This window comes from Lolium perenne, chromosome 4 (assembly GCF_019359855.2).
Source record: "Lolium perenne isolate Kyuss_39 chromosome 4, Kyuss_2.0, whole genome shotgun sequence".
Taxonomy (NCBI): domain Eukaryota; kingdom Viridiplantae; phylum Streptophyta; class Magnoliopsida; order Poales; family Poaceae; genus Lolium; species Lolium perenne.
In genome coordinates, this window is record NC_067247.2 from 363,239,323 (window position 1) to 363,383,501 (window position 144,179).

A 144,179-nucleotide genomic window follows, 5' to 3' on the forward strand; every position below is an offset into this window, starting at 1 on the left:
CTTGAGCCCCTGTGGCTTGCTCAGTTCTGGTCTGCCTATGCCTATCTTGTGATGTCCAAGAATTTGGACAAGCACAAGTGTGCAGTGACAGTGTGCACTGTCCAAACTGAATCTCTGTGTTATATTTTGCTAACTGTCCAAACTGAATTTCTAACACTTACATTCTGGCTAGTTCTTGGTCTTTGTTTTGCAGGTTTGAAATGGAACATGACCAGAAGATCATCCTCAAGTCATATAGTCTAGATTTTAGTTTAGAACAACTTGTAATTTTCCCTTTCTTTTATTTCTGATCATTATGTCTCAATTCTTGTATCAAGAATATTGTAAAGACTTTGTAATTTGTGTTGTATATCAATAAAGCTCAAGTTTTGGTTTATGAGCTTTTGTATGATGTAATGTTTATATTCTTGATTAAATATTGTATTTGATATTCATTTGGAAATTCAAAGTGATTTGAATTTATATCTTGTGTTTGAATTATAAATTCATTGTTTATATTGTGTGATGTTTATAGTTAAATGTTTAACACTTATCAAATGCAATCATTCCCCCAAAGTAACAAAATACAAAAGAGATCATGTCGAAATTTCCCTAACTCACATTGCCTAACCCTAAGTGCAAAATGAGAGAGAACCTCGATCCCTCTTAGGTTTAGTTGCAATAAAGCGAGAAAATTTCCCCCATTTTGCGATGAAATGCACATCCCATTTCTAAATCTACCCTTCGTTGTTCCTATGTTCTGGGTTATTACAGCCTCTCCCCCTTAACAGAAACTTCATCCCGAAGTTAAGATTGGTACCTGAACATCTCGGGGTAAGACTTCCTTAATTCTTCTTCCGTCTCCCAAGTTGCTTCTCGCTCAGGATGATGTTGCCATTGAACTTTGCAGTATTTGATTGCTCTGTTTCTTAACTTCTTCCACTGTACTTCTAAGATCTTTTCCAGTCTTTCCACATAAGTTAGGTCAGATTGCAATTCTATTTCTTCATATGTGATAGGATCATCCGGTGCCTTCAAACACTTTCTGAGTTGTGAAACATGAAACACATTATGAACTTGACTTAGTTGTGCTGGTAACTCCAACTCAAAAGCTGTTCCTCGATTCTGACTGAGTATCTTAAATGGTCCTATATATCGAGGACTTAACTTTCCTTTCACTCCAAACCTCTTAAGTCCTTTCATTGGGCTAACCTTTAAATAAACCATGTCTCCCACTTTCGGTTCCCAATCTCTTCTCTTTAAGTCGGCGTAACTCTTCTGACGACTCTGAGCTATTTTGAGTCTATCCCGGATCACCTCGATGACTTCTTGTCTTTCCTTGATGTAGTCCGGTGTAAACTCCTTGTTTTCTCCGGTTTCAAACCAACAAATTGGTGATCGACACTTCCTTCCGTACAATGCCTCGTACGGTGCCATCTGGATGCTACTCTGATAACTATTGTTATATGAGAATTCCGCTAAAGGTAAATGGTCCTCCCATGAGCCTCCAAAGTTCAGAGCACAAGCTCTAAGCATGTCCTCTAGTATCTGATTGGTTCTTTCGGTTTGTCCTTCGGTTTGTGGATGATAAGCGGTACTGAAATCCAACTTGGATCCCAAAGCTTCTTGGAGTTGTTTCCAAAATGCTGATGTGAAAATTGAACCTCTATCTGAGACTATTTCTTTGGTACTCCATGCTTACTCACAATCTCCTTCACATATATATCCACAAGCTTCTCTGCAGTATCCTTTGTATTTACGGCTATGAAATGAGCACTCTTGGTAAGCATGTCCACTATTACCCATATCATATCCTTCTTCTTACTAGTCATTGGTAGACCAGTAACAAAATCCATTCCGATTTCATCCCATTTCCACTCCGGTATCTCTAGTGGTTTGAGTAATCCCGCAGGACTCTGATGTTCTGCCTTCACTCGTTGACATGTATGACATTCCGAGACATATTGTGCTATTTCTCTTTTCATGTTGTTCCACCAGAACATCTCCTTCAAATCCATATACATCTTAGTACTTCCCGGATGTATGGAATAAGGGGTTTCATGGGCTTCCTTTAATATGATTGACTTCACTTCTGGATCATCCGGTACACATATCCTTTTCTGGAAGTATAATGAATCAAAATCCCCTAGATGGAATTCCGATGGTCTTCCTTCTCCAATCCTCTTGATTTCCTCTTGGATGAACAAATCATCCGCTTGTTTTCGGATAATCTCATATTTCAAGTCTGAGTACATCTCATCCATAATCTTCATGGTTGCTATACTTCCCTTAACATCACCTTGAATAAACAAAATCTGAGCATCCTCTAGCTCTTTCCGAAGTTCCTTTGGAATCTCCCATTCCGTAGGTTGATTCTCCGTACTCTTCCTACTTAAGGCATCTGCTACTACATTAGCCTTGCCTGGTGTATAGTTGATTGTAAGGTCATAATCCTTAATCAACTCTAACCATCTCTTTTGCCTCATGTTTAATTCCTTCTGAGTGAAGAAATATTTCAAACTTTTGTGATCGGTGTATAACTCACACTTGGATCCATATAGAAATTGTCTCCAACTCTTCAAAGCATACACAACTGCCGCTAACTCTAGATCATGTACTGGGTAGTTGTGTTCATGTGGTTTCGACTGCCTTGATCCATAAGCTATTACCTTCCGATCTTGCATAAGAACACATCCAAGTCCATTCTTGGAAGCATCACAATACACCGTGTAATCCTTTCCAGGTTCAGGAACTGCTAACACCGGTGATGTGGTTAACTTATCTTTGAGTGTTTGGAAGCTGGCTTCACACTCATCAGTCCACTCAAATGGAGTATTTTTCTTGAGTAACTTGGTCATTGGTCCTGCAATCTTCGAAAATCCCTCTATGAATCTCCGATAATAGCCTGCCATGCCAAGAAATCCTCGTATCTCCTTAGCATTTTTAGGTGATTTCCATTCCAATACGGACTGAACCTTGCTTGGATTCACCGCTATGCCTTCTTTGGTTATGACATGTCCAAGAAATTCAACACTATCTAACCAAAATTTGCACTTACTAAACTTTGCATATAGCTGATGTTCTCTCAAAGTTTGCAGAACTATCTTCAAATGCTTGGCATGTTCTTCTTTCTCCTTGGAATAGATTAGAATATGATCTATGAACACTATCACAAACTTGTCCAAGTACTTCATGAATATCTTGTTCATCAAATTCATGAAAATTGCTGGTGCATTTGTTAGTTCAAATGGTACAACCAAATATTCATGGTGTCCATACCTTGATACGAACGCTGTTTTTGGTACATCCTCCTTCTTGATATTGATTTGATGGTATCCTGACCTTAAATCTATCTTCGAAAAGACTCCAGCTCCTTGAACTTGATCAAAAAGGTCTTGAATTCTAGGTAAAGGATACTTGTTCTTGATAGTGACATTGTTCAAATTTCTGTAATCTCCACACATTCTCTTTCCTCCATCTCTTTTATCCACGAAAATAACTGGTGTACCCCATGGTGACACACTTTCTTGAATGAATCCCTTCTGTTCTAACTCATCAATCTGAGCTTTCAGTTCCACTAATTCCTTTGGCCCCATCTTATATGGTGGTTGAGCTATTGGTGTTGTGCCTGGAATCAGATCGATTGTGAATTCTATCTCTCTATCGGGTGGCATCCCCGGTAGTTCCTTAGGAAATACATCCTGAAACTCATTCACTACAAGAATATCTTCAATTCTCACCTCCTTCAGACTATTGAGTTCCAATCCGATCTCCAGCTCACTGTACTTATCTCCTTGGAACACTATTCGACCTCCGATGGAGTTGCGAAGTGATACTGTTTTGTCTCCACAGTTAATCACCGCTCCATTCTCTGTCAACCAATCCATCCCTAGGATGACAGATATGTCCTTCATGGGTATGATGAATAGGTCCGCAAAATACACACAGTCACATATGGTTAGGACTTGTGCTTCTTTCACGTGGGTTACTAAGATCGCTCCCCCCGCGGATAGAACAGTTATAGGAGTTTCTAACTTAGAACATCTAAGCCCGAATTTTTCCACAAACTCCAATGCAAGAAATGATGTGGTTGCTCCAGTATCAAATAATACTTTGCCAGGATGAGTAAGAATGCTTAGCGTACCTAAGACTGTTTGATCCGACTCTTCCGCTTGTTCCAAAGATGTGCAATTCAGCTTTCCATAAGGCTTTCCCCTCTTGTTGTTGTTGTTGTAATTGCGGTTGTTGTTGTTGTTGTTGTTGTTGTTGTTGTTGTTGCGGTTGTTGTTTCCACCTCGTCCTCCAGAGCTCTGTCCGCTCCAAGACGCCTTGTTTGGACAATCCGGCTTGATGTGTCCTTCCTTCCCACAACCATAACAAATGATCCTGGGTTTCTGACAATCTTTCTGCAGATGACCCTTTAGGCCACAATTGTTGCAGATGATTTGGCTGATTGGATTCTGACTCTGACCTCCCCGGTTGTATTGGCTACCAGTAGTAGGTCGGTATCGGGGTTTGAAACTCCGATCAGGTGTTGGTTTACTAATTGGGTACTTCCTTGGCTCTATACGAGCCCTCTTCCTCCTGTCCTCTTGGACTTGCCGGTAATCATCCTCGAAAGTGATTGCCGAGTCAATCAGTTCTTGGAATTCGGCAGTCCGTGCCAACCTCAGTTGCATCTTCATGTATGGATTCATGCCTTTCATGAACCGCTTCTTCCTCTTCTCCTCCGTATCTACATCCTCAGGTGCATACCTGGATAGCCTGTTGAAATCCCGAACATACTGCATGATGGGTGCAGTATTTTGTCGTAGTTCGTCAAACTCCCTTTTCTTCAGCTCCACCACGCTGTCCGGAACATGAGCATCCCGGAACTTCTTATTGAACTCCTCCCAGGTGAACACCTTATCTGGAGGGTGTACAGCTACAAGGTTCTCCCACCATGACGCTGCTGGTCCTGACAACAGATAAGTTGTGTATCTAATCTTCTCCTCATCGTTGCAACCAACGGTCTTCAGCTTCCGTTTCGTATCCATAAGCCAATCTTCAGCGTCCATTGGTTCTGGAGCTGATGTAAACGGTAGTGGTCTTGCATTTTGGAAGTCTGATAGAGTTACTCCCTTGCCTTCATTACCCCTATCATTGATGACATGGGTAAAGAAATCTTGCATGTTCTTGCTCTGGCTTTCCTGGTAACGCCTCCTATCTTCCTCCATTGCCCTCATATACTGTCGAAAGTCTGGGTGCATCATTGGGTGTGGTGGTGGTGGTGCATTCTCTGCTCTAGCTGCTGCATCTGCCTCCTCTTTTTCTCTTGCCTCCCGCTCTCTGCGAGCCTCTTCGGTTTCTACTAACGCCATTTCCCCCTAGTCCTGTAACAAAGAGCGATTACTCATAATTACACCATGCAAATGCTTTCTGAGCTCAACTCAATGCCCAGAACTAGTCACTAAATGAAATCAAGAAGCAAATCCAAAACAAACATTTATTATGCATATACTTTGTATAATACATAACACACACACAAACTTATATTACATGTGGTATATATAAACCACTTATTTGGCTCAAAGCCCAAGCCAACGGGAATTTAAAATACGCTCTATTACAATACCACCTAGATTACTTTATTCTTCCTTGGAGCTCTACTCCTCGTCATCATAACTCGCCTCCGCGTACATCCCTGGGGTCCATCCGGTACAGCGGTTTGTCTTCCGAACACCGTCCGGAATGAAGGTCCTTCCCGTAGGTATGTAGTCTGAATCGGACGAAGTGCCGAGACAGAGATCTGTCATGCCAAAGTAGCTGGATAAAGACTCATATGTATCCCCAGTGGGATACAGCTCACCTTCTTCTGCCATCCATGGAGGATTCCGATTCACTTGACCCCTCATCTTCTTCTTCTTCTTTTTCTTGGTTCCAGAACTCTCACCTACGACGTACTGGGATGCTTTGGGTAATCCCATCTCCAAATCTAAAGAAATGGAGTTGGTGTCTTTCTCTTCCTGCCCAAAGCTTTGGTTAACATTCTGGTTAACCGCGCCTCCTTCATCCTCTGATTCACAAGTGATGGGTTCTCCTTCATCTCCAAATGGTTCCCCGAAACGCCAACCAGTCGAATTCTCGATTGGTGACTCCGAGCAGTTTAGGTTCCTGGAATCATCTCCCCCATATCCAGGCTCATATGATGCTGACACATGTGGATAGTGTGGAACAAAGTTGGGTGTGAGTGGATCTTTATGGGACAACTGGTCACTCAAATCTACATAGCTGTCTAGGCTAAAGAAAGGTGTAGTATGTTGTGGTTGTGCCCTCAAATCACGCATCCGAGTTTGGACTTTATCAGGGTCCGTGAACTCAGCTAGCATGTGGTCAATCTCACCCCTCATCTTCATGTGTAAAAGGTACATCGTGGTCAATAAAGACTTACAGCTATCCATGTGCTGTGCTGCAGCTTCAGGACTTCTGTGTGCTAACACCAAATGATTCAAAGTGGGATCCTCATCTTCCTCGGCATGAGGTATATGAGAAAACTCTGAACATAGCAGTTCTACTGACTTATGCTGCCTTATCTCAAGGATTGCCTTGAATAGGCCCATGTGGTAGGCTGTGGTGATAGTTTTGGCTTCTCCGTAGGGCATTACACGACTCATCAGCAGTTTTGTCGGTAGTTGGACCGATACTCTGCACTTGGCTAGGATTTCCCCATCATAGTAGGTATACTTGATAACAGGTATCCGTGGATCACAATGAAGTTCCTTCAGCATCCCACACAGGAGAGCTGTGATTGGTCCATCATAATCACCGAGCCATCCCTCAACCTTCCTCAAAGTCCTCTTAGGAAAAGTGTTCGCCATTATGGCTGTATACAAAAGCAGAATATTAGTAGTGATAATGCATCATAATAGCTATAATAAAGAATTATCGCACTAAAATATATGGTTTTGCTATTCTCATGTGAATAATCACCATATTTCTAGAGAATCCTTTACTATTTCTACTAGACTCCTACAGGTTTCTTCCCTATACTAGGTTTTTCCAACCTAAGGTCGCAACATTTGCTCTGATACCAGCTGCGGTGACCCAGCATACCACTGCATGTTGTAGTATACAAGTCGTTGATATGATCTTTGTGAAGGGACTTCTTCACAAATTGCCATATCCCTCAGAGTGGTACAACAGAAACATTGCAGGTCATAACACTCCATACTTTATTACAAACATTGTCTTAACAAGTTGGTATTCTCACAGGTCCTATGAGAACACCCTAAGATACTACTTAAGTACGATTACAACTCATAACCAAATATAAAGAGAGCTCAACAACTTGTTTAGGTAAGTTCTACGTTGCTCGGCTCTATGATGCTAGGGTATGTCACTACTCCTCCACCTCCGTGTCATCTGGTCCGTAGACTATCCCATAGTCTACTCCTTCCACTCCGCCGGTAAGATCAGGTTCTTCGTAGACCAGCTTGTAACTTCCTTCTGGTGCTCCATCGTTGATGGCCTCCACTTCCGGATCACAGTCTAGCAAGGGTGTCGAAAGAAAGTGAGTACAGGGGTACTCAGCAAGTTCTAAAAGAGTAAAAAGGTGTTTGATGCACTAGCTACGACCATTGATCAGGAAATCGCAGGTCAATGCATGTTTTGAAATCATTTCTTCAAAAGGTTGCTTTTATTATGAAAACTATGCCCGTCAGTCTTCACAGGTTGAACAGAACTTCGTGGAGTTCCTTTCCTGCCGCGTTCGCAGTTCCCTTCCCGGAACAGGGAGTGACAGCCACAATTTGATACACTCTGCAGAGGTGCGTTACTTTTCCCACAAGAGATCTCACCCTTTTTGCCATCCGCAGGGACTTGCCCCCGTTCACACTTCCTTTGGTGTGAGGCCAGGTATAAAGATCCAAGCCCACACCGCCTTCTCCGCAACTGCAAACCCACCCTTTTGTCCAACCGTACACCCCCAGTAGACTTCCCCCGATAATACGACTTTACTCACGGTGTACTCCGGACAATCCTTCATAGATCGTAGAGCCATCATCACTAATGGATGGGGATTTAAAAGGCTATCCCAACCTACGGCAGTGCCTCCAACACCCCGCCGGCTCTACCAATCTGTTGGCGTGCAGAAGGGAAAGATACAAATGGCTTCCCAGAGCCATTATAGATCTCATGGTCAACGCGGTTTGTACGGCGCTAGAATCACTGGACGGCATTGGTAATTTAATCCTAGGGTGATATAACCCATGCAATGGAACCTCCACCATATCAACACATACCATGGTTACATTGCCAACCACATAGTCATATTCATAGTTGGAAAGTAACATTTTATTTGCGATGCAGGAATGATAAGTATATAGCTTTGCATTAAAGTAGTAGAAAATAATCAAGTTGACATGAGCAAGGGTGAACTTGCCTGTGGACTGCGAGATAGTGCAGTTCAATGCAGTTGATGGAACCTGGACCTCGGGTTCGTAAGAAGCATCATTGTCCCAGAAGGACAATGTTATAAAATCCAAATAATGCAATCATGGATGTATTATTTTATGTTGAATCCCTTTACCCCGCTGAGTTATATCAATTTAGGGTTGAGTTTAAGATTTATGTCTTTGACGGTAACTTGCAATTGATTTAAAAGTATAAACCATTTTAATTCACATAAAGTAACATACTTCAAAGTAAAACTACTTTACTTGGTGATTCCCTTAATTATTCCAAAAATAATTTGAAATCATAGAGTTATCTCTATAGTTTTTGGAAATAAAGGAATATAGTATTTTTCTTGGGAAAAATACCCTTTTTCAATAGAAATGACTTGGAATAGTAGAATTTCATTTTGAAATGTTTGAAAATAAGTATTTGAAATTATTTGAGATTTTTCCTTGAATTTTAAATATAAGGAAATAATAGTTTAAAATTCCAAGTTATTATTTAAATTCTTAAAATTCATAATTTTGAATTTGTCTCATAAATTCTATTTCGTATTTTATTCTTGTTAAGATTTATTTTTCATTTATTAATCCAAATTTTAATGGATTTTTAGAGTTTTATTTTATTTATTAAAAATTGGTGAAATTCTGGCCTTTTCTAAATTGTTAAAAGACAAAATGCCCCCTGGCCCCTATTGGGCCAGCCCATTTAACTAAAGCCCAGGGACAGCCCATTAAGGCTTGTCCCTTATGGGTCGGTGGCGCCGAACGGCCCACCTCACTCACTCACTCGGCCCTCTCTCACTCGTTCGTCTCTAACCCTAATCCTCCTGCGACGCCTGTGGCGATGGCGTCGCCGCCATGGCCGCCGCCGCGCTCCGGCCAGCTCCGAGCTCCCCCGCCGTAGCCACCTACCAAATCGGAACCGCCGCGTGCAGATCTACCGATCTGTCCGCGTGGTTTTCCCCTTCTCTTCCTCTCCTGGTGAATCGCCTCCCTCTGGATCTCGTGGAGAATCGCCTCTGGCGATTGACGAACTCCGGCGAGCTCTCGTCCTCGCCGACGATGGGTGCGCCCCTGAGGTTGACCTGGCGCGGGTGCTGCTCGCAGTACTCGTGCCGTCGCCTCAGGTGCTCTGCTACGGTGGTGTTCGTGTTCGCCGGCGTAACATCGGCGCCTACCCTGGATTTGCAGCTGCTATGGCCGCGCGAGCACTGCCTCGTCATGCCCTAGCCTCTGCTTCCAGGCGCGTGTAAGTACTTCACCTCCTCCTTCTCATCTCCATGTCTGTGCGCCTCCCTTGCTACTGTTCTTCTTCCTCCTCATGCTCTGTTGCTCTCTGGTGATCCTGTGATCACACAGAGCTATGCCATAGTTGTTTAATCTTCCAGTGCTACTATCTACTGCAAGCTCATGGCCAAATCACCAGTTTCTGGTACTGGCCAATGTTGCTTTGTTTGCTATTCATGCTTTGCTTGCTTATCTTGCTGCTCCTAGCATGCTCTGTACTTGCCATGCTCTGCTGTGCTTGCTTAAGAGCTTGCTATCCCATGCTGTATTTGCTTATGGCTTGCTTGTGCTTACTGGCATGTCATACTTGCTTGTCTAGGTGTTCTGTGGTGCATCAGTGACACTTGTGTGTGCCAGTGGTGTTTGTGAAATGCCTCTGTGCTTCCTATGCAAGCTAATGATCCATTGGATCATCCTTTGCTTGTTGGCTAGCTTCCCTGTGTAGCTTGACTTGATTCAATTGATCCATTTGATCAATTAAATGTCAGTAATGGCTTACTGATTAATTCTGTGGCTAAGTGATTCACTTACCTTGTTGATGCTGATGCTCAAGCATCACTATGCTGCTGCTTATTTGTGCTGTTGCTCATTCAAGCATACTGGACTTGCTCCAGTGGCTATGATCTAGTGATTGGTGCTGTGTTGCTTAACAGTATACTACTGTCAGTACTAAGCATGGATCTGTGATAAATTCATGCTTGAATTAATTAAGTTATAATGAACTGCTTATGCAGTAATGATTTAAATGACTTGCTTGCAAATGATTTGGCTATTCATGATTGTTTAGCAAGCAAATGAATCAGAATCCATTCCTGGATAATGATGTGCTAGATTTGGCTTTCTTTTAAATGGTGCTAAGTGTGATGTGACCTCAGTAGCCTTGCTACTGATTGGTTGCTCACCTATTTAATTGGATCTTGTGGCTACTCAACCTTTGCTTGCATATTTGGGAATCATACTAGATATGAATGCCAATATGCTTGCCTGATGAAAATCTAGGGTTTACTGATGGTTCATAGCTTAGGATTTACTCTGTAGTCTTTATTAGCTGCTAATCCTTGCAATTCATCTACTGGTGCTATCTGTGCATATGATCTGGCTATTGTGTGCATCTGTGCATGTTTGCTAGCTTCTGTGTACAAGATCTGTACCTAGATGCTTTCCATTTTTAGTGGCTTTTAGACTGGCAGTAATCCTTGGTGAAAACCAAGTGATGATCTACCCACTTGAGCATCTGCTCAATCCCATGATTATCTCATGCATATTGTATGGATCAGATCCATTGGATCTGTCCAGGAACTTGGTATACCTTGTTCCAGCTCCTAGATTGAATTATTTGGTTGTTGCAGACTTGGGGTTTTGTGCACAGCCCTTCACCTCCAGTTTCTGGTTGAGCTTCTCAAGTCACCATGATTCCTGGTGGCTAAGTGGTTGTGTGATGGTTTCTGTTCTTGAGTATGAACTGGATGAACTGGTGCTGGTTCTAGCTTCACCCTTACCTGGTGATTTGTATTTCTGGTCGACTGTCATGGTTCTAGGGTTTGTGTGCTATTTATATGGTCTCTTCTTCTACCCTGGCCATGACACACAAGCCTGGGTTACTTTGTGACTCACCCCTTGCATTGCCTTGCTGTTGCTTGGTTAGCAACAGCCCTCATATGCTGAAACTTGAGCCCCTGTGGCTTGCTCAGTTCTGGTCTGCCTATGCCTATCTTGTGCTGTCCAAGAATTTGGACAAGCACAAGTGTGCAGTGACAGTGTGCACTGTCCAAACTGAATCTCTGTGTTATATTTTGCTAACTGTCCAAACTGAATTTCTAACACTTACATTCTGGCTAGTTCTTGGTCTTTGTTTTGCAGGTTTGAAATGGAACATGACGATCATCCTCAAGTCATATAGTCTAGATTTTAGTTTAGAACAACTTGTAATTTTCCCTTTCTTTTATTTCTGATCATTATGTCTCAATTCTTGTATCAAGAATATTGTAAAGACTTTGTAATTTGTGTTGTATATCAATAAAGCTCAAGTTTTGGTTTATGAGCTTTTGTATGCTGTAATGTTTATATTCTTGATTAAATATTGTATTTGATATTCATTTGGAAATTCAAAGTGATTTGAATTTATATCTTGTGTTTGAATTATAAATTCATTGTTTATATTGTGTGACGTTTATAGTTAAATGTTTAACACTTATCAAATGCAATCATTCCCCCAAAGTAACAAAATACAAAAGAGATCATGTCGAAATTTCCCTAACTCACATTGCCTAACCCTAAGTGCAAAATGAGAGAGAACCTCGATCCCTCTTAGGTTTAGTGGCAATAAAGCGCGAAAATTTCCCCCGTTTTGCGATGAAATGCACATCCCATTTCTAAATCTACCCTTCTTTGTTCCTATGTTCTGGGTTATTACACGCGCGGACACTCGGACAGCGTCCCACATCCGCGTGTCCGTTTGGATCGCATGCTGCCCAATGCAGCGGCCACCCATTTGCCCAGTTGGACTGGCCACACATACTTATAAATAATATCTTAAAATGGAATAGCATAAAATAATATCAAATAGAATGTAGCATAATGAAGAAACGAAATGTGCCATAGTTTGAAAAAATAAAAAAATTACAAATTAAGATTGTCAACTCAATTTGTGCGCTCTAGGATCAGGTTGTCCTCGGCTTGCCGTTTGAGCTCAACTTCCTTCGCCTTCAACTCCACCTCTTTGGCCCTTGTCATTGCTATGAGCTCAATTTCTCTCTCTTTGAGCTTAATTTCTCTAGCTTTGGTCTTGGCCTTCACCTCTTCAATCTCAAGGTTTTTCTTTTGGACATCGAAGTAGTTCTTCCTGTCCTCTTCTTTCTCCCGATGCCTTCTCTCATCCCTCTTGTCCGTGGACATCTCTCTGTCAGCATGCATCGCCTTCAAAGTGCCAAACAATAGCATGGACGAAGCATCACGTTTCATGTCGGCTTTGGTTGACTTGTGGCCGCGTGGACGACTTGCACGAGAAGTGGAGCTACCGCAAGGCTGCCCACTATCAAGGTCGATGACCGTGGCATCTTTGGCGGTATTGTTGCCAGTCAAGGTGGCCATGTACCCGTCGTACCCCTCCTAGACTTGGGGGTGCCATGGAGTTCCTTCCAACAATGAGGGAAGGCAAAGGTATTTTGTTCATTGTTACTTTTGTAGAAATCCAAAGCTTGCCACACCTAGAGCAAAGCGAGATAACAATGATAAGCATATGTGCAAAGACCGAATGAACAAGTTGAGGTTAGGAATCATACAAAGTCCTTCATGCCCATGCCGCTAACAGGCATCCGCTTCACGTGATCATACGCCGCCTGGAACTTGTTGCATTCAGTTTGAATTGCTCCCCACCTCTTTTGGAGGGATAGCTCGCTGCGGTCGCTCTCAAATGGCTCCAGTCCGTATTTTCGATGTTCATGGAAGTATTCATAGATCCGGCGCCAGAATGCGGTCCCCTTCTGCTCGAGACATGTCAATGCATCTTGCCCAATGGTCAACCATCCATCGATGAGCACCTTGTCCTCCTGCACCGTGTAGTTTCTGGTTCTTTTGCTAACCCGGCGAACTCGAGCTGCGGCTTGTGTCAGCTCGTCAGCGAACAACGGCTCCTCCTCGATGTTCATGTTGCCGGGGTATGGCACGGTGGTGTCCTCCTATGTGTCAATGGGAGGTGGTTGGGGAGCCTGCTCGGTTGAAGGATATGGCACGGTGGTCGGCATTGTCTGCGGGTAAGACGGAGGGACCTGCACGGTGGATGGTGCCATCGATGGCGGCGCGCGCTCGGCTGACAAATCGTCGAGCAGGTTGCGTGCACCGGTCATCGCTGCTGCTCCTAGGTGCTTTGGGCCTTTGGAGTTCGCCGGCGCACGGTTGAGGTCCATGGACGAAGGCGACGGCCCCGTCATGGACTCGCCCACCTCCGGTGACCCATCCCGTGACGGGTACGCGTAGCGCCCCGAATGCGCCCCCAATTCCTGCGCGCGCGGGCGTGCACCCAAACGGGGCAGTCGGCGAGGCTGTTGACCTTGGAGGAAGGGGCCGGGTCACGGACGAGGCCGAGCTCCCCCCGAGGCAGTGCCGACGCCCGGGATGATCATGTGCTGAGCGAGCGCTGTGTGGCCGTAAAAGAGCATGGCCTGCTCTTGCATCACATTCGCCTTCACCTGCGTTTGGAGCTGCTCCGCCGCCAGAACCCGCTCCTTGGCGGCAGCGGCCTCCTTCTTCCGTTGCTCGAGCGCCCTGCGCCGGTCGCCCCGCCTCTTGGTCTCCATCGCCCTCTGCTCCACGGTGAGCTCGGGCTTTGCCTTCTTCGTGGGCGGCCCGGGCTCCACGACCACCGGAGCGTCCAGGACAGGAGCCGCCTCCACGGGAGGAGCGACAACGGATGCGAGTTGGGCCTCGTCTCCGATGGTGGCGGTGGCGGCGGCAAGAGCTTCGTCGGCCATCTCTAGGTTTTGGGAGTGGAGTGAAGTGAGTGTGTTTTGGGAGACAGACAGGCGGGCCATGGGCGGATAAGGGGAGGACGCGAGCGGCCAGCGATCGGCGTCCGCGGCCACGCAAACTCGTCCCAGTGGGTCATCCCGGACGCCGCGGCCATCCGTTTTTAAGATGGGTCCGCGCGCTGGGCCACGTTTTTATCCGATTGAACCCATCCGGACGCGCGGACGCGGGATGGATCGCCGCGTTGGAGATGACATAAGAGACTAGGCAGCTGAGCCGTGCATTCGAGAATTCCCAAGTCCGCGGTCCTAATGAGAGAATTGAAAATCTCTAATAGGTACCGCTAAACAGCGAAACCAGCATAATAACAATATGCACATACCTTATAACTAGATCTTTGGGCCATTTTACCGCTTCCCGCATAGCTAGGAAAAATAAATATATGCGCTTGAATTTCCAGCTCGACTTTTGGACATGGTGTTTTTGCTCCTGAATGCATATACTCCCTTTATTTGAAATACATATTAAAATGTGTTAAAATATTTCAAATAAAAATGATGCACTACATATCCATATCCTATGTGCTCACAAAGTCGTTTGGACAAACAACGATTTTTGCGTGGCCTTGCAAAAAGACAAAATTGGATGCTAAAATAAGGCTTTTAAGAGGCCTTTTTTTTGTATTTTTACAGAGGCTACGAAGAACGTTAGTTTTTTACGAAACCTTAAGCAAGCACATAGAATATCAATATATATGAGCCAATTTTTTGTCCCGAGTTTTTTTAGCAATTCGAAATACATTTTCTAGGTAAAGGGAGCATATGCACCTGAGATCAAAGGTGCATTTCCGCTCGGATACCTTGCGCTGTCTTTGCCGTTGCCACCTTCCTGCCCTAGATCCATGCCGCTTCAGCCATCTCGCACTACCGACAAGCACCCCCGTCGTCTGCATCTCCCTTCCCCCTCTCATTGAGATCGCTCCGCTTCTCCCCTTTTCACCGCAAATGCTCCCGCCTGCCATGGATTCCGAGCGGAGCTCGATGGGAGGCGGTGATAGGCTCGGAATTGTCATGGCCGGCTTTTCCTTGGGCACACCCCTACCACCCGACCAGGCACCTCCATATCTGCCAACATTTCACCGCATCTGCGCTCGATTTGGAGATCCCGGGTATGATTTTCTTTCTTATTTTATTTTTGCGGTTAGATTCCTCGTGATTTTTTTACAAATAGTGTAAATAAAAAAATAATTTCTCACGAATTTTCAATGAGTTCTTCTTGGATCAGGTCATGGACTTCGGCATGGAGTGGTGAGGTGCGGGTGGATTTTTTTTCTTCGACGATTTCTCGAATGATTTCGATTGGTGATGTGGGCATTACCCTTCGGATACTCGACATTGCCCTACACCGTCAATAGGAATGAGTACACCATAGGGTACTATCTAGTCGACATGATCTATCAATCATTGTCAACATTTGTGAAGATCATCACCACTCACACAAACAAAATCCAAGTTTGTTTTGCAAAATGTTAAAAAGAGCTTGGAAAGACACATAGAGAGCTTTTGGTGTATTGCAAGCTAGGTTTGCAATTGCTCAAAGTCCTTCTCATTTTGGCACATACATCCCTCCATAAAATCATCGATGTTGAGAGGGATGTGGATATTTCCTTCAAGCTTGACAACGTGGGCAGCCATGTGAAACCTAGCAGAAACCATGATCGAATCCAAGCATTTCCTCACACATACCGGCAAATTAAAAATAGGGAGACACATGTGAGTGGCAGATTTATGGCCGCTAGTCTCATTTTTTATTCATTTGTGTAATTTATGATTTGAACTATTCTTTGCATTATGGATCATTCATGGCCGCTAGTATCTTTTTGTATTCATTTGTGTAATCTGTGATTTGAACTATCCTTTGCATCATGGATCATTCATTTTTTTAATTATTTCATTTGAACACCCACACCCATGCGTAGGTGTACAAAATCCACGCTCATATTGTTGTAGTTTGTGTTGTTGAAAAAGTAATATATTTGATCTATTATGTTGCATATTTATGTTAATTTTTTCCAAAGTAACAAATATGAGAGAATAGCAAAAGCTTATTTTGCGGTTTCCCTTGGCTCGGCAGAACAGTCTGTAAACCAAAATATTCGGTTTTAGCGTAACAGAGACTAGTAGGAGAGAAGGGTGTCTTAACCAATAATACAACGGTATATTTTTAGGGAACCTATACACTACTTACTTCAGTTGATATGTTGCACCATCCCTTCCTCATTCCTCATCCCACTAACCTTTACATTAAACCCTAAGTGAGCTCATCTTTTGGCGTCTGTCCAGTGCACCGAATTGTATTTGTTGATGGTGCACGTCGTCATTTCGTCCTTTTGCCATCAGTGGCCGTCTAGTTTGTTTCATCCTCCTATCTTAATCGGTTTGCATATAGTTCTAGCTTGTCTACAATCTAGTCTATCGAAAGAGTACACAGAGAACATTGGGTCTAGTTTTATACAGTTTATACTGAACTTTTATACTTTAATATAGAACTTAAGTTTAACATGATATAGTCTTAACAAGTATAATGTTTTGTTACTTAAATATCTAGCATGCTAAATATTAGTTGTGCATTTTTTGGTATATGTTGTAATGCAACATTGAGAAATCTTTTGCACACTGCTAAATTTAAATTGTATTTGGTTACAAAATTTTCTTCTTGAATAAATTTTGAAACCCCTACAACCCACATATTGTATATGTATTAATGGTAAAGATCTCTAAAGAGTATATTTAAAAGAATCCTAATAGAATTTTCCACTGTATGATTAGGCAATTGTATTTGTAAAACTTGTAGGTCGTAAATTGTGGATGCTTATTTACACTTTTTAGTCAAATGTGTCAAGCAGGTGGTTACAATGAATTTAGTAATAAGTTGACAACATGTGCATGTTCTACACCGGTAGCCTAGACGCGATACCATCTGTTCTGATGGTCACCCTCACCTCTTCGCGGCTCTAGCGATGTACTAGATATGTTAGAGAAACTCTAGAAGACTCCCTAAAACTATCCACCTTGTAAAAAAATAGCGAGTTCAGAGGCTCGTCCGCTAAATAATTCACTCTAACAGACTTTATAATTAGTCTATACTAGTTGAATGCCCGTGTGTTGCTGCAGATAACAAAAATAAGTCATTTTTATTACCATGATTGTTTTATTCTCAATTGTCTCTCGATAAACACAGCGTCCCCTCCGTATCTTATAACCAGGACATAGTATCTTTTAAAAGGTTGGTCTAGCAAATATCTCGTATATTGCTGGACATTAAATTATTTGAAGTAGAAATGTACTTTTCATTTCTTCTAGAAAGTAAAAATCCAGGTGACATGAACACATTCAGTATATGCGAAAGAATAAGAGAAACTTACGATGGAGATAGGGCAGAGCTAGGGAAAAAATCGCCTGGTGCATAGCAACCAGCTAGGTGCAGAAATGTGGATGTATGTATGCTCGTTGGGCAGGATTTGGATGAAAAATGTAGTCCATGGTGCACTTCTATTGGCCTAACCTGGTGCACATAGCAAAATTTGTATCACATTGCTAGTAAAAATTCCTTTTTCCGTCGTGCATGTGCACGAGGCAAAGACTATGTAGCTCCGCTTCAGAATGGAGATGGAGCCGAGTCTTGTGATCTTGCGCTGGGCCTCGGTGTCGGGATAGGATAGTGCACACCTACATGCCATCGTGCGAGCACGGTCCTCAACGTGGTGGTCGGATGCCAATGCGAGAGGGTGCATCGCGCCAGCAGAGCGCGTGAGATCCGACGCCGTGACGCGCGTGGGAAGGTGATTCAAAAACAGAGATAAACGACATCGTCGCGGCATAGGAAGCACGCAGCTAGACGGCGACACATGAAACCTTCTCTCCTTCCATCTGGTCGTAAGGGCAAAAAATCAGAGAAAGAAATAGATATGTTGGAGAGAGAAGGCGGAAGGAGAGGGGAGAGGCGAGATGCGGTTCAGCCTGTGCCACCGTCATGCAGTTCAAACAGGGACAGAAAACGTCAGAGAATTGGCGAGGGAAGTGGCTTACCTCGTTGGAGAGGCCAGCGTTGACCTTCATTCTTCGTCATGGTCACGCTAGGTCTGTCACCCGCGACCCACGATATATCGCCGCCGGCCACCCAGCACGACGCGCTGCAGCACCTTGTAGCGCTCCGGCACACGCCAGACTCTCCGGACCTGCATGGTGAACTGGGGATGCAATCATGCAAAGGAGGGGAAGGGTTAGTGATCCAGAGCGTCGCGTCGGAAGTTCTGTCAGGTACTCGGTGGTCGGTGCTGCGAAGTCCGGGATCTCGGCCAGCTTCAAATCCGGCATGGTAGCGGGGGGTCCGTGGGTAGCAGCTCAGAATTGACCAGTCCATCTCCTCCGACGATGCTCCTTGGCTACTGGCCTGGCAGACACCATCTTCGGCACCACAAGGATAGCGAGAGAGCGATCCTGGAAAAGTGGTGCGGCGTGATTTTTCTTCACGAGGCTGAGGCGTGGTTGACATTGCCTAAATTTGTGTTTGTAGCGATTAGCCATGTTAATGCTTAAGATTGATTTCCATGTAAGCTAAAAACACACATATTGATTGGAAAGACACGAGAGATTTCCGCCCTTTCTTTACATCGGACAACAAGAAAAGTCATACATATTTAATTTGGATTGATTTTTTTAGAAGAATTTGGATTGATTGATTAGTTTTGATTTGATACGTACCATGATTAGCAGCAACAAGGAAGGAACTGGGTGTTCCCAAGAAAATTGACCGGTTATAATAGTATAGATTTATGTAGTACTATAACATTTCCGGTTATACTCTTCTGATTGTTTTCTATCTACCAACAATTCCGGTGATTGGGTGTATGCTTTCCATGTTTTACCAATTATTTTCTCCTCATTAATTATGGCGCTTCCGGTGATTGATGTTTGGCTGGATTGTTTTCATGTATTACCAAATATTTTCTCCTAACTAATTATGACGATTCCACAAATAATGCTCCTTATACTAATTTTGGTAAGTGATCGTTCCTAAAAGATTTTGAGGAGGGTGGATCAGACGGATGGCTAGATGGCAAACGGGAGACGTTTAGTAAGATTGGACGGTCAAGATGTCTCCAATCTTTGACATCAAACATTTTTTACGACGTACGAACTCACATATAATAGTAAAGATTAGCAGCAACAAGGAAGGAACTGGGTGTTCCCAAGAAAATTGACCGGCTATAATAGTATAGATTTATGTAGTACTATAACATTTCCGGTTATACTCTTCTGATTGTTTTCTATCTACCAATAATTCCGGTGATTGGGTGTATGCTTTCCATGTTTTACCAATTATTTTCTCCTCATTAATTATGGCGCTTCCGGTGATTGATGTTTGGCTGGATTGTTTTCATGTATTACCAAATATTTTCTCCTAACTAATTATGACGATTCCACAAATAATGCTCCTTATACTAATTTTGGTAAGTGATCGTTCCTAAAAGATTTTGAGGAGGGTGGATCAGACGGATGGCTAGATGGCAAACGGGAGACGTTTAGTAAGATTGGACGGTCAAGATGTCTCCAATCTTTGATATCAAACATTTTTTACGACGTACGAACTCACATATAATAGTAAAGACTAGTTGAATGCCCGTGCGTTGCTACGGATTCTATCCCTCTCAATAATTTTTTCGTCGATCATGTAAATGTAATACATGTTTATTTCTATTCTAACAATTCAACATCACCCACCCAAATTAGGATACGTGTTGAAGCTTCACACAGAAAAATGCCAATAATCTTAATGCTATAAGATAAGCCATGCTATTTAGCACAAAAGAGATTGTATGTCCGTACAGTAAAAAAAGAGCATAGGTATAGATGGTGGATAACATTGGTCATGGAAACATTCCATTTGAGGCCAACTTAATCAACATGTCTAGATTCATAATCGCAATCATCATGTATCTCGTTTCGTAAGTCAAATATATATTTGAGAATGTATTTGCACGGATCAAAAAATACATGTGGAGCATTAATCATGTAACCTTCACCCTCAACATCAAGAGCATCGGCCAAACTTCGCCATGGCTCGCTTTGGGTCTCCTATCGTGCTGGCCGTGCTCACATCAGGTGTTACGCGTGGCGGCAAGCAGGTATGTGGACGTGGTCATCACATTGGCAATAAGACAGACACAAACCACCGCTAAACTTGACCAGGCGTGTATGCCTCCTCGCTAGCACATATTTGTCACTGTATGTTGGCATATCACTTCCCTCAAAAAAATGCTGGCTTCTGATTCCTTGAATGTCAACCATCAAATTATTCATGATAGGAAATCTTCGTGTCCATGCACTAACGGAACAAAGTTAGTTGTAGAAAAAAGTCAGAAACTAAAATTTGTTACCGTAGTTGTCGAACTGAGACAACAACTAAAAACTGTACATACACATTTTTGTCTTCAAATCTGTTTCAGAAAGTTTAGCCTACCTCTAAATAACAAGTCGAGTGAAAATGTGAACATGCATGCAACTCTAAATTTGTGTCAAACAAAAATCTAATGGCATATATACATTCTGACCATTACGTGTCTTTGTTGATAAAAAAAAGTAATACCCAATAAACCTACCAAGCACATAGATCCACTGAAACCATCTTGCTGAACCCACCATGAAAAATACAGGGAATCAATGAAGTCCATATAGGAGTTGATTAAAAACTGTAGCACTTCTACATTTAATTCGAGAATAGTAACTCTACTTACCTCACAGACCTGCGTTTTGTCCGCCACTGATGCTACTGATGTTCCTGGATACCAATCTACAAGCATTCAGCTACAAAACATTGTTTAAGGTGCCAAATAGAAGCAAACCATGAGCTTAATCTTCTTCACTGACAATGGCACCGACGCTGCTACTCGCGCCGCTAACTCTGCCTGCCATAGGCAGCTGATGATGTCAATGACGAGGTCGCCGGCAAGGAAATGTGAAGGCGGCGCCGACAATGCCGTCGACAATTAGACGAAAACTTGACTTGAGGAGGCCGAGCACTGTGAGCTGGTGGCATTCGACGACGACGCTGCTCACCGGGGGAGGCAGCCTAAAACCATGCTGCCAGCAGAAGCTAGCAGCCATGTATGGACGCGGGACGACAGTGGCCTGGTGGTCATATCCACCACTTTGTTGCTTCTTGTCCTCTTGCTCCACTGTCCATGGTGGCTGCTTGCTTGACCTCTCCTTGCTGGCTATGGTGGCTTGATCTGAGAAAGAGAGAACAGAGATGTGAGTGGACAAAATTTGCATGCGAGGTACATATACACAACCTACTTTGCTTGATCAAGGTAGTGAACGGCAGATCCTCATACAGAATTTACTACCAATGGCTTCAGAAATTGTGTTGTGGTAGCCTGTAACCTACATTTCCAAACATAAAAACAACAGACATGAGAACTTCTCTGAGTTCTCTCCAATGCACGATCCTGTGAATGCATAGTTTGTAACAACAACTCATGATACGGTAACAAAATCTATAATATACAACAAAGGAAATAACCAAAATATGGGCTAAATGGAGGATATATCTAGTTTGCAAAACGCAATCAGCCCGAAATTTATTTATACTTAGTTCAGTACCCACTTAAAATTCAAAGGGGAACAACCAAGCGTTGCATTCTCATGAGCTTGAGAATGGTGATGTTGGGTTATCATCCTTTGCTAAACTTAATAAGGAATGTTTTTGGCGGAAATGGTGAATGAAACCTGGGTGCGCGCGCACCCAGGTTCCATTCACCATTTCCGCCAAAAACATTTGGTTTTAAAAGAAGCAAACTTTTGTCTGTGTCAATAATGACAGAAGAAGGTACGGTCCTGAGCACCATGTTGCTGTGATATGTAGATCCACACAAGATAAGAGACTATGTTCTGCAATATGTATATCTACAAAGTTACACACATTTATTTGAACTAAAATACGGTTGCTAGTGAGATAAAACAGTTCACTTCTGATAATCGATATTGCAGATTAAAAAACCAAAACATGACGTACTCTAAAAATTACCTCCTAGCATCTCAGGGCCTTTCCAATTAACATTCCATGAACTCAAATGCTTTGTAAAATACTTGTTAAACAACACAGTAGATTCATCAGAAAAAATAAGTCAGTCCCCATCCGCATGAGCCCTTGATCAATCTAATTAACGAACTCACTATAAGCCCTAGTTAATTTGAGGTTAGACTCATAAACTACTTCTCTTTTTTTGAGATAAAACTACACAACTTTAGAGAGGAAGAAAACAGACAAGAGATAAAAGTGCAGAGAAGAGAACTGAAAGAAGGCCGTACTGAACATGGAAGTAATCCTTACTCCAGGAATGCACAACTTGCTGACATATGCATCTCCTCTAGCAGCAGCCCATCATGATGCTTCTCCGTTTCTCAGGTTGGTAAAATAAAATGAACAGTAATCACCAATACATAAAAAAAAATCTGCGTGAAATGTCATAAATCTAAATTTTATTTGAGCGATCAAATTTAACTTGTTACCTGTACAATTTACTTATGCTAAAAATAATCAATGTATTTGTGAATCTTGGATATGTAATGATCAACTCCATCAGGAATGGAAAAAATAAGATCTGATTGTGCTACTATTTTTTTACACAATGAGGCAACTTTTAGTTCTATTCGTGTTGTTCCAGTTTGTTCTCATAGTTCTGTTTGGAAACGCCTTATTCTATTTCAGTTTGTAGAATGTCACAAACAAATTAATTTGTGTTGTTGGAGGTGGTTTGAGAAGAGAGCAGGGAAGACTTGGCTGGTAGCAATCTGTCTAATAGCTAGTTTGGATAACATTATTAAATCATGAGTTCATGTTTGTATTCTGGATGATGCAATAATTTATGGTCATGTGCATCGTTGATGCAAGGAATGGGAGCAATACAATGCATATACCCAAAAAAAAAATTAACATTAATGACAAGGTGTTAGGTAATGTTCAGTAGGAAAGATGAGATGTTCTACATGTCATGGAAGTAGCAGACCGAAAAAATTCTAGGTGATCAGATAATAGATTAAATATCTGAATACCATTCAATTATGAGACAAACAAAATAAGTTCTGCAATTCTTTATTTATTATTATGAATACTTGAAGGATTGATCATAAGTTTAACATATACATTTAGACACAATATTAGAGAAAGGAAGATAGGTCAGCCAAATACCTGAATAGGGGCTTTAATACCCAATATTATAGAGCCTGTTGTTCTAATAATGAAACATGAAGCGTGCTGAAAATTCACTTTTGAGCATGCAGTGTCTACATAGATAAAATAAAGATCACTGCAATGGAGTGAAAACTCAGTTTTGAGGTCTACATAGATAAAGTAAGATAGGTCAGCCAAATACCTGAATAGGGGCTTTAATACCCAATATTATAGAGCCTGTTGTTCTAATAATGAAACATGAAGCGTGCTGAAAATTCACTTTTGAGCATGCAGTGTCTACATAGATAAAATAAAGATCACTGCAATGGAGTGAAAACTCACTTTTGAGGTCTACATAGATAAAGTAAAGATCAGTACAATGGAACGCGGGATGGAGGAAATCAACTCACTTTTGGTACTGTATATTATATTTTGTATGCACTACTTGTAGGGCTGCATATATATCAGGTAAATACCACACCAAGTTTAGATCCAGAAACTTCCTCATGCTGTCAGTTGCAAAGTCGTTGCAAGTTTTTGCAGATCAAACAAACTTCAACCTTATGGTATAATAAGACAGTGATCTTCATCAAGTTAGGAAACCCAGCTGGAGAAGGGCGATTCTAGTACCTAAGTGCTTGCTGTACATCTGAAGGAGGTTCGGATCCTCCAATATTTCCGATCTCGTGATGTGGTCGCCAGTGAATAGCGCCTTCAGCAACTTGTACAACAGGCACATTGAGCCCTACAAAAACTGGTACTGTAAACATCTCACAAAAACCAACAAGCATGCATGGTAAACCCGGACAGATTTGGGCGATGTGAGTAACTCACAATGAAGAAACTGGATCAGGTCGAAGTTGTCGGAGGGATCTTGGCGGCGGGGCTGGAGGGACCTCGTGCGCCTAGGCCCCGTCCTGCTCCTCCACCACCATGGACGATGGGGCTTGGGGGAGAACCAACGGCATCTGCGGCTACATGCATGGCTCTCGTATATCGTCGGCGCGGGAGGACGATGGCGACGGTGATCAGCAATGTTGACGGGGATCTCCTTGTGATGGTGATGGATTATCTTTGTAGCTGTCCTGATTACTTTCCATGTATGCTAACAATTCTGTTGAAACCGTCCCGATTTCTTTCCATGTACTACCAATTGTTTTCCCCTGATTGATTATGACGATTCCACGATTAATTTTCCAGATGTTGGTTTTTGGTAAGTGATCAGCGTTTAGGAGATTTTGAGGAGGGCAGATTACACGGATGGTTAGATATCAAGGGGAGACGTTTAGTAAAATCGGATGGTCAAGATGTCTCCAATCTTTGACATCAAACATGTTTGACGACGTACCAACTCGAATATAATAGTAAAGATAAACAAGTTTAGAGTGCCCCGTAAACCTCCCATGAAACTCTAAATCTAGGAAACATGGTGATGTCCACCAACATCATCCCCACGGGCACCTCCTCGATGTCACTTATCATCGGTGTTGCACTGTACTCTTTGTTGCACCGTACTCGACCGGCTTGAACTCCATAAGCTGCTTTAAGTAACCCCGCGACTTCTCCGTCCCGCACCTTAGCTTCATAGAGCTCCTTGGCTCCACCTACATTGACTTGAATCGCAGTGTAGTAGAAGTCATGCCCCATGGGCACGCCCTTGATGCTGCCCATCAGCGATGTTGCGGTAGGAGCCAATGAGCCATGTCAGCCTCCTTGGTCTAAGAGCATCTCCAGTCGTGTCCCCCAAAGCGTCCTCCAAACCGCGCCGGATCGAGCGTTTGGGGGACGAGTTTTGTTCGTGCCGCCTTTGGGGGACGTCGCTCCCCAGCCGCGTCCCCCAAACGCCGCCCCCAATCAGAAATTCAAATAGATGCATTCAAAAGAGATCGTTCCCGCCGATTCATCGCGATCAGAGTAGCGGCGATCGATCAAAGTACTGGGCGCGCGATCATATTACAGACCGGTGGTGCATGCAAATTAGAAGAAGGGGAAGGGGTTGGGCGACGGCGTCGTATCCTGAGTCGACGCAGGCCTGTCGAGTACGATGACCTCGTCGCGATCTGCCTGTTGTTGTGCATGGTGCGTCTGCTCCGTCGCCGACGCATTGGCCGACGCAGGTGTAGCAGTAGAAGACGCGTCAGCCTGCTCTTGCTGCGCTACCGCTGCCGCCGATGCCGCTGCCCGGGCCGCCGCGTCCGCCGCCGCCATTTTGGCTTCGATGTCGTCGAGAATCTGGCCTTTGAAGAAGTTGTGCGCCGCTCGCGTCCGGGGAGACATTCCCTCTGTCGACGTTCTCAGCAGGGACATGTCGTCCCTGCGTTTCTTGAGCTCCAGCTTCTCCTCTTGCCTCTTGAGCAGCTCCGCCACCTTTCGTCGTTCTTTTCGGCGCGGGAGAGAAAGGTCGAGGAGACATCGGCGAGGCATTTCGTGATCGACGCCTGCGTCTTCTCAGACGACGCACCGTCGGCCAGGGCGGCCTTGGCAGCCTTGTTGCCAGTAGGACGCCCTGTCGAAGTTGCCAGCGGCGCGTCCAGATCAATGGTGTCCTTTCCCTTGGACAGCGACAGACGCGTCAACCGCCATTTCTCATTCACTTTGAGCTTGCTATAGCAATGCATCAGCGCGAACGGCTTATGCCCATCTGAGTTCCTCGCGTAAACCTCCATGGCCCTATCAAACTAACCAAAGGAAGCAGAGTCATTTCATCGAACACAATGTAGGCGCTACGGATTATGGAAGAAAGAGTCGTACCAGTTGGGCGACGTCGGCGCCGCTGTCGCCTCTGGTCTCTAAGTCTTGATGGTACCCATGGAAGGAGTTCACCGACGCCTGGATGATGGCCCATCGCGTCGATATTGCCTTCTGGCTCCTCTTCATTGTCACTTTGTTCTAGTCGATGTTGATGAGCTTGCGCTCATCGAACTCGGCCTTGATCCTCACCCAATACTTCCCGCCTTTTTGGTTGGCGCCGATGATGGAGTCATGGCTCACCGTCGCCCACGACTCGCACAGACAAAGATCTTCCAAAGGCGTCCACTTCGGGCCCCGTGTGCCCGACGCCTTCTTCTTCTTTGTCCTCACGCCGTCCGCGTCTACCTCCACGAGATCATCGTCACCGGCACCCTCGTCGTCCTCTTCCTCGCTGCCCTCTTCATCCTCATCGTCGTCCTCCTCGTCGTCCTCCACCTCGTCCTCTTCCTCGTCGTCCTCCTCCTCAACCCCGCCGTCCTCCTCAGCACCGGCGCCGTCGTATTCGAGCGGACCCCTGCGGCCGGTGAAAGGGACGCCGTCCGGACCGGGTCCTGGCTCGCGCTGCTCGTACGCCGGGGAGTAGAGGTTGTTGGGGTTGAAGCCGCCGTGCGGCAGCGCATCCTGGTAGTGCGGCGACAAGTTAGGCGTCACGCACCCGGGAGTGCCGGAGGGGCCGTCGTTGTAGAAGGCGGATGACGACGGAGAGAAGACTCCCGGAACGTACACCGGCACGTTCGTACTATATGGGCTCGCGTTGGTGGCGGCGATACACCCGGCCAGTATGTGCTGGTGCTGGCGCGCCGCCAGAGCCTTCTTCTCCAGCTCCACCGCCCTCCGTCCTTTCCGCTCCGCCGTCGATAGCTTCCGGCGCAGGCAATCTTGCTGCCATTCATCGTTGGTCCATCCTTCAGGCTTCTTCTTCAAAGCTGGCGCCTTCCGCAGCCTCGCGAACGGCCCTGTCGCCCCTTTCGTCCCATTGCCCGGTGGCTTCTTGGCCGCTTTCTTCGCCATCTTTTTGGGGGCTGTCGGCGGCGCCATGTCGAGAGGGTAGCGCCGGCGGGTGGACGGCGGGATAGGAGAAATGAATCGGCGGCGGGATATGTTTTGGGAGGCCTGAAATGCGCGGCGGTATAGGCGCGATTTGGCGGGATTTGGCGGGAGTGTGAGACGAATTTTCCCTGTGCCGCTGATGGGTCGGCCCCGCCACTCCTCGCCTCGCTTTTCGTTGTGTCCGGCGTCCCCGGTGCGTCCCCTGTGGGACGGGGACGGGCTCGGGGCGCCGGACACCGAATGGGGGCGCGCCGAACAAAAAAGGGCTTTGGGGGACGCGGCTGGCACGCATTTTCTGTCCGGCGCGCCCCAAATCCCTTTGGGGGACGCTTTGGGGGACGCGAGGAGATGCTCTAAGCAATCGGTACGACAGTTAGAACAAAGCAGGAAACGAAAATGATTCCTCAGACTCAATGTACCTACATGTCCAGCGATCAGGGTCGGTGTTCTATGGCTGTGGAGTGAGCAGGAGATGGCCCAAAACGGGCGGAGCATACCAGGTCAGCGCTATTATCACGTGGGAGGAGGACGTGTGTGATCGGACGGGACACGGGAGCGAGGATTAGTACTGTACGAGGCAGTGTATCGTCCTGTGTGAATACACGTCTACGTGCAACGCAACACGAGTCACACGTCTCACAGTTATGCCTTGATTACATATTTTCCATAGTTCAGTGCCTAGATCCTACTGCCGAGCTACTCAAGTTTTAACCTCAAGCATGAGAAGCAAGGAATACAAAGTATATCTGCCGAATGTGACAATCAAACAAGGGAATCACTGTATCTCCTTTAAGAAAGCTGGGTTTGAATTTAATGCCTTCTTCGCCAGGCTACGGGCGTCCTCTCTTGAAGACTCCCTTGAGATGCGAAGGAGCTCCTTGATCCCTCCAGCTACGATGATATCACGGGAGTTTTCCTCTGCAAAGATGAGTGGCCATTTCATATATATCAAAGAGCGCACAATATCGACAGTCTCTATTAATAATCCAATGTCCTTTATGGTCTTTGATCAAATGCACCAGCATATACACGGAAACACGGGTAAAAGGCAAGATTTAGTGCTACTTACCGTTTTGAGCAAGATAGGAAAAGGCAAGCTCGATATGTCTTCGCGCCGGAGGAGAAAACATGGTAGAGTTGGCCACGATCCAAGTAAGGACGCCATCTTCAATGAGAAGGGAGGGCCCTTTCCTGTGGCCTATATTGAGTAGTATACCAAAATATATCTTCAGAAACACCAACTGTTTCCCCCCATTGAACTACACCAACTCAATATATTCAAGTTTGTGTATATCTCCAGAGAGATCACAATATATTTCAAGGTAGCAGACATGTGACATCTGATATATTTGTTAGTACATGATAGTACAATATACGATTACAGCAAATTTCTTTGCTTTGCTTGGCTATATACCTGCGTACTCTTGTACAGCTCTGCATCAGGTTAAAATGTCCATGTCGTTATTTCTTTATTATAGAACTTGGTTCAATCACCTAATCAACATGGACAATTTCCATTTTTAGTAATAAGCTTTCTTCAAATTTTATTTTCATGTCCTATATCAAGAAAGCAATTTAATATTAACACATCAATGGTTTCATATTGCTGTAATAGATAACTATATTTATCTCCACCGTGGTTGCAAAATAGCTATTCTACAACCGGCACTGCATCTCATATTAGGCAATGCGAACGCCCACCTACATGAAGAGGTGCACTGCCTACATATGGAGAGGTTCTGCACTGCCTCCGCAACAGGTTGCAGAATAGCACCGCCCTATATCTACTAAACAGTTTTCCACTTACAGTTAATATGCGCCATAATGAGCTCAACAAAAGCAGATAATGGAAGACTTTACAAAGCAAGTAGGAAATTACAAACCTTGGCTTGTTACTTGGGATTCACATTTTGCAAAGTTTGCTAATCCTCGTGCTATCTGAGCTATGACATCATCATTTCCTGTTTGAAACATCGCTAGCATGGCTTTTATTCCACCATCTCGTTTCAACATCATGTGCCATTTTTCTGGAAAAGAAAAGACACGTAGCATAAATCTCATAATTTTAACGGATAACTAATAGTCTAACACACAGTAATTGGTAGCCGTTCAAGGTCGTAAGAAATATCACGGAGTACATTACTAAGAAAAGACTAGAAGGGTCACTGACTTTCATCCTCCTATATGTCAGATGTTTCTTTAGCTCTCAAATAAATAAGCCAATTTTATTGTTTTATACTCACTGAACTGAAGCTAGACAGAGTCCTTGCGGTGAGGTGTCTAGAAAACAGCCGTTCAGGATGAATTTCACAACAGAACTCTAGTTTTTTGCTTTGGACTATGTGTGTTATGTTCCAAGAAGATTATCCTTATCTATATCGCCATTTGTTAGACTTGACCATACTATTACCTTCATGTTGAATCCAGGTTCAACATTCTATTTAACATAAACTGACTATTTGGACGACGTTAGTGTGAGTAAGGATCGTGATGGCATGGCTAAAGTCCACACGCGTTAGATTTCAGGTTCACCATTATTTTAACATAAAATGAATATTGTTCAAACATACAGGATAACGATTATAAGAACTGGTACCATTTCCACATAAGTTGGCAATTGCACCGGCTACCATTCGCATGGTTGGAAGGTCATCAGTTTTAGATGCAACATTTGCTAATAGTCGAGCTCCTCCTTTGCTCATTATAAGCCCCTGGTTTGATACTGCAATAACAAAGATGAATGCAATACTTGAGAGGTAATGAAATAAGTTACTATCCCTTTAGCCTATAGAAGACTCAATATATGAATTGAACTTTTTAAACGTTACATTGTAATGTAGAGATAGTTCAAATACATTATAGTGCACCTCAACTTTTAGAGAAAATTATTTCAGAGCTAGAAATTACAAGGTAGTTTTGCTGACGAGAAAACAAGACTAATAATCTTTCTTTAAGAGTGCAACGGTTGGGCCATTTGGAATTAATTTGTGCATACGTATGTGTGATTGTGTGTCCGTGGTGGGAAGGGTAGTCCAGGAACAATTAACAGACATGCATTAATTAACCATTTCCATAGTACCAATATCGGGAGCAGCAAGCCAGCATTCCAATGAATTATAGTCCATTTGGAGAAAAAAAACTGATGAACAACTGAATAGATTCAGTACCATTCATTGCCAAGTTGGCAATGGCACCCGCAGTGGCTCGATGAATCGTCGTGTTTTCTGATGTTTCTAGAAGTGATAGAAGAGCATCCAGCCCTCCTTCCTCGACGATTTTTTCCTGATTAATATCTACAATTCCAAACAAAAGGACAAGGGAGAACTTTTCATGATTCTAACAGGTACCTTCTTGAAGAGAAATAGAGTTGAGATAAGACAGATTATGATAGTGCTTACTACAAAACTGTGCATGTGCATATCATATCACAACTTCTATCAAGAGTTACAAAGAAAAGGGTAAATGCCAGACCTTCGACAGAAAGATTAGCGACCACTTTGACGGCATGGATCTGCACCTCTAGATCTTTAGACTTCAGCAGAGCCAGGACACTTGTAAGACCAACTGAATCCCAATTGGAGCAGAGGCAATATTAAGATGGAGTCCAAAGAAAGAAAAATAGTTTCCCATGCATTCTTCCATGAAGAGTCGTACCTTCTTCAAATATCTTTGAAATGAGACCTCTCAGGCTTGAAAGGGTCTCCTTGAATTTTCCTGATTTAGACATAAGTGCATCACTACCTAATCCAGATCCTGATCTAATCATACCAGATAATGCTTTAGACTGTCAAAGAGGAATAAACATGAGTGTTATTATAAAAAGAGAATCAGAACAACAGAGTTATAATAAAACAATGGTACCTCTTCAACACAATTATCAGTCAAAGGTCGCTTCAACCTTAGAACTTCAGCTTCAAGGCTCTCCCTATGCCTCGTTTCATGTTGCACCTTTTCTTTTGCAGATTTCAGTTCTACATGTATCAAGTCCTACAAGAATTATGGAAGAAACAGGTAGTTGATATTTTTTGTGATTTCAAAGCAAACATATACAACCATATTTTAGGAAGTGAAAAATGTTTTTTTTTCGAACACATGCCAAAGCACGCGTCATTATATATTAGAAGAAAACCGTCGAGAAGACGGGAGCAAACAGGTGGTAGGAGAGCTACAAGAGAAAAGGAAAAGAAAGGAAAACAAAACTATACAGGAAGTGAAAAATGTTACACATGACAGAAATAAAAATCCTGGGTTTCACATACCTTCTCTGATATGAGTTGACTGTTTTTTTCTTCTAGTGAGTGTACTTGGATAGTAAATTCTTTAGTGACTTTGGATAGCTCTCTTTTCAACTCACGGGCTGTATTTTCCTGGAGCTGAAAAAAAATCCATGAACCATTTTTTCCAAAATTTCTGCAAGACAAAAGCACATCCTCGAGCAGACATATTATACATTTGCACCGTATAAAATTATTGATATGATTTGCTACAAACATGTTGTAGCAAAGCAACCAAAAAATGTACCAGAGAGAAGACGACCAATCTAATGCCAGATAGAATAGTAGATGAAATCTAAATTCCATGAACAGAATAACTCAATAGTGGGCCTGGTCAAATTGATATTGACAGTGTTTAAATTCTTTCAAGGCATAAGTCTGACTTATTTGCCAAGGGATTATCTAACATATTTACCACCCATATCAATAGTTATTTTTCCTGCGAATAATATCAACAGTTATTTGGGATACCGCAAGAACGCAAAGCCAGTTTTTCCGTACTGTTTAGGCAACTTTTGTTGTTTCTTGTGGTTGTTATTCCATGCATGTACACCGAGAGGTATCCGGACTAAATTATGTGGATATAATAAGCCATTTTAAAGCTGAAAACATTTGTTTTAAATTGATGTAGCAAGACTGAACTTAGTTGAATCTGAACTAGGTAGAAGATATCCATGAAAATTTCATTACAGACACTGAACAGAAGTCTTGTTGAGGAAGCTAAACAAACTTTCCAAAGTGAATCCAAACAGTTCGTACAAATTTAATTATTAATTAACAAGAAGATTTATTAGTTTAAAGATGAAGAATACCACATTGTAACAAGCATGATTGCAGGAGGCAGCAAAGAAGAGTACAAAGCATGACTAGCTTACAAGTGATATGATTTCTAATTCTGAAAGTATACCTGAGCAGAATTCTGAGCATCACTCAGTTGTTGTTGTAGTATATTAAAATGACTCTTCATACTAGCAGAACGAGATCTTTCCTCTTCAAGCTGCTTTACCAATTCTACCATTTTCTTCTCATGGCCTTTAGATGTTTCGGCGAGAATTTTCGTGCTTGAGAAGATCTCAAGTTGTTGTTGCTACTATCAACAAATTTTGTTTCAAACAAAAAAATTATCATCCAAAGAGAAATTTGCATTGAAATAGTAGAAAACTAGAAATACAAGTTCAAAGTATGGATCAAGGTGGCAAAGAAAAGATACCTTCTTTTCGTTCAGTGATGTTTCTAAATGAATGATTCTCTCGGATAAAACTTTATTTTGGTGTTCCTTTTCCTCTAGCTCATGCATCAATCTTTTGATTGCGTATTCAAATTGATGTTTTTCCTTCTGCAGATTCTGGGTAAATAAACCACCTGTTAATCCTGGAACACACTTTTTGAACTCAAAGTAGTTGTTTTCTAATGCTCAGAACCACCCATTTTCTGGAAAATACGAATAAATGCAGAGGTTGTTTTTCTTGCATTACAACAATGCATACCCTATTGTAAATTAATATCTTCCCCATAGGAAGTAGTGGGTCATAGTTCAGGAAGCAAAAGGATAATAAGCCGGCTATACAACAACCAAAAGAAAGCCATACTGGATTTCGGGTAGATTGTTATTGCAGCATTAAAGAGTCAACAGAGAAATTAGCATATATAATGCAAAGTTGATATGAACATCATATACCTCAATTTGCATGGCAGAGGTCATTCTTAAATCATTCAAGAATGTTTCTGACTCTTTCAATCTTTCTTCCAACTGTGTTTTCTCATTGTGTTTGAGCTTTTGCTGTCTCTCAATCTCTGATGTGAGATGATCAACCTCACTTTCTACCTTCTTGTATAGGCTTTCATAATCAACTTCCTCCTTTAACCTTATTGTGTTTACTACTTTCATAGCCTGAAAATCACAAGTGAAGTACTCGGTACAGTTTTACAAGTGCAAGTGAGAAGAAACAATATGAAGCAACCGAACAAACAAGTCTATTTGAGCAAATGCCCACTTTCAGTCTTAAATGGCCAAATGAGTTTCTTTGAATAGGAAAGAACAAAGAACATGAAGTGGAGTTGATCTCATGAACTAAGGCTCCAATATTATACACTTCCTCGCCATGTGCAAATTTAACACCACCTAGTTTTATTACCGAAATTTGTACTGTATGATTTAAGCAGTTGGGATGATGTGGCCAGCTTAAAGTACAACTGATTAGATTCAGATATTAGTAACCACCATATATCAAGTGGGGAAAGTAATGTCAACCTAACTATACAATATTAACTTCCATAGAAGAGCAAGGCACATTTCTAGGGACTAGAAAGGAGAAAATGAGCAAAACTGAACTTACTCTTTGACCGAACAAAATTGTGCTTGAAGTTTCTGAGTAATGCCTTATGGATGGACCTACTGTCACAACAAGGGAAGTCCTAGCAGTTCCTGCAAACAATTGCCAATTTGAGTAAACAAATGCGGATTTGAGCAGATAAACTCTACGCCCATAGCATGGAAAAATGACAGAACAATGATTTGACCCTTAAATAATATTTAAACTTGGCAATTGCTAATTCTTTTTTTAGGGAGTTTCACAATTGTTAATTCTTAGTTTCTTAACGTTTCAAAAAAAAAAAATTCTTAGTTTCTCATGCCTTGGAAAACCTTTTTTTTAATTGCTTGCTTTCTATTATAATAAGTATGGCATTGTCTGCTGTAAGTTGAGACACTGCTTTTAAAGACATTGGACTATGTGGAGATAAGGCAGGGGCCAGAGATTGTGCAATTGTAGGTGCTGCTTATGTTAAGTTGGCATCGTTGGCTAAGGACATGTGTGATGCGTAACAATTGGGTTGTAGTGGGTGTACCTTAGGGGTTGGCCTAGATCATATGAGTGTACTATAACTTCCCTTCTACAAAGGCTTTGAGACGCAAAGCTTTTTTGTATTCTCGAAAAGGAGAAAATGGCCCAAAATCAAGTATCAAACTATAGAAGTGTTGTATTTATCTTCTACGCTTTTGTTCGGCTAGTAGCCACATAACGTATGCCGTAGCCTTGTAGGTGGGCTTGATGAAATGTCAGGCCGTTGAGGTGTTGTGGGCTAGGGATCCCAGACATTGCTCACACACCGCTCAGGCTGTGGACACGCTGAATTTGGAGGATGTGTACTAACCCGTTGCGACCTTGGCACGGCCTCGACATGCAATTCTCACAGGTCAACAATTTGTACTGCCTCCTTTGCGTTTTCTTGAGAAAAAATAAGTGTTTGATGATGCCTCCACAAAGATGGTGGTTGGAGATGGTGAGACCGCCCTATTTTGGGTCGATTGATGGCTCGATGGGAAAGCCATCAGGGAGACAGCACCGGATCTCTTCGCGCTAATCGCGAAGCGCACCTGGAAGCACCGTATGGTGAGAGAGACGCTGGTGGAGCGCCCGTGGATTGCCGATATCCAGGACGTGCCCAGTTCGCTAGCCCTTTAACAATACGTTCAGTTCTGGGTAAGGGTGCAGGATGTGCAGCTCTCGGTGACGCCCTTGTTTCGTATCCAGATCGTGGATGCTTAATTGGCGCTCTTGCCACCCCACCCACCCACAAGTCAAGTTCTTCATTTGGCTTGCTTGCCTAGACCTCTGCTGGATGTCGCTCGTCATGCTAACAGTGTGGTGGATTTGGATTTGGAAGCATCAGAACGCGGTCATCTTTGACAACACGTCACCTTGCACGAACGGTGTCCTCGACACAATTTGATCCGAGGCTCAGTCTTGGGCCACCGCTGGCCCAATCGTCTTACAAGCTTTGATCCCCATCGTGACGTAGATCTAGATCTAGTGGCTCGAGTTGTATGGTGGGGTGTTGGCTTGTCCTTAGCTTGTACATATCTGTGAAAACTCTCTTTTCTATCACTGCATCGAAACACAAGTTTTTTGTGTTTTCCCAAAAAAAAGCCATTAGAATAGAAACCTATAATTTCTACAAGGTCGCAAATTTAGACAACCCAATGAAAGAGCTTTAGCAAACATTGGTTAGCTATCAAGAAACATATCATGAAAAAATAAGCACATGAAGAGAATGGCACCTCCAAATGAATCACGAAGCATCCTTGTAAGCTTCGAATCTCTTGTTGGTATATGAGGACTATTTTCTGCTAGTGCATTAATGCACTTCCCTAGAGATGATAGTGAAAGATTAATGAACTTGGCTTCTTCAATCATGTGGCCTTCACTTCCTGAGAAACGAATCATATCCATCATCAATACAATATATGAAGTATGAAGATGTTTGCATCAATATCTAATAATCAGAATTCCAATATTAGAAAAATAAATATGGAGAGGGGTTTCACCTGACTTGTCAATTCGTTCTGATCCAGCAAGATCCACAATTAAGAGTTTGCTTTTCAGAACAAGTGGTAAATCATCAGCAAGAATATGTTCTGCAACATTAGGGATAGTGCTAGTGCTTTCTTCTTTTATTCTTACACTTCTTTGTAGATAAATCTGAAAATAAATTAAATTTTCATAAAAAAACTTAACAAGAGCAGCTTACACTAAGATGATAGAAACCCACCAACATACAATTAGAATAGCGTGACTGCGAGATGACTCTGTGTTCATCTTAGTATTAGCAGCATGACGATTTGTCTCACCAATTTGTAGAAGTTGAAAAACATGTTCAAGATCTTTGATTTCAACTATTGCAGCACCTGGCAATGAAACTTCACCACTTTTAGGATCCTCGACTATTGGAATATTGGTCTTCTCTGGGGCCAGTAAATCTTGAACAGATTCTAAGTATAGCTATATCAAGAAGGTACAGCCGTTAGTATGGCAAGGTATTATAATACAATAAAGGTGATATTAGATCAAGACTTATAAAGTTATAAGTATTTGCTATCAGTCCTTAAATATATAGATATAAGCATAAGCATGAGTAAGTGATGACTTGTTTGGATGAACCATGGTCTATTTCACCTATTTTATGTTGCGAGGTCAATAGGAAGATTTGTCGTCAACAACAGTTCACAATTCCAAACATTCTTGTTGCGTGTCATACAATTCATTCTAGCATGACAATTTTCCATTTGTCTTGCATTATGGACATGTGGAGGCACAATCCAAACAAGTGAAAACAGTAAAAACCATTTTACAGATAACCTACCTAATCAATTCGCAATCCAAACATGTGGAGGCACAATCCAAACAAGTGAAAATAGTAAAAACCAATGTAATGTCTTTGAAGTCATAAGATCAATTCGCAAAATTCGTGCCTCTCCCTAATCAATCCAAATTTACTTTCTAAACATGCCAGTCAATAGTCGCAGTTTATGTCAATGACTCAATGTATGTTCCATAATGTAAGCTTACGATGGTCTGGTTGTTCATGCACAAATCAAACCAACATGGATATTCGTGAGTCCTTAATAGAAAGCTACTCATTCAAAAAAGAAGTGTCCACTGGTAGGAAATGGTGAAATGTGTATAAGGAAAATAGAGTTAGTAGTCGTGAACTGAACCTGGAGGTATGATACAGCCACGCTATCTGTCTCCAAAGATATGCTGGAAAGGATGTGCTCCAGCGCTCTGACCATTATACCACGTTGAGAAGGGTCTTCTTTTCCAAGCTGACCGACTGTGTATGTCTTGCCAGTACCTGTTTGACCGTAAGCCATCACTGTCCCATTATACCCTTCTAACACACTCTGCAAAGGTTCCCAGGTCAAGAAATCAAAATAGGTATATGACCTCATGTCTAACAAAGTCCGAGAAAATGGACTGATGGAAGTAGATTTTGAAGCAACAAATGGAAAATGAAAACATTATGTAGCAATCCAAGAATAAGCCATGGTGAAACTGAATTGTTGTAATTGAAGCATAAAATACTTCTGCAACTTTTTAGCATCAGAGATGAGCCACACAAAAATTGGAGCATGTGCAGTAAGCTACTTTGAGCCACAAATGGGTTGCTAACTGTCACAGCGTATCCAAGAGATTTCAGTTTTTTTTTTGTTTCCAATGATGGACTAAAAAATACTAGTTAGCAGTATTCAAAGTTCTACCAAGTTACTTAAACATCGCTCACAAATATTTTTTCTGTTGCATCTTTCAAACAAAAGATATAGAAACGCATGACTTGCCTCGACCACAGGCTTGGCGACGACCTGGTATACGCGCTTCTGTGAAGCATTCTCAGTGAAGATCTCATCGAACTGGTAGGATTCAGAGGCCCAGTTGTTCTTCTTCAGCTTCAGCTTCTTACACTGCAGAGAAGGAGACCATCACATAACGAAAGAACTTTAATCCATGATGGCGGTGATGCCAATAACAAAGCGCGGGCTCAGCAAGTAAAACAGGATGGACGGGCTAACCTCAGGCTGCAACTCCACACAGGTGTCGAAGTCGGCCCCCTGAGCCAGTTCATCGGCGTTCTTCGGCCGGATCCTTACCGCGACCCTTACTCTGCACACATCTGAGAAGGGCACCCTTTATCAATTCTGAAAGCATAGCTAGCCCCGAAAACGATCGAGAAATTGTAATAAATGGTAGTAATAAGAACAGTAATGTGCCTGCCAGTTATCATGATGCAACTGAAGAACAGTTAGGATTATCAGCCTAACGGTAATACACTCAAGTACATTCAGGCGATTAATTAGTACTACTACTAGTATTGTGGAGCTGACAATGCTGCGGCGCGCGCCTAACCTATGGCATTCCGGTTACCAGAAAATATCCCCGTTCTAGCAGCCAGCATGCCGCAATAAATCTCCCCAAAAACCCCCAAAACACGAAGCGCGCCCAGGGCCTTCATCTGATACATTCGCGGGAGAGGAAGGAGCCGACGTACCTGCGGCGCCGTCGTGGTCGGCGGCGGCGGGGCGCGCTCGGGCGGGGGAGGGCGGCCGCCGCGGCGCGACCGACTTGGAGCGCGCGCTGCCGCGTGGCGCCGCGCCGTTCCTGTCGACGGGCCGCACCGACGCCCGGCCGGCGGCGGCACCGGTCGCCATGGATCCTCGCGGCGGCGGGAGAGGCGGGGACGGTGAGAGCGGGAGAGGAATGGGAGATTGAGGGCGGAGGCGCTCGCCGGGGTTTGTATTTTGGTGGTGTTTGAGTCGAGTCGAGGCGCGCACGATGAAACGGAGAGTGGCGTACAGGAGAAGGTGCCTCTCCTCTCCACTCTCCACTCCTGAAGCTCTCGCCTCGATTCGAATTGTTTATCCATATAATATGCTCACTGGTCGTGCCTCTACAGTGTATCAAGATCTCTATATTCCATTTCTTTAGCAATATTGTTGATCAATGGTGTTGAAGTTTTGTTCCAATAATTACTTGATCGGTAGTAGTTCAGTCGCACCCAAACAATAATATTCCAGAGGGAAATGCACCTAAGATCAAATATTTTGAGCCAACTTCCGCGGAAAATTCAGACTTTCTTTTTGATACTGCCATCACATTGGAAAAACATAAACTTTAAAGCTCAATAGCTAAATACAGAGTCACGTACTATAAAATTGCCCGTAATATTCCACTAGAATATCAGCATATTTTAGACTCGTAAAGGTGAAAATCCAACAATAATCATGCGTTCCACATTCACTCAAAACGAGCATACCAACTTGGATGAACAAGCAAAATTGGCAGCCAATAAAACCGGCATAAAAATACCAACCCAAAAAAAAGACCAGAGATTCGTGAAGTTCTCATTTTCCGATACATCGCATGATACATCTGCCTGCCAGCCAAAACAAGGCCAATGGAAATCAGAAGAAAAAAAAGAATCAAAACTATGCAACACAACATTACAGGTTTTCGATGAGCCTGCCCCGTGCATGTACAGATTTCTGAACGTGTTTTCTCTAGTTGATGCAGAGACCATCATCTTGGGCAGAAATCGAGTTATATGGCTCAGACTCTAGGATACTGGCGTGAGAGCTCCCATGTCCAGCATCCAATACAAATGAGCAACAACGCATTTGCTCACTTTTGCTCCACGCTGAGGTTGAGCCAGAAACTGTAAGGCATGGAATAATGCTCTGCTGATTCCTATGACCTTCCGGCTGGAATGCCAGAAGATGCGTGTATCTCCAAGGAGTGCTCCGGTATGTATGTAAGACCTGTAGTACAACAATTCAGAATTCAGTATGTAAGACCTGTAGTAGAACATGGCATGAATCAGCAACGGAAGCCAGGACAGATTCAAGAGTTTTCGTAGTATGATCGCACCACACGAGCACTTGTTAAAATTTATTTGTGAAAGCAAAGATTCACTGAATCTGAAGAATCTGATGCATTCAGACTATGGCAGGTAGTAAGCAGAACAGCAATAACACATTTTGGGTAGGCACTATTCTGGGTTTCTGGCTGTTAAGTTACTGATTTTCTATGCTTTTGGTTTCTATGAAGAAATTACCTTTCTCCTTTATGGTTATTTGCAGTGTATCCAATGTAATGATCCCATCTGTTAACGGAAGTAGCTCGAGTTTGACAGTGGTGCTTGAACGTGCAGGGACACACCTGTTTACCACAAAAAGTTTAATTCTTCAAAGTACTGAAATACTGCACCGTGACTCTCAAAGGGAAAAGGGTGTGGATCAATACCCTAGAGGAACTGCACTCTGCAACCACAGATGAGTACAACCTGCTGACGTACTCAACCTATTTCCTCCGCTGTCACTTTCGATTGGAGAGCCGGCGACGACTGAATTTAGTCTCTGAAAACCATTTCCTTGTTTTCCCAAGCCAGATTTTCTCGCAGACTCATTAAGATTATCATACGAACCATTTGGTGTGGTTGGAGCTGAGTTCAAGGATACAACTGAAGAAGAACCAGATGCTTCTGGAGCAAGAACAGTTAGTGTGAGGTTTTCTGATGTCATGTTGGTAGCTTCAAGGGTTAAGACCTGGAAAACAACAAGGAACACTATCAAAGTGAGACATGAAGCACAGCAAAACCTAAAGAAGGACCAAAATAACCTGCACGGGAAGTTGAGGAACTCGAGCACTCGGGATAGGATTTCGTAATGACAGTTCAGAAGATACAGATATCATAAGATCACTAGCTGCACAGGGTTGCCAGCTCGTGGCCTGCTTGAAAAAAAGCTTTGATTCTACAGAGGATAAAATGGGCTGGAAGTCAGAATTATCAGCCAGTACTTGATCTCAAACAAATATTTTTATTTTCAACAGTTTACCTGCATAATTGCAGCGATATGATATAAGTACAGCATACTGATCAGTAAGAGCAACACTGGGGTCGCTAACCCTCGGCACAGAAGCGTTTGTGGCAGCTCCATTGGTTTTTGGGAGTGACAAAATGGGAGTTGCATCACTGTTGCTCCTTCGATTCCTGGATGACATGATTGCTGGCTTCAAAATAAATGAGTGTTCCTCGCCCCTCCTGGAAAGGAACAGAGTAATACTTAAGCCATATGGAAGCTTCAATCTTCAGAAGAAGCTTCAAATCAAGGCATAGTGTACGCGTAATGCACAACATCTTACTGTGTGCCTTGCTAGCATAAACAGCTAAACTTGATCTGGTCAAAGTAAAAGGGTTTGGTCCAATCAACGAAATCAGTACTCTATCCTACGAAATCAACTTCTTCAAACCAAAAATGGGATTTTTGAGGAAGATGAAACAAACCTGTTCAAACTAAAACAAAAACCAAAACTGAAAATTTCCAGGTCATAGCACATCTACGCACACTGTGAGAATTTCTTTATTTTGCTAAGTTAGAGACAAGATCAAGCAGGTTGATTTGGCAAATTCCAGAGGGGAACTAATTTATTGAAGAAATCATGTGGTTCGAGTAAGCATCCATGAGAAAATATGTGTATACCTGAGTGCCAGATTTGGTAAACTGTGACCATGCCCGACTTCAATACTGGCAATGGGTAGTGACAGAGGAGAACCTTCTTTGGATGCCTCCTCAAAGACAACAGTAATTGCATCTATGAATACAACTATATCTTGCACATGCTGTGGAGCAATGTTCTGAAAATTGAAGGTATAAGCATTAGGTTTTGGAGCTTCTTTAAGTATGAGAAATAAATTAAGGATTTGGGATGTTCAAAGAAACCTTTATTAAGACACACAGAAGATTTTCTGCAGTACATTTGGCAGAAAAAGAATGAACTTCAATTGGTTGAATGATTTCAACTTTTCTTGACCAACGTTTCCCTGGTAGATATACACCTTCTAGACCACAACGTACAGAATACCGTTCAGGCTCCAAAGGAACTCCTCTAAACGAAAGCTGCCCATCATTTATAACATCAGGTGTTTTTGCAGGCTTTTCAGGCATAAATTCTTCACTTTCAGAAATAGGTGGTGGTCTTATGTTGGGAGACTGAGCTGAGGAGGGTGAAGGCATTGAATAGCTTCTGAAATTACTCAACGAAAAAATTTGAGACCCAGAGGCAGAATAAGATTGTTTGTGTGATATACTAGGATTGAGAGTAGGAGGTGATAAAGAACGAGGAGGAGGCAGTGTGCGGTCCAAAGGGAGCAACCAGCTAAGCAGCTCCTGACAGGGATCCTCATTACCAATAGTGAGTCTGTTGACAAGATTCTCACGCATATAATTGCTTGATGTACATTTTTCAAATTGAAGAACTTCAAGCACTGGGTCTTCCATATTGCTAACACCAACATTCACTTGCAAAACAACCTGCATCCTTCCAACAGAGAACAGGAGTCATTAATCGGTACGCATATAAGTAACCCAGAATTAGACGACAAAATTACGTGAATGCTAATTAGCCAAGCGGTAGCACGGTTCAATTCTTAGAGAAGCTGCTTTCTTTAATATCGAAAAACATGCATATTTATTGAACTAACAAACATGGTTAGCATATTCAGACAAGTGCAGTAGTTGTGCAAAGGATATGTAGTGAATCCGCGAAAACTGATGCATTGAGTTACTCCTTCCAGTTCATGAAAAAAAATGATTTTTAGGATATTGACAGCATCCATAATTTAACTTTGACAATTAGCTTCTATCATAACGACCAATAGGATAATAGTATTCTAAAAAAACGTTGACCAACGGGGGAATGATCCCTCCCTTGGCTATACGTTGTTAGGTAGGATGAGACTCTCCCCGCGGATGGACGCTAGGATGATAACCCGGTTTATTCGCCCCTCCCTGCGAAATTACCGCGAGATGGGGATTCGAACCCGGGTGGGCTGGCTGCGCACTCGCTTGCCTTGCCACTGAGCTGGAACTCAGTTCTCAGGATAATAGTATTCTGCAAATACCTCTCGAGACAAATCTATGCAAATGATTTTTAAGTTTCTAATCTAAATATTTGAAAAATATATGAGTGATCAGAGTTATCAAAGTTCAACTTAAAGACATGTCTACTTTTTCTGAACTGGAGGGAGTAAAAGATTTCATATCAGTCTCCAAGTATCAAGTAGATACCTGGTAAAACTAGAATTATAGTACGGAGTAGTAAACTTGGGACTATTTATGCATAGCTGATAAGCTTCCCAAGTCAATCATTGCAATATAAAGTAGCTAGTGCATAATGTCACACAACAAGTAAACAGGCGGATCAATGGAAACATACCACGATGTCTCCATTATGCAGAGCATAGCACCTTGCGGTATCACGGGCGACTCCGCCAGACGTGCTACCATCAAAAACCCCTTTATCAGAGATGGTATTGTAAGCATTACTCCTTGAAGCCGTGTTATTTCCCTGGCTATCCGGATATGGCTGGTCGTCTACCGCCTTAGTTGCGTGCACCCTTTTCTTGGACCAGAGAGGTTCATCTGACTCCGCAATTCGGACGAAAAAATTAGATCTTTTGAATTTCTGCAGCATTTTTTCTGTCTGCTGTTTGTGATCTTCCATCCGAAGGAGAGATTCAGTCTCCAAAACATCTTGTGCTGCAGGAGATACATTGTCACCGAGTTCAACACTCTCCATGTTATTATCCTCAACACCACGAGGAGAGCTGTCTTCCTCGGCTGTCCGGTTCGCGTCACCATTTTCACTGACAGGGCTAGGTTTCTTTGCGGGGTGTTGCGGCGAGTTCCCGTTCTTAGACATCACGGCAGCGATTCTAAACGGGGATATGAACTGCATGTCTTGCTTGGAGGCTGACAGGCACGCCAGTATGTGGACCTGCTCACCTGATGACCAAACAAATTCAGAATTCCAGAAAAAAAGCTACCGTCTCAAGTAGTACCTTGAGAATGATGTAAGACCCATTTACCAGGAAAAAGGAAGGGGCGGTCCAAAGGCCGCAGCTGCAGCATGTCTGAAACTTCACTCCAATTTTCAGGAAGCTCCCCTGCGACAGTAGATTGTGAGTTGTTAAGCTATCAGAGTATCAGACGCGACATTTGCAAGGAGAAATGTGAATCTCGAATGCAACGGGAAGAAAAGCCGGGTTAGGAGGCAAAGGGCACGGACCGTCTGGAATCGTGATCCACCCTTCGTCCTCCGAGACGTCGCTATGCTTCCCCGCCGCCGGAGCTGAGCTCTTGGAATCTGAAGAAGCGTCCTCCGCGATCTCTCCAGCTCCATTGTTGCTAGCAGCTCCGTCTCCTTCAGCGGCCGCGGAGACGCGGTAGGGGTCGTCGGCGATAAGGCCCTCGAGGGTCTTGGCCTGCTTGTGCGAGGCGCCGTCCTTGCGGCGATCTTGCTCGGGGACCCGCGGCAGGTCCGGCTGCGCGGCTCGGTAGAGGAAATTCATCGCTGCTCGTCGTCAGCAGGCTCCCCTGCCGTGCGAGCGCGAGCAGGAGGACGAAATGGCCCTGACGGCCGGCCTTCCTGGTCAATTCCGCTGAGCAGCACTGAACGCCGGTGCCGCTACCCCGGGCGGCGACGGGGCGGTCGTCCGGCGGCGCGGGTTGGGGATTGGAGAGAGATCCTGGGAGGTGAGGGGAAGGGAAGAGCTCGCAAATGGGCACGACGGGACAAGTGGTGGTGGAGTCGTGGGTGGTGGTGGTGGTGGTGGCTCGTGGTGGGTGCTGATCCCTCCGTCCCTCGGCGTGCAGATCTGAGCCGGAGACGACGATGATGATCCATGGTAATGGGGCGGCTTAAACTAAATCTTCTTCCTCCTCGTTGCCAACTAACACAGGGCCCAGCATCGGCCCAGACGGGCCCAGACACGCCTTGTTTCATCTCTTTGTTTTTTGTCTACAACTATGTCCCACCGATTCAATTTGTCTCTTGAAAAGCTAAAAAAAAGTCTCTTGAAGAAAATATTTACACCTAATAAAAGATGCAATGTTGATGAAGAAAAAAAAAGATGCAATGTTGATGAAGAAAACTAGATCAGCCGAGAAGAGAATATAAATAAGGAATGAAGAAAAGGAGAAGGCGTACTAAGTAGGCCTTACTCTGTTGAAAACACGATGCTGACCGAGCTCTCAAGAATTATCAGGCATCTATATGCTGTAGTGGTACGAGCTACAAGTTACGAAAACTGCTGAAAGTGGTCTGTGACTCGATTAAGAGCATATACATTTCACAGATAAATCGGTAAATGTACATAAGATTAGCCAATATAACCAACTCTGCTACAATCTCGAAAGAAAAAAACCAACTCTGCTATCTGAGCATACCGCTACCACTGGGATCCCGAAAATTCTTCAGCCAAGCAGCTCATGTGTTCTTCGAAGCAAAATCACTTGACCATCAGGGTAAAGCCCCTATTTAAGTTAGGCTAGCAGAGTATCGGACCTTTGGGCTCGGAGTAGCTCTCGCCTTGACACCTAACAAGGAAGGTGTTCATCCTTTGACGGCGACGTGATTGTCCACACGGTGTCAAAAACAGTGCTCATGAACTCAGGTGACCACCACTCTAGTTGTTGTTGCCTTCTAGTCCCTATTTAACTTCTACACTAGCAGTATCGCGGGCCTTTGGACTAGCACGTTGGTCGCCTTCTAGTGCCTTGATGTCAGCTTCTTTAAGTTCAACCATCTTCCCGATCCTGTAAGGGTAACATCCAACAAAGGGTTAATATCTAGTGTTCCGTTACCTCATCATGAAAATGGAAAATTTGTCAGACTCGAATAAGTGTTGATTGTCAGGTTAGTTTTACTTGTTGGGCACAGAATTAAAACTCAAGCCCCTAAGAGGTGGTATATCAGTTACTGCACTGAACTGATTTTTTGCACTATCATTTTGCACCAAGCAGCCATGTTCTTCAGATATTTTAAAAAGGTGGTAACGAGGACTTGTAAGAACCATTATGGAAATCTGCCAAAAAGATTGTACAATGCTATCTGCCAAACATGTACTGCTGTGCTAAGCAACATTACCCCAGATCTGATGGGAGGCGGAACCTGCCTATCCGAACACGTTTCAATGCGTAGACCTATCAAGAACAATGATAAAATATCAGTTACATTCAAAACAATAACACGATATTATTTGATGAATAACAAGACGCATACAAGTCCACCCGAACAGCTCCACGTAAAATCACACAAATAGTTCTACACCCCTAAATAAGCACAACTGTAGGGGTTTTCTCTAATTAACCGAGCTTTGTATGGTTATCTGACCTGCCTCCCCTTATAAACAGGCCAACTCTCTTCCCCTTTATGAAATTGCAGGAAAACCTGCCCTCTTGATGAGGTTTGTCAGTTGCGTGACAAATCTCATATTTCTAGTTAGTTTCACTGCTCAGCTCTTAAGGCAGCTTTTACTTGAAGTGGTGAGGCAGAGTCAGGGCCAATCTACGATTCTCCATGGAAGGAAAGGAAGCCTATTGAATTTGAGACGAACTAAGCAAACACGAATTAAGAAAGGTCTCCTAGTCCCTGAAGTCCTGCTGTGGATATGCACTTGTTCCATTGACTAGCTATTCTAGATCAAGGCCTCACCGTCCAAACGCAGTCTAACAGATGTTTACCCTCTTGAACATCACATGTAACTTAGCAACAAGAAATACTATGATATGGAAAAATAAAATACAAAGAAAAATTGGCAAGGATATACTGATCACATAAAACTACCTTTAATCCTGCATTTTGCACAAGTTCACGGACTTCGTGGTTTCTTCCTTCATGAACCTGCCAGAAACAGAACTTGACAATATCAATGCCAGTGGAGTAGATAACTAAATGTGATGCCTTTGACTTATATAGAACTGCTTTAGTCAAGCATATGTGCTACCCACAAACTACGTAATAGAACGAATTAGATATTCACAATCAACATGGCAAATATTATACTCCTTCCGTCTAAAAATAGGTGTCTACCATTCAAAAAAAAAAGGTGTCTCACTTTTGTCTAGATACATCCGCATTTTAGTTAGAGATACATCCGTATCTAGATAAAGTTGAGACACCTATTTTTAAACGGAGGGAGTACATAGTTGTATCACATGCAGAAATTAAGAAAACTAACATCAAATACAATAGAATGGGGCATGCTAGAAAGGACAATTACCACTATCTTAAGTCGGGTCCTTTTTGTGTCAGGTTGTGCATCCAATGGCTCTACAGAATCAGGTACGACCTTGATACCGTCAATTCTTGTTCCTTCGCTGATAGCTATGAGGTGTTTCTTGTGCACTGCTCCGTCTATAGTTACTACATATCTGCAATATTGAAGAAATGCCAAATCATTGAAGTATAATCAATGTTGGTTTTGCCTATTACTCATTGTCCATTTACCATGTCTGACCACAACTATCTGCCTAAAGAATATTTCAGTTTAAAACGAGTACCATTTCAACAGTACTTCTCCACATTACTACTGCACACTGAATGGGGGCATGAGGGTAGTACCAAAAAGACAACCTAAAATGTCTGCTTCAAATTTTTGAATAGTATCTACTGTATTTCAATAACAGTTTACTTCCGCGTTGCAGTACTACAAATGATGCAAAGGAGGTCGAACTTACTCTTTCGTTATATTTGAAGAAGGGTGTGCAACTTTCTGGGCAAACTCACCTGAAAGGAGAGCGACTAACGTTAGGTCTTGGATCATTAAACTGTTCATCCCTAAGTACTTTCCACCAAGTGTTATAAAATTACCATCATTTGTAACTACTATCAAACCAGTTGTGGCAACATCAAGACGACCCACAGTAAACAAGCGTGGTTTTGGTGTTCCTGGCTGAAGTTTGTTCTGCACATGTGATAGATAGATGTATGCATACGTATAACAAACAGACGAAGGTTCAGCACACCATGAATATGGTGAAGTTTCATTACTACCAGTGTAATGTATTTTACATTTTCAAAAAAGCCCTATTATAGAACATACCCAGCCTTTCAAATAGTCATCCAATAAGGAGATAACAGACTTTTCTTCGCCAGATGAGCAAATGTACCTGTAGGACATCGGAAATAACATTTAAGGATATCACACAGCTGGACTGATGGCTCCTTATCTACGATTCAACAATATTGTTCTAGAAACACACAAGGCAACTTTTTAATGATCTGCAGATTGCAACAATATGGAAGAAATTATATGAACCCTTTTGGCTTGTTGACAGCAAAATACAGCTTTGGAGGCAGCTTCTTCGCAATGCGATTCCCGTTAACGTAGATAGAATCCTTTGCGATGTCAACCTTGGTCTACATAAGAGAAACTGCCTATGAATAAAATGCAGCCGAAATATAAAAAAAACATTTTCTGTACATACATTTCAAGAAGACTGACCAAATTCCATACAGTTGCGAAATAACATATCCTAGCTAAGTTAAACAAGCTATTTCTTTGCCGCAACTGTTTTGAGATTGACACCAAATAAATGTGGCTAAGGGGCTGCAAGATTATTTACATGTGTACCCAACCTAAAGAACTAGCTCCTGGGTCTGCTCGTTTTTGTTTAATTTGGATTTAGGTTGTATTTTTCATACCTGGGGAGAAGTGCAGACAGAACCATTGACGGTGACCTTCCCTTGGAAGATGAGCTCCTCGCTGGTCCTTCTTGAGGCCACTAGGGAGAGCCACCGAGTCAGCATAAGACATGTACAATGCTTCTCTAATCCCCGACCTGATATCTATCTATGAAACTTATCAAAGGTTCCTGATGGATGAGTACCTCCTGCAGCGGCAAGGACCTTGGCGAGGCGCTGCGGCTCGTGCTCCCTGATATTCTCGTTGTAGAATCTCCTGGCCGCCTTGGAGAACTTGGGCGGCGCGGTCGGGGCGGCCTTCCTCTCCTTCACCTTGAGGCCGGCGTCACCGGCGGCACCCTTCTGGCTCTTCTTGGCCCTCTTGGCCTCCGCCTCGGCGGCGGCGACGGCCTGGAGGACGTCCGGCGGCGGAGAGGTGTGGAGGGCGGGCTTGCCGTCCGCCCCGCGGGCGATCCAGGGGACCAGCGGCTGCGCGGACTGGCCGGAGGGCGAGGCCTTGGACGGGGCGGGCTCCGCGAAGGTGATGTTGAAGTCTGAGGAAGAGGTTGAGGAGGCGCGGAGGAGGAGGAGCGGCGGGATGCGGCGGCCGCAACGGAGGACGCAGGCGGGGCGGGAGAGAAAGGGGTGGACGGAGATAGCCGCGGCGGCCGCCGCGGCGGAGGCGGCGGTGGCGAGGGCCATTGGGGTGTGTGGGAGCGAGCGGGCAGGGGTTATCGGATATCCCCGCGGAAAAAAATCTGATAATACGAAGGACACTTTGATAAATCGGATTTGAAAATATTGACAAAATAACACACACTTCATTGTGTTTTGACACAAATGACAGTATGACACCCTTTGTGTCAGTGACAGGTGGCCTTGACGACACATGTCAGTGACACAAGGGTGTGCCATTTTGTCATACCCAATGAATGAAAGATGTGTCATTTTGTGAAACTTCACAGTAGATTTTAAAGGAGGTAATTGCATCGCAAGTGCATAAACTTGCTTTGTAGGAACAATGTCATACGATAAATGCGAAAATGTAACCAACCAATTTGTAAAGGGTTTGAAGGGAAGGGACTAGAAAGGAAGAGTGTGTAATAAACAAGGTTCTAAACATAAAATACGCCTTCATGTGTTATTAACTTGTGTGGCATGCCACGGTGGCTAAGCTAGGTTTGGGCTTGGCATTTTCTGTTTGCTCTTTTCAAAGTCTAGCCTTAAACCAGGCTGACGGAAGCCGCAACCAAAAGGCTTATTTCCCCCTCTCCCTCTCTCAGCTAGCTACAGTACCTGATCCCTTCTTCCTTCTCGCCGGGCCGCTCCTCCTTCCTCTCCGTCGGGCTAGCCGGCTGAAGTTGGAGAGGAGATGGCGCCGAAGTGTATAGCAGTAGTAGTAGTAGGTTTAGGTCTTGGTCCCTAGTGGCGTTTGGCGCGCATGCCGGGAGTGAGGTGGCGGATCCCATCGGCTGGATTTGGCGCTGCGTTGTCTTCCTCCTAGACCTCATGGAGCTCCGGCGGTCGGAGACATGGGTGTGGCGGCGGAGGGAGATGCAGATCTCCATAAATAAAGCCGTCTCTCGCGGATCTGGTAGCTACCGATGCATCGGAGACCTCCTTCTCTCTGCTCATCATGGCGGTGAGGAGAATGAGGTTTGGTCACCTGAGCGTCGTCGGCTACCGCGTCTGCAGCAGGGAAGCGTGGCTTCTTCTCGGAGGCTTCACACGGCACCACTGTCGCCGTATCTTCTGGCTGGAAGGCAGCCCCTCCATCGGAGGTTTACCACTGCGCCACTGATGCGTGTGGTTGGCACGTCCGTTGGGAACCCCAAGAGGAAGGTGTGATGCGCACAGCGGCAAGTTTCCCTCAGTAAGAAACCAAGGTTTAATCGGACCAGTAGGAGTCAAGAAGCACGTTGAAGGTTGATGGCGGCGGGATGTAGTGCGGCGCAACACCAGGGATTCCGGCGCCAACGTGGAACCTGCACAACACAACCAAAGTACTTTGCCCCAACGAAACAGTGAGGTTGTCAATCTCACCGGCTTGCTGTAACAAAGGATTAACCGTATTGTGTGGAAGATGATTGTTTGCGAAAAACAAGAGAACAAGTATTGGCAAGAGATTGTATTTCAGTAAAGAGAATTGGACCGGGGTCCACAGTTCACTAGAGGTGTCTCTCCCATAAGACGAACAGCATGTTGGGTGAACAAATTACAGTTGGGCAATTGACAAATAAAGAGAGCATGACCATGCACATACATATCATGATGAGTATAGTGAGATTTAATTGGGCATTACGACAAAGTACATAGACCGCCATCCAACTGCATCTATGCCTAAAAAGTCCACCTTCAGGTTATCATCCGAACCCCCTCCAGTATTAAGTTGCAAAGCAACAGACAATTGCATTAAGTATGGTGCGTAATGTAATCAACAACTACATCCTTAGACATAGCATCAATGTTTTATCCCTAGTGGCAACAAAGACAACACAACCTTAGAACTTTCCGTCATCGTCCCGGTGTCAATGCGAGCATGAACCCACTATCGAGCATAAGTACTCCCTCTTGGAGTTACAAGCATCTACTTGGCCAGAGCATCTACTAGTAACGGAAAGCATGCAAGATCATAAACAACACGTAGATATAACTTTGATAATCAACATAACAAGTATTCTCTATTCATCGGATCCCAACAAACGCAACATATAGAATTACAGATAGATGATCTTGATCATGTTAGGCAGCTCACAAGATCCAACAATGATAGCACAATGGGGAGAAGACAACCATCTAGCTACTGCTATGGACCCATAGTCCAGGGGTAGACTACTCACTCATCACTCCGGAGGCGACCATGGCGGTGTAGAGTCCTCCGGGAGATGAATCCCCTCTCCGGCAGGGTGCCGGAGGCGATCTCCTGGATCCCCCGAGATGGGATCGGCGGTGGCGGCGTCTCAGTAAGGTTTTCCGTATCGTGGCTCTCGGTACTGGGGGTTTCGTCACGGAGGCTTTAAGTAGGCGGAAGGGCAGGTCAGGAGGGGGCACGAGGGCCCCACACCCTAGGTTGGCGCGGCCAGGGCCTGGGCCGCGCCGCCCTATGGTGTCACCACCTCGTGGCCCCACTTCGTCTCCTCTTCGGTCTTCTGGAAGCTTCGTGGCAAAATAGGACCCTGGGCGTTGATTTCGTCCAATTCCGAGAATATTTCGTTACTAGGATTTCTGAAACCAAAAACAGCAGAAAAAGAATCGGCACTTCGGCATCTTGTTAATAGGTTAGTTCCAGAAAATGCACGAATATGACATAAAGTGTGCATAAAACATGTAGATAACATCAATAATGTGGCATAGAACATAAGAAATTATCGATACGTCGGAGACGTATCAGCATCCCCAAGCTTAGTTCTGCTCGTCCCGAGCAGGTAAAACGATAACACAGATAATTTCTGGAGTGACATGCCATCATAACCTTGATCATACTATTTGTAAAGCATATGTAGTGAATGCAGCAATCAAAACAAATGTATATGACATGAGTAAACAAGTGAATCATAAAGCAAAGACTTTTCCTGAATAGCACTTCAAGACAAGCATCAATAAGTCTTGCATAAGAGTTAACTCATAAAGCAATAATTCAAAGTAAAGGTGTTGAAGCAACACAAAGGAAGATTAAGTTTCAGCGGTTGCTTTCAACTTGTAACATGTATATCTCATGGATATTGTCAACATAGAGTAATATAATAAGTGCAATAAGCAAATATGTAGGAATCAATGCACAGTTCACACAAGTGTTTGCTTCTTGAGGTGGAGAGAAATAGGTGAACTGACTCAACATTGAAAGTAAAAGAATGGTCCTCCATAGAGGAAAAGCATCGATTGCTATATTTGTGCTAGAGCTTTGATTTTGAAAACATGAAACAATTTTGTCAACGGTAGTAATAAAGCATATGTATCATGTAAATTATATCTTACAAGTTGCAAGCCTCATGCATAGTATACTAATAGTGCCCGCACCTTGTCCTAATTAGCTTGGACTACCGGATCATCGCAATGCACATGTTTTAACCAAGTGTCACAAAGGGGTACCTCTATGCCGCCTGTACAAAGGTCTAAGGAGAAAGCTCGCATTGGATTTCTCGCTATTGATTATTCTCAACTTAGACATCCATACCGGGACAACATAGACAACAGATAATGGACTCCTCTTTTATGCATAAGCATGTGGCAACAATTAGTAATTTTCTCATATGAGATTGAGGATATATGTCCAAAACTGAAACTTCCACCATGGATCATGGCTTTAGTTAGCGGCCCAATGTTCTTCTCTAACAATATGCATGCTTAACCATAAGGTGGTAGATCTCTCTTACTTCAGACAAGACGAACATGCATAGCAACTCACATGAAATTCAACAAAGAATAGTTGATGGCGTCCCCAGAAACATGGTTATCGCACAACAAGCAACTTAATAAGAGATAAAGTGCATAATTACATATTCAATACCACAATAGTTTTTAAGCTATTTGTCCCATGAGCTATATATTGCAAAGGTGAAGAATGGAATTTTAAAGGTAGCACTCAAGCAATTTACTTTGGAATGGCGGAGAAATACCATGTAGTAGGTAGGTATGGTGGACACAAATGGCATAGTGGTTGGCTCAAGTATTTTGGATGCATGAGAAGTATTCCCTCTCGATACAAGGTTTAGGCTAGCAAGGTTTATTTGAAACAAACACAAGGATGAACCGGTGCAGAAAAACTCACATAAAAGACATATTGAAAACATTATAAGAATCTACATCGTCTTCCTTGTTGTTCAAACTCAATACTAGAAATTATCTAGACCTTAGAGAAACCAAATATGCAAACCAAATTTTAGCATGCTCTATGTATTTCTTCATTAATGGGTGCAAAGCATATGATGCAAGAGCTTAATCATGAGCAAAACAATTGCCAAGTATCACATTACCCAAGACATTTATAGCAATTACTACATGTATCATTTTTCAATTCCAACCATATAACAATTTAACGAAGGAGAAACTTCGCCATGAATACTATGAGTAGAAACCAAGGACATACTTGTCCATATGCTACAGCGGAGCGTGTCTCTCTCCCATAAAGTGAATGCTAGGATCCATTTTATTCAAACAAAACAAAAACAAAAACAAACCGACGCTCCAAGAAAAAGCACATAAGATGTGATGGAATAAAAATATAGTTTCAGGGGAGGAACCTGATAATGTTGTCGATGAAGAAGGGGATGCCTTGGGCATCCCCAAGCTTAGACGCTTGAGTCTTCTTAATATATGCAGGGGTGAACCACCGGGGCATCCCCAAGCTTAGAGCTTTCACTCTCCTTGATCATGTTGCATCATACTCCTCTCTTGATCCTTGAAAACTTCCTCCACACCAAACTCGAAACAACTCATTAGAGGGTTAGTGCACAATATAAATTGACATATTCAGAGGTGACACAATCATTCTTAACACTTCTGGACATTGCATAATGCTACTGGACATTAGTGGATCAAAGAAATTCATCCAACATAGCAAAAGAGGCAATGCGAAATAAAAGGCAGAATCTGTCAAAACAGAACAGTTCGTATTGACGAATTTTAAAATGGCACCAGACTTGCTCAAATGAAAATGCTCAAATTGAATGAAAGTTGCGTACATATCTGAGGATCACTCACGTAAATTGGCATAATTTTCTGAGTTACCTACAGAGGGATTTTGCCCAGATTCGTGACAGCAAAGAAATCTGGAACTGTGCAGTAATCCAAATCTAGTACTTACTTTTCTATCAACGGCTTAACTTGGCACAACAAAACACAAAACTAAGATAAGGAGAGGTTGCTACAGTAGTAAACAACTTCCAAGACACAAAATAAAAACAAAGTGCTGTAGGTAAAAACATGGGTTGTCTCCCATAAGCGCTTTTCTTTAACGCCTTTCAGCTAGGCGCAGAAAGTGTGTATCAAGTATTATCAAGAGACGAAGTATCAACATCATAATTTGTTCTCATAATAGAATCAAAAGGGTACTTCATTCTCTTTCTAGGGAAGTGTTCCATACCTTTCTTGAGAGGAAATTGATATTTTATATTACCTTCCTTCATATCAATGATAGCACCAACAGTTCGAAGAAAAGGTCTTCCCAATATAATGGGACAAGATGCATTGCATTCAATATCCAAGACAACAAAGTCAACGGGAACAAGGTTATTGTTAACGGTAATACGAACATTATTAACTTTACCCAAAGGTTTCTTTGTAGAATGATCAGCAAGATTAACATCCAAATAACAATTTTTCAGCGGTGGCAAGTCAAGCATATCATAAATTTTCTTAGGCATAACAGAAATACTTGCACCAAGATCACATAAAGCATTACAATCAAAATCTTTAACCTTCATCTTAATGATGGGCTCCCAACCATCCTCTAGCTTTTTAGGAATAGAGGCTTCACGCTCTAATTTCTCTTCTCTAGCTTTTATGAGAGCATTTGTAATATGATGTGTAAAAGCCAAATTTATAGCACTAGCATTAGGACTTTTAGCAAGTTTTTGCAAGAACTTTATAACTTCAGAGATGTGGCAATCATCAAAATTCAAATCATTATAATCTAAAGCAATGGGATCATCATCCCCAATGTTGGAAAAAATTTCAGCAGCTTTATCACGAGCGATTTAATGATTTTAGCGATTTAGCAGTTTCTCGCGCTTTGCATTAGAAGTGGAAACATTGCTAACACCAATTCTTTTATTAGTATTAGTAGGAGGTGCAGCAACATGTGTAGCATTAACATTACTAGTGGTGGTAATAGTCCAAACTTTAGCTATATTCTTCTCTTTAGCTAGTTTTTCATTTTCTTCTCTATCCCACCTAGCATGCAGTTCAGCCATTAATCTTATATTCTCATTAATTCTAACTTGAATGGCATTTGCTGTAGTAACAATCTTATTATGATGATTCTCATTAGGCAAAACTTTTGATTTCAAAAGATCAACATCAGCGGCAAGACTATCGACTTTAGAAGCAAGTATATCAATTTTCCCAAGCTTTTCTTCAACAGATTTGTTAAAAGCAGTTTGCGTACTAATAAATTCTTTAAGCATGGCTTCAAGTCCAGGGGGTGAACTCCTATTATTGTTGTAAGAATTCCCATAAGAATTACCATAGCCGTTGCCATTATTATAAGGATATGGCCTATAGTTGTTACTAGAATTGTTCCGGTAAGCATTGTTGTTGAAATTATTGTTTTTAATGAAGTTCACATCAACATGTTCTTCTTGTGCAACCAATGAAGCTAATGGAACATTATTAGGATCAATACTAGTCCTATCATTCACAAGCATAGACATAATAGCATCAATCTTATCACTCAAGGAAGAGGTTTCTTCGACAGAGTTTACCTTCTTACCTTGGGGAGCTCTTTCCGTGTGCCATTCAGAGTAGTTGATCATCATATTATCAAGAAGCTTTGTTGCTTCACCAAGAGTGATGGACATAAAGGTACCTCCAGCAGCTGAATCCAATAGGTTCCGCGAAGAAAAATTTAGTCCTGCATAGAAGGTTTGGATGATCATCCAAGTAGTCAGTCCATGAGTTGGGCAATTTTTAACCAGGGATTTCATTCTTTCCCAAGCTTGAGCAACATGTTCAGTATCTAATTGTTTAAAATTCATTATGCTACTCCTCAAAGATATAATTTTAGCAGGGGGATAATATCTACCAATAAAAGCATCCTTGCATTTAGTCCATGAATCAATACTATTCTTAGGCAGAGATAGCAACCAATCTTTAGCTCTTCCTCTTAATGAGAAAGGGAACAATTTTAGTTTAATAATATCACCATCTACATCTTTATATTTTTGCATTTCACATAGTTCAACAAAATTATTAAGATGGGCAGCAGCATCATCAGAACTAACACCAAAAAATTGCTCTCGCATAACAAGATTCAGTAAAGCAGGTTTAATTTCAAAGAATTCTGCTGTAGTAGCAGGTGGAGCAATAGGTGTGCATAAGAAATCATTATTATTTGTGGTTGTGAAGTCACACAACTTAGTATTTTCAGCGTTGGCCATTTTAGCAACAGTAAATAAAGCAAACTAGATAAAGTAAATGCAAGTAAACTAATTTTTTTGTGTTTTTGATATAGCAAACAAGATAGCAAATAAAGTAAAACTAGCAACTAATTTTTTTGTATTTTGATATAATGCAGCAAACAAAGTAGTAAATAAAACTAAGCAAGACAAAAACAAAGCAAAGAGATTGAGAAGTGGAGACTCCCCTTGCAGCGTGTCTTGATCTCCCCGGCAACGGCGCCAGAAATTTGCTTGATGCGTGTGGTTGGCACGTCCGTTGGGAACCCCAAGAGGAAGGTGTGATGCGCACAGCGGCAAGTTTCCCTCAGTAAGAAACCAAGGTTTAATCGGACCAGTAGGAGTCAAGAAGCACGTTGAAGGTTGATGGCGGCGGGATGTAGTGCGGCGCAACACCGGGGATTCGGCGCCAACGTGGAACTGCACAACACAACCAAAGTACTTTGCCCCAACGAAGCAGTTGAGGTTGTCAATCTCACCGGCTTGCTGTAACAAAGGATTAACCGTGTTGTGTGGAAGATGATTGTTTGCAGAAAACAGTAGAACAAGTATTGCAGTAGATTGTATTTCAGTAAAGAGAATTGGACCGGGGTCCACAGTTCACTAGAGGTGTCTCTCCCATAAGACGAACAGCATGTTGGGTGAACAAATTACAGTTGGGCAATTGACAAATAAAGAGAGCATGACCATGCACATACATATCATGATGAGTATAGTGAGATTTAATTGGGCATTACGACAAAGTACATAGACCGCCATCCAACCGCATCTATGCCTAAAAGTCCACCTTCGGGTTATCATCCGAACCCCCTCCGGTATTAAGTTGCAAAGCAACAGACAATTGCATTAAGTATGGTGCGTAATGTAATCAACAACTACATCCTTAGACATAGCATCAATGTTTTATCCCTAGTGGCAACAGCACAACACAACCTTAGAACTTTCATCACTTTGTCCCGGTGTCAATGCGAGGCATGAACCCACTATCGAGCATAAGTACTCCCTCTTGGAGTTACAAGCATCTACTTGGCCAGAGCATCTACTAGTAACGGAAAGCATGCAAGATCATAAACAACACGTAGATATAACTTTGATAATCAACATAACAAGTATTCTCTATTCATCGGATCCCAACAAACGCAACATATAGAATTACAGATAGATGATCTTGATCATGTTAGGCAGCTCACAAGATCCAACAATGATAGCACAATGGGGAGAAGACAACCATCTAGCTACTGCTATGGACCCATAGTCCAGGGGTAGACTACTCACTCATCACTCCGGAGGCGACCATGGCGGTGTAGAGTCCTCCGGGAGATGAATCCCCTCTCCGGCGGGTGCCGAGGCGATCTCTGGATCCCCCGAGATGGGATCGGCGGTGGCGGCGTCTCAGTAAGGTTTTCCGTATCGTGGCTCTCGGTACTGGGGGTTTCGTCACGGAGGCTTTAAGTAGGCGGAAGGGCAGGTCAGGAGGGGGCACGAGGGCCCCACACCCTAGGTCGGCGCGGCCAGGGCCTGGGCCGCGCCGCCTGATACGTCTCCGACGTATCGATAATTTCTTATGTTCCATGCCACATTATTGATGTTATCTACATGTTTTATGCACACTTTATGTCATATTCGTGCATTTTCTGGAACTAACCTATTAACAAGATGCCGAAGAACCGGGTTGCTGTTTTCTGCTGTTTTTGGTTTCAGAAATCCTAGTAACGAAATATTCTCGGAATCGGACGAAATCAACGCCCAGGTTCCTATTTTTCCCGGAACCATCCGAACACCCGAGAGCCGCCGGAGGGGAGCCACAGGGGCCCCACACCACACCGGGCGCGGCCGGAGGGGGCCGCGCCGCCCTATGGTGTGGGCCCCCCAGAAGCCCTCCTGCGCCGCCTCTTCGCCTATATAAAGCCTCCGTCGCGAAAACCCTGATGCGTTCGACGAAAACCACAGAAACCTTCCAGAGCCACCGCCATCGCGAGGCCAAGATCTGGGGGACAGGAGTCTCTGTTCCGGCACGCCGCCGGAGCGGGGAAGTGCCCCCGGAAGGCTTCTCCATCGACACCGCTGCCATCTCCACCGCCATCTTCATCACCGCTGCTGCTCCCATGAGGAGGGAGTAGTTCTCCATCGAGGCTCGGGGCTGTACCGGTAGCTATGTGGTTCATCTCTCCCATGTACCTCAATACAATAATCTCATGAGCTGCTTTACATGATTGAGATTCATGTGAGTTTTGTATCACTACTATCTATGTGCTACTCTAGCAAAGTTATTAAAGTAGTCCTATTCCTCCTGCACGTGTGTAAAGGTGACAGTGTGTGCACCGTGTTAGTACTTGGTTTATGCTATGATCATGATCTCTTGTAGATTGCGAAGTTAACTATTGCTATGATAATATTGATGTGATCTATGCCTCCTACATATGCATGAAGGTGACAGTGTGCATGCTATGTTAGTACTTGGTTTAGTCTTTTGATCTATCTTACACTATAAGGTTACTTAAATATGAACAAATTGTGGAGCTTGTTAACTCCGGCATTGAGGGTTCGTGTAATCCTACGCAATGCGTTCATCATCCAACAAAAGTGTAGAGTATGCATTTATCTATTCTGTTATGTGATCAATGTTGAGAGTGTCCACTAGTGAAAGTCTAATCCCTAGGCCTTGTTCCTAAATACTGCTGCGTTACTACTGCTTGTTTACTGTTTCACTGTGTTACTACTGCTGCAATACTACCACCATCAACTACACGCCAGCAAGCTATTTTCTGGCACCGTTGCTACTGCTCATACTTATTCATACCACCTGTATTTTACTATCTCTTCGCCGAACTAGTGCACCTATTTGGTGTGTTGGGGACACAAGAGACTTCTTGCTTTGTGGTTGCAGGGTTGCATGAGAGGGATATCTTTGACCTCTTCCTCCCTGAGTTCGATAAACCTTGGGTGATCCACTTAAGGGAAAACTTGCTGCTGTTCTACAAACCTCTCGCTCTTGGAGGCCCAACACTGTCTCTGAGGAAAGGAGGGGGAACGTAGACATCAAGCACTTTTAAGGCGCCGTTGTCGGGGAGGAAAGGTAAAAGGTACTCACACTCCGTATCTCGGCTACTAAGCTATTTTCCGGCGTTGTAAGTACTCGAAGCTATTTCCTTTAGATCCTGCAATTGCAACTTTTTGTTTCTTGTTTACACTAGTAAGGCATAATGGACAACATCTGTGAGCTTTTTATTCTATTTCCTGAGTCAAGACATGAATGGTTTAATGCGCAAATTAAAAAACCTATGGAATCTTATTTGCATGCTAGTAGCAATGATATTAATATGAACGCTTTGAACACCATTGTTGCTAATGATATGGAAAATTCTAAGCTTGGGGAAGCTGGTTTTGATGAGCATGATCTTTTTAGTCCCCCAAGCATTGAGGAGAAAATTTTCTTTGATGATACTTTGCCTCCTATTTATGATGATTATAATGATATTGGTCTTTTAGTGCCGCCTACTATGGAGAGTAATTTTTATGATGATAATACTATGCCTCCTACACTTGATGAGAATAATAATGATAGCTACTTTGTTGAATTTGCTCCTACTACAATTAATAAGAATAACTATGCTTATGTTGGGAGTAGTAATAATTTTATGCATGAGACTCATGATAAGAATGCTTTATGTGATAGTTATATTGTTGAGTTTGCTCATGACACTACTGAAAGTTATTATGAGAGAGGAAAATATGGTTGTAGAAATTTTCATGTTACTAAAACACCTCTCTATGTGCTGAAATTTTTGAAGCTATACTTGTTTTATCTTCCTATGCTTGTTACTTTGCTCTTCATGAACTTGTTTATTTACAAGATTCCTTTGCATAGGAAGCATGTTAGACTTAAATGTGTTTTGAATTTGCCTCTTGATGCTCTCTTTTGCTTCAAATACTATTTCTCGCGAGTGCATCATTAAAACTGCTGAGCCCATCTTAACGGCTATAAAGAAAGAACTTCCTGGGAGATAACCCATGTGTTATTTTGCTACAGTACTTTATTTTATATTTGTGTCTTGGAAGTTGTTTACTACTGTAGCAACCTCTCCTTATCTTAGTTTTGTGTCTTGTTGTGCCAAGTAAAGTCTTTGATAGTAAAGTCAATACTAGATTTGGATTACTGCGCAGAAACTGTTTTCTTGCTGTCACGAATCTGGGCAAAATTCTTTGTAGGTAACTCAGAAAATTATGCCAATTTACGTGAGTGATCCTCAGATATGTACGCAACTTTCATTCAATTTGAGCATTTTCATTTGAGCAAGTCTGGTGCCATTTTAAAATTCGTCAATACGAACTGTTCTGTTTTGACAGATTCTGCCTTTTATTTCACATTGCCTCTTTTGCTATGTTGGATGAATTTCTTTGATCCACTAATGTCCAGTAGCATTATGCAATGTCCAGAAGTGTTAAGAATGATTGTGTCACCTCTGAATATGTCAATTTATATTGTGCACTAACCCTCTAATGAGTTGTTTCGAGTTTGGTGTGGAGGAAGTTTTCAAGGGTCAAGAGAGGAGGATGATATACTATGATCAAGAAGAGTGAAAAAGTCTAAGCTTGGGGATGCCCCGGTGGTTCATCCCTGCATATTTCAAGAAGACTCAAGCATCTAAGCTTGGGGATGCCCAAGGCATCCCCTTCTTCATCGACAACATTATCAGGTTCCTCCCCTGAAACTATATTTTTATTCCGTCACATCTTATGTACTTTACTTGGAGCGTCTGTTTGTTTTTGTTTTTGTTTGTGTTTGAATAAATTGGATTACATCATGCTTGTGTGGGAGAGAGACACGCTCCGCTGGTTCGTATGAACACATGTGTTCTTAGCTCATAGTATTCATGGCGAAGTTTCTTCTTCGTTAAATTGTTATATGGTTGGAATTGGAAAATGATACATGTAGTAATTGCTATAAATGTCTTGGGTAATGTGATACTTGGCAATTGTTGTGCTCATGATTAAGCTCTTGCATCATATGCTTTGCACCCATTAATGAAGAAATACATAGAGCATGCTAAAATTTGGTTTGCATATTTGGTTTCTCTAAGGTCTAGATAATTTCTAGTATTGAGTTTGAACAACAAGGAAGACGGTGTAGAGTCTTATAATGTTTTCAATATGTCTTTTATGTGAGTTTTGCTGCACCGGTTCATCCTTGTGTTTGTTTCAAATAAACCTTGCTAGCCTAAACCTTGTATCGAGAGGGAATACTTCTCATGCATCCAAAATACTTGAGCCAACCACTATGCCATTTGTGTCCACCATACCTACCTACGACATGGTGTTTTCCGCCATTCCAAAGTAAATTGCTTGAGTGCTACCTTTAAAATTCCATTCTTCACCTTTGCAATATATAGCTCATGGGACAAATAGCTTAAAAACTATTGTGGTATTGAATATGTAATTATGCACTTTATCTCTTATTAAGTTGCTTGTTGTGCGATAACCATGTTCCTGGGGACGCCATCAACTATTTCTTTGTTGAATATCATGTGAGTTGCTATGCATGTTCGTCTTGTCTGAAGTAAGGGTGATTTATCATGATCAAATGGTTTGAGTATGCATATTGTTAGAGAAGAACATTGGGCCGCTAACTAAAGCCATGATCCATGGTGGAAGTTTCAGTGTGGACAACAAACCTCACTCTCTTATGAGAATATTATCTGTTGTTAAATGCTTATGCATTAAAGAGGAGTCCATTATCTGTTGTCTATGTTGTCCCGGTATGGATGTCTAAGTTGAGAATAATCAAAAGCGAGAAATCCAATGCGAGCTTTCTCCTTAGACCTTTGTACAGGCGGCATAGAGGTACCCCATTGTGACACTTGGTTGAAACATGTGCTATGCTATGATAATCCATGTAAATCCAAGCTAATTAGGACAAGGTGCGGGCACTATTAGTATACTATGCATGAGGCTTGCAACTTGTAGGATATAATTTACATAACTCATATGCTTTATTACTACCGTTGACAAAATTGTTTCTTGTTTTCAAAATAAAAGCTCTAGCACAAATATAGCAATCGATGCTTTCCTCTTTGGAGGACCATTCTTTTACTTTTATTGTTGAGTCAGTTCACCTATTTCTCTCCACCTCAAGAAGCAAACACTTGTGTGAACTGTGCATTGATTCCTACATATTTGCATATTGCACTTGTTATATTACTCTATGTTGACAATATCCATGAGATATACATGTTAAAAGTTGAAAGCCACCGCTGAAACTTAATCTTCTTTTGTGTTGCTTCAATGCCTTTACTTTGAATTATTGCTTTATGAGTTAACTCTTATGCAAGACTTATTGATGCTTGTCTTGAAGTACTATTCATGAAAAGTCTTTGCTTTATGATTCAGTTGTTTACTCATGTCATATACATTGTTTTGATCGCTGCATTCACTACATATGCTTTACAAATAGTATGATCAAGATTATGATGGCATGTCACTCCAGAAATTATCTGTGTTATCGTTTTACCTGCTCGGGACGAGCAGAACTAAGCTTGGGGATGCTGATACGTCTCCGACGTATCGATAATTTCTTATGTTCCATGCCACATTATTGATGTTATCTACATGTTTTATGCACACTTTATGTCATATTCGTGCATTTTCTGGAACTAACCTATTAACAAGATGCCGAAGTGCCAGTTCCTGTTTTCTGCTGTTTTTGGTTTCAGAAATCCTAGTAACGAAATATTCTCGGAATCGGACGAAATCAACGCCCAGGTTCCTATTTTTCCCGGAACCATCCAGAACACCCGAGAGCCGCCAGAGGGGAGCCCTGGGGGCCCCACACCACACCCTGGCGCGGCCAGAGGGGGGGCCGCGCCGCCCTATGGTGTGGGCCCCCCAGAAGCTCTCCTGCGCCGCCTCTTCGCCTATATAAAGCCTCCGTCGCGAAAACCCTGATGCGTTCGACGAAAACCACAGAAACCTTCCAGAGCCACCGCCATCGCGAGGCCAAGATCTGGGGGACAGGAGTCTCTGTTCCGGCACGCCGCCGGAGCGGGGAAGTGCCCCCGGAAGGCTTCTCCATCGACACCGCTGCCATCTCCACCGCCATCTTCATCACCGCTGCTGCTCCCATGAGGAGGGAGTAGTTCTCCATCGAGGCTCGGGGCTGTACCGGTAGCTATGTGGTTCATCTCTCCCATGTACCTCAATACAATAATCTCATGAGCTGCTTTACATGATTGAGATTCATGTGAGTTTTGTATCACTACTATCTATGTGCTACTCTAGCAAAGTTATTAAAGTAGTCCTATTCCTCCTGCACGTGTGTAAAGGTGACAGTGTGTGCACCGTGTTAGTACTTGGTTTATGCTATGATCATGATCTCTTGTAGATTGCGAAGTTAACTATTGCTATGATAATATTGATGTGATCTATGCCTCCTACATATGCATGAAGGTGACAGTGTGCATGCTATGTTAGTACTTGGTTTAGTCTTTTGATCTATCTTACACTATAAGGTTACTTAAATATGAACAAATTGTGGAGCTTGTTAACTCCGGCATTGAGGGTTCGTGTAATCCTACGCAATGCGTTCATCATCCAACAAAAGTGTAGAGTATGCATTTATCTATTCTGTTATGTGATCAATGTTGAGAGTGTCCACTAGTGAAAGTCTAATCCCTAGGCCTTGTTCCTAAATACTGCTGCGTTACTATTTGCTTGTTTCTTTGTTTCACTTTGTGTTACTCGCTGCAATACTACCACCATCAACTACACGCCAGCAAGCTATTTTCTGGCATCGTTGCTACTGCTCATACTTATTCATACCACCTGTATTTCACTATCTCTTCGCCGAACTAGTGCACCTATTTGGTGTGTTGGGGACACAAGAGACTTCTTGCTTTGTGGTTGCAGGGTTGCATGAGAGGGATATCTTTGACCTCTTCCTCCCTGAGTTCGATAAACCTTGGGTGATCCACTTAAGGGAAAACTTGCTGCTGTTCTACAAACCTCTGCTCTTGGAGGCCCAACACTGTCTACAGGAAAGGAGGGGGAACGTAGACATCACCGCCCTATGGTGTCACCACCTCGTGGCCCCACTTCGTCTCCTCTTCGGTCTTCTGGAAGCTTCGTGGCAAAATAGGACCCTGGGCGTTGATTTCGTCCAATTCCGAGAATATTTCGTTACTAGGATTTCTGAAACCAAAAACAGCAGAAAACAGCAACTGGCACTTCGACATCTTGTTAATAGGTTAGTTCCAGAAAATGCACGAATATGACATAAAGTGTGCATAAAACATGTAGATAACATCAATAATGTGGCATAGAACATAAGAAATTATCGATACGTCGGAGACGTATCAGCCACTGTCGCCGTTCTCCATGGCCGAAAGGCGGCCCCTCCATCCTCGTGTGGCGGCGACTGCCCGTCCTCAAGGCTCCAGCAACCTCCGTCAAGCGCTCATGCCGATTCGGAGGATCTACTGCTTCGTCGGAGTTAACTCCCACCTCTGCGCCCCAAGTGGTCTCGTCCCCGGTGGCGTAGAGGTTGACTCCGGCGAGCTCTGTCGCGGTGAAGAAGGAGTTGGACCTGATCGCGTTTTTGCGTTTTATTTTAGGGTCCTCAGTGTTATTTTCAAGGGCCAGGTTGTAATTTCCTTGTTTTCCCTTGGGCCTGTTTGTAAAATGTACTCCACCGCATATGAAATGAAGCCCTAGGTCCTTCGGGACCTTCTCCTGTTCAAAAAAAAACCAGGCTGACGCAAGGATGCCTACTTGCCTAGGTCTACTAGCCAGTTTCGGAGCAGAGATACTCCGAAACGCTATCGCAAGGATGCCTACTTGCCTAGGTCTACTAGCCATCTCTACTCCGGAATGCTATCGACGTTTGTGTGAGAAAGAAAGTGTCAGTGCGAAGGGGAGAGATGTCGAAAATAAAAAGCAAGGAGAACAAAATTGATTCATTGACATGTTGGTCCTATGTGTAACTGTAAGGACAAAAGAACACAAGGGTGAGATGCATTTGACTTTTCTAAAATCTAATACTCCATCCATTCCATATTTATTATCGTAATTTTATTAAATTTAAATAAAGACCGTGATAATAATTATGGAACAGGGAAGTACATCTTATATAAAAATTCAAAGAGAGTATAAGACGGCCGGCGTGGAGTCTGGTTGATTCCGAAAATAGAAGGGTTTATATACAAAACTGTGAGAAAGCCATCGTGGCACGAATCTCGTAACAGTGGACAATTAAGATAGTGTCAGTGATGTCGATATATAAACATGGGAGATCTGCGTTGATACTTTATCATCATTTTTCACATTTTTTTCAAGATCTAATGTACTCTCTGCGGTTTATACTTTATACTAGTTGCCAAAAAGAAGATGTATTTATCTACAAAGTAAAACATGTTTATAAATATATCTATTTGTAAGCAATTATTTTGAACTGGTAAGGAGTACATCAAATTGGAAAAACCCTTTCGCCCCTCCCCCCCCCCCCCCCCCCGCCGCGAGACGGGGCTCTTCCTCCTCCCGGCGGCCGCTCCCCCTCCCCCACCCTCTCTCGTTGCCGTCGCCGGCAAGGGGTCGCCGGGCAAAGCCCGCGTGACGCCGCCAGCGGTGGCTCTTCATTCCCCGTGTCACGGAGGCTGGGTCGGGGCCCTTCCCCTCCCTGGCGACAGTGCTCTTCGGGCGACCATTGTCCGACGCGGCCGTCTGTCTCAGGCAACGGTGCCATCTCACGGCGGCGAGCCTCGGCTAGGGCGGGCACTAGCGGCTGTTGGTCTGCGCCACGGCCTCATATGGGCTTGGGAGGGCTTAGATGGGCTCCAGCGGCCCGGGTTTCTGTTGCGGCTAGGGCTCAAGGAGGCGGAGACGAGGAGGAGGAGGGGTTCAGGGGCGGCGGCTCTGCGGCCTGCCCATTGCAGCATGGCGGCCAGAGCTTCACGGGCCTATCTGGGCCTGGGTGCTCCCGCTGCCTTGTCCGGTCTATGACAACCTCTCGGCGGTGGAGGTGGGTTCCTCCAGCGTGGCTGCGAGGCTGTTGCTCCTCGCCTCGACGATCCCCACTTATTCACGAAGCGACTGATGATGGCGACTTCAAGATCGTGGTGGCGCATGCTAGTGGGTGGCGAAGCTGGGTGGTGGCGCTCCCTGGTGCCATGGTTTTTTTGTGGTCGGGGGTGGGACAAATAGCTGTCAGCTTGGCTGACCCTGATGCGGTGCCGCCTTCGTGTGGCACCATTCCTTCCTGGAGGGCGTCGTGGGAATCCCCTGACCATTGTACTCTACGTGCCGGGGGGAACCCTACGGTCTGGTCCGGGCAGCAGCGCCATGTCGACTGTGTTTCCCTTCTTGAGGGCTTGTTTGGTGCTAGAGTTTTAGTGCGGATTAGCGGGGATAATCCGCTCCAAACTTCAAATCCCCACTTATCCCCGATGCATGTTTGGTGCTAGAGTATGAGCAATTTAATCCCCACTTATCCCCATTTGTCCCTAAATTTTAGTGTAATTTTTTTTTTGAAACGGAGGCAAAAGCTTTGCCTCATTCATTAATTAAGGAGAGAGTGCCCGGTTTTTAGGAGAAGGCCGGGCAAAAACCTACAACAACCAGGCCAAGCCCGCACAAGCAACACACCCACATAGACCACAATGCGACCCCAACAAACACTCAACACGACACTCCAACACCGCGTCGAAGAAGACATGCCACGGCAATGGGAGGCACCCGTCAACCAACCTCGGATCCCTGGAAGGCAACGACCAACGTGGCGAGAAACTCAGAAACCTCTCTGGCAACGATAGCTCCGGACACCATTGGCAACAACCCCGACTTAGCAACCATATCATCAATATTAGCCACCTGTCTGCCGGACTCAGCCGAGGAAGAGACTGCAGCATCAACATCACCACACTTCTCACAGACAAGTGCCTGACACGGTGGAGAAGCCACATCCGAGAACTCGTGTGAGCCGGGCCTCACTTCCTCGATGGGAGAAGGTGTAAGCACACCACCAGACAAGACTGCAGCGTCAACATCTGTCGGAGCCGTGACTGTCGAGCTTGCACCAGCACAAGGAGAGAAACTACCACGAGGAGAGAAACAACCGTAGAGATGCTCATCCTCAACTACAGACGACTTCTGCTCAGCGGAATCAGGCGGAACCAAAGCATGCGCATCCGTTGGCTCCATAGCAACACCATCGTGTGCCAACAACCGCTTAACCGTTGCCACCTCCTCACGAAGGGGACGGACCACCTCCTCGATGCGGACGTCAACCAGCTGAAGGAGCTCCAAGCGCATCAACGCAACTTGTGACTGAAATAGGGAGCCCAAACTGGCGTCGACCTTGAACTCTCCGCAACACCTAGGATAGGGACTTGGCGGCACCGCTGCACACAACGGCGATTGAGACACGACCTCAGCCCAACTCCGGGACGACGAGGGACGACGAAGCTGAGCGGATGGAGAGTGGATCCGCTGGAGAGGAGCATGAGCGTTCGAAGAGCGAGCACGAGTGTCCGGAGAGCGAGAACGAGCGGCAGGAAAGCGCGCACGACAGAAACGCTCTCGATGACCAGGACGACGGCAGCGGATGCATCTGAAAGGCTCACGACATGAGCTGACTTGGTGGCCACGCTCGAGGCACCGGAAGCATCTCCCTCGAGCCCAACGCTTGAAGGCGAGGCTGCGCTCAAGACCTTCCTTGCGAAGAAACGAAAATGGCTCATGACCAGGGTTGTTACCCCGACCCACCTGCACCCAACCTTCCTCAACACCAAGAGCCGCAGCTGCAGGAGAGAGGCCGTCACAGAGCTCTTCCAGCACCTTCCCACCATGGCGCACATCAGCGACATTGCAAATCGAGCCAGGGACAACACCGTTGGTGGAGACCGACGGCGTCCGCGGGGCCAACTCTTCATCATCGTCCATCTTCTCAGGCGCCATCTCCTCAAAACGCATATCGCTGGAACCCGCCACCTTCTCCGGCGCCCTTTCCCCATCGCACACACCGACAGAGCATTGGGCATCACCGGAGACATCGTCGTTCATGACGGGCAACGACGGTGAGGGAGCTTGGGGAAACACCTCAAGCGGTGGCAGCTTGGGGAAATTACAATAGTGTAATTTTTTTCAATCCCCAATACTCTACCCCTACCTAGTGCATTGGGATGGGATTTTGTGGGGATTGGGTGATAGCAGATATTCACCCAATACTCTAGAGTATTATCCCCACTAATCCCCACTAAAACACTAGTACCAAACAAGACCTGAAGGTGTTGATTGGTACGGGGCACTTCGGAGTGCTTGGAGCGTGGTGGGACAAAGACGGAGGATGCAGTGGTTTTGGGTCTTTATCGTTTCGTCGCTTCACCATTGCTGTCATTTCTTTTCCTTTTGGGCATGTTGTTGTTGTTGTCCATCATTTTTTTTGTTCGAACGTAACGGTGTGGTTGCTATATTAATATAGCGGGACGAAAGACTATTTCAAGGAGTGGTACATCAAATTTACGTACAGTTTAAATAACCTTTTGGAGTCGCCGGCACAAAATTACTTCAACTGCAATATAAGTAACCATGTTTACAAATAACGAATATTGCATTTCTCCCATCAGTCCAGTCCAGTTACAGTAAGAAAGGGCATCATCAACTATGAAAATTCTTTCGAGCACATGACATGAACGTGGTGTACAAGTAATCTGAATAGAAAACCTGCGCACGAAGCGCATCTTACATCAGGGATGACGCATTGGTCCATAGCCGATATGTATATTTATGCAGAGTTGATAGCATACCAACCCAACAAAACCAGATCCCACTAAGTCATCAGAGATCCATCTTCAGGAACCAGGACATGGCGGGAGCAGGGCATGAGCTGAAGCTGGTCGGCATGTGGGCGAGCCCGTTCGTGACCAGGGTGAAGCTCGCGCTCCACCTCAAAGGCCTAAGCTACGACTACGTCGAGGAAGACCTCAGCAGCAAGAGCGAGCTCCTGCTGAGCTCCAACCCCGTGCACAAGACGGTGCCCGTCTTCATCCACGGCGGCAGGCCCGTCTGCGAGTCGCACATCATCGTGCAGTACATCGACGAGGCCTTCGTCGCCGCCGCCGACGGCAGCCCGCCACTCCTCCCCGCCGACCCTTACGAGCGCGCGACGGCGCTCTTCTGGGCGGCCTACATCGACGACAAAGTGCTCAAGCCGTGGCGGCGGGTGTTCAGCGCCAGGACGGGCGAGGAGAGGGCCGAGTGGATGGAGCAGGCAGTGGCGGCGGTGGACGCTCTGGAGGGAGTGCTCGCGGGGAGTAAGGAGGGGGGCTTCTTCGGCGGCGACAGCGTGGGGTACGTCGACGTGCTGCTGGGGGGCATCGTCCGGTGGGTGCACGCGACCGCGGCCATCTCCGGCGACGAGCTCTTCGACGCCGCCAGGACCCCGCTCCTGGCGGCCTGGATGGAGCGGTTCGGCGAGCTCGACGCCGCCAAGGCGGTCTTTCAGGATGTCGACAAGGTGGTCGACTATGCCAAGATGATAATGGCACTCTTTGCGGCCGGGTCTGCAGCTACATAATTAGCAAGTGGAGGATCAAGCACGGCGGCGTGGCTACAGAATAAACGAGGAACAGCCACGTGCCCACGTACACGAGATTAGCCAAGAAGGTGATGACGTCGTCACTGGCCAGTACTTTTTTTCCTTTTTTGCGAAAAAAGATATTACTATTAAAGGATTGTGTTATTCAGGGCATGTGCCCTGGGACGAGATTTTTTTTTGCACCAGGGAGTATGCTCCCGATTTTTGAAATGACTTTTCAACATACTTTTAAATATTAAAAAAATTTAAACAAAATATTGACTTGTACATCTCAACATTATATGTGCTCATAAAGTCGTTCCGTGGAAAATCGATATTTTTTGTGTCGTGTGCAAAAAAGACAAATTTTGGTGCTTAAAAAAGTTTTTCACAAAACATTTCCTTATCTTTTCACACATGACACAAAAATGTCAATTTTCCGCAAAACTTAGCGTGCATAGGTATAATGTTGACATATACGCGCCAAATTTTTTTTAGATTTTTTTTTGACATTTTTTAATATTTTTTCGAGTACCAAGAGATTTTTGAGCACATATAAGGTAAGTTGGGGGGGGGGGGGGGGGGGGGATTAACTAGCCCATGAATATTCCGACTTTTCTGAGTAAACCGGCCAATAATCCACCTCAAGAAAATCTCTTCCTCGAAATAGGCTTTCGCCCGCTATATTAATATAGCAACCACACAATACAACTGTCACACGGTACAACTGCTGGGGCATCAGCACAAGCCCGCCCAAAAGAAAACACAAAAGAAAGAAAGGAGAAAGAAGGTCGACAAGGTCGGATCGACGAAAACGAAGACGCCAAGTAGCCGCCGCGCCCTCCGGAGAATTCCCACCGCGCTCCTAGCACTATGAAGCCCCGCGTACCAAGCAACACCTCCAAGAAGGAGTGGGACGACGACGACACTGCTGCCCGAACTAATCCTGGGGTTTTCCCCGGTACGCGCATGGACAAGGGAGGAAGGCTTCACCCAACGCCCTTCAGGAAGGGAAGATGGCGCCCGCAGGCGTCACCGCGTCGGTGTCGACCAGACCGACATAGATTTCTCCCGACCCTCGCAACCCTGCCCCGGACGCTCCATTGTGCTCCACCAAACACATCGCCCACCAACTTGCGCCACCACAGCCACAGGGACACCACCGCCGTCTTACCGCGACCAACAAACCGAGGCCAGCAGGACCAGGGAGGATCCCGAAACCGAGGAACGGCGAGGTATTGGACACGCAGGAGGGAACCGCCTCCACCACCAACGGCGGTACCAGTCCGGACATGCCGACAAGGGGCACACCAGGCCCACCTAGCCCGGCCGAGCACAGACCCACCTAGCCCGTGCTCGTGATGCCCCCATCGGGATGTTGCAGGACACGCGCCGCCACCCCAGCCATGCTCCGCTCCGGCCACCTCCCTTGCCTACCGGAAGGAGCAGCTCCGCCCGGAACCGGCCCACCGGGACCCAGATTGGGCCAGGAGGGCACCACCAGGCGCCGTCTCGCCGCCCCGCTGCCAACCAGCGGCGCCAACACCAGCTTGTCGCCCAGTGTTGCGCTGCCCATGGAGCTTCGCCGCCGCCGGAACCACCGTCGAACCCGGGAGCACCGCCGCCGGTCGAGAGAACCCCGCGTTCCCCCTCCAGACGCAAGGGTGAGAGCATCACCGCCGCCGCCGGCACCGCACGGGGCTTTGCCCGACGGCCTGCGCCGATGGCGGCGGCAGGGGAGAGCGGAGGAGGGGGTCGGGGCCGAGCTAGGGCGTGGCTGCCCTCCTGTCGCCCGCGGGGAGCAACAGGGAGGGCCGGATCGGCGGGGGAGGAGAGGAGGGAGGGCGCGGCGACGCGAGGGGGGCGGAACCCTAGGGATGAGGGGCCCGTCTGTATATGTATCTGTAAGGTGCCCCTCAAGAAAATCTCTTAGTGGACAACTATGGCGCATTGTTCATAATAGTTTACCAATCCGTCGCAATCTAGGGGGGAGAGAAATTATCTAGCCCATGAATATTCCGGATTTTGTGAGTAAACCGGCCAATAATCCGCCTCGAGAAAATCTCTTAGTGAACAACTATGACGCATTGCTCATAACAGTTTACCAATCCGTCGCAATCTAGCACACCGAGGGATGGAGATTGACACTATTTTTCCAGACTGTAAACGCCTTGATGAGGATGGTGGTCACCTCTTTCTAAAATGCAAACCGGTGAAGAAGCTGTAGCAAGACCTGCACATGTTTGAAAAAAATGCATGAATATGATAGAAATGTATGTGCAATCCTATAGGATTGTAAAAGCACAGGAATTTGTGAAATTGGGTGTTTGATTTGTAGGAATGGGAATACACATGAATCCTTTAAACCATAATTAAATCATGATTAAAATAAATGTAAAGTTAAGATCGGGTCATTATCATGCAACTTATGACCTTTCTCTCGTTCCTTGCATAGAAATGTAAAAATGAGGTTTGAGTGGATTGTAAAATTCCCTTGTTTTTTCTATGAAATCTAAACCAAAGGGAAAATTTATATACTTTTCATATGCTCCATTCCTTAGAATTAAATGGATAAATAGTGCCACCAAAGGAAAATTTCATATTCCTATGGTTTTTCTCCAACATTCATATGAATCAAACATACCCAAAGTTAGAAGATCTTCGTGCTAAATGGTGTGAATTCACTAACCCAAAAGATTTTGTTGAGGTCATGTTGCAGTCTGATATGAGCAGAAGCATTCTTTGCCTTTCCCATCTGGTGGACAACGAGGAATAAAGTGTATGCGGAAAATAAAACTTTTACTCACGAGCAATTTGCTTGGACAAATCCGCAAGACGGTCCAAGAATACATCGAGTTCTTCGCAAGGGAGCTAAAGGAGAAAATGGCTGTACAACAATCATGGCAACCACCTCCACGGATATATAGAAGGTCAACATAGATAGTAGCTTTTCTGTTCAAGATAGGAGTGGCAGATGGGGTTTTATTATCCGAGACTCTAATGGAGATACTATATGCTCTGGAGGATGCTCTCCAAACTGAGGCCGTAGCTTGCATCCAAGCTATGCAGGTGATGGAACAGAAAGGCATGACTAATGTCCATGTTGAAACTGATGCTTTGTTGCTGGTTCAAGCAATCCACTCCGGAACCTGATATTGCACCAAATGGGTGCTTTTCCGGGAGATAAAAGCTCTTGCAAGTTTAAACTTTTTAAAAAAATCTATTTCGTACTGACCTTGGGCATGTAATAATGGTTCTCGTGCCCCTAGCCGTATGGCCGGGTCGAGTTCCTACCTTTTCCCAGGACCTTGTTGCCATTGATCTCGTTGAGCTGTTTGGTTAATGGAAATGTTTTCCATTTAAAAAAAGAAAACTACAATGAAAACGGTAGTGTACATCATTTTAGTGCAGAGATCGGAAGTTTCAACATTCTTTTGAGAAAAGAATCTTAATGCTTGGAGATGGCGAGGGTTTTAGGGCCCTGCCTGGGCCTTAGTTCTTCTTCTGTTATCCCTTGCAAATTAGCTGGGATGTGGTGTCCAGCTTTTCTTCAGTTGTTCCCTATGATACATACAAAATAACTCATTCCCCTGTAGCTGCTGCTTAGATGATGAAGAGACATCATGATAATTAGTGTAATGACTCTGTAATGTTGCTGGTTTCAGAAATGGAACCGGGGCTATGCCCTGTTCTTCTAAAAAGAAATCTTAATGCCGCATGTAAACCTCTGCACTATTTTTTTTTTCGAGAATTACGGGGGGATTAAATTCCCCACCGCTTGTTATATTACTCGAGTTGACTTTGGCAGTCACAACATACAGTAAGAGAGAAGGGGGTACAAGGGGATTTAGAGCGTGTCATACAACATCTACATAGCAGCAAGGAGGATAGAATTCCGAAGACTATCTATACTCTCACGGTCATGGTCTCATGGATCTTGTATCGCCAACGCCAAATCACGAGGTCGGCACCTGCCCGACGGAGCACAAGGCGTGCGGTGGAGGGCTTGGCGTTGAAAACGAGATCGTTCCTCGCCTTCCAAATCGACCATAAAATCGCTGCAATGCCAGCGCGCCAAATAGAAGAGTCCACGGCAGTCGGTGGGGCAAGGTCCCAAATGGAGAAATCATCGCGGGGGATGGGCACCCCAAGCCTGGCCCAGACCTCCACAGAGATGGGGCAGTCGAAGAAGAGATGTCTCCCGGTCTCAGTGTCAGAACATGCCGCGCAGGAGTCGGAGGGCGCGCAGTTCTTGAAGAAGAGGTTGGCTCTCGTACTGAGCATGTCGATGTCGGCGAGGTATGCGAAGATCTTCGCGGGGAGCTTCAGCTCCCAAGCCTTGCATGCAGACGCGTCAGGGACGCGACGCGGAGAGAGCATGCGGTAGGCCTCACGAGAGCTGAACGGGGGGGTCGAAGGAGAGTCGATGAAGCGGAGATCCGGCCTGTCGACGAGATCGACGGCGTCCACATAGCCCTGGACAATGGCCAGCTCATGCGTGGCGGCGGAACTCAGTCGCGGCTGTAGTGAGAAGCCCGAGGCGACGACCGTGGCCACAGTCGCATGAGGCCTGGTGACGTGGGAGAAGAGCGCCGCGTACCGCTCGGCGAGCGGTCTGCCGGGGAGCCACCTGTCGAGCCAAAAGGAGGTTGTGGTGCCACTCACTATACCGGCGCGTGTAATAGCACGGTAGAGCGGGAGGCATTCCTGCACAATTCCGTCGAGGAAGGATGGGGTAGAGGTCATGTCGCCGAGGTCGCGCCCTGAATGTTGTCGAAACCAATCTTTCCAAGGAAGCGAGTCAGTCTGGTGTAATCTATGGACAAAGTTTTAAAGGAGGAACCTGTTCTGCCGGTGGAGATCCTTAACACCGAAGCCACCCTCCTGCTTAGACAACAAAACTTTATCCCAAGCAATTAGACAACGAGCACCCGAGCAAGAATCCTTGCCGGTCCAGAAGAAGGCGCGCCTCCTTTTATCTATACTTTCGAGCACACCCTGTGGAAGCAAATACGAGCACATATAGTAGGTAGCAAGGTTGTTCAGCACAGCATTACATAACACGAGGCGCCCCCCCGAAGAGAGGAGTAGAGCACGCCACCCCGAGAGGCGACGGTCGAAGGAAAGAATGAGCGGGGCGTAAGCCGAGATGGGAAGTTTAGTGGGAGAAAGCGGGAGTCCGAGGTAGGGTTGGGGGAAGGAGGAGACAGGACATCCGAGGGAGGATGCCATGAGGGCCTCATCCCGCGGAAGGACGTTCATAGGGATAAAACAGGATTTGTGGAAGTTTATCGCGAGCCCGGTGGCTGTGGCGAAATCATCGAGAACAAGCTTGAGATGCGACGCGGCCCCAGCGTCCGCCTTGCAGATGATAAGCGTGTCGTCCGCATATTGGAGGACGGGGCAGGGGGTGGTGGGTGAGAGGGGGTGCGACAGCTTGCCCAGGGTAAACGCGTTGCGGATCAGGCGTTGAAGAACATCTGCCACAATGATGAAGAGGTAGGGGGAGAGCGGGTCTCCCTGACGGAGGCCATTTTTGCAGCGGATCCAATCACCGGGAACCCCGTTGAGGAGCACCGCAGTATGGCCGGTTTTGAGAATACGGTCCATCCAGTCGCACCAGAGGTCGTCAAACCCCCGAGCCCTAAGGATGGCCAGGAGGCTATCCCAGTTGACCGAGTCGAAGGCCTTTTTGAAGTCGATTTTGAACACAAGGGTGGGGGCTTTGCGCAAGTGGCAGCATCTGATGATGTCAGCAGCGTAGACAATGTTTTCCGAGATACGGCGCCCAGAGAGGAAACCAGTCTAGTCGGCGTCAACGAGGGAGTGGATAGCCGCCTGTAACCGTGTGGTCAGGACTTTTGTGATGGCTTTCATTATGCAGTTCTGGAGGGAGATAGGCCGAAAAAGGGAAGGGTTGTTGGCACCGTCTGTTTTTGGGAGGAGAACGAGGAAGGCTCGGTTAATGCGGGTGAGGTCGATGTTGCCCTTGTAGAAAGAGTCAAAGACCGCAAAAACATCAGGGGCAACCGTGTCCCAGAAAGAGGAAAAAAAGGCCGGACCAAAACCATCAGGGCCAGGACTAGACAACCTGTTCATGGAGAGGAAGGCAAGCTTAATCTCATCGCGGGTGAAGGGAGCGCTGAGGGACATAGGGAGTGAGGGGCCCGCAGGATAGAGCGATCTGAGGTCGAAACGCCAGGAGGTAGGGCTAACGGCACCTAAGAGCTCGGAGTAGTAGGCTTTAAGAATGAGAGCTTTACCGGGGTGGGATGTGGTCGTAACCCCATCCATCTCGAGAGAGGTGATGGAGTTACGCCGGAGGCGACATGTGGCAGAGGTGTGAAAGAACCTAGTGTTCTCATCACCCTCCAGGGCATAGCGGACCTTCGCCCTCGTCCTCCAATAGAGGGACCTCTCCTTAATAGCCAGGTGGAGAGAGTCCATGGTTAGGGAGCGAAGACGGTTCTCGAGAAGGGACAGGGGGCGAGATTCCTCCAGGATGTCCAGGAGATTAATGAGAAGCCTGCAGTCCTGTTCTCGGAGGAGAGAAGAGGAACGCCGTTTTGCCCAAGCCTTACAGCGGAATCTGCATTGGCGCAGGCGGGCAACAAGCTGGGAGGTGGGGTCGGATCTGGAGGTTCCCCGCCAGTGGGAAGCAATAGTGCTGCGAAAACTGGCGTGAAGCCCCCAGGCAGCATCGTACCGAAAGAAACCTCGCTTGGGGATAGAGGTGGAGATCGTGGCGATCAACGGAACATGGTCAGAAGTGTCTCTAGTAAGGGAGGAGAGAGAGGAGGAGGGGAAACGGTCATTCCAGGCGTGATTGATGAAAACCCGATCCAGGCGAATAAGGGTTGGGGTTGCACGGCGGTTGGACCTCTGCACTATTAGGATCAGGGAGCAGATAGTTGACTATATGTCTATAATACACTCTAGTACCAACTTATAAACTGAAATTTTTCTGATCTCTATAAACATGAGCTTACTTAGGCAGTGTCACAGTAGGCCTGCCTTGGTCGGCGTCGGCGTGTACTAGCTAATAGCGCCCTTGAGTGCTAGCAATGCAGCTCCATATGCCGCCTCGGTCTGCTCCGCCTTCCGGACCGGCACGCCAAGCACCCTCTCCCGAATCACCGTCCACTTCTCGTTCTGTGCTCCCCCTCCCGCCGTGAACACCTCCTCCACCGCGGTGGCGCCAAGCTCCTTGAGCAGTTTGTACCCATTGGCCTGCAAATTCATCCAACAGTTCATCAGGTGGTGAGAGTGGATTTGTTGAACGTTGTGGAAATTGAGTCGTTGATGCATGTGACCTCAATCCGTGCAATCGACTCTAAGATGCCGTGCAAATACTCCGCATCGCTGTCGGGCCGAGGCTGCAATCTTGGCACCATGCTGGGATCGGACACCGGGAACCTCTCTCCTTTCTTTGGCAGAGGGTAGTAGTCAAGCGGAGAAGGAACGGACGGGTCGATGTCCCTACTCAATACGAGAAGCTGGTCATCAGTGAAGATCTGCCTCAGGACTGCTCCGCCGGTGTTCGATGCCCCTCCGACAAGCCACATGTCATCGAGTCGGTGGCTGTACACGCCAAACCTCGCGTCCTCCACACGGACTCTGCTGAGGAGCTTGATTGCCATGGTTGAGCCCAGTGATGTGACCTAAATAAGAATTTAAGGTGACTGAACAGAATAACACTTCGCGATATGGTACTACTAGCACTTCGGTGGCTGTTTACACTTATTGAATTCTTACAGCTTTTCCTGGTTCAGTGGTGCGGGCTGCAAGAAATGCTGCAATGCTGTCCGTAGTTCCAGTACAGACGACACAGTTCTTGGAAAAACCTGCCAAATGTTTATGCATGCATTTAGTAAAGCAGAAGTAAGTAAACATAATACCGTACAACTGTATTTGACTCAGTCCAGCAGCCAGACACTACGAGTAAAAATGTTGACCAGGCGCCCAAAATGAAAACAATTTTAGATAAAAAAATAAATAAAACCCACAAAAGTACTAACCTCCGGATGGTTAATATATCTCCTCTACTAAGATTTAAGATGGTTTTGACTTGGAAAATTTGTTAATATATCTCATAGTTATTGAAGATGACAAATTACGTGAAGTGACTGTTTACCAAATTGTGAGCGTAAGTCTTCTTTGATAGGACCAATAGGAGCTCCCGGTGCTCTGACAGAAGGTAACATGTGTGCATATGGTTGTGCCATCAACCAGCTTGGGTAGGAGTCAATCTCTGGATCATACCCTACCTACAACACAGACAAGAATACAAATCCTTGACAAAATGTTGGCAAAGGGTTGCTGTGTGCTCTGCTAAAACTGCAGAGTATAAACTAGCTACAGGCTTACTACTGCCAATAGTGACCCATTTCTCTAGTTGTTAACTACTGCAAGTAATCCATACATCTCGTAGTATATTCATTAGGAGTTTCCCTTTCCATATCCATGTGTAAAATTTAGAGGAAATCTAGCTATTGAGCGGCAAAGGAATCACCTTCAGAGTATTATTGTAGTCAGAAACACCATATTCACCATGCAGAAGCCACAGCAGCCAGTCTGACTGGTGCATCAACAGCGCCGAATCATGGCCACAATTCGAGTTCCACCATGACACAAGCTTGCACAGGGTGGACGAACCAGAGCATACCGTATGGTTCGCCGGGGCAATCGATTCGACCGCGGGGAGTGCGTCAGGAAAGCTCTCGTTGTACAGGAATGGTCCAGCAAGAAGCCCACCATTGTTTCTGCTTGATTGCGTACCATGTTACAGGCATATAGAATTGCACTGTTACTAATATATGACTAACTGTCGGTGCACTGATGTGTAAATAGGGCTGAAGACCGGAGGGTCTGAGATCGAGGATATGCTGCAAACCTGTCAATGATGAGAGTGGTTGCTGAAGTCCCATCAATGGAAATGGAGGAGATGGATGGCCTGTAAATGGCCGGGACATCGCCGAGAAGGTGGAAGAGTGCATGTTTCCATGAGCTTGCCCAATCTGTGGCATTGCTAACCTGCCTAGCAGTTCCAATCAAAGGATGTATATATATAGTCGTCAGAACTTATGAACGAATACAAAATGAGTAGCCTCTAGTCCAACTGAACCCACGCTAAACGGAATTATCACAAAAATTTAGTACTCCACATTTAGCCAGATTAGACGCATCTTACCGATGGGTAGGTTCTTTTGCCTTCGGAATGGATGGCCCCTTGCTTGTCAATAAGAGCGTATCTGGCACCTGAAGTTCCAAAGTCTATCCCAAGGTACAGAGACTTGCTGGTTTCTTCATGGTATCCAAGATTCATCCTTATTCTTGATTCAAACGTAAGACTCAATGCTCTTCTCAACCTCGGCAATCCTGATGTGTGAGAGCCAAGACATGAATGAAAACATAATGCAACTTCATGTGACTAGTAAGAACTAACAAGGTATCATGGATGCACTTAATTAATCACCTCGTTTGGTAGGAAGGTGAGACAGAGGCTTCGTGGAGAGACTGGAGACTGGCATGGTTTCATGAAGCAATATGTGATTGGCCAGTTCTGCTTCTGCAGGTACTGGGGAATTGAAGTCTTACACTGGGGCGTGGTGGAGAAGATGACAGGCCAGGGGAGGATAAGGAACCTCTGGACTCAAAGTCACAGAGGATATCCCGGGCATGTTCTTTAACTAGCATAGTCCAGCGGCCGAAAACGACATCAGAAGCGCCGGAGCCTGGTCAGTAATTTCGCACTATATCAGCCGCCGTCTTCCACGGCAAGAATCATGCAGCGCTTCTTTCCAGCTCCGGCGGCCGTCGAGTTGGTTGGGTGGTTAGCTTTTATTTCCTATAGCCGCGAGCAGGGAGAACACCGTGCCATCGGACTCACCGGCGAAGACCTCGCCGTCCCGGGAGTGCTCGTCGGACGCTGTGGAGGGAGAGGGGGAGCCCGCTGGGGAAACTGCGGCTGGGATCCACGGAGGACCTCATCCACACCGAGGGAGATCGACATTGACCGTGGCCCGCGGGTGAGATTGGGACAGATTTCATTTCATCGGATTTGGGAGAGACGATGACGTATCTACTCGTTGTTCCTAGCCTCCTACCGTGCCAATGACGGGGGATTTTACTTTTTGCCACTCTTTTCTTTGATCTTCTACGACTTACCCTTATTTACTTTGGACTAGATATTTTGCCCAGCTTTCTTTGTACCTTTATTATTTGCCCTCTCTCAAACAGGACCCACCCCAAAGACAATTATGCCCCGCTCGGTCTGGTTAAGGAATAATGAAGCAGCAAGATGACCGAGCGTGCGCCGTCGTGCTCACATATCCTTGCGGAATCTGGCGTTCTTCTCCATGTCCGGCATGATCTTATTTCTCCTAGCTTCTGATCTCTACGGCGCGCCCCAGTCAAGCCACAGCAGCACCCCAATCCCTGCTCAACCTCCACGATTCGGCCTCCTCCGCCCAACGCGCCCGCGACGCCCCTTTAGTTGCCGCCTTATCCATCCTTCTCAGGCGACGGCAATAGGCCCGGAGCGGTGGCCATGTGCGGCTGACAGAGGCGACGCAGGAGTCAATCAGCAGCGCAAGCCAGCGGGGAGCATGACAATGTTTCGTGGCTGCGAGGACGGGCGCGGCGCCGTGAGCAAGACCACGATGTCGATGGGCGCGAAGAAGGTGCGGCCCAGCGGCAGTCTCCTCCGCCTCGGCGTTGCGAGGAGCCCAACCTCTTGTCTCTTGCTTCCAGCGATGGCGACCTCATCGCAGAGTGCAGGCACCAGCGAGGACCGAAATTGAAGTCCGTGTGAGATACGAGAGGGATTGGGGATAGGGGTGTTTGGTCTTTTCACGTCGTTAGCAATCTAGAAGGGGCAAATAATAAAGGTTCAAAGAAAGATGGGGCAAAATTTCTAGTCCAAAGTAAATAAGGGCAAATCGTAGAAGACCAATGAAAAGAGTGGCAAAAAGTAAAATTTCCCGCCAATGACGACTATATTCATTAATCGAACAAGTGATGCAAAACCAGCCAGCAACATAAAATAAATCGATCAAAAAGGAAAAACTTTGTGGACATATATCTCCTGCCTGGCGAGAGTAACTCCACCAACCTATAACAAACTATATGACAAGTCCCAGAAACAAAACGTCAGAATTTCACTTTTTTAAAAAAATTCGGAAGAACATTTTAAAGTTTTAATAAATTCTGAAAATAAACCTAGATGTGGATAATGGTGTACTCCCCCCAACCGACGGGAGTAGTTACGTCCAGTATGTCCCCCCTCGATTCCCGACATGCTATGATACCCCAGGGTGGGTAGGAGCGGGTCGAGTCCGTATCACCGCGGAACAACTGCAGCGTCCGGATCTGATCTATCTACTCGGCAATTCATCCGGTGACTTCACGGTCGCCAAAGAAGCCCCAAGAAGCATCAAACATTTCCGATGAGATCCATGGAGCTATTCTGAGATAGCAAGCACTAGCTCACGTACGAAATCTCATTCCTAAATACCTTACATTCTTGAACTAAAAAAAAGATAAAATCTGACAAAATTTGAAGTATTGAAATTTTACACTATTCATTACTTTAGACGTCGTTATTTTTATGCATCCCAAAATACAGGGTATTTCAGGTTGAGAATTTTCCAATTTGCTAGAGTATATTATTTTCTACATCTAAAATTTCTCTAGGATTTTTCTGAAACTTCAAAATGTTGGTTTTTAATTATTTAAAAAGGACTCGGTGTAGCTTGTGACCTACACGCTACACTCACAATAAATACACAACTCTCGTGCAAAGCCTTCAACAAGTGACTGTCACCACTGGCTGGCGATATCTCGCTAGCTAGTCGAATATCGTTGGAGGAGATGCCGGAAGCAGGAAACGTTCCATACCGTCCACGTCGAGACATTGGCGCACCACCTCCGATACACCTCATGTGATGATAAAGAGATGACTTCTCATTGACACCAACAAACGGTTTGGGGTGACAACTCCATGTGAGAAGGCTTGTGGACGGCCTATCGACCCATATATAACCCGATATGGAGATAGAAGGGGCATCTCGTACCATCACCAACCTTAGAAGCTCTGCAGTCCATGGAAGAAACTCCCATACTGTGACACCCCGGAACCGGTACCATGAGGATCCCAGCGAATCCGCTGAAATCCGCACGATATCGATTCTGAGCCGCCCTCCGATATGAATCTCACACGTGATGCTAGAAGAATTAACATGAGCGGTAACATTACAACATGATTACAATAGAGCCCACAAGAAACATATATTATAACAACGACTCCAACGAGTCGAGATACAAATATACAACACAAAGGTACGAATCATACATAAGATCAAACACGTCCAAGTACCAAAAATATACAAATTGGACTAAGAATCCTGAAGATAACCAATGACGTCCATAATCCTGCCTAGGCCAAGACGGGAAAAAAAGGTAACCTTGCTACCGGTGTTCTTCATCATACCAATCTTCATACCTGCCCGGTTATGTCCCAAAGCATCAATAAATACGGGTTCATGCTTAATAAGACTTCAAGACATATAGCATTCATCAACCAGTCATCTTTTGTATTTGAAGCATGCATTGTGTTAGATTCTTTTAGCATGTCGACTGTATTGCCTATTGCCTTCATTGTGCTCGTGAACAAAAGTTTTAAGCCATTACGCCATCCATGAACACCTTACTTATGTTGAACCCGCCAATCTGTGCTTCGAGTACCAAGGAAGCATGACCCGGCCTGGGAACAACAATCGGATGATCGACCCTACTGAATAAGATACTCTGCTCTGACCAGTTGATGTATTCGGGTACGCTTGTCATGGTTACCTTTGCAAGTTTTACTTCCTACGTGAATTTCTTGGACTCCCTTTTAGAGACGCCGGTGTTGTGGATCATGCTCACATGTCCTCGCGGTATAGGAAAAGCTTCGGCTGGGAGGCAAGGATGGTCCTCCTCGGATTGCAAATCGAGGGGCTGACTTTAGGCGGCTGTACCCTGTATTGGCGGTTGCGCCTATGCATCGGGGGAGGATCTCAATGCTTCGCACAACTTCTAAATCTCGAAGAATTGTTGGCAGTCCTTGGTCAAGTGAGATGCTTTCTTGATTTTATTCTTTGGATCAATGTAGGCGTGTAAATTACAAGGGACGTTTAACTTCTACTAATCCCAGGTCCGTCCCCGCTATCAGCCCGCTGTTCACTATATCGCTCGCAGTATTGATTACTGTGCCGATCAACTCGACTGATGGTAGTCATGCTGGTGCGATCAGTTGCTTTGTAGTTGAAATCTCTTCTTCTTTTTCAGCGCTCCTTCGTGCTCCCGATGCTATTCGGGTGCCTTTGATTGATCTCACCGTCCCTGCTAAGCGGACGTGGTTTTTGCGTGCGGTCTTCGCCATCAGCCCAGATGTTAGTAGTTTCCATTAATCTGGTGATGGATTTCGACAGATCAGCCGCCAGTCGACGCCGATTGAGCTCTGATTGTTCTTTGACTAGTGGAACGCACCTTTGCGCTGCATCCCACTCCGTTTGGGAGATAAGATGGTGGTGTTAGCATTGCTATTGGTAGTATTTCCATCCTGCTGGTGATTGTTCCCAACGTGTGCAGTGTTGCTAGCCGTAAAAATTCTGGTTCCTTCCTCTAATCCAAAGGTAACGCAGACCTGGTGCTACGCCGGTTGGGCCGTGGCTAGAGAGATGTTGCACTCACTGATACTTTCTTCGTCGGAGGAGTACACGGTGCCGCACACGAAGGGAGGAGTGCCTAAGCCGAGCTCGTGCCTGGTGTCGCACTCACTGATGAGTCAGAGTCATCATACTTGATGGATATGGTGGACATGGTGCAACGTGATGATGATGACGATGAAGACGCAGAAGTCGATGCTGGTGCAGCCGATAAATCGGCTGTGGTTGATGAAGCAATGAGCGTAGCAATTGATGAAGTCGCAGCTGTTGCAGCACCCGAAGTTATCGGATCTGGGAACTGAAGAACGCCACCAGAGTCGACGTGGAAGTGGACGCTCCCGAACGTCAAGTCCATCCCGCTGTGCAGGCCCGAGAAGGCCGAACGCGATACGTCGCGTGAGGGGTGAACTTGAAGGACCAGAAGCGGATAGAGTCCCCCGAGATCGGCGATGACGGAGCCGATGATAGTGGTGGTGCCGGCAAAGGTGCAGCCGACACAATCGGAACAACCGATGATGTGCCTTGTACCAACAGGGTTCCCATAGACGGCTCTAGTTGTCGAGGGAGCTCCTCGGCAATGCCCACCGTGAGAAGCTTAGGGTGGATGAAATCCTGCAGGTTAGCACTAGACATCAGATACCAAATGTACAGAAGGCGAGATTTTACCTAGGTTCAGGGCCCTCGATGAGGTAAAAACCATTACTCCTGCTTGTCTGATCTTGATCTAGCGATGAAAAAGAGGTTACAATGGGCAGCCGATAGACTGCGTTGTGGTGAACTCGCCGGAAGGCAAAGTTTTTAGGGTTTGGTGTGTGCTAGGTTGTCTTGGTTGAGAAAGTATGCTTCGGCAGGCTCTCTCCTAGCCTTTATATACGAGGCCAGGTCCCAAGATATAATATCCCAGGTTTAGAGGCTACAAAAAGAGAGAATAGAGTTGTGTGCACTGCATTCATACATAGAAAATCCGGGAAATTTTCGCGCTTTCAAATAAAACTTGTCACAGTAATTGAAGTTTCACTTGACTTGAAGGAATTGAAATAGCTCATCAAGTCAAGCGCTATAAACCTCAATGTGACCTTTGCTAAAATCTTGTTTGGGTAGATATAATTTGATCCATAGGTTGGATCAAATGGAACTAGAACTATTACACAACACTTTAAGTGAGGATCAAATACCAAATCCTATAAAGGATCATAACATAGTATTCCTTACAATAACACATTCTTTAAGAATCAAAACCTAACTTAATAACACTTAAAAGTTAGCAACTACCTTTGTGTGTAATTTAATTCAATTTTAAACTCATTACCAAATAAGGTAAACCATAGGGTCTGAAGTGCATAAAAGCCACACATTCTTATTTAAATCATAACTTATTAAATATATGGAATATCATAAAATTAAATCCATTTACATTACGAGTTATAGTTCAAACTATTTGAATAAAACTAACTATGAGTATTTTGAAACTCATATGATCATGCCTTGGTGAAATCAAACACCAACTATCCAAAATTGAGAAATAACCCTCAACCTTGACCTTTTGATCAATATTATAACATAAATCCAATCATACATGATATGGAGCATTATTCACAAGTATAAAAGCATTCACAAGATATTTAGTAACAAATGCCACTTGGCTATCCAAAAATAAATCATATGAGATGATAATGATCATGCCACATAAGATGAAAATATCTACATGACTTGCATCCCAAGCTTTGGCACCTCATGCTCAAAGGATTGCCATGGATGAGGGCATGACAACCAAACTCCTTACTCATCAAACCAAAAAAAGAGTCACCCACATATGTGTCATGATACTAGAGCTTGCCCAAGCCTATAAAAGGAGCCACACCCTTCATCCATTTGATCATCTAGTACCATGTTACAAGAAAACAAAAACCTTGAGACCACCCATACATTAGCTAGGATCAAGATGAAGAAGCTAGGAGGTGGAGGCATACCGCAAGATGCAGGTTTATCAGATTTCCAGAAGAAAAAGCTACATAAGATACCAAGGTAGAACTCCTAGACAAACCATACAGTTACAAGATCATATCATCATATTTTGAGTAGAGCCCCAGGATGTGTCAATGTATTTGAGAAGTGAGAGAAGTGATAATACTAACCATAGCCATGCCCATACAAGAATACTAGAGTAGTACTAATCCTAGTTGTTCAAGAAAAAATTTGATCTTGGAGAGGAGAACCATGTTTCACTAATGAACCATTATAAGGCCAATACTTTGATCATTACTAATTGAGTAATGATCATAAACCCTAAGAATCTGGCTGAGTGTGATGAGAAGAATGATACGGAGAGATTAGTGATGATTTAGTTGATCATGTATAATGTATAACTATGGTAGAGTTCAATGATAAGATAAACCTATGTGATAAGTAGATACCATCCATCACATGAAATGATAGGTAGATCACCACTAAAAACCACATTTGAAATCCAATACATGTATCACTTTGGATTATAAGTAGAACCCTGCCATACCTCATGCCTATTTATACTTCAAATAGTGAAGCATCACCAAAATCCTAAACCATTTCACATAGGATCCACTCCACATGAAATAATATGTTCTAACTTGTGTATCATAGATCACAAGTATAAACCAAGCTAGTTATACTTAAGCTTAAATTGCTATTTAAGTGAGTAGAGTGAAACCAATATCCAATTATATTTTTTCTTTCCAAGTAATTTGTTTAGTTGACCAAATAGGAAAATATATCATAGTTTGGACCATCACCTTAGCAATTGAAGTAACCATGATAAGCTTAGGATTTATTCTAAGTAATTCAAACTAGAATTTGCTAAGCAAGATTATTAAATAGAGTTTATCCAATCATATTCTTAAACCCTTAGAAATAATTCTCCACATAAAATCATGATCCAATATCATCCTCATTACCATTTATTTTAAACTCTAACCATAATTAAAATATGTGAACCATCAATATTGTTAAGCACCCTAGCTAAGTCTAATAATATATTTACCATGCACCTGTTAGAAAATTTCAAATCATTTAAACATATTTTGGTTCCTAAATAAAAAGGAACTAAAATAAACACATAGGTCCATATCTATTTTATATGACCTCGGAATATATCAATTTAATCATAAATTAAATACTTATTGGAACAACACAACTATGCAGTATGTAGAATGATCAAATTCTATTAAGATTCAAATATTTAAGAACCTGCAAAATTAACCAGATTCAATTTGAATTCAAATAACAAATTTAAAATAGAAAATAAAAATAGAAAATAGAAAAGAGAGAAAAAGAAAAGGAGGCTTACATGGCTTACCTGGCCGTGCAGCCCAGCAGCAGCCCATGACCAGCACCACTTCATCGGCCCATCCTCGCGTAGAAGTCAGCCCAACCCGAGTCCGCGTACCGCTTCGCGTTATAACATGAGGTCGTCTTCTTCTTCTCCGGAGACGACATCGCAGAGGAGGATCTCGGCCACGTCCTCGACAATGATAAGGACGCCCTAGACGCCGCAGGAGGTTCTAGAACTCCACACTATACCTCTCGCGTCCGTCTTATCTCTTTCGCATCAAGATTCACGCCCGAATGCTGCTCACTATCGCCGTTGCATCTCGGCCAGTGCCGCCGGCGAGACGATAAACCAGATCACCTCGAGCTCTATAAAACCAGCGCGAGCTCCGCGTTGCAACCCTAATCTTTCACCGCCCATCCATTTCTTCCCAGAACCTCTCTATCTCTCACATTCATCTGCGCCAGGTCGCCGATGTCGAGCACGACGCCGTCGATTGGGAGCACACCAGAGTCCATGGCGTGGCTCAGTAGATGTGCCGGACCGCGTGGAGGACCCTAGAGGAGTAGAGCATCAAGGGGAGCCAGGAGGAGGGGGAATTTTGGCGTTCCCTTTCCCTCGGGTTCGTCAGAAAATCGTCAATCTTCATCGTCTCCGGCGACTACTTCCTCCGTCAACCACTCCATTCGCTTCAGGGTGAGTTGGCGCACCTTTGGACCCCTCTACTTCTTCCTGACATCATCTGTAGCGTCGTTTAGCCACTTCACCGGAGAGCACCACCGCAGTACCCATCACCGGCGACGCTCCGGTGAGTCCCCGCGAGAACCACCACCACCAGTAGCTTCGCCTTGTTGTGCTCGTTTAGATGCACTTAAACACGCGTCCCGGGAAGCCCTAAATCAGCGGCTCCACCGTGCTCTGGCCGCCGACGTTTAAACGCCGGTGAAGTCAAAGGTCTCAGTAAACATTGACTGGGTCATGCCTGCGTGGTAGTCGACGTGTACCTAGGACCCACTGGTCAGTGTCCGTAGCTAGGTTACGAATCGGTATGTTTAGAGTTTTAGATTTAATTCAAAAACTAGAAAATAGCTCAAACTTTGTAGAAATAAATAAAATTCATTTAGCTCGGAAAAATATAAATAAGATATCAAAATTCTCAAAAAAATAAACTATATTCAATAAAAATATAATATGAAAATGTTTGTGAAAATAAAAATTCAGTTATTTTGACCTTTATTGTTTATGCCTTTTTTATCCTTAATTCAAATAAATTTATTCATTAGTTGAGTTTAAAAAGTAAATAATAACTAATTAGTAAATAAAGAAAATAATAAGATGCCTTTACTTTATCATATTTTATTCATATTAGTAGTATTTTAAGAACCCTAATTTGCAATTTACCATTTCCCATTTTTTAAATAATAATAAAGCAAGAAAATATTAAAAAGTTAATATTATTGTTGTAATCAAGAGTTGTTGATTTACTTAAACTTTTTAGTGAACAAGTTATGACTTTAAAACTTAATAACAATTACAAAACCCTAATTCCTAAATTAAACCCTAAGTAGTATTTATCTTAATTATTAAATCATTTAAAATTAATAAAATGTTAAATCTATTATTAATTTTATTTAAAAGTAGTTAATAACTTCAACTCCATTACCAATTATCATTTTAAAAATGATATCACAATTTAGAAACCCTAGTTCTAATATAAACAAGAATCTTGATCTCATTATTTTATGTGATCACCCTAGATTAGTTTCAATCCTAAAACCCTAGGGGTTTATCCCATGTGATCATATGAACTTCACCTTTACTTATAGAACCTTAATAAGCAACAAATGAATGCATGCTTATGTTCCACTAAAATAAAACCAACTCACATGAAGTCATCATTCCATGTCTTCATTCTTGAATAAACCTTGTATGATCCACTAGTGTCAATTAGGGGCAAACCCTAACTTGTTATTCACATATTAACACCATTAATCACCATTCTTAGTATCACATCATTGGAATCCACCTCAACCATCATACCCTAGTAGAACCAGGGTGATCAACAGTAATATCAATCTTGGATAACAATTCACCTTACATGCTCCTATTCAACTAAACCCTACTTGAGCAATAATAAACCACTTAGTTCAGGAACGATTAGTGAATACTTAGGAAAGCCAATAAGAAGTCATAGTCAACCCTAATGCTTAACTCATAACATCACCTTGATAACTATCCTTGATATAATCCCTATGATCAATCATAGTAATAAACCTGCCCATATTTGCTGCATATAGACCCATTCTAACTACGAACCCAACTAGTCCCTAATAATGAACTAAATGAACCCAATAGTAAACCCTAGAAGCACTTAGCTCCTACTTGTAGTAATTCTTGGTCTTTATCCAACATGTTCTTCAAAAGTTATTCTTTTGAAGTAAATACACAAGTAAATCATAGAAGTAAATAGTTCTTATTGGAACTACTTATTGTTTCTTAATTAACAAGTTTTTCAAAAGTTATTCTTTTGGAATATAACAAGTAATCATCAACCATGCACTATAAGACTTAAAACTAACAATTTTTCTCTACCTATTATTCAACCACTATTCCTTGTGTGTATCGTTGTTATAATGCATTATATTACTTGTTTATGATATTAATATCACTAAACCCTAATAAGAACCTTGTTTGAGAACCATTCTAAAAGTGCAACACATCCTAAAGAATTCTTTACAACTCACCCAATCCTAAATTATCAGGGTTAGGCTACGCTCGGGGCGATTGCATCTCATACTATGCATTATAGCATCTTTGCCAGTTTTTTAAACATTGTCCTTACCGGACGATGATGGTATTTCAGAATTTGGAGTTATCACTATTGAAGCTTTTGCCTGCATAATCTTGCAGTCAAGAAAGGCTAGTTCATCGCTTGCTCATGTCATTTGATTATTTTTATCAAACTATATGCAAAGTACTATACTTCTCACTCTTACATTGAAAAGCAAAATATTTTTTTACAAGTATGAATATGACTATATGGTTGGCAATGGAAGGTATGTGTTGATTGGTGGAGGTTCCATTGCAAGAGTACTAATCATCTAGGACTAACCACCAATGTCGTCTAGTGATTCTAGTGCCGTACATATCGCGTTAACCATAAGATCTTGTAATATCCCAGGATTTGAGGTTACAAAAATAGAGGAAACAGATGTGTGCATTGCATTCATGCATAGAAAATCCGGGGAATTTTCACGCTTTAAAGTAAAACAGTCACAGTAACTGAAGTTTCACTTGACCTTGGTGGAATTGAAGTAGCTCATCAAGTCAAGCGCTATAAACCTCAAGGTGACCTTTCCCAAAACCTTGTTTTGGGTAGAGATGATTTGATCTAAGGGGTTAGATCAAATGGAACTAACACCAACATAAAAACACTTTAATCAATCATCAATTGTTTGAAAAGATCATAACATGGTATTCCTTTCCATAACATATGAACATCTATTAAATTGGAAATCAATTAAGAATAAAATGGAGAAACCATTCTTAACTTATCTTTTCCATGTCTTTAGCAAATAAATATTCCTACCATGAACCTCATGGTAATTCTTGAACTAAGTTCTTGAACTCAACACCAACACAAGATTATCATTAAACCCTAGAGATGGGAAAGGTCTATAACCATCAAATAGGTAATAATCAAACTCTAAGTTATTAACACCTAAAAGTTGAGAAACCACACTTGAGGTACAATTGAATTCACTTTAAAACTTATTACCAAATATGGTGAAACACAAGGACCTAAGTGCATAAAAGCCACACATTCTGATTTTAATCATAACTTATTAAATATGTGTAATACCACAAAACTAAATTCGTTTACATTATGAATTATAGTTCAAACTATTTGAATAAAATAAAATATGAGTACTTTGAAACTCATATGATCATGCCTTGGTGAAATCAACAATCACCATTCAAAATTGGGGTATAACCCTTGTCTTTGACATTATGATCCCAATTACCATATAATACAATCCCATATGATATAGTGACTCACCCACAAGCATAAAATCATTCACAATATATTTAGTAACAAAAGCCACTTGGCTATCCAAAAATAAATCACATGAGAGGATAATACCAATGCCACATAGGATGAAAATATCTACATAGCTTGCATCCTAAGCTATGCCACCTCATGCTTAAAGGATTGCTATGGATGAGAGCATGACAACCAAGCACCTTACTCATCAAATCAAAACAAGAGTCACCCACCTATGTGTCATGATATTAGAGCTTGCTCAAGCCTATAAAAGGAAGCCTCACACTTCATCCATTTCATCATCTTGCACCATGATGCAAGAAAACCAACACATTGAGCAACCCCATAAAATAGTTAGGATCAAGATGAAGCAGCTAGGAGGTGGAGGCATGCCACAAGATGCAGGTTTATCAGAATTCCTGAAGAACAAGCTACAGAAGATAGCAAGGTAGAATTCTTAGGAAGACCACATGCTCAAATAATCATATCATCATTCCTTGAGTAGAAACCTAGATTATAGTCCAAGTCCTTGTGGAGTGAGAAGGGTAATTTGTATAACCATATCCAAATAATTCTAGTAATACTTTAGGAAGCCAAATCTTTGATCTTTATAAATTGAGTAATGATCATAAACCCTAAGAACTTGAAGAAGACATTAAGAATAATTGGATCATATCTAATACATGATCATCTTTGAAGATATGTAAGGACAAGCTTAAACCTTTATATGATAAGCACATACCATCACATAAAATCATAGGGAGATCCCTAGTAAGCAAACCCAGACTTATATCCCAACCTTAACTTGTGAATCACTTGGTGATCATAAGTAGAATCCTATCTATATTCCACTTATTCTTCAATTAAGTAACATAAGAAACTCTAGAGTCCAACTCTATACTTTATATGGTGAGGAACCATTCATTCTTATAACCAAAGTTAACTATAAAAAGAACCATAACCACTCTAGTTACTTCAATGATAAATTAAGGATAATAATAGAAGTCTATTGGTAGAAGATAAAACCAATTCTCAGATCCTTAGTAACTAAAGGAGCACATGTAATATTAAGCAAGTAACCATTTTATCATGCATTGGGGAGAGTAAACCTAGCCAATGCAAAATGATGTCATATCATCTCTATAACCTAGAATTGCTCATTAGTTAAACCTTATGCTTCAATAATTGAACATAAGAAACACCTAGTGCTAAAACCCATAATTAAAACCATATATGTAGTGATCAACCATTTATCTTTGTAACCAAGATCAATCATGATGGAACCAATACCTACTCAGACACTTTCAATTATAATGATAATATTAACTTTAATAAAGGGGGTTATAATAGAAACTATAAAACACTAATACATTGGAATCACATAAAATCATGTGCAAATGACCAATTTCTCAAATATGAAGCCAAGTCCTCATACTAACTTCTAAAACATTTGGAATAAGAATAATCAACTCTAATTATTCAACATGGAGTTATATTACAAATGAGAAAGAGAATTAAAATGAATACGGATACGACTCCAACGTATCGATAATTTCTTATGTTCCATGGTACTTTTATGATGATACACACATGTTTTATACACACTTTATGTCATTATTATGCATTTTCCGGAACTAACCTATTGACAAGATGCCGAAGTGCCAGTTCCTGTTTTCTGCTGTTTTTGGTTTCAGAAATCCTAGTAAGGAAATATTCTCGGAATTGGACGAAATCAACGTCCAGCATCTTATAATTCCACGAAGCTTCCAGAACACCGGAGAGGCACCAGAGGGGAGCCCTGTGGGCCCCACACGTGTGGGCGGCGCGGCCCAGGGGGGGCGCGCCCCCTGTTGTGTGGCTGCCTCGTCAGCCCTCCGACTCCGACTCTTCGCCTATAAGAAGCCTTCTGACCTAAATCTTCGATACGAATAAGCCACGGTACGAGAAACCTTCTAGAGCCGCCGCCATCGCGAAGCCAAGATCTGGGGGACAGAAGTCTCTGTTCCGGCACGCCGCCGGGATGGGGAAGTGCCCCCGGAAGGCATCTCCATCGACACCACCGCCATCTTCATCAACGCTGATGTCTCCCATGAGGAGGGAGTAGTTCTCCCTCGAGGCTAAGGGCTGTACCGGTAGCTATGTGGTTAATCTCTCTCCCATGTACTTCAATACAATGATCTCATGAGCTGCCTTACATGATTGAGATTCATATGATGAGCTTTGTATCACTAATAATCTATGTGCTACTCTAGTGATGTTATTAAAGTACTCTATTCCTCCTCCATGATGTAATGTTGGCAGTGTGTGCATCATGTAGTACTTGGCGTAGTTTATGATTGTGATCTCTTGTAGATTATGAAGTTAACTATTACTATGATGGTATTGATGTGATCTATTCCTCCTTTCATAGTCTGTCGGTGACAGTGTGCATGCTATGTTAGTACTTGGTATAATTGCGTTGGTCTATCATGCACTCTAAGGTTATTTAAATATAAACATCGAATGTTGTGGAGCTTGTTAACTCCGGCATTGAGGTGCTCTTGTAGTCCTACACAATTAATGGTGTTCATCATCCAACAAGAGAGTGTAGAGTGGTTTTATTATGTGATCAATGTTGAGAGTGTCCACTAGTGAAAGTATGATCCCTAGGCCTTGTTTCCAAATAGTGCAATCATCGCTTATTTACTGTTCTGCTGCATCTTTACTTCCTGCAATATTACCACAATCAACTGCACACCAGCAAGCTATTTTCTGGTGCCGTTACTACCACTCATATTCATCCATACCACTTGTATTTCACTATCTCTTCGCTGAACTAGTGCACCTATACATCTGACAAGTGTATTAGGTGTGTTGGGGACACAAGAGACTTCTTGTATCGTGATTGCAGGGTTGCTTGAGAGGGATATCTTTGACCTCTTCCTCCCTGAGTTCGATAAACCTTGGGTGATCCACTTAAGGGAAACTTGCTGCTGTTCTACAAACCTCTGCTCTTGGAGGCCCAACACTGTCTACAGGAATATAAGCGCGCGTAGACATCAAGCACTTTTCTGGCGCCGTTGCCGGAGAGGAAAGGTAAAAGGCACTCACACTCCGGATCTCGGTAACTAAGCTATTTTCTGGGTGAGTGCTCGAAGCTATTTCCTTTAGATCCTGCAATTGCATCTTTTTGTTTCTTGTTAAACACTAGTAAGGCATAATGGAAAGCAACATGGAGCTTTTTAATCTATTTCCTGAGTTAAGACATGGATGGTTTGATGCGAAAATTAAAAAACCTATGGAACATATTAGTATGAACGCTTTGAACACCATTGTCGCTAATGATATGGAAAATTCTAAGCTTGGGGAAGCTGGTTTTGATGAGCATGATATTTTTAGTCCCCCAAGAATTGAGGAGAAAATTTTCTTTGATGATACTTTGCCTCCTATTTATGATGATTATAATGATAGTGTTCTTCTGGTGCCACCTACTATGGAGAGTAAATTTTATTATGATTATACTATGCTTCCTACACTTGATAAGAATAATAATGATAGCTACTTTGTTGCATTTGCTCCCACTACAATTAATAAGAATGACTATGCTTATGTTGGGAGTAGTAATAATTTTATGCATGAGACTCATGATAAGAATGTTTTACTTGATAGTTATATTGTTGAGTTTGCTCATGATGCTACTGGATATTATTATGAGAGAGGAAAATATGGTTGTAGAAATTTTTATGTTACTAAAACACCTCTCTACATGCTGAAATTTTTGAAGTTACACTTGTTTTATCTTTCTATGTTTGTTGCATTATGCTTCATGAACTTGTTTATTTACAAGAATCCTTTTCATAGGAAGTGGGTTATACTTAAATGTGTTTTGAATTTGCTTTTTGATGCTCTCTTTTGCTTCAATTCTTATTTCTTGCGAGTGTATCATAAAAATTACTGAGCCCATCTTAATGGCTATAAAGAAAGCACTTCTTGGGAGATAACCCATGTTTTTGTTTTACTACAGCACTTTTGTTTTATATTTGAGTCTTGGAAGTTGTTACTACTGTAGCAACCTCTCCTTATCTTTATTTTATTGCATTGTTGTGCCAAGTAAAGTCTTTGATAGTAGAGTTGATACTAGATTTGGATTACTGCGCAGAAACAGATTTCTGTCTGTCACGAATTTGAGTCGCCCCGTCTATAGGTAACTCAGAAAAATAAGCCAATTTACGAGCGTGATCCTCAGATATGTACGCAACTTTCATTCAATTTGAGCATTTTCATATGAGCAAGTTTAGTGCCCCAGAAAAATTCGTCTTTACGGACTGTTCTGTTTTGACAGATTCTGCCTTTTATTTCGCATTGCCTCTTTTGCTATGTTGAATGGATTTCTTTGTTCCATTAACTTCCAGAAGCTTTGTGCAATGTCCAGAAGTGTTAAGAATGATTGTGTCACCTCTGAACATGTGAATTTTTGATTATGCACTAACCCTCTAATGAGTTTGTTTTGAGTTTGGTGTGGAGGAAGTTTTCAAGGATCAAGAGAGGAGGATGATACAATATGATCAAGGAGAGTGAAAGCTCTAAGCTTGGGGATGCCCCGGTGGTTCATCCCTGCATATTTCAAGAAGACTCAAGCATCTAAGCTTGGGGATGCCCAAGGCATCCCCTTCTTCATCGACAACATTATCAGGTTCCTCTAGTGAAACTATATTTTTATTCTGTCACATCTTATGTACTTTACTTGGAGCGTCTGTGTGCTTTTATTTTCATTTTGTTATTTTAATTCTCTGAATAAATGCTTGTGTGGGAGAGAGACACGCTCCGCTGGTTCATATGAAAACATGTGTTCTTAGCTTTTAATGTTCATGGCGAAGGTTGAAACTGCTTCGTTAATTGTTATATGGTTGGAAACAGAAAATGCTACATATGGTAATTGGTATAATGTCTTGAATTGTCGTGGTATCGTCACGGCATATGCTACGGGGTAGCTAAAGAGAGGTGGTTCCTGTGTGGGCGTCGACGGTATCCGGATGCGGGATTGGTACACAACACGCGGTGATGTACCCAGGTTCAGGGCCCTCACGGTGGAGGTAAAACCCCTACTCCTGCATGTCTGATGTATATGACAATATATGGTGTTACATAGTTGCTCCTTGAGCTATTTGTCCTGAGGAGGAAGAAGCTACTGTGAGCTAAGAGGAAGCTTGGCCGGCTTGGAGAGAGCCTGGCCGGCTGCTCGTATGTGAGCTGAGAGAGGGAGGCAGCGATGGCCCTGTTGGCCATTAGCCTGAAGGGCTCTCCCTGGTGTGCCTTATAAAGGCTGGCACCCAGGGGACAAGTGGTGGCCCGCATGCACTGTACATGATATGACTACTGGGGTCCCATCAACTGTAGGCTACAGTGTACAGTCAGGAGCACTATTGCTCTACATGAGCCTATCGATAGCCTGTACGTAGCACGTTGCCTTGTCTTCTCGTACGATCGCTGTCTCCAGCCAGGGAATACAATGTTGGGCCTCGTACTTGATCCATCGTTGGATAGGTGAAGCTGGCTCGTGCATGGCCTTGGTCAGCCGGCCATTTACTTGGTCTTCACGTGGAGGAGGTTGTTGCATGCATGATTGAGCCGGCCAGGTGAATGCATGGGAGCCGGCCATGCATGCTCCTGGAACGATCGAGCGAAGGACGTGAGGAGCTGCAGCAGCCGGTAGCTGCCACGCTCGAGCGAGCCGGCCAGCGCTGGGGCGTCTTCCGGCCCAGGGAACGCGCTGGCCCAGTCGGGCGATGGAGGGAGGAGCCGGCCAAGGGCCCGCCAGTCGGAAGCTGGCCCGGGATCAGCCCAGCCGGATGCAGCCCAGGGAAGCCGGGAGCCGGACGGGCCAAGAACGGCCAAAACAAGAGGTGGCCCAGCTGCACGGGGGGAGCCGGACCGGACGAAGCCGGATGGGCCGCCTGAGCCGGAAGCCGGCCCAGTGCAAGGTTCTCCTTTTATTTTCTTCTTTGCTTCATATCTTTTGACCCGTGGCATGTTTTCTTGATCCGCGAAGTGCTGCGCGCTCGTAAACTCTAGGACTTTGCCATACCGGGGGTCATCCCCCCGACATTAGCCCCCGAGCCTGCGTGGGACTCGAATTGCAGTCGAGTCGCGGGGAGGGTCCCGAACGCGATGTTGATGATGTAGATGATGATGGCGATGTCGATGTAGACCATGGCGTGGCGCTGCCGAAAGCGGTACGGTGCCGCAAAGACATGGCGGAGGCGCAGCCGGATGATGGCGGGGACGCAGCCGGAACATGGCGGCGAAGGCGCAACCGGTACAAGGCGGCGAAGGCGCAGCCGGACGAGGCGCAGCCGGACGAGGCGCAGCCGGACGAGGCGCAGCTGGACGAGGCGGCGATGGCGCAGCCGGACGAGGCGGCGAAGGCGCGGCCGACGAGGCGGCGAAGGCGCGCGGGGCGAGGCGGCGGCGAAGGCGCGGCCGACGAGGCGACGAAGGCGCAGCCGGACAAGGCGCGGCCGGACGAGGCGCAGCCGGACGAGGCGGCGAAGGCGCGGCCGGGCGAGGCGACGAAGGCGCAGCCGGACGAGGCGGCGAGGTCGCAGCCGGACAAGGCGCAACCGGACGAGGCGCAGCTGGACGAGGCGGCGATGGCGCAGCCGGACGAGGCGGCGGCGGCGCGGCCGGACGAGGCGGCGAAGGCGCGGCGGGGCGAGGCGGCGAAGGCGCGGCCGACGAGGCGACGAAGGCGCAGCCGACAAGGCGCGGCCGGACGAGGCGCAGCCGACGAGGCGGCGAAGGCGCGGCCGGACGAGGCGGCGAAGGCGCGGCCGGGCGAGGCGACGAAGGCGCGGCCGGACGAGGCGACGAAGGCGCAGCCGGACAAGGCGCGGCCATGCGAGGCGCAGCCGGACGAGGTGGCGAAGGCGCGGCCGGGCGAGGTCGCAGCGGACAAGGCGCAGCCGACGAGGCGGCGAAGGCGCGGCCGGACGAGGCGGCGAAGGCGCGGCCGGCGAGGCGACGAAGGCGCAGCCGACGAGGCGGCGAGGTCGCAGCCGGACAAGGCGCAGCCGACGAGGCGACGGGTCGCAGCCGACGAGGCGGCGCAGGCGCGGCCGGGGGAGCCGGCGAAGGCGCAGCCGGACGAGGCGGCGACGTCGCTGCCGGACGAGGCGCAGCCGACGAGGCGACGGTCGCAGCCGGACGAGGCGGCGAAGGCGCGGCCGGGCGAGGTCGCAGCCGGACAAGGCGCAGCCGGACGAGGCGGCGACGGCGCGGCCGGCCGAGGCGGCGAAGGCGCGGCCGGACGAGGCGGCGAAGGCGCGGCCGGACGAGGCGGCGAAGGCGCGGCCGGGCGAGGCGCCGAGGGCGCAGCCGGACAAGGCGCAGCCGGACGAGGCGACGAAGTCGCAGCCGGACGAGGCGGCGAAGGCGCGGCCGGGCGAGGCGACGAAGGCGCAGCCGGACGAGGCGGCGAGGTCGCAGCCGGACAAGGCGCAGCCGGACGAGGCGACGGTCGCAGCCGGACGAGGCGGCGAAGGCGCGGCCGGACAATGCGGCGAGGGCGCAGCTAGACAGGGCGCAGCCGACGAGGCGCAGCCAGGACGATGGCGGCGAAGGCGCAGCCGGACAAGGCGACGAAGTCGCAGCCGGACGAGGCGCAGCCGGACGAGGCACAACCGGACGAGGCGACGAAGTCGCAGCCGGACGAGGCGCAGCCGGACGAGGCCGACGAGGCGGCGAAGGCGCGGCCGGCGAGGCGACGAAGGCGCAGCTGACGAGGCGGCAAGGTCGCAGCCGGACAAGGCGCAGCCGACGAGGCGGCGAAGGCGCAGCCGACGAGGCGACGGTCGCAGCCGGACAAGGCGCAGCCGGATAAGACGGCGAGGGTGTAGCCGGATGAGGCGCAGCCGACGAGGCGACAAGTCGCAGCCGGCGAGGCGACGAAGGCGCAGCCGACGAGGCGGCGAGGTCGCAGCCGGACAAGGCGCAGCCGGACGAGGCGACGAAGTCGCAGTCGGACGAGGCGCAGCCGGACGAGACGGCGAAGGCGCAGCCGGACGAGGCGCAGCCGGACGAGGCGGCGAAGGCGCGGCCGGACGAGGCGGCGAAGGCGCAGCCGGACGAGACGCAGCCGGACGAGGCAGCGAAGGTGCAGCCGGACGAGGCGACGAAGTCGCAGTCGGACGAAGCGGCGAAGGACTCGGTGTCCGCCGGCTCGTGCTGAAGAGCACCCGGAAGTGGTCGCTGAGGACCGCCAGCTCGAAGGCTCTGGGCCGCTGGCAAGGTGGACTCGGTGTCCGCCGGCTCGTGCTGAAGAGCACCCGGAAGTGGTCGCTGAGGACCGCCAGCTCGAAGGCTCTGGGCCGCTGGCAAGGTGGACTCGGTGTCCGCCGGCTCGTGCTGAAGAGCACCCGGAAGTGGTCGCTAAGGACCGCCAGCTCGAAGGCTCTGGACCGCTGGCAAGGTGGACTCTGTGTCCGCCGGCTCGTGCTGAAGAGCACCCGGAAGTGGTCGCTGATGACCGCCAGCTTGAAGGCTCTGGGCCGCTGGCAAGGTGGACTCTGTGTCCGCCGGCTCGTGCTGAAGAGCACCCGGAAGTGGTCGCTGATGACCGCCAGCTCGAAGGCTCTGGGCCGCTGGCAAGGTGGACTCTGTGTCCGCCGGCTCGTGCTGAAGAGCACCCGGAAGTGGTCGCTGATGACCGCCAGCTCGAAGGCTCTGGGCCGCTGGCAAGGTGGACGCGGTGTCCGCCGGCTCGTGCTGAAGAGCACCCGGAAGTGGTCGCTAAGGACCGCCAGCTCGAGGGCTCTGGGCCGCTGGCAAGGTGGACTCTGTGTCCGCCGGCTCGTGCTGAAGAGCACCCGGAAGTGGTCGCTAAGGACCGCCAGCTCGAGGGCTCTGGGCCGCTGGCAAGGTGGACTCTGTGTCCGCCGGCTCGTGCTGAAGAGCACCCGGAAGTGGTCGATGATGACCGCCAGCTCGAAGGCTCTGGGCCGCTGGCAAGGTGGACGCGGTGTCCGCCGGCTCGTGCTGAAGAGCACCCGGTAGTGGTCGCTAAGGACCGCCAGCTCGAGGGCTCGGGCCGGCGGCAAGGTGGACTCTGTGTCCGCCGGCTCGTGCTGAAGAGCACCCGGAAGTGGTCGCTAAGGACCGCCAGCTCGAGGGCTCTGGGCCGCTGGCAAGGTGGACTCTGTGTCCGCCGGCTCGTGCTGAAGAGCACCCGGAAGTGGTCGCTAAGGACCGCCAGCTCGAGGGCTCTGGGCCGCTGGCAAGGTGGACTCTGTGTCCGCCGGCTCGTGCCGAAGAGCACCCGGAAGGGGTCGCGTAGGACCGCCAGCTCGAGGGCTCTGGGCCGCTGGCAAGGTGGACTCTGTGTCCGCCGGCTCGTGCTGAAGAGCACCCGGAAGTGGTCGCTAAGGACCGCCAGCTCGTGGGCTCTGGGCCGCTGGCAAGGTGGACTCTGTGTCCGCCAACTCGACGAAGTCCATCGGAGATAGTCATATAAGAGACAAAGTTAGTCAGTAAAGACATATAATATGTGCAGCCTTAGCAGTGCTAGCTTTATGTAGAGGGATGTTGGCTCGGTTTCGTCCGAGCCCCCTGGAGTCATTTTCATGTCCCCCCCGCTCTTTGGCTTTTTTCTCTTGCCAGCCATACAGCCGGATTGCGGTCTGTAGCTAGGTCAAGAGTGGGCCGCAAAGTGGAGCGCACGCACTTAGACTTTGAGGGGCGGACTCATTCGAGCTACATCGGCGAAGGCCGGGATGCCCAAGGTGATCTCTCTTTGGACGTTGTTCATGTGAGGCGACCTCCAGCTTTTGCTCTTGCTAGCCATGAAGCCGGGTTGCGGACAACAGCTGAGTCGAAGAGTGGGCCTTTGGTACCGTACACACTACTAAGCCGTCTGTGGGATAGAGCATTTTGGACCAACCGGCGAGCCCCCGGGACGAGTTGAGTCGGTCCGGGGTTAAGCAGCGAAGTGCGGCGGAAGAGGGGGTAGCCCCCGAGTGTAACTCGGGTTACCCGGCTGAGCAGCGGTGCGAAGAGTTACTCAACGATACTTACATTTTGTTTTCGATGTAGGGTTGATCTCGATAGTGATGACGAGTTGTTGAAGCCGTAGAGGCGAGGGAGTGGCTGGTGGCCTCAGCCGGCTTGGCTCCGTCCGGCCAAGCCATCAAACGCGCTGCGGGTGGCGCTGAGGGGCGCAGCCGGCAGGCGAGCCGGTGCAAGCGCGGCCGGAAGAGGGCGAAGGCGCAGCCGGAAGAGGTGCGGAGGCGCAGCCGGTGTGAGAGGGGACAGCCCCCGAGTGTCTCTCGGGGTGGCCGATTCGCGCGCGGGGGGAAGTGTCGATGGCTGATGGCCTCAGCCGGCTTGACTCCAGCCGGCCAAGCTACCAAACGCGCTGCAGATGTACGAGTCGATGCAGATTCCGGCTGCTCAGGTTCAGCCGGACGGGCGACTAAACGCGCTCGGGCTGGTTCAGTCGGTGCAGGCTCCACTCATCCCATTCCCAGCCGGCCTGGACAGGCGGAACCGGTACGAGCGGAGTCGAGCGACCAACCAAACAGACCCAGCCCCAGCCGAGTTAAGGACAGCCCGCCCAGCCGGCACCGGCGCAGCCGGCTCGATCGATCGAACATCGAGCGGATTCAGTTCGGTGGCATGTTTTCAGCCGGACAAATATTCTTATTATTATTATTATTATTTCAGCCGGCAAACTATCTTCAGCCGGATCATATTTTTTTTAGCCGGCAAGCAATTTCTTTTCAGCCGGATCATTTTTTTTTTTTCAGCCGGCAAGCAATTTCTTTCATCTTGTATCTTTTTTTTTTTGCCGGCACACTCCTCCAGCCGGCCCCCCCACTTTTTTTTAGCCGGCTGCTATTTGCCAACCGCTATACTGTTTTCTTGCTTATTTTTTTTTTTTTTTTTTTCAACCGGCATGCATGCACACTCAGCCGGCCCCACATTTCTTTTCTTTTTTCTTCACCCATGTGCTCTTTTTTTTGGCAGGGGAGCGACAGGCTCACGCGGCAGCTGGTACGGACGCGGCGGGCGGAGCATCGCCGGAGCAAGCCGGACGCAGCGAGGCCTGGCGCGGCGAGCCGACGACGAACGCGAGCCAGACGCAGTCGATAGTGGAGCTTGGCGCGGCGCGCGGGAAGAGCCGGAGCCGCGAGTCGGAGTGGCGCAGTGAGCACGCGCGGCGCGGGCGCAGCCGGGGGAGTCGTTGATGATACGCAGGTGCGGAGCTGCTGCCGGCGGTGGCGGACGGAGCCAGACGGAGGCACGTCGCAGTTGGAGGCGGACCAGCTGCACCGCGGACGGAGCCGGACGGGGTGCGTCGCTGCGTGGGCACGGCGCTGCTGCTGCTTGGAGAGGAGCGCTGAGGTGCAGCCGGAGGTCGCAGCTGGTGCGGTCGAGGGGCTGCCGTGCTCGAGAAGATGCGGCTGCGGAAGCCCGAGCCAGAGGTGGCTGTTGTGGGAAGCCGGACTTGGAGACCACGCGGGAGCCGGCCGCGATGAGGTTGGGCGGAGCCGGCGACGCTGCAGGGCACGCAGCCGGAGCGACGGCCTTGAGTGCGCGGCAACCGGAGCCGGCCGCGGCAACGGAGTTCGCGTGGGAGCCTGCTTGGTGATGGTGCTGTGGCTCTGCTGGTGCCCACATGATGCTGCCCACGTACGCACGCGCGGACACTTGCTTCTTTCACTGTTGCTCGCGTGCATGCAAGCTTTGCTACTGCCAGGGCCGCGCGGCGCCGCGAGCTGACGCGCAGCTGCCTGGATGGCGTACGTGCATGTTGTTGCTGCTGCTCGCGCGCATGCAACCGATGGTGGCCGTGGGAAGCGGGAGCCGGCCATGGCGAGGTCGATGTTGGCGGAAGCCGGCCCGGTGGAGGCGACGCGCAGCCGGAGGTGAAGCATGGCGTGCTCGGGCGCAGCCGTTGCAGGAAGCCGGAGATGGCCACGGAGGCCGTGGCAGCCGGACTTGGTTGTGGCGGAAGCCGGAGATGGCCGCGGCGAAGCCGGACGGGCGCAGGTGTTGGCGACGGAGCCGGCCGCGATGTGGCCAGGCATGCGAGCCTGGAGCGGAAGCCGGAGCTGGCGATGGCCGTTGGCAAGGTGGTGGCTGGCCGCCAGCGCAGCTGCGGCAGGTTGAGGTCTGACCGTTGCCAGGCGCGACCGGCCGTTGCCGCTGCTCCAGGCCGCAGGATGAGGAGGGCCTGCTGCTGACGCGGGCGTGCGATGCACGGCGCGGCCATGGGAGCGGGCCGTAGGCCGTCGGCTACTTGGCCCGAGCTCGGCGGGGCGAGGTGAGTAGCTGAAAGCACGTAGGCTTGCTACTATGGCTTCCTGCAATACAGAGAAACGTAGCCGCGGGAGTACAAGAAAGGGTGTACTGAAGCTCTTTATGTGCGTGCGTGTTCACAAGGCATGCAAACTGGGAATACAGAATACAGATTGAAACTTAGCTCGAGCGGCCGCTGATGTGCCTGCTTGCCTGCCAGCCCTGCATGTCGCCGTGCGCTGCTAGCTCGAGCGTGCGCAACGGCAGTGACCGCAACCCCCGGGACAGGTCGGAGACGTCGCTGTCGGCCGCGGGCGTCGCGCCGAATGGAGACAGCGTGGCCACGGCCGGCCTGCGTGTAGCGGTTCTCCAGGGGCCAAGGCCCCGGTTTTGCTGTACACATGGGCGCTGGTGAAGATGAAGAGGTCGCGGCGGTGGCGAGGGCCACGGCGGAGACGAAGCCGCGCCGGCGGTGATGAAGGCCGCGGTGGTGAAGCCATGCACGGAGAGGGCGGCGATGCCGGCGGCGTTGAAGGCCGCGGCGGTGAAGCCATGCCCGGAGAGGGCGGCGATGCCGGCGGCGTTGAAGGCCGCGGCGGTGAAGCCATGCCCGGAGAGGGCGGCGATGCCGGCGGCGTTGAAGGCCGCGGCGGTGAAGCCATGCCCGGAGAGGGCGGCGATGCCGGCGGCGTTGAAGGCCGCGGCGGTGAAGCCATGCCCGGAGAGGGCGGCGATGCCGGCGGCGTTGAAGGTCGCGGCGGTGAAGCCATGCCCGGAGAGAGCGGCGATGCCGGCGGCGTTGAAGGCCGCGGCGGTGAAGCCATGCCCGGAGAGGGCGGCGATGCCGGCGGCGTTGAAGGCCGCGGCGGTGAAGCCATGCCCGGAGAGGGCGGCGATGCCGGCGGCGTTGAAGGCCGCGGCGGTGACGATGATGAGGAAGGGTCCCGTCCAGATGAACTCCGGTCGGCGCCACTGCAGGCCCCACGGTGGGCGCCAAATGTCGTGGTATCGTCACGGCATATGCTACGGGGTAGCTAAAGAGAGGTGGTTCCTGTGTGGGCGTCGACGGTATCCGGATGCGGGATTGGTACACAACACGCGGTGATGTACCCAGGTTCAGGGCCCTCACGGTGGAGGTAAAACCCCTACTCCTGCATGTCTGATGTATATGACAATATATGGTGTTACATAGTTGCTCCTTGAGCTATTTGTCCTGAGGAGGAAGAAGCTACTGTGAGCTAAGAGGAAGCTTGGCCGGCTTGGAGAGAGCCTGGCCGGCTGCTCGTATGTGAGCTGAGAGAGGGAGGCAGCGATGGCCCTGTTGGCCATTAGCCTGAAGGGCTCTCCCTGGTGTGCCTTATAAAGGCTGGCACCCAGGGGACAAGTGGTGGCCCGCATGCACTGTACATGATATGACTACTGGGGTCCCATCAACTGTAGGCTACAGTGTACAGTCAGGAGCACTATTGCTCTACATGAGCCTATCGATAGCCTGTACGTAGCACGTTGCCTTGTCTTCTCGTACGATCGCTGTCTCCAGCCAGGGAATACAATGTTGGGCCTCGTACTTGATCCATCGTTGGATAGGTGAAGCTGGCTCGTGCATGGCCTTGGTCAGCCGGCCATTTACTTGGTCTTCACGTGGAGGAGGTTGTTGCATGCATGATTGAGCCGGCCAGGTGAATGCATGGGAGCCGGCCATGCATGCTCCTGGAACGATCGAGCGAAGGACGTGAGGAGCTGCAGCAGCCGGTAGCTGCCACGCTCGAGCGAGCCGGCCAGCGCTGGGGCGTCTTCCGGCCCAGGGAACGCGCTGGCCCAGTCGGGCGATGGAGGGAGGAGCCGGCCAAGGGCCCGCCAGTCGGAAGCTGGCCCGGGATCAGCCCAGCCGGATGCAGCCCAGGGAAGCCGGGAGCCGGACGGGCCAAGAACGGCCAAAACAAGAGGTGGCCCAGCTGCACAGGGGGGAGCCGGACCGGACGAAGCCGGATGGGCCGCCTGAGCCGGAAGCCGGCCCAGTGCAAGGTTCTCCTTTTATTTTCTTCTTTGCTTCATATCTTTTGACCCGTGGCATGTTTTCTTGATCCGCGAAGTGCTGCGCGCTCGTAAACTCTAGGACTTTGCCATACCGGGGGTCATCCCCCCGACATGAATAATTTGATACTTGGCAATTGTTGTGCTCATGTTTAAGCTCTTGCATCATGTACTTTGCACCTATTAGTGAAGAAATACTGTAGAGCTTGTTAAAATTTGGTTTGCATGATTGGTCTCTCTAAGTCTAGATATTTTCTGGTGAGGGTATGAACAACAAGGAAGACAATGTAGAGTCTTATAATGCTTGCAATATGTTCTTATGTAAGTTTTGCTGTACCGGTTCATACTTGAGTTTGCTTCAAATAACCTTGCTAGCCTAAGCCTTGTACTGAGAGGGAATACTTCTCGTGCATCCAAATCCTTGAGCCAAAAACTATGCCATTCGTGTCCACCATACCTACCTACTATATGGTATTTTCTGCCATTCCAAGTAAATACTTCGTGTGCTACCTTTAAACAATTCAAAATGCTTCTTAATTTGTGTCAATGTTTTATAGCTCACGAGGAAGTATGTGGTGTTTTATCTTTCAATCTTGTTGGGCAACTTTCACCAATGGACTAGTGGCTTCATCTGCTTATCCAATAATTTTGCAAAAAGAGCTGGCAATGGGGTTCCCAGCCCCCAATTAATTAACTTCATTAATAATTCTCTTCACATGTTTTGCTCTGATTCATCAGTAAGCAACTTAATTAATTTTGCAAATAGACACTCCTCCATGGTATGAGATTGTTGGAAGGCACCCGAGGATTCGGTTAGCCATGGCTTGTGTAAGCAAAGGTTGGGAGGAGTGTCACCCATAAATAAAAACTAAAGTACATGTGTAAACAAAAGAGAAGAGGGATGATCTACCTTGCTGGTAGAGATAACGTCCTTCATGGGAGCCGCTCTTTGAAAGTCTGCCTGGCAAGGGGGTTAGAGTACCCACTACCATTCGTTGACAATAACAAACACCTCTCAAAATTTTACTTTTATGCTCTCTATATGATTTTAAAACTTGAAAAGCTCTAGCACATGATTTATCCCTGCTTCCCACTGCGAAGGGCCATTCTTCTACTTTTATGTTGAGTCAGTTTACCTACTTCCTTCCATCTTAGAAGCAAACACTTATATCAACTGTGCATTGATTCTTACATACTTGCTTATTTGCATTTATCATATTACTTTGCGTTGACAATTATCCATGAGATATACATGTTGAAAGTTGAAAGCAACTGCTGAAACTTGTATCTTCCTTTGTGTTGCTTCAATGCCTTTACTTTGAATTTATTGCTTTATGAGTTAACTCTTATGCAAGACTTATTGATGCTTGTCTTGAAAGTACTATTCATGAAAAGTCTTTGCTATATGGTTCAGTTGTTTACTCATTGTCTTTACCATTGCTTTGGATCGCTGCATTCATTACATATGCTTACAATAGTATTGATCAAGATTATGATAGCATGTCACTTCAGAAATTATCTTTGTTATCGTTTACCTACTCGAGGACGAGTAGGAACTAAGCTTGGGGATGTTGATACGTCTCCAACGTATCGATAATTTCTTATGTTCCATGCTACTTTTATGATGATACACACATGTTTTATACACACTTTATGTCATTATTATGCATTTTCCGGAACTAACCTATTGACAAGATGCCGAAGTGCCAGTTCCTGTTTTCTGCTGTTTTTGGTTTCAGAAATCCTAGTAAGGAAATATTCTCGGAATTGGACGAAATCAACGCCCAGCATCTTATAATTCCACGAAGCTTCCAGAACACCGGAGAGGCACCAGAGGGGAGCCCTGTGGGCCCCACACGTGTGGGCGGCGCGGCCCAGGGGGGGCGCGCCCCCCTGTTGTGTGGCTGCCTCGTCAGCCCTCCGACTCCGACTCTTCGCCTATAAGAAGCCTCCTGACCTAAATCTTCGATACGAATAAGCCACGGTACGAGAAACCTTCCAGAGCCGCCGCCATCGCGAAGCCAAGATCTGGGGGACAGAAGTCTCTGTTCCGACACGCCGCCGGGACGGGGAAGTGCCCCCGGAAGGCATCTCCATCGACACCACCGCCATCTTCATCAACGTTGCTGTCTCCCATGAGGAGGGAGTAGTTCTCCCTCGAGGCTAAGGGCTGTACCGGTAGCTATGTGGTTAATCTCTCTCCCATGTACTTCAATACAATGATCTCATGAGCTGCCTTACATGATTGAGATTCATATGATGAGCTTTGTATCACTAATAATCTATGTGCTAATCTAGTGATGTTATTAAAGTACTCTATTCCTCCTCCATGATGTAATGTTGACAGTGTGTGCATCATGTAGTACTTGGCGTAGTTTATGATTGTGATCTCTTGTAGATTATGAAGTTAACTATTACTATGATGGTATTGATGTGATCTATTCCTCCTTTCATAGTCTGTCGGTGACGGTGTGCATGCTATGTTAGTACTTGGTATAATTGCGTTGGTCTATCATGCACTCTAAGGTTATTTAAATATGAACATCGAATGTTGTGGAGCTTGTTAACTCCGGCATTGAGGTGCTCTTGTAGCCCTACACAATTAATGGTGTTCATCATCCAACATGAGAGTGTAGAGTGGTTTTATTATGTGATCAATGTTGAGAGTGTCCACTAGTGAAAGTATGATCCCTAGGCCTTGTTTCCAAATAGTGCAATGATACGTCTCAAACGTATCTATAATTTCTTATGTTCCATGCTACTTTTATGATGATACTCACATGTTTTATACACATTATATGTCATTATTATGCATTTTCCGGCACTAACCTATTAACGAGATGCCGAAGAGCCGATTCTTGTTTCTGCTGTTTTTGGTTTCAGAAATCCTAGTAAGGAAATATTCTCGGAATTGGACGAAATCAAAGCCCAGGGTCCTATTTTTGCACGAAGCTTCCAGAAGACCGAGGGGGAAAGGAAGTGGGGCCACGAGGTGGCCACACCACAGGGCGGCGCGGCCCAAGCCCTGGCCGCACCGACCTAGTGTGTGGGCCCCTCGTGTGGCCCCCGACTCTGCCCTTCCACCTACTTAAAGCCTCCGTCGCGAAACCCCCAGTACCGAGAGCCACGATACGGAAAACCTTACTGAGACGCCGCCGCCGCCAATCCCATCTCGGGGGATTCAGGAGATCGCCTCCGGCACCCTGCCGGAGAGGGGAATCATCTCCCGGAGGACTCTACACCGCCATGGTCGCCTCCGGATTGATGAGTGAGTAGTTCACCCCTGGACTATGGGTCCATAGCAGTAGCTAGATGGTTGTCTTCTCCTCATGTGCTTCATTGTCAGATCTTGTGAGCTGCCTATCATGATCAAGATCATCTATCTGTAATGCTATATGTTGTGTTTGTTGGGATCCGATGAATAGAGAATACTATGTTATGTTGATTATCAATCTATTACCTATGTGTTGTTTATGATCTTGCATGCTCTCCGTTGTTAGTAGAGGCTCTGGCCAAGTTTTTGCTAGTAACTCCAAGAGGGAGTATTTATGCTCGATAGTGGGTCCATGCCTCCATTAAATCTGGGACAGTGACAGAAAGTTCTAAGGTTGTGGATGTGCTGTTGCCACTAGGGATAAAACATTAATGCTATGTTCGAGGATATAGTTATTGATTACATTACGCACCATACTTAATGCAATTGTCTGTTGCTTGCAACTTAATACCGGAAGGGGTTCGGATGATAACCTGAAAGTGGACTTTTTAGGCATAGATGCATGCTGGATAGCGGTCTATGTACTTTGTCGTAATGCCTAATTGAATCTCACAATATTCATCATGTCATGTATGTGCATTGTCATGCCCTCTCTATTTGTCAATTGCCCAACTGTAATTTGTTCACCCAACATGCTATTTATCTTATGGGAGAGACACCTCTAGTGAACTGTGGACCCCGGTCCATTCTTTTACATCGAATACAATCTACTGCAATACTTGTTTTACTGTTTTCTGCAAACAATCATCATCCACACTATACATCTAATCCTTTGAAACAGCAAGCCGGTGAGATTGACAACCTCACTGTTTCGTTGGGACGAAGTACTTTGGTTGTGTTGTGCAGGTTCCACGTTGGCGCCGGAATCCCTGGTGTTGCGCCGCACTACACTCCGTCACCATCAACCTTCGACGTGCTTCTTGACTCCTACTGGTTCGATAAACCTTGGTTTCTTACTGAGGGAAAACTTGCTGCTGTACAACATCATACCTTCCTCTTGGGGTTCCCAACGGACGAGTGCTTTACCGTCACAAGGAAGCTACTTTCTGGGGCCGTTGCAATTCAACTCCCACGTCAGCAGCTCTTTTTCTTGCGCCGTTGCCGGGGAGATCAAGACACGCTGCAAGGGGAGTCTCCACATCGCAATCTCTTTACTTTGTTTTTGTCTTGCTTTATTTTATTTACTACTTTGTTTGCTGCACTAAATTAAAACACAAAAAAATTAGTTGCTAGTTTACTTTATTTACTATCTTGTTTGCTATATCAAAAACACAAAAAAATTAGTTACTTGCATTTTACTTTTGTTACCATGTCTAGTTCTGCACTTGTTACTTCTTCACCTGAAGAATTAATCTTCACTTTTAAACAAGGAGGTGAAGAGAGTTTTAAAGAAGCCTGGTCTAGAATTTTTGATTCTTATAGTAAAACTGAACCTAAAATGACGCTAAGTTTGCTCCCTAGTAATTTTTATTTTGGGCTTATTCTTCGTTATAGATATGCCTTAGATGCTGTAGTGGGAGGAGATTTCCTTCACTGTGATGGGGATCAAGCTTTTAATGCCATAAAGAAATTGGTTACATCATCTAGTTCCACTAATAATTATGATCCATCCCTTGTTAGTATTTATAATAGATTGAACACTCTTGAGACAAGTGTATCTCGCTTAAAAGAAGGGTATGGTCGAATCCGTGAGCATTTTGATTATGTTCCAATAAACTCTGAACCCTCAATGTGGGACCCCACTATTAAAGTTACTATTGATGGTAAAAAAAATTATGCTCGTTGTGATATTATGACTGAATTTTGCCTTATGCCTGAAAGTATTTATAAATCTTTGACACTCTGGGGACTTACCAAAGGAGGAGAAGGAATAACTCTCGCTGATAACTCTGTTATAATTCCCAAGGGAATAGCTGAAGGAGTATTCACAAACCTTCTTGGAAAAACGGTATCCATTGATTATCTCGTTACTGAATGTGTAGGTACAGGACGAATCACACTTGGAAGATCCCTGTTAAAACTCTTCGGAGCAATCATAGATGTGGAAAAAGGCACTCTAGGCTCCTCCATACCTGGATGCCATCATATATTCCCTAAACCAAAGGGTAAGAAGGGTAGCAAAACCCCTGGTAAGAATGTCGAGGCCTCATCTCTTGATAATACTTGATACACACTTTCTGCGCCTAGCTGAAAGGCGTTAAAGAAAAGCGCTTATGGGAGACAACCCATGTTTTTACTACAGTACTTTTGTTTTATATTTGAGTCTTGGAAGTTGTTTACTACTGTAGCAACCTCTCCTTATCTTAGTTTTATTGCATTGTTGTGCCAACTAAAGTCTCTAATAGAAGTAAGATACTAGATTTGGATTACTGCGCAGAAACAGTTTTCTTTGCTGTCACGAATCTGGGTAAAATTCTCTGTAGGTAACTCAGAAAATTATGCCAATTTACGTGAGTGATCCTCAGATATGTACGCAACTTTCATTAGTTTTAAGTTTTCTCATCTGAGCAATTCTGGTGCCTGTTAAAAATTCGTCTTTACGAACTGTTCTGTTTTGACAGATTCTGCCTTTTATTTTGCATTGCCTGTTTTGCTATGTTAGATGGATTTCTTTGTTCCATTGACTTTCAGTAGCTTTGTGCAATGTCCAGAAGTATAAAGAATGATTATGTCACCTCTGAATATGTGAATTTTGATTATGCACTAATCCTCTAATGAGTTTGTTTTGAGTTTGGTGTGGAGGAAGTTTTCAAGGATCAAGAGAGGAGGATGATATACACTATGATCAAGGAGAGTGAAAGCTCTAAGCTTGGGGATGCCCCGGTGGTTCACCCCTGCATATATCAAGAAGACTCAAGCGTCTAAGCTTGGGGATGCCCAAGGCATCCCCTTCTTCATCGACAACATTATCAGGTTCCTCCCCTGAAACTATATTTTTATTCCATCACATCTTATGTACTTTACTTGGAGCGTCTGTTTGTTTTTGTTTCTGTTTTGTTTGAATAAAATGGATCCTAGCATTCATTGTATGGGAGAGAGACATGCTCCGTTGTTGCATATGGACAAATATGTCCTTAGGCTTTACTCATAGTATTCATGGCGAAAGTTTCTTCTTCGTTAAATTGTTATATGGTTGGAATCGGAAAATGATATATGTGGTAATTGGTATAATATCTTGAATAATGTGAAACTTGGCAATTGTTGTGCTCATGTTTAAGCTCTTGCATCATATACTTTGCACCTATTAATGAACAAATACATAGAGCATGCTAAAATCTGATTTGCATGTTTGGTCTCTCTAAGTTCTAGATAATTTCTAGTATTGAGTTTGAACAACAAGGAATACGGTATAGAGTCTTATAATGTTTACAATATGTCTTTTATGTGAGTTTTGCTGTACCGGTTCATCCTTGTGTTTGTTTCAAATAACCTTGCTAGCCTAAACCTTGTATCGAGAGGGAATACTTCTCATGCATCCAAAATCCTTGAGCCAACCACTATGCCATTTGTGTCCACCATACCTACCTACCACATGGTATTTCTCCGCCATTCCAAAGTACATTGCTTGAGTGCTACCTTTAAAATTTCCATTCTTTACCTTTACAATATATAGCTCATGGGACAAATAGCTTAAAAACTATTGTGGTATTGAATATGTACTTATGCACTTTATCTCTTATTAAGTTGCTTGTTGAGCGATAACCATGTTCCTGGGGACGCCATCAACTATTTCTTTGTTGAATATTATGTGAGTTGCTATGCATGTTCGTCTTGTCTGAAGTAAGGGCGATTTACCACTCATTTAATGGTTAGAGCATGCATATTGTTAGAGAAGAACATTGGGCCGCTAACTAAAGCCATGAATCATGGTGGAAGTTTCAGTTTTGGACATATATCCTCAATCTCATATGAGAACATTAATTGTTGCTACATGCTTATGCATTAAAGAGGAGTCCATTATCTGTTATCTATGTTGTCCCGGTATGGATGTCTAAGTTGAGAATAACCAAAAGCGAGAAATCCAATGCGAGCTTTCTCCTTAGACCTTTGTACAGGCGGCATAGAGGTACCTCTTTGTGACACTTGGTTAAAACATGTGTATTGCGATGATAATCCCGGTAATCCAAGCTAATTAGGACAAGGTGCGGGCACTATTAGTATACTATGCATGAGGCTTGCAACTTGTAAGATATAATTTACATAACTCATATGCTTTATTACTACCGTTGACAAAATTGTTTCTTGTTTTCAAAACCAAAGCTCTAGCACAAATATAGCAATCAATGCTTCCCTCTGCGAAGGGCCATTCTTTTACTTTTATTGTTGAGTCAGTTCACCTATTTCTCTCCACCTCAAGAAGCAAACACTTGTGTGAACTGTGCATTGATTCCTACATACTTGCATATTGCGCTTGTTATATTACTTTACATTGATAATATCCATGAGATATACATGTTACAAGTTGAAAGCAACCGCTGAAACTTTATCTTCCTTTGTGTTGCTTCAATACCTTTACTTTGAATTATTGCTTTATGAGTTAACTCTTATGCAAGACTTATTGATGCTTGTCTTTAAGTACTATTCATGAAAAGTCTTTGCTTTATGATTCAATTGTTTACTCATGTCATTTAACATTGTTTCAAATCGCTGCATTCATTACATGTGCTTACAATAGTATTGATCAAGATTATGTTGGTAGCATTGTCACTAAGAAATTATCTTTGTTATCGTTTACCTACTCGGGACGAGTAGGAACTAAGCTTGGGGATGCTTGATACGTCTCAAACGTATCTATAATTTCTTATGTTCCATGCTACTTTTATGATGATACTCACATGTTTTATACACATTATATGTCATTATTATGCATTTTCCAGCACTAACCTATTAACGAGATGCCGAAGAGCCGATTCTTTGTTTTACTGCTGTTTTTGGTTTCAGAAATCCTAGTAAGGAAATATTCTCGGAATTGGACGAAATCAAAGCCCAGGGTCCTATTTTTGCACGAAGCTTCCAGAAGACCGAGGGGGAAAGGAAGTGGGGCCATGAGGTGGCCACACCACAGGGCGGCGCGGCCCAAGCCCTGGCCGCACCGACCTAGTGTGTGGGCCCCTCGTGTGGCCCCCGACTCTGCCCTTCCGCCTACTTAAAGCCTCCGTTGCGAAACCCCCAGTACCGAGAGCCACGATACGGAAAACCTTACTGAGACGCCGCCGCCAATCCCATCTCGGGGGATTCAGGAGATCGCCTCCGGCACCCTGCCGGAGAGGGGAATCATCTCCCGGAGGACTCTACACCGCCATGGTCGCCTCCGGATTGATGAGTGAGTAGTTCACCCCTGGACTATGGGTCCATAGCAGTAGCTAGATGGTTGTCTTCTCCTCATGTGCTTCATTGTCGGATCTTGTGAGCTACCTATCATGATCAAGATCATCTATCTGTAATGCTATATGTTGTGTTTGTTGGGATCCGATGAATAGAGAATACTATGTTATGTTGATTATCAATCTATTACCTATGTGTTGTTTATGATCTTGCATGCTCTCCGTTGTTAGTAGAGGCTCTGGCCAAGTTTTTGCTAGTAACTCCAAGAGGGAGTATTTATGCTCGATAGTGGGTTCATGCCTCCATTAAATCTGGGACAGTGATAGAAAGTTCTAAGGTTGTGGATGTGCTGTTGCCACTAGGGATAAAACATTAATGCTATGTTCGAGGATATAGTTATTGATTACATTACGCACCATACTTAATGCAATTGTCTGTTGCTTGCAACTTAATACCGGAAGGGGTTCGGATGATAACCTGAAAGTGGACTTTTTAGGCATAGATGCATGCTGGATAGCGGTCTATGTACTTTGTCGTAATGCCCAATTGAATCTCACAATATTCATCATGTCATGTATGTGCATTGTCATGCCCTCTCTATTTGTCAATTGCCCAACTGTAATTTGTTCACCCAACATGCTATTTATCTTATGGGAGAGACACCTCTAGTGAACTGTGGACCCCGGTCCATTCTTTTACATCGAATACAATCTACTGCAATACTTGTTTTCTTTTTTTTCTCGCAAAACAATCATCATCCACACTATACATCTAATCCTTTGAAACAGCAAGCCGGTGAGATTGACAACCTCACTGTTTCGTTGGGACAAAGTACTTTGGTTGTGTTGTGCAGGTTCCACGTTGGCGCCGGAATCCCTGGTGTTGCGCCGCACTACACTCCGTCACCATCAACCTTCGACGTGCTTCTTGACTCCTACTGGTTCGATAAATCTTGGTTTCTTACTGAGGGAAAACTTGCTGCTGTACAACATCATACCTTCCTCTTGGGGTTCCCAACGGACGAGTGCTTTACCGTCACAAGGAAGCTACTTTCTGGGGCCGTTGCAATTCAACTCCCACGTCAGCATGCAATCATCGCTTATTTACTGTTCTGTTGCATCTTTACTTCCTGCAATATTACCACAATCAACTGCACGCCAGCAAGCTATTTTCTGGTGCCGTTACTACCACTCATATTCATCCATACCACTTGTATTTCACTATCTCTTCACCGAACTAGTGCACCTATACATCTGACAAGTGTATTAGGTGTGTTGGGGACACAAGAGACTTCTTGTATCGTGATTGCAGGGTTGCTTGAGAGGGATATCTTTGACCTCTTCCTCCCTGAGTTCGATAAACCTTGGGTGATCCACTTAAGGGAAACTTGCTGCTGTTCTACAAACCTCTGCGCTTGGAGGCCCAACATTGTCTACAGGAATAGAAGCGCGCGTAGACATCAAATACCTAAATTCTTGTCTAATTAAAATTGCAACAAGGCTCACATATATTCATGTTTATTCAAAAACAACACGGTAATACAATGATCCTTGTATTAGACCTCATGAAAACCAAATTGTTAAACACCTGCAAAACAGACAAGAATTCAAATTTGAATTAAAACCAGAATTCAAAACAAGAAATAAAAACAGAAAAAAAAGGAGAGGAAAAAGACTTACCTGGACCTCACCTGGCCGCAATAGCCCACCAGCAGCCCAACAAACCTCAGCCCAGCACGGCCCAGACCAGCCCACCATACCCCTTCGTCTTAAAACAGAGGAGAAAGGGTCGTCCTCATCTCTTCCTCCCGCATGGAGGACACCACGACGCCGTGGCCAGCTTCTCCTCTCGCTGGCGATTCCTCCTTCCTCGACGATGTGACGAGGCTCACTCCTGCGCCCTATAAAATCTGAGAAACGATCACTGACCCGAGTTCTTCCCCTCTCTGTCTAATTTTCGCCCAAACTGAAACCCTAGCTAACCCGGCCGACGTCCATCGCCATCGATTGGGGCCTCCCCGAGCCACGCCGAGGACGCCATCAGCATCGCCTGGCTCGACTTGCTCTGCCTGCAATAGGAATCGAGCCGACGCGTCCTAAATCAACCTCGCCGAGGTCATCTTCTGTGACGCCGGCATCCATTAATTCCGGCGAACCAGACCTCCATTCATCTCGTCATCAAGCCCGGCGTGCTCCTGGTGAGCCTCTCAACCCCATAGCATGCTTAGTCCGCTCAATTGCACACCGTAGCATCGTCGTACCGTGTACCTGTCCGTGCAGCCGCAGCACCTCGTCGATGGTCACGCTCCGGTGACCAAACCGGAGCGGCGCTGCCACCATTGTGTTCACCGCGTCGCGTTGAGCCGATTAGGCCTAGTCACTCGCACGCGGGAGTAGCCAAACGCCGTCGCCGTCGACGGCAGCTCGCCGGCAGTGAGTTCCTGGCCATGTCATCGATTTGACTCGGTCAAAACCGACGTGGACCATTGGCCCACTAGCCAGTGTCTGTGGGTAGCTCTAGTCTGGGTAGATTTAGTAAATTTCTTGTTTAAAATTTAAATCTCATAATTCCAGAAACTTTGAATTAATTTAGAAAATTCATATTAACTCAGAAAAATGAAAATGAGATATCAAAATTCTTAGAAAAGAAAATTTCTATCCAATAAAAATATAATATGAAATTTTTAATTGTAATAAAAACTTAAGTATTTAATACTTGTTATTTAAGTATTTTCTTTAATTCCTAATTCAATTAAAAATTCAACAATTAGGAAAACCTTACAAATTAAACAAAAACCAATAAACAAATAAGGAAAACATTAGAACTAAATTTTCCTTTAATAATAACTTGTTAAATCGTTATTAGGGGGATTTAAAACCTAATTAACAATTGTCTTAATTATTAATTCTAGAAAAATAATAAAATGCCAAAAATCCAATCTTATGTTTAATTCAAAATTATTAACAACTTTAACTTCATAATGAAGTCCTTAACCTAAGAACTAAATGGTAATTAGGAAACCCTAAGTTCTATATTGAATAAAGAACACAACCCCATAATTTTATGTGGGATACTAAAACCCTATTGCCATTTAGAACCCTAGCTCCATTACTTCATATGAACCATAAATGGTTTCCAAACCTATACCCTAGGTCAATCATGTGATCATATTACTTCACTATCATTCATAGATTCATATTTAGGCACTCAATGCTTGTTCAAATCCACATAAAATATAGGAACCCTATCACTACTAAATTAGCATCCCATGTGTTCATTTTAATTAAACATAGATGATCAAATAGGATCAACCCTAGTCCTTATTACCAAAGATCTCATCCTTACTTAGCATCACACCATGGTGATGAACCCTACTAGCAACCCTACTTACTATTCTGCACTACATAACCCTGTTCCACTAAACCTACTAGTATTAGATAATTATTAATCATCCTATCTAGGAACCAACTCTGCTCTACTTAGTGAATTCAAAAGTAAACCCTAGACAACCTCAACCTTAATTATAATACCTCTTATTACTTAAGAAGTATGTTCTTTAAAAGTTATTCTTTTGAAGAAAATAAGGAATCATCATCAATCCTGCCTAATAGGATCTATAAACCCTAGCCAGCTATCACCAGCAAGGTATACCAACCTTGATAGCAACCATGTTTAATAAATTACCTAAGATGTGCTTCCAACCTTGTTAGGATCCATCAACTCCTTACTCCAGAAACTACTTGGAACCATAGTTAACCATAGAACCCCACCAACCTAATTATCATACTTGTTCTTTATTAAAGAACATGTTCTTCAAAAGTTATTCTTTTGAATTATATAATATGTAATCATCAACCATGCACTATAGGACTTAAAATTGACCACTGCTCTTTACTTATTATACAACTACTATCACTTGGTGTGCATGATTATTACTATGCATTTTACCACTTGTTTATGATTCTAAGACAACGAAACCTTAATAAGAACCTTGTTTGTGAATCACTCTAAAAGTATAACACACATTGAACTAATCATTACAACCCACTAATCCTAAATCATTGGGGTTGGGTTACGCTTAGAGCGATTGCATCTCATACTTATGCATTATTGCATCCTTGGCAATTGATGGCCATGATCGCCTCCGGATTGATGTGTGAGTAGTTCATCCCTGGACTATGGGTCCATAGCAGTAGCTAGATGGTTGTCTTCTCCTCTTGTGCTATCATGTTAGATCTTGTGAGCTTCCTATCATGATCAAGATCATCTATTTGTAATGCTACATGTTGTGTTTGTTGGGATCCGATGAATATGGAATACTATGTCAAGTTGATTATCAATCTATCATATATGTGTTATTTATGATCTTTGCATGCTCTCCGTTGCTAGTAGAGGCTCTGGCCAAGTTGATACTTGTGACTCCAAGAGGGAGTATTTATGCTCGATAGTGGGTTCATGCCTCCATTAAATGCAGGACGATGTGTGAGAAAGTTCTAAGGTTGTGGATGTGCTGTTGCCACTAGGGATAAAACATCAATGCTTTGTATAAGGATATTTGTGTTGATTACATTACGCACCATACTTAATGTAATTGTCTGTTGTTTGCAACTTAATACTGGAAGGGGTGCGGATGCTAACCCGAAGGTGGACTTTTTAGGCATATGTGCATGCTGGATAGCGGTCTATGTACTTTGTTGTAATGCCCGATTGAATCTCACTCTACTCATCATGATATGTATGTGCATTGTTATGCCCTCTTTATTTGTCAATTGCCCAACTGTAATTTGTTCACCCAACATGCTATTTCTTATTGGAGAGACACCACTAGTGAACTGTGGACCCCGGTCCAATTCTTTTACATCTGAATACAATCTAATGCAAACATTGTTCTTTGCTGTTCTTTGCAAACAAACATCATTTTCCACACCATACGATTAATCATTTGTTTACAGCAAGCCGGTGAGATTGACAACCTCACTGTTAAGTTGGGGCAAAGTATTTTGATTGTGTTGTGCAGGTTCCACGTTGGCGCCGGAATCCCTAGTGTTGTGCCGCACTACACTTTGCCACCAACAACCTTCACGTGTTACTTGACTCCTACTGGTTCGATAAACCTTGGTTTCTTACTGAGGGAAAACTTGCTGCTGTACTCATCATACCTTCCTCTTGGGGTTCCCAATGGACGAGTGCTTTACCTTCACAAGGAAGCTACTTTCTGGCGCCGTTGCAATCCAAACTCCCACGTCAACTACGTGTAAGCAGCAATCTTTTAAACATCGTCTTTACCGGACGATGATGCTATTTCAGAATTTGGAGTTATTGCGTATCGAAGACCTTGACTGCATAATCTTGCAGTCAAGAAAGGCAAGTTCATCGCTTGCTCATGTCATTTGAGTATTTTTATCAAATTACTTTCAAAGTACTATGTTTATCACTCGTGCATAAAAAGCAAAACCACTATTTTCATAATTATGAATATGACTATGTGGTTGGCAATGGAACCATGGATTGTGTTGACATGGTGGAGGTTCCATTGCAATGGGTTTATATCCATCTAGGATTAAACAACAAATGTCGTCCAGTGATTCTTGTGCCGTAATACCCGTGTTAACCATAAGATCTGGAGTGGGACGGAGTAGTCAAAAGTGTTTCCACCTCTCGTTCATCAACGGATGCGCTTACCGTAGCAGTTGTATCTTGCGAGAACAACCGGAGGGTGGGGATCCCATTCTAATTCCCCACGGTAATGCGGTCTATGATGGGTTGCAACGACCTGCGAAGGACCATGGTTGCGACCTGGTAATAGTTGAGGTCGGATGGTATCCTATGGATACGCTGGCCGGCGAGAACCCAAGGTCAGAATTGCAACAAAGGGTGGGTGTTCGAGATAGCGGAGGAACATGATTGGCTAGACCTTATACCGGGCCTCACACCAAAGGAAGTGTGGACGGGGAATATGCCCGATTGGCAGCAAGGTTAAGATCTCTTATGGGTAAAGCAACACACCTCTGCAGAGTGTAATGAATCGTGACCTGTCACTCCCTGTTCCGGGATATGGAACTGCGAACGCTGCCGGAAAGGAACTCCACGAAGTTCTAGTAAGCCGGTGAAGGCTGACAGACATAGTTCTTCTGAATAAAAGCAACCTTTTGAAGAAATGGTTATGAAAACCTGCATTGGTATTAGACTTTCTGGTCTAATGTTGTAGCTACTGCATCAAACACCTCTTTCCTATAATGAACTTGTTGAGTACGCTCGTACTCATCCCACTCTTAAATCCCCTGCTTAGATATGGAGGCATCGAAGGAGGATCTACAGTGCAACTCAAAGACCGAGGAGTCAACAACTACTTCAAGGGACAGGAACCGTCAGAAGAGTCAAACACCACATCCAACAAGGATAAAACCTAGCTTAGCAATAGAAAGGAACTAGTTTCCTAAACCTAGCTCCTATTTAGCTACAATCTATTCATAGCCTCTATAGCTAGTTAAATACTCTACAATAGAGTTCGTGATAAGACTAGACTACGAGTCGTTCTTCTGGAATTTATTTGCAGTTTTACCTCATTGTAAAGTAGGAGGCTGTGATGATCTTATGTAATAGAGTCAATGTTGTAATTCTATAGACATGCCTTGGACCCGCATATGTTTCTGTTGTACCACTCTGAGCGATATAATACTAGTGGAACGGTGTTTCATTGGTGTTATATCAGACTTGCATACTACACCATGCAGTGGTATGCCGGGTCACCACAGATCTATAATGGCTCTAGGAAGTCAGCTGTATCTTTTCCCTTCTGCATATCAATGGACTTGATAGAGCCTGGTTGGGTGTTGGGGATAACACCGCAGTAGGTTGGGAAATCCTTTTAAATCCCCATCCATGTGGATGAGAGGCTCTACCGTCTATGAGGGATTGTCCATAGTACATCGGGGGTAAAGCCGTATGATCGGGAGATGTCTACCGGGGATGTACGGATGGACAAAAGGGTGGGTATGCAGGGTCTCGGAGAAGGTAGTGATTGGCTGGGATCTTACACCTGGCCCCACACCAAGGAAGTGTGGACGAGCATGCATCTCGGTTGGTATCAAGGATAAGTTCTCTTATGGGAAAAGTAACGCACATTGCTAGCGTGTAGTTGACGTGGGCGTAGTAGCTTACTTGTGACGGTAAAGCACTCGTCTATTGGGAACCCCAAGAGGAAGGTATGATGTGTACAACATCAAGTTTTCCCTCAGTAAGAAACCAAGGTTTATCGAACCAGTAGGAGCCAAGAAGCACGTTGAAGGTTGATGGCGGCGAGATGTAGTGCGGCGCAACACCAGGGATTCCGGCGCCAACATGGAACCTGCACAACACAACCAAAGTACTTTGTCCCAACGAAACAGTGAGGTTGTCAATCTCACCGGCTTGCTGTAACAAAGGATTAGATGTATAGTGTGGAAGATGATTGTTTGCAGAGAACAGTAAAACAAGTATTGCAGTAGATTGTATTCGATGTAAAAGAATGGACCGGGGTCCACAGTTCACTAGAGGTGTCTCTCCCATAAGATAAATAGCATGTTGGGTGAACAAATTATAGTTGGGCAATTGACAAATAAAGAGGGCATGGCAATGCACATACATGATATGATGAATATTGTGAGATTCAATTGGGCATTACGACAAAGTACATAGACTGCTATCCAGCATGCATCTATGCCTAAAAAGTCCACTTTCAGGTTATCATCCGAACCCCTTCCGGTATTAAGTTGCAAGCAACAGACAATTGCATTAAGTATGGTGCGTAATGTAATCAATAACTATGTCCTCGGACATAGCATCAATGTTTTATCCCTAGTGGCAACAACACATCCACAACCTTAGAACTTTCTGTCACTGTCCCAGATTTAATGGAGGCATGAACCCACTATCGAGCATAAATACCCCCTCTTGGAGTTACTAGCAAAAACTTGGCCAGAGCCTCTACTAACAACGGAGAGCATGCAAGATCATAAACAACACATAGGTAATAGATTGATAATCAACATAACATAGTATTCTCTATCCATCAGATCCCAACAAACACAACATATAGCATTACAGATAGATGATCTTGATCATGTTAGGCAGCTCACAAGATCCGACAATGAAGCACATAAGGAGAAGACGACCATCTAGGTACTGCTATGGACCCATAGTCTAGGGGTGAACTACTCACTCATCAATCCGGAGGCGACCATGGCGGTGTAGAGTCCTCCGGGAGATGAATCCCCTCTCCGGCAGGGTGCCGGAGGCGATCTCCTGAATCCCCCGAGATGGGATTGGCAGCGGCGGCGTCTCAGTAAGGTTTTCCGTATCGTGGCTCTCGGTACTGGGGGTTTCGCGACGAAGGCTTTAAGTAGGCGGAAGGGCAACACGGGGGGCCACACGAGGGCCCCACACGCTAGGGCCGCGCGGCCAGGGGCTGGGCCGCGCCGCCCTGTTGTGGCGGCGCCTCGTGGCCCCACTTCCTTTCCCCCTCGGTCTTCTGGAAGCTTCGTGCAAAAATAGGACCCTGGGCGTTGATTTCGTCCAATTCCGAGAATATTTCCTTACTAGGATTTCTGAAACCAAAAACAGCAGAAAAAAGCAACTGGCTCTTCGGCATCTCGTTAATAGGTTAGTGCCGGAAAATGCATAATAATGACATATAATGTGTATAAAACATGTGAGTATCATCATAAAAGTAGCATGGAACATAAGAAATTATAGATACGTTTGAGACGTATCAAGCATCCCCAAGCTTAGTTCCTACTCGTCCCGAGTAGGTGAACGATAACAAAGATAATTTCTTTGTGACAATGCTACCAACATAATCTTGATCAATACTATTGTAAGCACATGTAATGAATGCAGCGATTTGAAACAATGGTAAATGACATGAGTAAACAATTGAATCATAAAGCAAAGACTTTTCATGAATAGTATTTAAAGACAAGCATCAATAAGTCTTGCATAAGAGTTAACTCATAAAGCAATAATTCAAAGTAAAGGTATTGAAACAACACAAAGGAAGATAAAGTTTCAGCGGTTGCTTTCAACTTGTAACATGTATATCTCATGGATATTGTCAATGTAAAGTAATATAACAAGTGCAATATGCAAGTATGTAGGAATCAATGCACAGTTCACACAAGTGTTTGCTTCTTGAGGTGGAGAGAGATAGGTGAACTGACTCAACAATAAAAGTAAAAGAATGGCCCTTCGCAGAGGGAAGCATTGATTGCTATATTTGTGCTAGAGCTTTGGTTTTGAAAACAAGAAACAATTTTGTCAACGGATTATATCTTACAAGTTGCAAGCCTCATGCATAGTATACTAATAGTGCCCGCACCTTGTCCTAATTAGCTTGGATTACCGGGATTATCATCGCAATACACATGTTTTAACCAAGTGTCACAAAGGGGTACCTCTATGCCGCCTGTACAAAGGTCTAAGGAGAAAGCTCGCATTGGATTTCTCGCTTTTGGTTATTCTCAACTTAGCCATACCGGGACAACATAGACAACAGATAATGGACTCCTCTTTTATGCATAAGCATGTAGCAACAATTAATGTTCTCATATGAGATTGATGATATATGTCCAAAACTGAAATTTCCACCATGATTCATGGCTTTAGTTAGCGGCCCAATGTTCTTCTCTAACATTATGCATGCTCTAACCATTAAATGAGTGGTAAATCTCCCTTACTTCAGACAAGACGAACATGCATAGCAACTCACATGATATTCAACAAAGAAATAGTTGATGGCGTCCCCAGGAACATGGTTATCGCACAACAAGCAACTTAATAAGAGATAAAGTGCATAAGTACATATTCAATACCACAATAGTTTTTAAGCTATTTGTCCCATGAGCTATATATTGTAAAGGTAAAGAATGGAAATTTTAAAGGTAGCACTCAAGCAATTTACTTTGGAATGGTGGAGAAATACCATGTGGTAGGTAGGTATGGTGGACACAAATGGCATAGTGGTTGGCTCAAGGATTTTGGATGCATGAGAAGTATTCCCTCTCGATACAAGGTTTAGGCTAGCAAGGTTATTTGAAGCAAACACAAGGATGAAGCGGTGCAGCAAAACTCACATAAAAGACATATTGTAAACATTATAAGACTCTATACTGTCTTCCTTGTTGTTCAAACTCAATACTAGAAATTATCTAGACCTTAGAGAAACCAAACATGCAAATCAGATTTTAGCATGCTCTATGTATTTCTTCATTAATAAGTGCAAAGTATATGATGCAAGAGCTTAAACATGAGCACAACAATTGCCAAGTATCACATTATTCAAGATATTATACCAATTACCACATATGTCATTTTCCAATTCCAACCATATAACAATTTAACGAAGAAGAAACTTTCGCCATGAATACTATGAGTAAAGCCTAAGGACATATTTGTCCATATGCAACAGCGGAGCGTGTCTCTCTCCCACACGATGAATGCTAGGATCCAACCTTATTCAAACAAAACAAAAACAAAAACAAACAGACGCTCCAAGTAAAGTACATAAGATGTGATGGAATAAAAATATAGTTTCAGGGGAGGAACCTGATAATGTTGTCGATGAAGAAGGGGATGCCTTGGGAATCCCCAAGCTTAGACGCTTGAGTCTTCTTGATATATGCAGGGGTGAACCATCGGGGCATCCCCAAGCTTAGAGCTTTCACTCTCCTTGATCATAGTGTATATCATCCTCCTCTCTTGATCCTTGAAAACTTCCTCCACACCAAACTCGAAACAAACTCATTAGAGGATTAGTGCATAATCAAAATTCACATATTCAGAGGTGACACAATCATTCTTTATACTTCTGGACATTGCACAAAGCTACTGAAAGTCAATGGAACAAAGAAATCCATCTAACATAGCAAAATAGGCAATGCAAAATAAAAGGCAGAATCTGTCAAAACAGAACAGTTCATAAAGACGGATTTTTAACAGGCACCAGACTTGCTCAGATGAGAAAACTTAAAACTAATGAAATATCTGGGGATCACTCACGTAAATTGGCATAATTTTCTGAGTTTCCTACAGAGAATTTTACCCAGATTCGTGACAGCAAAGAAAACTGTTTCTGCGCAGTAATCCAAATCTAGTATCTTACTTCTATTAGAGACTTTACTTGGCACAACAATACAATAAAACTAAGATAAGGAGAGGTTGCTACAGTAGTAAACAACTTCCAAGACTCAAATATAAAACAAAAGTACTGTAGTAAAAACATGGGTTGTCTCCCATAAGCGCTTTTCTTTAACGCCTTTCAGCTAGGCGCAGAAAGTGTGTATCAAGTATTATCAAGAGACGAAGTGTCAACATCATAATTTGTTCTAATAATAGAATCAAAAGGTAACTTCATTCTCTTTCTAGGGAAGTGTTCCATACCTTTCTTGAGAGGAAATTGATATTTAATATTACCTTCCTTCATATCAATGGTAGCACCAACAGTTCGAAAAAAAGGTCTTCCCAATATAATGGGACAAGATGCATTGCATTCAATATCCAAGACAACAAAATCAACGGGGACAAGGTTATTGTTAACGGTAATGCGAACATTATCAACTCTCCCCAAAGGTTTCTTTGTAGAGTTATCAGCAAGATTAACATCCATATAACAATTTTTCAATGGTGGCAAGTCAAGCATATCATAAATTTTCTTAGGCATAACAGAAATTCCCCAGCAACGGCGCCAGAAAATATGCTGCTAGCGTGTAGTTGACGTGGGCGTAGTAGCTTCCTTGTGACGGTAAAGCACTCGTCTGTTGGGAACCCCAAGAGGAAGGTATGATGTGTACAGCAGCAAGTTTTCCCTCAGTAAGAAACCAAGGTTTATCGAACCAGTAGGAGCCAAGAAGCACGTTGAAGGTTGATGGCGGCGAGATGTAGTGCGGCGCAACACCAGGGATTCCGGCGCCAACGTGGAACTTGCACAACACAACCAAAGTACTTTGTCCCAACGAAACAGTGAGGTTGTCAATCTCACCGGCTTGCTGTAACAAAGGATTAGATGTATAGTGTGGAAGATGATTGTTTGCAGAGAACAGTAGAACAAGTATTGCAGTAGATTGTATTCAATGTAAAAGAATGGACCGGGGTCCACAGTTCACTAGAGGTGTCTCTCCCATAAGATAAATAGCATGTTGGGTGAACAAATTACAGTTGGGCAATTGACAAATAAAGAGAGCATGACAATGCACATACATGATATGATGAATATTGTGAGATTCAATTGGGCATTACGACAAAGTACATAGACCGCTATCCAGCATGCATCTATGCCTAAAAAGTCCACTTTCAGGTTATCATCCGAACCCCTTCCGGTATTAAGTTGCAAGCAACAGACAATTGCATTAAGTATGGTGCGTAATGTAATCAATAACTATGTCCTCGGACATAGCATCAATGTTTTATCCCTAGTGGCAACAGCACATCCACAACCTTAGAACTTTCTGTCACTGTCCCAGATTTAATGGAGGTATGAACCCACTATCGAGCATAAATACTCCCTCTTGGAGTTACTAGTAAAAACTTGGCCAGAGCCTCTACTAACAACGGAGAGCATGCAAGATCATAAACAACACATAGGTAATAGATTGATAATCAACATAATATAGTATTCTCTATCCATCGGATCCCAACAAACACAACATATAGCATTACAGATAGATGATCTTGATCATGTTAGGCAGCTCACAAGATCCGACAATGAAGCACATAAGGAGAAGACGACCATCTAGCTACTGCTATGGACCCATAGTCCAGGGGTGAACTACTCACTCATCAATCCCGCCCAAACCTAGTGTATTTTTTTTTAATATGCGTTCTTTACTTTTTGTGCCAAAAACTATATGGTTTATATTTAGAAATGGAAGGAGTATATATTTTTATCATTTTTTTGTATTTCCCAAAATGTAAAGTATTTTTAATCGGAACTTATTTACGTACACTCTTCTTGTACATATATATGCATACATTTAGCGTTATAATTTTTAAAAAATAGAGAAGTGTGAGATTTTGAAATTTTGAAATTTTAGAAAATCTAAAAACGAATGAGCACCCACGTACACCAAATCCCTTCTCCAAATCACTTGAGATCACTAGTCTAGACTCTAGCCCAACGTAGTGATTACCAGAATTCGTTCTTCCTCGGACATTCAGAAGGCATCTTTTTTTTTTTTCGAAACACAGTACAGACGTAGACGCTTACATATACGTTTATATACTCACTTATGAATGTACGTACGTACATTCTACCTCTACGAGCATCTTCGAGAGACTGCGTCCAAAAAAACTTATCCGATAAATCTTGAGATTAACGAAGTTACCACATGCACTTCACCGTCGACAAAAAGTGCCCTCTCACTGAAAAATATTTCACATTTAATAAGACAAATATCAAACCTATGATTTGAGCCCTCTTAGCCACACGTTTGTTCTCACTGCATCTCTTTTCTTACTGATCGACCACATGCATGGCGCCAAAGAGGCCAGGCCGCATTCAGGTCCCGATCTTCGTAGTTTGTCGTGGGGGGCGCAGGGGCCATGTGGCATGATCTATCAACAGTTTTAGCACCATTAAGAAACACTGTTTTAGAAATGGACCCATGCGCTGAGCAAGTTGCTTGTACATTTTTAGCATCAAACGAGGCAAGCTGATCATCTCTATATATCTGAAGCTTGCCCGAGCGTACGTACGCATTACACGTACGGCGCCACTGCACCGTGCAATCGAGATGGAGTCGTACACCAGCAGTGGCACGGGCTCCGCAGCAGCCACCGAGCGGCCGCACGTCGTGCTGCTGGCCAGCCCCGGCGCCGGCCACCTCATCCCGCTGGCGGAGCTGGCGCGGCGTCTCGTCGAGCACCACGGCTTCGCGGCCACGCTCGTCACCTTCACAAACCTCTCGTTCCCTGCGCATGTCCTCGCCAGCTGCCAGCTCCCTGCGTCCGTCGCCACCGCCACCCTCCCCGCCGTAGATATCAGCGACCTCCCAGCAGACTCCGACATCGACATGTACGTGCAGGTGACTCGCCGCTCGCTCCCGAACCTCCGCGCCCTTGTCCGCTCCATCAGCTCCACCGGCGCCCGGCCGCTCGCTGCCCTGGTCCCGGACTTCCTCTGCTCCGAGGCGCTGCTCGTCGCCGCCGAGCTCGGCGTCCCGGGATACGTTTTCGTCCCCACCAACCTGGCCTGGCTTGCCCTCCGGCGCCAGCTAGTGGAGCGGCACCACGGCCTCGCTCCCGGCGAGTATCGCGACTTCCCGGAGGTTGTCGAGCTTGGCGGGGGCGTATCGATGCGCCGCGCGGACCTCCCGGTCTTGTACCGCGATCCCAAGAGGCTGGCTTTCCCGCTGCTTCTAGAGGGCGGCCGGCGATTCATCCGTGCCGACGGCTTCCTGGTCAACACCTTCTACGAGATGGAACCTGGTCTCGTGGAAGCGTTCAAGCTTGCGACGGAAGGTGGCGCGTTCCCGCCGGTGTTCGCCACGGGACCGTTAGTTCGTTCTCAATTGGACGTCAACGCGTCGCCGTGCCTAGCCCTAGAGTGGCTGGATCGCCAGCCGACAGGCTCGGTGGTGTACGTCTCGCTCGGGAGCGGCCGAGCGCTGTCGCTCGAGCAGACCACCGAGCTCGCCGCCGGCATAGAGGACAGCGGCCAGAGGTTCCTCTGGGTCGTGCGGATGCCTGACCTGACGACGTCGGAGTTGGAGACAGCAGCCGCCGGTGGAAACAAAGACGACCCGTTGGCCTGGCTCCCGGAGGGCTTCTTGGAGAGGACGGCAGGCAGAGGCCTCGCCATCACGGCGTGGTCGCCTCAGGTGCGTGCGCTCTCTCACCCGGCCACGGCGGCCTTCGTGTCCCACTGCGCGGGTGGAACTCGACGCTGGAGAGCGTGCGTTGTGGAGTGCCGATGGTCACGTTGCCGCTAGGCGCGGAGCAGAAGATGAATGCAATTATCTTGGAAGGGCTAGTTGGCGTTGCGCTTCGACCGGCGGCGCGAGGAGATGTCGTCGTCGTCCGTGAGGAGATCTCGGCCGCTGTCACACGCTATATCGGTCGCGCTGTAAAAAAACCGCCGGCATACCGCGCGCGGGAGGGAATCAGGCGCTCCAGCAGGCGCGGTAAACGGCGCGGCGCTGTAATTTTTTAGAGCGCGCGGCGTTTTGCACAAACCGGAGCGGCATATCTTCTGCGTCGGCTACAGCGCGCGGCATCGCTCGTCCAAGCGAGAAAAAACCCCGCGCTGAAACTTCCTCTTCCGCGTCGGCGCCCGAGCGTCCAATCCGTCGTCTTCGCGCGCCGCCGGCGAAATCCCGACGATGGACGACCCCTCCGGCAACCCACCGACCTCTCCCTACTCCGTCCCACCCTCCGCCGCCGCCACCACTGCCGCCGCGCCGCCGCCAAACCCTAGCGGCGGCGCCGACGGCGGCAACACAACGGCTGCTGCGTGCGCGCTCTTCGTCCCGCCGCTAGGGTTTCGTTGAACTACGTCATTTTGTGTGTCGTTCTTGAACTATGTGATGTATGTTGCACTTTGTATCCATTTAAATTATGGTACATCATTTGTTTCATGAATTATGTGTGATTATTTGATCTTTGTGAATGCAAAATAGTCTAGAAAATTGTTTTCCACGCCCGCGCGCGCTGTATTTTGCCGCGCCCGGCGGTGGACCATTTATTCCGCCCGCGCACGCGCTGCATTTTGCTGCGTGCGGCGGAGGAAAAACCGGCCCAGCGCGCGCTAGCTGTTTACCGCGCGCAGAATCTGAGGTATAGCGCGCCGCGATCAGTAATGCTACACCTACATAAATTTTTTACTTAAAAAGCTTACGGACTCACAAAGCAGCGGCGGGAATAAAAAACCTGGCCCGGTTTTTCAGGAGGGGATCAAACTCCATCCAATCAAAGCAGCCCACGTATATCAGGAAGGATCAGTAATCCTTCCGTAACCACATTCATCCGTACTCCAGGATTACCGCACCGCGATATAGCGCGCCTGGTGGAGATGCACTCAAGGAGCTTCTCGCGGTGGGGGAGAAGGGGCGGGCCGTGCGGAGTCGAGCCGGACACATGCAGCAAGCTGAGGTGCGCGCATGCTTGCCGGAAGGGTCGTCGGGCCGCGCGCTTCAGGAAGTGGCTACCAAGTGGAAGGCGGCATTGGGCATAGAGAAGTGAACGTGCAGTGTATGTAACGAGGAAAATCTGAGTCTTTATTTGTAATTTTCTTTTGACAGTCGGTACCGTGATTATGGGCGAGCGCAGCTGTAGCTGGGCAAACCATCAGCCTCCTTGCGAACCGTTCGATGCTCTAAGTGTGTCATTCCTTTCGCCGGGGATGCTACCACTTGGGGTAGAGCAGCCGACGAGCTCTGAGGGAGAAGGCCTCCATAAGAGCACACCAACCAGGAGGTTGCACAGAATCATATCTAAGACCAGTTTATTGGCCTCAGATCTTAGAGTGGTCGCCTGACGACCATTAGAGTCGGCGGAGGATCAAGCATGTGCCGATGAAGATCCGCCGATGATCTACCCCAAAAAGCATCCGTAGATGCAACATCTTCAGATCCCCAACGTAAATCTAGCAAGGAGCAACAGGTAGCCTGACCCCTCCCACATATTCCGCCTCCATGACGGCCATGATGTGGAGGATCATAGCTAACTCCCACTCTAACCAGAGCGTGTCTGCTCTTATTGAAAGAGGGTTCGCCAGATCCAGCCATCACCTGCCAGTCCCACCGTGAGGGCTCACCAGCGAAGAGGTTCAGCAGCCTACCAACGTGTGCGTCGGCTTGAAGGCAGCCCCAGCGGCATAGCGCCAGTCCACCATAAAGGCATACAACACAACCCTAAATCTACTATGTACAGAGGAGTCGGTCACCCTCCCCTCTCCCAACCCCGAGCGGCAGCGCCGCCGGAGAGAGAGAGAGAGAGGAGGGGCGCCGGGGGTGCTGAGGAGACTCTCAAACGGGGGTGAGGACAGAGAAGGGGGGAAAGAGCAAATGAGACCCCCCTCCCCTCCCCCGGAACATGTATGTAACAATGTCACAATTTCTCTGTAGTATATGTACCAAAATCATTGTACCACTTTGCACATACTAACACACCAAAAACTATGTACACATATAACAAATCGCAATGTGCTAGGTAACATCAACAAAAATCCCCCAAAGTTGACCTTCCCCACATTCATGGAGGTGCTGCCATGTCCGACTAGAGATTGACACGAACAATCTACCACGCCAGAGGTCCGGTGCCGCCAAATCGGGTCAAACCGACCAACTCCCATTGGTGGTGGAGCTCCAAGTTGAAAAAAAGAGGGAGCACAAGGAGGCGCCATGGAGTCAGACATGGAGGCACGGGTCAAACCAGATAGAGCTCATCATCCATGACGGAGGTCGTTGAGCCGTGCATGCCCTAGCTGGCGGGAGGGAGCGCCAAGATCGAGGTGTGGTGCGTGCGGAGAGGAGAAGGTCCAGGTGGAGGAGCAGCGGCTGACGCGCGTGGGAGTCTGCGGGCAGCAGGTGCCTGAGCGCGCGGCATCTGGTTTGTGGCAGGAGCAGCGCTCGACGGCGCCGGGGCCTGCGGCGGGGCGTTGCCTATTTCTTTTGGTGAGGTGGGCGACACGGAACGACCCAGCTGTAGCTACAGCCGGATGAATTAAAGGGTTTTCCATGATTATATCATAGTAGTTGAATAGTATAAAATAGGGGTGCAAGAGTTGTCTCTGGCTACTACAAAACGAACTCTAACAAAACATTGGCAAAGCAAGGACTTCAACCTTCTATAGTCGATTCTAAAATATAGCAACATGTAACTGTGAATACGTACGAAGTGTCCATGCAATGTAATTTTATTTCCTGCCTCATAGGTATTTCGTACTATCCAGAGAAGCACTTGACAAAATCTAAGTAGAAGGGATCCCCACAAGAATCTTCTTTCTTCACTTACGCGGTACCTCCTGATGGTTTTTTTTTTTTTATCGCGGTAACTCTGACCATGTGAGTTTAAGTAGGGGTAAAGACTGGTAGTAGATAGTACGAATTATCCAATATTCCTATTTGGAAAATATTGAAAGTGCTCATGGTAATATCCGAATTCGGACGAACATGTAAATGATTGCAGTGAATATTTAGATTCGTTTACAAATACAAATACAAATATAGTATTGAATTCTGAAGAAAATATGGATATTAAAATGGATATATTTGTACACAAATAAAATTATGTTATTCTATTTTAGTAATTCTATCTCGATATGCCAATTATCCACCCAAAAAAACTAACAAAGTAGTCAAATATATTTTTGTATGATTGAGCTTGAAACTTGTGTGTTATATCATTATACTTGACTCACTACAAGATACAAGTTCATTATTTCATTATTCGTACCCTTTCCAAATTGTGAAAACATTCGATCTGCATTCGTATGCGAGTAACATCCTCTCTGGTTTCCCATTTGGCAACGGTTATATTCACGTTTGTATTTGTGTTCAAAATATTTAAAATAATGAAAAGGGCACTACCCAATCCACATTCCCACCCCTAAGTTTAAGAGACTTGCAGGTCCCTGTGTTTTACACAAGTCTTTGTTTTTTTGGTATTAGTGACCGTAGTACGATCGCAACTTTTGAGCCATCATAAAACGTTGTCCAAGAAAGTTTCGACATAGGGATTGAGGGTCCTTTTCATATGGCACTTCTGAGCAGAAACTTTGCATTTTTTTCCAAACTTATTTTTGAGGGCGTTCTGTTCGATCCAGTACCATCGAGGTGAATCCGATACTTCTGAGCACTCAGATCGTTTGAACACAACTAGTCGTTTTCTTGTTAGAACCTCTGCATTTGTGTATTATTCTTATACCGGTACCTCCGAGCCTTTTTCCTTTGGTACCTGCGAGATCTAGTTTGTTCAGGAACTTTAATTGTACGTGTTCTGGGTTTAAGCCTTCGGTACTACTATGTTAGTTCATTTCTTATAAGGGTTATATTTTTGTTTTTTCCTATAAAAGCTAGCCACCCGCAAAAGTAGCCATTCAAGGACTTCTTGGAGTTCTTTTTCTAGGAGAAGAACAAGCTTTCTCATATCCTTATGCTCCATCTCCCGTACATCTAGTCTAGATCTACACTTCAACTCATACCTTGTGAGATGTAGAGTGTTTTTAAGCCAATTTACTTGTGATATATTTGTGAGTGCTTCAAGATCCAAATGATAACTATTTTTTGTTACTTCTTGGAGGATGTGTGCCTCCTAACCGGCTGGAGAGTTACTAAAAAACTTTTGTAGTACTTTTTCATTGGCCCGAGAGTTTGTGATTTTGAGTGAAGATCCCTCCTAGTGGTTGGGCATGGCATAAGTGTACTAGGTCAAGGAGAAGTATGTTGGTCTTTCTTACATAGGACTTTGTGTCTTAACCTTCTCCAACAAGGATGGTGGATTGCGCAAACTATCCAAACCTCAGTATACATCTTCATGTTTTTGATCCCCTTTGCTCATTTACTGAATTGCATGCTAAACATATCTTAGTGTCTTAGGAACTCATACAAACGAACTTGTTAAAATGGCAAACTTTATATTATATTTTTCTCGTCAACATAGACGGTCAAGTGGTTTTAGAAAAGGTTCCTTGCTTTAGCTAAAGAAAAAATATGTCAACTAATCATGGGTATTGTCATTGTCTATTCGACGGTACTTCGGAGGAGGGATCCTCACGCCGGGGGGGGGGGGGGGAATAGGGGCCATAGGGAAGAGAGCCATTGGGACAGTGGTACGCGATTTACCCAGCTTCGGAACACCTGCTTGAGGACAAGGCCTATTGTTGCTTGTCTAAAATTATCTGGGCGCTTTCGCGCTGTTATAATGAGTTGTGGTTGTCTCGCTACTAGCTCAAGATCTGCCTCTAGGGCTCCCGGGATCCGCCTTATAAAGCCGCACGGATCTAGGGTTTCTACGAAGAGTCCTACCCAGAATACAAGTTACCTAACTGCGGAATATTACATTGTTGTGTACGTCAAGGATCCACCTATTCCTAACTTGCCGTCATGGATTCGACTTCCTTCATGGGCCTTCACGGATCCGACTCCTGGCATAGACCTCCAAGGATCCGTCTACCTTCATGGGCCTCCATGGATCCGACTACCTTCATGGGTATCCACGGATCCAGCTAACGTCGTAGGTCGGTTGGGATCCGGCTCCTTCTTTCTGGGCTGGACATCTTCCATCTTGATCAACAGCAACTGGGCCACCCGGTGGGCCATATCCCATTACCACCATCTGTGGGCCACCCGGCCTTGCCGGAATCGAACAATGTCGATGGTATACCTATGAAGTATATCCATAACAGTAGCCCTCCGGAGTTCTCCGAGATTCACCGTTCTTCCGTCCAGCTCAGTTTGCGCATGTATCTTCATCCTTTGGTCGGAACGAATAATACAGAATCTTGCAGGACTGCCAAACTTCATATCTCCAACTGAGTATTGGTCAGAAACTTCCTGATCCAATGGTCAGATTCTTGGAAGATTCCATCCAACGATCACTTCACGTAATCTTCGGTACGGATCCGATTAGCCAAATGTAGGTTCAGATCTGACTTGCCAAAAATATAGGTGTGGATCCGGCTAGCAAAGTTTAGGTGCGGATCCGGCTACCAAAATATAGATGTGGAACCGGCTACCAAATTTTAGGTGCGGATCCGGCTACCAATTTGTAGGTGCAGATCCGGCTACCAATTTTTAGGTGTGGATCCGACTACCAAATATAGGTATGGATCTGGCTAGTTAGCTGGAGTTTCGCCATCTTGAAAATTTTCTTGGCATAACCATATGTAGCATCCGGGCGTTGAGTCGGCTTGCTCCAAGGAGACTCGATGCTCAGAAACTTAGCCCCAATCGTCAAGGTGGAATTTTTTCGGCTTGTTGCTCCAAAGAGAACTTCATCGATGTATCCCTCGAGCGCCAAGGTGAATTTACTTGAAAATCCAGCTTGGAGCTCTTAGAATAGCTTTATCTTTATATGTAACTTAGGAATAGCGTAAATCCCAAGCATCTAGGCGGAAATTTTCAGCACTGATACTCAAAAGGAAACACACTTTTCACCTAAGATCTAATTGCAGCCCTGATGTCTACTCGCGCTTCTATTCCTGTAGACAGTGTTGGGCCTCCAAGAGCAGAGGTTTGTAGAACAGCAGCAAGTTTCCCTTAAGTGGATCACCCAAGGTTTATCGAACTCAGGGAGGAAGAGGTCAAAGATATCCCTCTCAAGCAACCCTGCGATCACAATGCAAGAAGTCTCTTGTGTCCCCAACACACCTAATACACTTGTCAGATGTATAGGTGCACTAGTTCGGCGAAGAGATAGTGAAATACAGGTGGTATGAATGAATATGAGCAGTAGTAACGGCACCAGAAAAGTGCTTGTTGGCGTGCAGGAAGTAAATATGCAGCAGAACAGTAAATAAGCGATGATTGCAGTATTTGGAAACAAGGCCTAGGGATCATACTTTCACTAGTGGACACTCTCAACATTGATCATATAACTGAATAAATAAATGCTACTTTCTCTACACTCTCTTGTTGGATGACAAACACCATTCATTATGTAGGGCTACAAGAGCACCTCAATGCCGGAGTTAACAAGCTCCACAACATTCGATGTTCATATTTAAATAACCTTAGAGTGCATGATAGACCATTGCAATTATACCAAGTACTAACATAACATGCACACTGTCACCTTCACACTATGAAAGGAGGAATAGATCACATCAATACTATCATAGTAATAATTAACTTCATAATCTACAAGAGATCACAATCATAAACTACACCAAGTTCTACATGATGCACACACTGTCACCATTACATCATGAAGGAGGAATAGAGTACTTTAATAACATCACTAGAGTAGCACATATATTAATAGTGACACAAAGCTCATTGCAATCATAAAGGAATATAAATAAGCATTTCACTATGCTATTCTGAATTACTCTCTGGCAAGATAACATCCACCTCAAATCATAACTCAGTGAATAAGTATTCTGTGAAATATAGCCTAAGAGACCCACACGGTGCACACACTATCACCTTTACACACGTGGGATGATGTCTACTCACGCTTCTATTCCTGTAGACAGTGTTGGGCCTCCAAGAGCAGATGTTTGTAGAACAGCAGCAAGTTTCCCTTAAGTGGATCACCCAAGGTTTATCGAACTCAGGGAGGAAGAGGTCAAAGATATCCCTCTCAAGCAACCCTGCAACCATAATACAAGAAGTCTCTTGTGTCCCCAACACACCTAATACACTTGTCAGATGTATAGGTGCACTAGTTCGGCGAAGAGATAGTGAAATACAGGTGGTATGAATGTATATGAGCAGTAGTAACGGCACCAGAAAATAGCTTGCTGGCGTCAAGTAAGTAAACATGCAGCAGAACAGTAAATAAACGGAGATTGCAGTATTTGGAAACAAGGCCTAGGGATAATACTTTCACTAGTGGACACTCTCAACATTGATCACATAATAAAACCACTCTACACTCTCTTGTTGGATGATGAACACCACTAATTGTGTAGGGCTACAAGAGACCTCAATGCCGGAGTTAACAAGCTCCACAATATTCGATATTCATATTTAAATAACCTTAGAGTGCATGATAGATGATTGCAATTATACCAAGTACTAACATAGCATGCACACTGTCACCATCATACTATGAAAGGAGGAATAGATCACATCAATACCATCATAGTAATAGTTAACTTCATAATCTACAAGAGATCATAATCATAAACTACGCCAAGTACTACATGATGCACACACTGTCACCATTACATCATGAAGGAGGAATAGAGTACTTTAATAACATCACTAGAGTAGCACATAGATGAATAGTGATACAAAACTCATATGAATCTCAATCATGTAAGGCAGCTCATGAGATCATTGTATTGAAGTACATAGGAGAGAGATTAACCACATAGCTACCGGTACAGCCCTTAGCCTCGATGGAGAACTACTCCCTCCTCATGGGAGACAGCAGCGGTGATGAAGATGGCGGTGGTGTCGATGGAGATGCCTTCCGGGGGCACTTCCCCATCCCGGCAGCGTGTCGGAACAGAGACTCCTGTCCCCCAGATCTTGGCTTCGCGATGGCGGCGGCTCTGGAAGGTTTCTCGTACCGTGGCTTTTTCGTCTCGAAGTTTTAGGTCAGGGACCTTTAAATAGGTGAAGAGGCGGAGTCGGAGGGCTGACGAGGCGGCGACACAGTAGGGGGGCGCGGCCCAGGCCCTGGCCGCGCCGCCTACATGTGTGGGCTCGCCAGGGCTCCCCTCTGGTGGCTCTCGGGTGTTCTGGAAGCTTCGTGGAATTCTAAGATGCTGGGCGTTGATTTCGTCCGATTCCGAGAATATTTCCTTACTAGGATTTCTGAAACCAAAAACAGCAGAAAACAGCAACTGGCCCTTTGGCATCTCGTCAATAGGTTAGTTCCGGAAAATGCATCAAAACGATATAAAGTGTGAACAAAACATGTAGGTATTGTCATAAAACAAGCATGGAACATAAGAAATTATCGATACGTTGGAGACGTATCAGCATCCCCAAGCTTAGTTCCTACTCGTCCCGAGTAGGTAAACGATAACAAGGATAATTTCTGAAGTGACATGCTATCAACATGATCTTAATAATACTATTGTAAAGCATGAATGAAGTGATTCAAAGCAATGGTAAAGACAATGAGTAAACAACTGAATCATATAGCAAAGACTTTTCATGAATAGTACTTTCAAGACAAGCATCAATAAGTCTTGCATAAGAGTTAACTCATAAAGCAATAGATTCAAAGTAAAGGCATTGAAGCAACACAAAGGAAGATTAAGTTTTAGCAGTTGCTTTCAACTTGTAACATGTATATCTCATGGATAGTTGTCAACATAAAGTGATATAATAAGTGCAATAGATAAACATGTAAGAATCAATGCACAGTTAACACAAGTGTTTGCTTCTAAGGTGGAAGAAAATAGGTAAACTGACTCAACATTGAAGTAAAAGAATGGCCCTTCGCAGAGGGAAGCAGGGATAAATCATGTGCTAGAGCTTTTCAAGTTTTAAAATCATATAGAGAGCATAAAAGTAAAATTTTGAGAGGTGTTTGTTGTTGTCAACGAATGGTAGTGGGTACTCTAACCCCCTTGCCAGGCAGACTTTCAAAAAGCGACTCCCATGAAGGACGTTATCTCTACCAGCAAGGTAGATCATCCCTCTTCTCTTTTGTTTACACATGTATTTTAGTTTTTATTTATGGGTGACACTCCTCCCAACCTTTGCTTACACAAGCCATGGCTAACCGAATCCTCGGGTGCCTTCCAACAATCTCATACCATGGAGGAGTGTCTATTTGCAAAATTAAGTTGCTTACTGATGAATCAGAGCAAAACATGTGAAGAGAATTATTAATGAAGTTAATTAATTGGGGGCTGGGAACCCCGCGCCAGCTCTTTTTGCAAAATTATTGGATAAGCGGATGAAGCCACTAGTCCATTGGTGAAAGTTGCCCAACAAGATTGAAAGATAAAACACCACATACTTCCTCATGAGCTATAAAACATTGACACAAATTAAGAAGCATTTTGAATTGTTTAAAGGTAGCACATGAAGTATTTACTTGGAATGGCAGAAAATACCATGTAGTAGGTAGGTATGGTGGACACAAGTGGCATAGTGTTTGGCTCAAGGATTTGGATGCATGAGAAGTATTCCCTCTCAATACAAGGCTTAGGCTAGCAGGGTTGTTTGAAGCAAACTCAAGTATGAACTAGTGCAGCAAGACTCACATAAAAACATATTGCAAGCATTATAAGACTCTACACTGTCTTCCTTGTTGTTCAAACACCTTTACCAGAAAATATCTAGACCTTAGAGAAACCAATCATGCAAACCAAATTTTAACAAGCTCTATGTATTTCTTCACTAATAGGTGCAAAGTATATGATACAAGAGCTTAATTATGAGCACAACAATTGCCAAGTATCAAATTATTCAAGACATTATACCAATTACCACATGTAGCATTTTCTGTTTCCAACCATATAACAATTCACAAAGCAGTTTCAACCTTCGCCATGAACATTAAAAGCTAAGAACACATGTGTTCATATGAACCAGCGGAGCGTGTCTCTCTCTCCCACACAAGCATTTATTCAGAGAATGAAAATGACAAAATGAAAATAAAAGCACACAGACGCTCCAAGTAAAGTACATAAGATGTGACCGAATAAAAATATAGTTTCAAGAGAAGAAACCTGATAATTTGTCGATGAAGAAGGGGATGCCTTGGGCATCCCCAAGCTTAGACGCTTGAGTCTTCTTGAAATATGCAGGGATGAACCACGGGGGCATCCCCAAGCTTAGAGCTTTCACTCTCCTTGTTCATATTGTATCATCCTCCTCTCTTGACCCTTGAAAACTTCCTCCACACCAAACTCAAAACAAACTCATTAGAGGGTTAGTGCATAATCAAAAACTCACATGTTCAGAGGTGACACAATCATTCTTAACACTTCTAGACATTGCACAAAGCTACTGGAGGTTAATGGAACAAAGAAATCCATCCAACACAGCAAAAGAGGCAATGTGAAATAAAAGGCAGAATCTGTCAAAACAGAACAGTCCGTAAAGAAGAATTTTTTAGAGGCACCAGACTTGCTCAGATGAAAATTCTCAAATTGAATGAAAGTTGCGTACATATCTGAGGATCACTCACGTAAATTGGCTTATTTTTCTGAGTTACCTACAGACGTAGCGACTCAATTTCGTGACAGCAAGAAAACTGTTTCTGCGCAGTAATCCAAATCTAGTATCAACTCTACTATCAAAGACTTTACTTGGCACAACAATGCAATAAAATAAAGATAAGGAGAAGTTTCTACAGTAGTAACAACTTCTAATACTCAAATATAAAACAAAAGTACTGTAGCAAAATAAACACATGGGTTATCTCCCAAGAAGTGCTTTCTTTATAGCCATTAAGATGGGCTCAGTAATTTCAATGATGCACTCCCAAGAAATAAGAGTTGAAGCAAAAGAGAGCATCAAGAAGCAAATTCAAAACACATTTAAGTCTAACCCACTTCCTATGCAAAGGAATCTTGTACACAAATGAATTCATGAAGAACAAAGTGACAAGCATAGGAAGATAAAACACGAGTAACTTCAAGATTCTCAACATAAAGAGGGGAAACTTAATATTATTAAGATGCATATAACCATGTTTCCCTCTCTCATAATAACTTTCAGTAGCCTCATTGATGAAATCCACAATATACCCATCACTTAAAATATTCTTATCATGGTTCATATGCATAGAAGTATCATTAATTTTGGCATAAGAAGAGTTCTTCTCATTAATAGTAATTGGAGCAAGATTATTATCAAGAATTTGAACATGGTAAACAAGTTGCATATTAAGGGAATTGTTTTTGGCAATCCAATCATAACTATGACAAGTTTCATAAGGATAGTTATAACCTATATCATAGCATTCTTTATAATAATCATCAAAGGTCGGAGGCATAGTGTCATCATAAGAAATAGAATAGTTATCTTTCACAGTAAGTTCATCTGTGATCATACCATCATTGTTACTAGAAGGAGATTTGTCAAACATATAATGATCAGTAGCAAAAGGATTTTCAAACATCTCATCCCCAAGCTTAGAGCTTTCTATATCATTATGGGAGGAAGCATGGATAGTACTGATACTATGGCAATTATTAACATCATCATTTTCAGAATTAGTTTCCCAGAGATTTTCAATATCATAAGTAGTGTGCTCTTTCAAATCATGATCACTAATGTAGGTAAAGGGCATAGGAAGATCATTCTACTCAGATTCATTATCATAATAATCATCAGGAGCAACATACTTACGGTTACCTATCGTTATCTCATACACGCGGGGATATGCTGTTACCTCTTTCTTTTTATTCCCCTTCTTCTTCTTCTTCTTCTTCTTCTCATTCCCCTCGTTCCTTTATTTAGGAGGGAGAGGCTTGATGAGAGGCTTCTCCAAATAACCTGTTTTATTTCCAGAAACAATAGAAGAAACTTGGGAGGATTCCTCCTTCTCATTAATAAGTTCAAAACACACAGCGGTCCTATCATATTTTGGCAAGGTGTCATCTTCTAAAATATTTTGTATGTATTTATTTGTATGGCTATTATCAATGCAGTAAGAAAAACACCCATGCAGGACATCATCAATATCATGATCACTCATATGTAACAAAGAGATTTTTCTTGATAGCTCTTCGCACCACAAAAATAAAGTAAGTTCATCATGCTGATTAGGAGTAATTTCATCATCACAATACAAATTTGTAGCACTCATGGGGTTCAAATTATCATTGGAGGAGCATTGAAAATTAAAATGACCCACTCTATGGCAAACTTCACAAATAAAAGGATAGAGGGCACAAACTTTTTTACGAAGATCATCTAGAGCCCTAGACCACTTTCTAGTTTTTTCATTAATATGATGGATACAATATTCATCTTCGATTTGATTAATTCCACAAGGTCTATGCTTTCCACAAAAATTAACATGCTTATAGGAAGTCTTAGGAGTTTGAGCATGTTTATTGCAATCATTAACAACAATTTCATCCTTCATGCAAGCCTCTTTAAAAGGTTCATGATACTTATCAAAATTCGTTTTAGGCAATTCAAAATGAGAGGCAAAAGCTTTATAAAGATTTGCAGCAACTTGAGAGTCAAGACCATAAGTAGCACTCATATTTCGAAATTTACCAGTATCCATAAAAGTTTCAATGCATTCATAATCATAATTTATACCTGACTCTTTACCTTTGTTGTTCTCCCATCCTTCAGCGTTCTCCTCAACCCGATCAAGAAGATCCCACCTAGCTTCAACCTCTTTGCTTGTGAAAGATCCCTCCGAACAGGCATCTAGATAGTCCTTGTGATGTCCTGAAAGCCTCGCATAAAAATTGTTAATAATAACATTACGGGGGAGCTCATGAATGGGACATTTGAGCATTAGTGACTTCAATCTCCCCCATGCTTGAGAAATACTCTCTCCATCACGAGGATAAAAGTTATAAATGTAATTCCTATCAATATGCACTTCATGAGGAGGATAAAATTTAGAATAAAAGAGAGATACAATTTCCTCCCAACCAAGAGAATGACTATTCTTCAGCAATTTGTACCAATGCGCCGCTTTACCATACATCGAAAAAGAGAATAGTTTCTTCCTCACTTCATCCATAGAGATACCTGCACACTTGAATAACCTGCATAATTCATGCAAAAACAGTAAATGATCTCCAGGATGGACAATTCCATCCCCTTCATAGCGGTTATCGATAACACGTTCAATAATTTTCATGGGTATCTTGAAAGCAGTACTTGCAGTTGGTGGATTTAAAATATCACAAGCATCATTAGAGTTATAGCATATGGGAGATAAAGTATTATCAGAGCAAATTTTCTCCCCTAAAGGTGGGAAGCTAAAAAGATCATAAAAACTAGCTTCCCCAAGCTTAGACTTCTCCATAGCATTAGCAGTGATTGCGTTCATACTAATAACATTGCTACTAGCATGCAAATGAGGTTCCATAGGTTCTTTAATTTTCGCATCACACAATTCATGTCTTAACTTAGGAAATAAATTAAAAAGCTCATAGTTGTTTTCCATTATGCCTTACTAGTGTAAAACAAGAAACAAAAAGATGCAATTGCAGGATCTAAAGGAAATAGCTTCGAGCACTTACAACGGCGCCGGAAAATAGCTTAGTAGCCGAGATCCGGAGTGTGAGTACCTTTTACCTTTCCTCCCCGGCAACGGCGCCAGAAAAGTGCTTGATGTCTACTCACGCTTCTATTCCTGTAGACAGTGTTGGGCCTCCAAGAGCAGAGGTTTGTAGAACAGCAGCAAGTTTCCCTTAAGTGGATCACCCAAGGTTTATCGAACTCAGGGAGGAAGAGGTCAAAGATATCCCTCTCAAGCAATCCTGCAACCACAATACAAGAAGTCTCTTGTGTCCCCAACACACCTAATACACTTGTCAGATGTATAGGTGCACTAGTTCGGCGAAGAGATAGTGAAATACAGGTGGTATGAATGTATATGAGCAGTAGTAATGGCACCAGAAAATAGCTTGCTGGCGTCAAGTAAGTAAACATGCATCAGAACAGTAAATAAGCGATGATTGCAGTATTTGGAAACAAGGCCTAGGGATAATACTTTCACTAGTGGACACTCTCAACATTGATCACATAATGAAACCACTCTACACTCTCTTGTTGGATGATGAACACCACTAATTGTGTAGGGCTACAAGAGACCTCAATGCCGGAGTTAACAAGCTCCACAATATTCGATATTCATATTTAAATAACCTTAGAGTGCATGATAGATGATTGCAATTATACCAAGTACTAACATAGCATGCACTCTGTCACCATCATACTATGAAAGGAGGAATAGATCACATCAATACCATCATAGTAATAGTTAACTTCATAATCTACAAGAGATCATAATCATAAACTACGCCAAGTACTACATGATGCACACACTGTCACCATTACATCATGAAGGAGGAATAGAGTACTTTAATAACATCACTAGAGTAGCACATAGATGAATAGTGATACAAAACTCATATGAATCTCAATCATGTAAGGCAGCTCATGAGATCATTGTATTGAAGTACATAGGAGAGAGATTAACCACATAGCTACCGGTACAGCCCTTAGCCTCGATGGAAAACTACTCCCTCCTCATGGGAGACAGCAGCGGTGATGAAGATGGCGGTGGTGTCGATGGAGATGCCTTCCGGGGGCACTTCCCCGTCCCGGCAGCGTGTCGGAACAGAGACTCCTGTCCCCCAGATCTTGGCTTCGCGATGGCGGCGGCTCTGGAAGGTTTCTCGTACCGTGGCTTTTTCGTCTCGAAGTTTTAGGTCAGGGACCTTTAAATAGGCGAAGAGGCGGAGTCGGAGGGCTGACGAGGCGGCGACACAGTAGGGGGGCGCGGCCCAGGCCCTGGCCGCGCCGCCTACATGTGTGGGCCCACCAGGGCTCCCCTCTGGTGGCTCTCGGGTGTTCTGGAAGCTTCGTGAAATTCTAAGATGCTGGGCGTTGATTTCGTCCGATTCCGAGAATATTTCCTTACTAGGATTTCTGAAACCAAAAACAGCAGAAAACAGCAACT

At 45.0% G+C, this 144,179-nt stretch overlaps 6 protein-coding genes and 1 pseudogene across 8 annotated transcripts; 2 read left to right on the forward strand and 5 right to left on the reverse strand.

Moving 5' to 3' along the window:
* Positions 1–12,976: 12,976 nt before the first annotated feature.
* On the reverse strand, positions 12,977–13,348 carry LOC139830295 (glutathione S-transferase T3-like). Its single transcript, XM_071818303.1, has one exon. It carries the CDS (start codon positions 13,346–13,348, stop codon positions 12,977–12,979), a length of 372 nt encoding a protein of 123 aa, XP_071674404.1.
* Positions 13,349–27,827: 14,479 nt separating this feature from the next.
* On the reverse strand, positions 27,828–38,639 carry LOC127296761 (kinesin-like protein KIN-UA). 2 transcript variants are annotated; one of them, XM_051326968.2, is made up of 20 exons: positions 38,300–38,639; positions 37,824–37,924; positions 37,593–37,715; positions 36,972–37,157; positions 36,034–36,255; positions 35,802–35,955; positions 35,535–35,684; positions 33,811–33,899; positions 33,153–33,365; positions 32,685–32,819; positions 32,382–32,561; positions 31,460–31,567; positions 31,062–31,187; positions 30,855–30,984; positions 30,672–30,764; positions 30,368–30,493; positions 29,797–29,922; positions 29,084–29,227; positions 28,270–28,398; positions 27,828–28,118 (listed from the first exon to the last, which is right to left on the reverse strand). In XM_051326968.2, exons 1-20 carry the CDS (start codon positions 38,457–38,459, stop codon positions 27,976–27,978), a joined length of 2,838 nt encoding a protein of 945 aa, XP_051182928.1. In that variant the 5' UTR covers positions 38,460–38,639; the 3' UTR covers positions 27,828–27,975. The 2 variants fall into 2 exon arrangements, with proteins under 2 accessions (XP_051182928.1, XP_051182927.1); XM_051326967.2 differs by having other exon boundaries at positions 31,460–31,573; positions 38,300–38,638.
* A 314-nt stretch (positions 38,640–38,953) lies between these two features.
* Positions 38,954–44,481, reverse strand: LOC127296763 (uncharacterized). The gene is made up of 10 exons (XM_051326970.2): positions 43,876–44,481; positions 43,676–43,753; positions 43,024–43,592; positions 41,529–42,119; positions 41,289–41,443; positions 40,644–40,849; positions 40,426–40,559; positions 40,051–40,352; positions 39,863–39,966; positions 38,954–39,566 (listed from the first exon to the last, which is right to left on the reverse strand). The coding sequence occupies exons 1-10, from the start codon at positions 44,156–44,158 to the stop codon at positions 39,496–39,498; spliced, it is 2,493 nt and encodes an 830-aa protein (XP_051182930.1). The 5' UTR covers positions 44,159–44,481; the 3' UTR covers positions 38,954–39,495.
* Positions 44,482–44,913: 432 nt separating this feature from the next.
* On the reverse strand, positions 44,914–49,033 carry LOC127296760 (putative ribosomal large subunit pseudouridine synthase SVR1, chloroplastic). 2 transcript variants are annotated; one of them, XM_051326966.1, is made up of 10 exons: positions 48,480–49,032; positions 48,295–48,374; positions 47,909–48,009; positions 47,693–47,759; positions 47,461–47,554; positions 47,328–47,376; positions 46,871–47,021; positions 46,435–46,491; positions 45,736–45,791; positions 44,914–45,404 (listed from the first exon to the last, which is right to left on the reverse strand). In XM_051326966.1, the coding sequence occupies exons 1-10, from the start codon at positions 48,973–48,975 to the stop codon at positions 45,299–45,301; spliced, it is 1,257 nt and encodes a 418-aa protein (XP_051182926.1). In that variant the 5' UTR covers positions 48,976–49,032; the 3' UTR covers positions 44,914–45,298. The 2 variants fall into 2 exon arrangements, with proteins under 2 accessions (XP_051182926.1, XP_051182925.1); XM_051326965.2 differs by having other exon boundaries at positions 47,328–47,554; positions 48,480–49,033.
* Positions 49,034–69,024: 19,991 nt separating this feature from the next.
* Positions 69,025–70,146, forward strand: LOC127296759 (probable glutathione S-transferase GSTU6). Its single transcript, XM_051326964.2, has one exon. It carries the CDS (start codon positions 69,238–69,240, stop codon positions 69,946–69,948), a length of 711 nt encoding a protein of 236 aa, XP_051182924.1. The 5' UTR covers positions 69,025–69,237; the 3' UTR covers positions 69,949–70,146.
* A 6,692-nt stretch (positions 70,147–76,838) lies between these two features.
* LOC127296758 (D-ribulose kinase) lies at positions 76,839–79,975 on the reverse strand. The gene is made up of 8 exons (XM_051326963.2): positions 79,424–79,975; positions 79,139–79,326; positions 78,842–78,981; positions 78,461–78,710; positions 78,083–78,215; positions 77,704–77,792; positions 77,262–77,609; positions 76,839–77,178 (listed from the first exon to the last, which is right to left on the reverse strand). Exons 1-8 carry the CDS (start codon positions 79,476–79,478, stop codon positions 76,984–76,986), a joined length of 1,398 nt encoding a protein of 465 aa, XP_051182923.1. The 5' UTR covers positions 79,479–79,975; the 3' UTR covers positions 76,839–76,983.
* Positions 79,976–127,634: 47,659 nt separating this feature from the next.
* LOC127296757 (hydroquinone glucosyltransferase-like) lies at positions 127,635–130,250 on the forward strand (annotated as a pseudogene).
* Positions 130,251–144,179: the final 13,929 nt, after the last annotated feature.

Excerpts from the sequence above, each read along its gene's own strand:
- LOC139830295 (XM_071818303.1), bottom strand. The coding sequence starts at position 13,348 with ATGAACATCGAGGAGGAGCCGTTGTTCGCTGACGAGCTGACACAAGCC.
- LOC127296760 (XM_051326965.2), bottom strand. The coding sequence starts at position 48,975 with ATGGCCCTCGCCACCGCCGCCTCCGCCGCGGCGGCCGCCGCGGCTATC. Across the intron at positions 47,022-47,327 it reads TCTTCAAATATAACGAAAGA|ATATGTAGTAACTATAGACG; the intron begins GTAAGTTCGACC and ends TCAATATTGCAG. Across the intron at positions 45,792-46,434 it reads TGCAAAATGCAGGATTAAAG|GTCTACGCATTGAAACGTGT; the intron begins GTAGTTTTATGT and ends TGTTCTTGATAG.
- LOC127296761 (XM_051326967.2), bottom strand. The coding sequence starts at position 38,459 with ATGGCGACCGGTGCCGCCGCCGGCCGGGCGTCGGTGCGGCCCGTCGAC. Across the intron at positions 32,562-32,684 it reads CATCACTGAACGAAAAGAAG|CAACAACAACTTGAGATCTT; the intron begins GTATCTTTTCTT and ends TGTTGATAGTAG. Across the intron at positions 28,399-29,083 it reads ATCCCAAGTAACAAGCCAAG|GCCACAGGAAAGGGCCCTCC; the intron begins GTTTGTAATTTC and ends TACTCAATATAG.
- LOC127296763 (XM_051326970.2), bottom strand. The coding sequence starts at position 44,158 with ATGAATTTCCTCTACCGAGCCGCGCAGCCGGACCTGCCGCGGGTCCCC. Across the intron at positions 40,353-40,425 it reads TTCCTCAACTTCCCGTGCAG|GTCTTAACCCTTGAAGCTAC; the intron begins GTTATTTTGGTC and ends GTTGTTTTCCAG. Across the intron at positions 39,967-40,050 it reads CAGAGTGCAGTTCCTCTAGG|GTGTGTCCCTGCACGTTCAA; the intron begins GTATTGATCCAC and ends TGTGGTAAACAG.
- LOC127296759 (XM_051326964.2), top strand. The coding sequence starts at position 69,238 with ATGGCGGGAGCAGGGCATGAGCTGAAGCTGGTCGGCATGTGGGCGAGC.
- LOC127296758 (XM_051326963.2), bottom strand. The coding sequence starts at position 79,478 with ATGCCAGTCTCCAGTCTCTCCACGAAGCCTCTGTCTCACCTTCCTACC. Across the intron at positions 78,216-78,460 it reads ACTACAATAATACTCTGAAG|GTAGGGTATGATCCAGAGAT; the intron begins GTGATTCCTTTG and ends TCTGTGTTGTAG. Across the intron at positions 77,610-77,703 it reads CCACTGAACCAGGAAAAGCT|GTCACATCACTGGGCTCAAC; the intron begins GTAAGAATTCAA and ends ATTCTTATTTAG.